The sequence below is a fragment of the Macrotis lagotis genome, chromosome 5, assembly GCF_037893015.1.
Source record: "Macrotis lagotis isolate mMagLag1 chromosome 5, bilby.v1.9.chrom.fasta, whole genome shotgun sequence".
NCBI lineage: Eukaryota > Metazoa > Chordata > Mammalia > Peramelemorphia > Peramelidae > Macrotis > Macrotis lagotis.
Window position 1 is genome coordinate 81,019,392 of NC_133662.1, and position 144,179 is coordinate 81,163,570.

General features: G+C 35.5%; 1 long non-coding RNA gene and 1 pseudogene across 3 annotated transcripts; one reads left to right on the forward strand and one right to left on the reverse strand.

The window, feature by feature from the left end:
- Positions 1 to 14,372: 14,372 nt before the first annotated feature.
- On the reverse strand, positions 14,373 to 107,570 carry LOC141489783 (uncharacterized). 3 transcript variants are annotated; one of them, XR_012468987.1, is made up of 6 exons: positions 58,319 to 58,504; positions 56,627 to 56,820; positions 52,886 to 52,993; positions 50,839 to 50,887; positions 17,930 to 18,068; positions 14,373 to 15,157 (listed from the first exon to the last, which is right to left on the reverse strand). It is a non-coding gene; the product is annotated as an uncharacterized LOC141489783 (long non-coding RNA). The 3 variants fall into 3 exon arrangements; XR_012468986.1 differs by lacking the exons at positions 17,930 to 18,068; positions 58,319 to 58,504 and adding an exon at positions 107,485 to 107,570; XR_012468985.1 differs by lacking the exon at positions 17,930 to 18,068.
- A 20,159-nt stretch (positions 107,571 to 127,729) lies between these two features.
- On the forward strand, positions 127,730 to 131,863 carry LOC141489322 (ruvB-like 1; annotated as a pseudogene).
- Positions 131,864 to 144,179: the final 12,316 nt, after the last annotated feature.

Sequence of the window (144,179 nt, forward strand, 5' to 3'; positions counted from 1 at the left end):
TCATTAATTATTAGAGAAATGTAAATTAAAGCTTCTCTGAGGTACCACTTCACACCTCTCAGACTGGCCAATATAACCAGAAAGGATAACTATCATTGTTGGAAAGGTTGTGGGAAATCTGAGACACTATTAAGCTGCTGGTGGAGCTGTGAACTCATCCAACCTTTCTGGAGAGAAATTTGGAACTACACCCAAAGGGCAACAAAAATGTTCATACCCTTTGATCTAGCAATACCACTACTGGGTCTATACCCTAAAGAGATGATCAAAAAGGGTAAAAACATCACTTGTACAAAAATATTCATAGCATCCCTGTTCGTGGTGGCAAAGAATTGGAAATCAAGTAAATGTCCTTCAACTGGGGAATGGCTTAGCAAACTGGTATACGTATGTCATGGAACACTATTGTTCTATTAGAAACCAGAAAGGATGGGAATTCAGGGAAGCCTGGAGGTATTTACATGAATTGATGCTGAGTGAAATGAGAAGGACCAGAAAAACACTCTACACCCTAACAGCAACATGGGAGTGATGTTCAACCTTGATGGACTTGTTCATTCCATCAGTGTAACAACCAGGGACAATTTGGGGCTATCTGCAAAGGAGAATACCATCTGTATCCAGATAAAGAGCCATGGAGTTTGAACAAAGTTCAAGGACTATTCCCTTTAATTTAGAAAAAAAACAGATATCTTATTGTCTGATCTTGTTATCTGCTATACTTTTTGTTTCTTCTTTAAGGATATGATTTCTCTCTCATCACATTCAATTTTAATCAATGTACAACATGGAAACAAAGTAAGGACCAACAAATTGCTTTCTGGAGGGGGGAGGGAAGTAAGATTGGAGGAAAAATGTAAAATTCAAAATCTTTAATAAAAAATAAAAATAAAAAATAAAATGAATTCTTAATTCCCCCCCCCAAAAAAGAAATGAGCAGTATGTTTTCAGAATAAGTTGAAAAGATTTACATTGAACTGATACAAAGTGAAATGATTAAAACCAGGAAACCATTGTTCAAAGTAACAGCAATATTGTATGATGAAAAACTGTGAATTATTTAGCTATTCTAGGCTGTACAAAGATCCATGACAATTCTGAAGAACCTATGATGAAAAAATGTTATTCACCTCCAAAGAACTGATGGAATCTATATGCAGATGGTTGTTGTTTTTTACTTTATTTTTCTTGGAATTTTTTTTGTCTGTATTTTGTTTCACAACATGACAAATATGGAAATATGTTTGCATGACTGCATATGTATAACCTTTATCAAATTTCTTGCCTTCACAATGAAAGGGGAGGGTAGAAAAGCTGAGAGAGAATTTAGAACTCAAAATTTTATAAAAAAAATAACAACAAAGGTTAAAAATGTAATTGGAAAAATAAAATATTAAAACAGAAAGAGGGAAGTTTAGGGCTAGATATATACATGTAAGAATCAGTAGTATACAGATAATTGAATATTAAGAGGTTTAGTAATTAGCTCAGGGCCACAAAGCCAATATGTGTCAGAGGTAATTTAAAATTTGATTGAGAACTTTGGAGAGACTTTAAAAATCAGAGAGAATATACAAACATTGCTTAAAGCATAGAGTAATATAAGTATATACTGCTTTAAAATTGTATGAATAAAGGTGCTACATAGATTCAAAAATATTAGAAGTGAGGGTAAGGCAGACTAGATCATGTAGCTATTTAGATTATAATCAGATGCTAGAGGTGATGATGATGATGATGATGATGATGATGATGATAGAGGCAGATGGATTTGGAGCTGCTTCTAACACTTCATCATTCTGAATGTTCCTTAACATGCAAAATGATAACTATGTTTAAGTATTTGAAGGGCCATCTCCTGGAAGGAGGGTTAGACTTGTTCACTTTGACCCCAGAGAGGAGAGTACAATGAGTAGAAGTTGCTTATGAAATCTATTTAGACTTAATATCAGGACACACTAATGATCAGCAAAGTTCAAAAATTGGTGATGGATTCTTTCTCATCAGAGGCCATTCAACAGAGGCTGGATAATCACTTATTGGTGATGTTAGAGTAGGGATTCACTTTACCCATAGGTTGGGTTCATTGGCAACTTCTTCAAATATCAAATTCTGTGACTATTTGACCTCTGAGATCCCTTTCAATTCTAGATTTTTAAACCTATTACTATATAGTCCCCAGCTTTGATGTCCAAATCTATGATCTAGATTCAAGAGTTTCCATACTATATTGTGTCCATAGAATCCCTGTCTCCTACCATGGGGCTAGTAGACTTGCAAGTTTTGCAATTAAAAATAACAACCACTCCCCATCTGTATGGAACTTTAATATAAACAAAGCATTTTCCACACTACAATTCTATGACCTATGTAAAAATATTCATGTAATAAACATTTGGGTGTTTGTTAACAAGGAGCAAAGTTACAGTAGATTTACATTTTACTTATGTTATGAGTGGGGAACCATGCAGACAGTATGATTTACAGATGTCTATGTGGCAATGACAGAAGCTCAGATGTGTAGGCTTCCTTTTCCCAGGTGCAAGGAGTCTGTTTGTGGCAGCTGGTGATTGTGGAATCCTTAGGTGCCAGCAGCTGGAGGGCCATGCTGATAATGACAAGTTCACCCTGATATGAAAAATTTAAATATGATGAATAAAAACAATTTCCTTTAAATTGCTAAATTCCTTTAAATATCCTTATTTTAGATGTTCTTTTGTTATTAAAAAAAAAACAGCCGAGCAATCAAAAGCACACCACAGTAAGAGCCTCATTTGCATGCTGCCCCTCTAAAAGGAGAATATATTCTTCCCTGTTTTTCTTCATTACATCAAGTCAGCAGGCACCATACTAATGAAAGGCAGTTAGAACATCACCCGCACAAATAAACGTTCCAAGCTCTGATTATTTATGAGGTCTCTGGAAAACATCTGAAGAAGTTTTGAAAAATGAAACTTTCCCAAATTCTCTTTTAAAATGTCATCCAGGACTTCATACATTTCAAATATCCCATAACAATATAAACTTTTAAAAAATTTTGTCATTTCTTAATGAAATATCAATTCTAACAAGTAAGGCAAAAAAGACATAGAGAAAGGGGGAAGGGAACATTCCAGGAAAGGGAGTGCATCCTATTTGTTTGGGTTTTTTTGGAGTTGATATATGCTTAGTCTATTACCTTCCCAGAGCAACTAATTTCCATATAAAGTGTAGCTACTTTCAATTTTACTGTGTCTTGTCTACAAGAGAGACTTTGATTTGTGGCTCCAGGCTAGATCAGACCAATGCATAATTTTCTTTGAACCCCTTCTGTTATATAACATCAGCAAGTACCACTACAGATTAGAACATGGATGTTTCATAAAAGGCTCTGTGTTCTCGTGTAAAACAAAACAAAACAAAAGGCAAGAGGGAATTATAAATGTGTAGGACAAAAAGAAGGAAGGAAGGAAGCTGGAGGGAGAAGGAGGAAAGAAAGAAGGGGCAAAACAGAGAAAGAGTTAATTTAAAAAGGCCAGTGAATCAAGAAAACATGACCAGAGTACAAAGATAGCAATAAATTTTTCTTGAATTTTTATAAATTGGGAGGGGGGAGCATATATTTTTTAGGATAAGAATCAGTCAATTTGCATTTCTTAATTGATTACTCTCTTTTTGGCATATAGATGTATGTGCTGAGGATGTAAACATGGTCCCTTGGCCTCAAGAAGCTCACATGCTCTATGTATAGATATATAGATATATAGATATATATAGAGAGAGATATAGATATATATGTATATAGATAGATAGATAGATAGATAGATAGATAGATAGATAGATAGATAGATAGATACAGTGTAAGTGGAAGGCAATCTCTGAAGGTAGGGATTTGAATTTGAGCTGAGTCTTGAAGAAAGAAAGACAGAAAAAAACCTGGTAGAAGTGGAAGTAGAGAAAATAAAGTAACTAATAAAGTAAGGAGATAGAGTGTTATATGTAAGGAAAAAGAAATGGCTTGGTATTATTTAATCATAGAGTAAAGGGGAGCAAAGTGTGTGGAGACTGGGAAGATTGGAAGTTTGCAATATGCATTAAAAACCAAACAGACCATTTTTTCATTTGATCCTGAAAGTAATAGAAAATGATTGGAATTTATTGAATAAATGAGCAGCCTGGTAAGACCAGTTCTTTAGGAAAATCACTTTGGCAGCTAAGTGTGGGTGGATTGTATTAGAAGAAGACTCAATATAGGGAGACCAACCAGAAGACTATATCAATAGTCTAGGATGCCCATCAATTGGGGAATGGCTGGAACAAGTTGTAGTATATGATTATAATGGAATACTATTTGGCTATAAGAAATGATGAGCTCATGATCTTAGAAAAATACAAATAGACTTGCATGAAATGATGTGATATTTGTCCTTTCTTGAAGAAGACATGACATCAGGGAGGTGATGCCATGACAAGCACATGAATTGGATTTGAGTGAGGGTGTGCTGGGCTAAGTCACCAGCCTCACTTTCTCCTCCAGAGCCATCTGCCTCCAATGGCCAAATACGAATCAGGACAACTAGAGATGACCCTGGATGCGAGGCAATCAGGGTAACGTGATTTGTCCAAGGTCATATAGCTAATAAATGTCAAGTATCTAAGGCTGGATTCAAACTTCTATCCTCCTGACTCCAAGGCAGTGCTCTATCCAATGTGCCATCTAGTTGCTCTAAATTTGCATCAAATAATGAAGAGTAAAATAAATAGAACCAAGAGAACATTGTAGCAATGTTGTTTTAAGAATAGCTTTAAACAAATAAATCATTTTGACTATTATAAATTCCCAAATTAACTACAAAGAACATATGAAAAAAGATGCTATTTGCATCTAAAGAAAGAATTGATAAATCAAAGAATGTATGGAATTATTATATATATATATATATATATATATACACATATTTATATCTAATGGTAGCAATCTCTAGGATGGGGGATTAAAAAAAGGGGAAACAAGGAAAAATTGTACATAAGAGATTTGTTTCAAGTGCAATCATTTTTAATTATGTTGTATTATGGAAATGCTTGTTTTATACATTAAAAATAAAATAAATGTCAAAAATTTTTAAATAATCCAGGAAAGAAATGATGAGGGCCTGTACCAGGATTGTGGCTATGTGAGTTGAGAGAAGGAATATATCATGATGGAGAAATGTCATGAAAATAGGGACAAGAATTGACAACAGATTGGATATATATAGGATGAGTGTGATTGAGAAATCAAGCTTGACACTGAGGTTAAGAGCCAGGGAGAATGGTAGTGCCATCAATAGTAATAGTGAGGCTGATGATTTTGCAACAGCTCTGCCTCATTTAAATCCAATTCACTTTCAAGTCATGATATCACCCTCTTAATATCACTTTTTCAGGATTTACCCTGAGGATGTTGTGAAGATAAAATGAGATATTTGCAAAGTGTTTTGCAAAGAACTGCAAAAATGCTAGGTGCTATCATCATCATCATCATCATCATCATCATCATCATCATCATCATCATCATCGGACCCTGGAACAATTATTTAATTTCCCAGTTGTCTACACAATTCTCTAAGGCTATCACTTGCAGAAACAGTATCAATATGAGTTGATAGAAGAATTTTCCTCACCAAAAAGTTGACCATACTACTGAAGTTGCAAGTCTAGATTCTATCTCTTTTGGCATTTAGTGCTATCTCATTATTTTATACCTGAAGAAACTGAGGTGAAGTGATTTGCCCCAAAACAATAAGTCTGACTCTAAATCTTACGTATATTTCATTCTACCATACTAAGAATTAGTCTCAGTCATTTTAATCGTTTTAATTGGCATTTCAGGCCTAATGAATATCATACGGGAGCAGTAGAGAGGTACCTGGTAGGTATGAGTAAGATGTTGGATATAAACAATGAGGAACTTTGAAGAACAGGAGTAAAAGATATCATCCAGGAAATACAGGATCATAAGAGAAGATAATCTGGTCATCTGAGGAATCTCTGTTGAGACTCACTGCAGTGGACACCCTGAGTGTACTATTGGTATCCTTGTGATGTCAGAAGAGAGGAAGACCTCCAGCATACTTGATGGACCCCCACTTGGTGAACCTATGGGAAATCATGGACAAGAGTTGCATGGAATCGGGGCAGATAGGTGGCACAGTGGACAGAGCACCAATCCTGGAAGTCAGGAGGACCTGAGTTTAAATCTGACCTTAGACACTTAATAATTACTTAGCTGTATGATCACCCCACTGCCCAGAAAAAACTAAAAAAACAAACAACAAAAAGGAGTTGTACAGAATGGCTAGACAGCAATCTGTTCCATCAGAAGGAATATCCAGGGGCAGCTAGGTGGCACAGTGGATAGAGCACCGGCCCTGGAGTCAGGAGTACCTGAGTTCAAATCTGGCCTCAGACACTTAATAATTACCTAGCTGTGTGGCCTTGGGCAAGCCACTTAACCCCATTACCTTGCAAAAAAAGAGAAAGAATGTCCAAATCAGTGAGACCACAGATTCATGTAAGTTTTTGAATATGGATGAGAAAACAGGAGCCTAAGCAGCGAATTAGAGGAAAAGTATGTTCGAGTGTTCAAGAAAAGTATTTGAAAAATAAGAGGTGGGCAAGAAGATTACCTAGTCATAGATGAAGTTTGCCAATTCCACAATTTTGTTAGAGAAGACATTTTCACATTTTACATCTTACACAGTGACTATATGTAAAAAATTGAGACTTAAACCCAGGTCTCTCTGCCTCTAAGACTGTCTCTATAACTGTACCAAGTTGTTGCTTATTTTTTGTTTGTTTTATGTCTTTAAAATGATTTAATAATACATCATTTCATAAGTGAGGTATGAATTTTCTCTCCACTGAAAAAGATACAACCTCTTCATCTTGTTCATCTTGTAAAATTATTTTTCATCTTTCCCCATAAGAGACCTTCCTTTGTTTTGTTTTATGTTCTATTCAATAAATATTTTTCGTGTCTATTATGTAGCAGGCACTATACTAAACCTGAGGATACAAATAAGAAAAAATACAGTTCCTTCCCTGAAGGGGCTTATAGTCTGATAGGGGAAGACAACACATAAAGGGAACTGAAAGGAGAAGTATGACATACCAAGTCGTACCCACCATGGGGGCATCACATTCTATGGAGTTGAAACCAAGCAGAACTGCTTAGTTTTCCTACTTTTTATATTCTACTTTCTCAAGCTGTCCATGATTTTTTTCTCATTCTCAGTAAACTATTCAAGTCATAAATATCCTCAGTGTTTTCTTATGTGCAAGTCTATCAGATTACCTGGAGTCTTTTTTTCCAAACTCTACTAAAACTAGTAGGGTGGGTAGTCAGAACATGTCTGTTATTTGTTCCCCTAATCCTACCCCACCTCAGGGTCCAAAAGTTGGTTGTTATTTTCTATTGCTATCTGTTCACTAGTCCCTAATAGCCTTCTTTCTCCCCATGATTATCTTCATTGATATCAATTAGTCACTTAAATTCATTCTTTAAAAAACATATTTACTATGGTGGTATACCCCACCTGGATTATTGCCTTGTCATAGAAGAGTGAGCTGCATAGCTGAGTGAAACCATGAGTTATGTATGCTGTGCAGGGTTACCCAAGACAGACAGATATTAATGTAGAGTTCTGCCTCTCCCCTTTAGTTTTGATTTAACTTTTTTTACTTTTTTTTAACTTTTTTACTTTTTCCACAAATCTGCTTTTCTCAAGTCAAAAAGTGTTTATTAAGAATTTATTTTGTGCCAGATACTGCACTATGCTTGAAATACATATATAAGCAAAAAAAAAAATACCTTCCATGATCTCATGGAGTTTACATTCTAATGTGAGAAGATGACACCTATAAAGAAAATTTAAAACTATGGGTAGAGAAAGAAGGTAACCACAAAGAAGCATGGTAAATAAGGAATTCTGAAGAGTTAGAAGTGTATCCTATGGAGAGAAGAGTAAATATATCCTGCCTAGACAATTCCCTTATAGTGAAGTTCTGGGAGGAGTGGAGTGATTTGACTTTCAGAGTTAAAACAGCTACTGTGTCAGAGGGATCTTCCAATATAAGAAGACTGCTGGAAGATGATGAAGAAAGAAATCCCTTGAATCAGGGTCAGAGTCAAGAGAGGAACAAATTCTTCATTTTATTCAACCTGTTCCAACCTCACAATGCTGACACAGATTTTTAGGTATTCTCAGAATACTTGGAAGACATCAGGAAGTCCAAAATCCTCCAGATACTTCAGGGCTCACAAAGTTCTCCTCCAGCCAAGTTGCAAACAGTGGAGGTCAAAGCTATGGCTTTTCTTTTGTTTCTCCCTCAAACAATCCCTTGTCAGGAATTTGGCTGCTGAGATATTTCTCAGTTAAGCTGTCAAACACTAAAATTCCTCAATTTTAAACTAGTTTTCTGTTATTTACAACAACAACAACAACAACAAAAAACACCCCACATCTCCCTAGCCTATGTGTGCTGTCCTTTCACTTTGTCCAGTGGCTTTCAAAAACTTCTAAATGAATCACAGACTTTTCCTGCACCTAGCATGAAATCTTTGATTAATAGGATAATTGTTCTCATTTAATAAAGGTACTTTATCTTGTCACTTTAAGTGGGATAGGGTAATTGGTTGCTTGATCAGCCTCAGTCCTTACTCTAGTAAAATTCTGTAGTCTACTTAATTGGTAGATCTAAAACTTGATAAAGTCTTAGACATCAACCAGCCCAACTCCCTAATTTTGTGAGTGAGGAAGCTGAGCCTAAGAGAGATTATATAATTTGGTCAAAATTAAACAAATAATAGGAGTCAGAATTCGGGTTTGATGCTAGGTTCTGATTTCAAATCCAAAATTTTTTCCATCAAAGCAGATTGTCCTGTGTCTACTATGAATGGTTCCTTGGTATTTTTTGTTTTTGTAATTTTTGTTTTTCCAAGATCATGGTGTTTGTTTCATGATTTACTACCTGAAAGCATCAATAGAAGATTGGTTTTAATTAGATAGGCCATTGCTGGCAATGAGCAGATCGGGGCTGGGGTTGAGGGTGGAGCATGTCATTGACAACACTACAAATTTTTCCCATTTAATTGTGGGCTCAGATCATTTGTCCACATGCACTATCAAACAATGTGTATAGGGATGGGGGACCAGGGAGGGAATAGGACCTTCTCTGTATTAGGCACTATTCTAATCACTTAACAATATTTTCTCATTTGACTAGAATATAGAAAAAGTTGTACCTGTGCTTTCATTGATCTACAGAGTTCCTAGGGAGATTATCATTGTCTATGAAGTTGATAGAAGACCCAGGAATGGGGATTTCATGTATTTTTCTACCCTTAAATTTAAGGTTTATGTCAAAGGGCGAGAGGGTGGTTGGGGTAGGATTTTTCTATAAGTAAAAAACTCAGGAGAAAAGAAAGGTTTAATTAGGAATCTAGAAAGGTGACTAAAATAAGCTTTTTTCTATTTTGGAAAATGTTTCATGAATTGTTTGATCATCCTGGAAGTCTCATCTGTGCCCTACTGGTTATTCTCATGCTGGGAGAGTTTATATAGTAATAGAAGGATCTATGATAGACTGCCACAAGACCTCAATTCCTTGTTGCCTCCATCCTTCTTCTTTCTTTGCAGCCTTTTTTTGATAATTAGTGACAACTGTTGGTTTATCATGCAATCAGAATTAAGAGGAAAACAGGGGGTACATGGGGGTGGGGAAAGCAAGATGGCAGATGGCCTTTGATATAAAAATAGTTCTGTAAGCACTGCCCCTTTCTGTCCCTCAACTGTGTCTCCCTCATAGCTTGATGACCAAGCTTCTGGTAATGGATTTCTCTTATTCTAGTTCTCTGTAGGCTAAGGAGAGCATACATGATGTGTTTCACCAGGATGGTCTTTAAGCCTTTATTGATTTGGTAAATTTTGCTAGGCCTTGAGTTGTGATGACATAACTTTTGAGAAGCCAAGGTTTTATTTTGGATAAGGTTGCTATGATTTAGTTTGCATTTAATTTTATATAGTTTTTCTTTAGAAGACATTGTCGGAGCTTCATTTCTCCATGTTGCTGTGTGAGTAACTTACAAGGTTCATTTTCATGAAAAATATTAGTCCTTTCTTCTTCTCCTAGTAATTTTTGATATGAAATACAGTTTTTATCTAACCCAATTTCTAGTACTTAATTCAATCTGATGAAAGTAGTTAATCATATGCATGTTCTTTGCATTAGCAATGTCACTGTGATAGCTTTCTCATTATTAGAGACAGGGAACATCATATTTCACACATAAGACTGACTATATATGGAAATGTTAGACAGAGGTATTTTGTTCTTAAATGCTCTCTTTAACAATGTCAAAGTTTTACTCCCTGTTTTTCATTCTCTTCTCTCAGTAGTTCACTTTCTTATAATGACTCTCTTTTCAGGTTTGGTGGATTTTTTTTTTTGGTCTCCCTGGCAGAGAAATCTATTATCTTGTCATAGCTTAACCCTTCTTTATTTGATACTTGTTTAATGGCTTCTGAAAGAATACAAGGACTTTTCTATAACTGGCTCAATGATTTCACTTCTAACCTAATAGTGCTGCTGCCACATATAATCTTGTCATCCAGTTATTAACCAACCAGAGTCTTCTTGGTTTTATTCCATTAGACATCCTATGAACCTATTATCTTTGTGTCTTTTCTATCAAATTCCATTCTATTCTTCTCAATAAAATTTTAATAGTATTTTATTTTTCCCCAATTATATATCATGAAAATTTTAGCATTGTAAGATTTTGAGTTCCAAATTTTTCGCCCTCATTCCTTTTCCTACTCACTTTTGAAGATGACGGACAGTTTGATATAGTTTATCACCAAACAAGTATTAAACCATATGCCAGACATTGTTTTATGGATACAAAGACCAAAAAAAGAGTTGTGCCTACATTTTTTAATTTTTAAGAAATTTTTAAATTTTATTCTAAACTTAATAAAATAAGCATTTCCATAACACAGTAGAATAAAAAAAATGATTGTACATGAAACTGCAAATCTATTATGTACAACTTGTTATTCCTTTAAATAGATAATAAAACTATCATGTATCTTTCTTTTTTATATTTTTTCTTCCCTCCACAAACCCTAGAGATGGCCAAATATTCCATGTGTATAAATATAAGTGAAATCTTTCTATACATACTTCTATTTATTAATTCTTTTTCTGGATGTAGATAATTTCATATTTGTGATTAATTTGTGTATTTATAATAGTCAAAATGACTTAGTCACTTAAAATTGTTCTTAAAACAATATTGTCACTATATACAATGTTCTCTTGGTTCTGCTCATTTTGTTCTTAATTATTTTGGGCAAAACAATCCATGTTTTTCTAAGATCATCAACTTCATCATTTGCTACTCCTCCTGACATATAATTTTATATATAATGATTAATAAATGATTACTTATTGAATGAATGAATGAAAGTCTTTTTCTTACCTCTTTTGGTTTATCATATATTAGAAAATGAACTTAAACACTACCACCTTAACCAATTATCAGATATTATTAAGGCTTTTAAAAAATATGTGGGAACAATTTTTTTCTACCACCTATCCCTTTACCAGTCCAAACTCTTTTTTAATTAGATCAAGATAGGAATAGCTCACTGATTAACCAAACAAGTTAATCACATATCTCATGGCCTAAATAGCTGGAGAAATTTCAGCACTTAACCAGTCAATAGGTGGGCCAGTCCAATGGTGGAAGAGATCCAGTTTGGAAGATACCAGCCAAGAACCCAATATGAAATTCCTAGGGTGAAACAAAGAGTTTTTCTCCCTTCTTCTTTCATTGACCATATAATCAGAGAGACTGGAAAGTATAGCCATGAATCCAGATAATATACTAAGAACAAACATGGATAAATAAAGACACCAAAAGAAAAACCAACAGAGGGAAATAGTCCTTGCTTCAGAAAAGAACACCAGCTATAGTTTCAAGAAAAGACTTCCTATAACCAGAAGTGCCCTTTGACCACATATTCTACTACAGTTAAAGTCCACTCTCCCATGGACTTGCTTTAACTATTTTCAGTCCTCTATACCATTCCATCTTCTTTTCCTCTTGGCAGAGAATTTTCTTAAATAAGAAAATCAAAGTCATTGTTCCATGAACTAGCTCATATCCTCTCCTTCAAATCTTCAAGCCATTCTACATGGGTCTTATATCTCTATTCATTTACTCCAATTTCTGAAAAATGATGGCTCTTCCTTTTCCCAAGGATAATCTTCATGTTTTGTGCATTGAATTGGTCATCTCTCATCTTCCAGAGCTTTCCCCTTTAGTCATTCCCTCCTTTCTGAACTTTGATTTTTTTTCTTATTAATTTTTGCCCTATAAAAATTCTTAGGGCATTCCCAATCTTAAATAAAAAGATTCACTTGACCCAACTAACCTTTCAAACTTTGTATATCTTTCTTCTAAATCACAATCAAAATCCTAAAAAAAAAGTCATCCACATCCTCTTTTACCTCCTTTAACAATCCATTGCTCCTAAGTATGCTATTTTTCTTTCATTCCAATGCAACTTTTGCTCCTTATTTTCCTTCCAATCATAGCATTTCATGTCACCAATCTTTTTTGCTACATCCTCATCCCTTTCTCCAACTCTAGATGCCCCCAAAACTTTGTTCTGGACACTCTTCTCTTTCTACTTTCTTTTATTTTTGTAATCTCATCTACTCCCTGAAGTTCAATCATCTCTGTAGGGATGACTCCCAAATTTATCCTTTCCTAATGTAACATCTTTTCTGAACTCTAGTGGAAAAATAGTTGCCTTACAGACATCTTTACCCAAATGTCCCATTGCAATATCAAACTCTGTCTCCAGAAATGCCATTTCCCCTTTACTCTCAAACTTATCCTTTTTCCAAAGTTCAGGATATCTGTTAAGGCTACCACTGCCTTTAAAAAAGTCATCCAGATTTTCATTTTTGTAATCATCTTCAGTCTTCTCTTTTCCTCATGCTCCATATCCAATCAGCTGACTGAATCTTATCCTTTTTAATATTCTGAGATCTCTCATACGGGTTTCTTTTATAGTCACAGTCTCTACCCTACCTCTGGACCTCTTCACTTCTTTCCTAGTAGGCAGATTCTCTAATTGTTTTCTGCATTTATGATCTTTCTCCTCTCTAATTAATTTTCTATGTGGCTGTGAAATAATCTTCCTATGACATAGGTATCACTATTCAGTCCAAAAACTTTTAATGAGTCCCTATCAAATTTAGTATAAAATATAAAATCCTAAACCTGAGTATCAAGCACTTTACAATTTGGTTCCCATTTAATCCTCTTTCCAAATGAATTTCACATTCTTCCCTTTCCCTTCCTCTATGTGCTAGTGAAATTTGACTGCTAACTATTCTTCAAATAATGGCATTCTGTCTCTTGTCTTCATTCCTTCATCTAAGCTAATTGCCACATCTGCAATTCACTCCCTTCTTAGGCTCACTTCTCAGAATTCTTGACTTTACAATTCTTTTCTGATTCCCCCGGTTTTTAAAGTTCTTTCTCTTTCTCAAATGATCTTATATTTACATATCCATGCTTTTTTTATTTTAAATTTAATTTATCTTTTGTTTTGTCCTAGAAAATATCCTACTTATGATAACTGTTTAATAAATGTATAGTGAATTAAAGTTGAAATTGGATTCCTTAAACCTGACCATGGTCCCAAATAAGACTGTGCCTCATCTCCTGAACTTTGATGTAGAGGGAAGAAAAGTTGGGAGAGATAGAGAGAAACAGAGAAACAGATAGAAAGAATCCATGGAGGAGATGCTCTAAAACAGTTACACCCATTCAAAAACTAAATGGAGTAGGAATATAAACTATGAACAATAACCACCAAAATTCACAGCTATAGAACTTTATAATTTGCAAGCTTGTACTTTCCTCACAAACTTGTGGACTATGATTATTAGTTCTAATTTAGAGAAAGAGAAACTGAGTTGGGGGGGAAGTTAAATTATTTTTCTAGTACTATACAGAGTTTGAGATAAGACCCAAACCCAGGTCTTCTGATTCAAAGTTCAGTGCTTTTACATTCATTTCTAAGTCATCTAGAGCACTGCTCCCACCCTTCCATTCCTTTCCTCAATCCTTCCTTCAATAGTACTTTTAAGGTAGTTTTCAAAGATGTTAGCCTTAAAAACTGTTTAATAAAAATGAAACATTATGGACAAGTCATTAGGAATAAAACTTTTCATCATACTAGACTTTATAAATAGGAATTTTGGAAGGTAAATTTGTCTAGTGTCTCCAAATTGATTGGTTCCAGAAAAAATGTAGGTATATAAAAAGGTCTAAGTCACTAAAACAGTTTCTCAGGATAACTTTCTATAAGGCAATAGGGCCTGGGGACATCCTCTCAAATATATTGGCTTTCCCAGCCTTTTAACCATATGCAAGCTGTCATCATATAGTATTTGTTGGGGAGTGGTTCTGGAGAAGATAATTTACACAGGATTTCAAATGCTATGATTTTTATTATGCAAAATTCTCCAGATCAGATAGACTCAAAGGAACCACAGTCTTTTTTCCCCCAAAACTTGCTGCAATTGCTTCTTTTGAAAATCCTGGATGTGTGCAATGGAGATAAGCAGGAAAAACAGTTGACTGTGCAGAACAACATGGCACAGTAGGATGAAAAGCTAAAGCTAAAGGTTTAGTTTCCAGGAGTACCCCAAGGGGTCCTAATGGGTCTCAGTTCTGTTCACTTTTAATATTCCTTGAACTCTTTGAAGGCCAAGACAGTCTTGCACATATTTTCTTGTCTCAGCAAGCTAGTATATCTGCACATAGCCTTACAGAGTGGCACAATTTGAAGACAATTCAGATGCTGTCTAGTCCTTATTATGCCTGAATGAATGAATGACAAGCCAACGTTGTCCTAGTGTTAAAACCGATGATAATCATGTCTTGATGACAAGTGGCTCAAAGGTGGAAGGTCTGAAAGGAAAGGACACCCTGATGATTAGTCCATCTTGATACCTTCTTGTCACCAGATATAGGTGAGGATGCTTGCCTGATGTGGGAGGTGTGCTGTGGTTTCTTGACAATACAGGAGGGAGAGAAACCAAGGAAATTCTGAAAAGAAAGACCAGACTGATGATTAGTCCATTGAGAGACAGGTTAGGATTTATCAGGTTGCTGCATTCAATTGATATCTGTCATATACTGGTGCTTTCCTGGTGTTGGTGATACACCATGGTGTTCCACTGATATGAGAGGAAGTAAAACCAATTCAAGGTCAAGAGACTCACACAGCAGCCAGACCATCTTCAATAGTCCTGTTTCCTAATTATAAGATAATGGGATGGAAGAATTCTAGCAAAGGCAAGTGAGGAGACCTTGCACAGCCTCCCCTTCACTATAATAAACATAATTGTGCAACTCACTCTGTTAATCACTTCCTTGGTCAGTGTAGTTCTCTTTGTAACAGAAGGACTAGTAGGCATTTTTAATATTAATTTTTAATTATTCTTTTCTTTTGGTTTTATATTATTTTCAATCTAGAATAAATTCCCTCTCCCCTACCTAATGAGTTATTCCTTATAACAAAAAATTTTTTTTAAAAAAAAAAGGAAAAAGTCATTCAGAAAAATCAACTTGCATATTATCTCTGCAAGGAAGAATGTGCATTTTTCTCACCTTTTCTGGAAAATCAAGCTTCTTTGTCATTACAATTGACCAAGGTCCAATTTCTTTTTGTTATCATTCTTGTTCTTTTTATTAATTTTATTGTAATCATTGTGATTATTGCTTCCTGGGACTGTTTTTTCCCCCTGCTTTAATTTATAAAATCTTTCTATTTATCTGAATTCTTCACATTTAAAATTTCTTATGGCATATTAATACTACATTACATTAATGAGTCACAATTTTTCAGGTTGATAGACTTTACTACTACTACTAAAGAATTTTTCTGCCAATATTTCTTTGACATTCTTGGAATATATGCCTACTAGTGAAATCTCTGTGTCAAAGGGTTATTTTTTTCAGCTTAACTCCAAATAGTTCTCCTGAATAATTTTACCAATTCATAAGCTTCACTAAAATATGTTTATCTTTCCAAAGTCTTCCATCTTTGCCAACTTTCTGGGAATTAGAAAATAATAATAATATCACTCAATATTTATATTGCTTACCATGTGCTAAGTTCTATATTAAACTCTTTATAAAGTTCATCTTATTTGAGTCTCACAGCAACCCTGTTAAATAAGTCCTATTATTATCCCCATATCTATTAAAGAAAATAGAGATTAAGTGACTTGCCCAGGGTCATGTTTTTTTAAAAATAATTTTCAGTTCTTATTTTGAAAACTGTTCAACTCCTTTGACCACTTATTCATTGTAAAGTTGACTTTTGAGTTGATATTCTTTACCTAACTCCAAGTTTTCCCTTCTTAAGCTTATTTCCTCAATTTTGTTTGTGCAAATCTCATGTAATGGAAATGGTTGATTCTAACTTTTGTGATAGTCTTTCCCATGATGGGCTTACAATTTTGTAACTGACTTCATTCTCTTCTACTTTTTAATAATGTGAGGCAAAATGTCATAATGGATAGAGAACTGGCTTTGAAGCTAGGAAAATCTGGATTCAAGTCCTGTCTGTGACATAGATTGATTGCATGAAACCCTGGGCTGGTCAATTAACCTCTCAGTGTTTCAGACAACTATCTAAAACAACTCTAAAAATTAGGTTTCACTGCATTGGTAGAAGTTGTTTCCTAAACCAATGAAATCATAGTTCGTATCTTTATATTTTTTAAAGTTTTGTTAATATGTTCTGTTTTTATATTACAAATATTTTCATATCTTCACTCTATGAGAGCACTCCTAGCAAAGTAAAGCCAATAATACAATGATTTTGTCTGAAAGTATAAGGCAACATTCCATACTTATACCCCACAACATCTCAATTTTTAGTGTTTTTAATGAAAAGAAATTGCTCTCAACCCACATCCCCATTGTAAAAAAAAAGAGGAAATAAATTTACTCTCTGGCTGTGTGCACACAGATACAAATGTGTACAAACATATATGTTTCATATATATATATATTTGTATTATATACATACAGACATTCATATGTGTGTCTTATTCTGCTCCTTAAAACCATTCACTTTCTGTCAGAAGGTAGATAGAATTTTTCATCATTACTCCTCTGGAGTTATAGACAGTCATTTAATTGTTCATATTTCTTATAGTTCTCAAAGTTTGATTTTTTTATAGTATTGTTATTATCTCTTGTTCTACTTTCTTATTCATTAGTTAATAAAATTCTTCAAAAATTATTCATTTTTATAATATGATGTTATTAGTATAAATTGTTCTTCTGGCTGTGTTCACAATCTACTCACAATCACTACATTAGTCTTTCCATATCTCTTTGAAATTATCTATTTTCTCATTTTAGCACAATGGAATTCTATCATATTCATATACCACAATTTATTCAGACATTCATCAAATGATAAGTATCCCTTTAGTTTCCAGCTTTTTTTTTCTAGTATAATATCTACTATAAATATTTTGGTACATATAGGGTCTTTTCCTATTCCTTTACTCCTTTTGTGGTGTAGGCCTAGCAGTGATATAGTTAGGTAAAAAGGAAGGCATGCTTAATAAATTTTATAGATAATTCCACATTGCTTTCTAGATGGGTATATCTATTCACAGATCTGCCATTAGTCCTTCAATATATCTGTTTTTCCAAAGTCTTGATAATTTTTATAATTTGTTGTCATATTTGCTGATCTAATATATATAAGGTAGAATCACAAAATTTTATAATTTATGTTTCTCTAATTAATTGTGATTTGGAATATTTTTCTAAATGACTATAGATAGCACTTACCAACTGGGAAATGGTTATTTTTCTTATAAATTTTAATCAGTTCCTTTTATATCTTGGAAATGAGACTTTTATCCAACAAACTTGCTTGCAAAGATTTGTCCCAGTTAATTAAGTCCCTTTTAATCTTGGCTTATTGGATCTGTTTATACAAAAAAATTTAAAATTTTATGTAATCAAAATTACCCACTTTATCCTTGGTAATCATCTCTATCTCTTGTTTGATCATGAACTTTTCTTCTATCCATTGATCCAATGGATAATATTGTCTATATTTTTCTAATTTGGTTGTGAGTAATCTTTCACCTATACATTTAGAGCTTGTTTTTGTATAAATTATGAGATGTTGGTCCAAATGTAATAATTTCATAATGATGTCCAATTAGCCCAACAGTTTTTCATAAAAATAGCATCTTCTTGTCCCAGTGGCTAAGGTCTTTGCATAAATTGAAGACTAGGCTACTAGAAACATGTCCTTCTTTGTATTATGTCCATAATCTGTTCCAAAGATCAATATTTTTAACAAGTACCAAACTGTTCTGAGAATTATTGCTTTGTAAGTACAGTTTGAGATTTGGCATTGCTGGGCTCCCTTCATTCCCATTTTAAAAATTATTATTTCCTTGGAAATTATTGAACTTTTTTTGCCTCCATATGAGTTTTATTTTTTTTCTAGTTCCCTAAAGTAATTCTTTTGTAGTTTGATTGGATTGATATTGCAGGACCTTACAAATTATCAAACCTGCTTCTGCAGATGCAGCAGTCATTACTGAAGGGAGAAATCATTGTGGAGAAGGGACCCATCTTCCTCATTATCAGTATTAGAGCAAAAAAAAAAATAGACAAAGGACAGTCTTTGCTGTATAAGTATTTCTATCTGATAGAATAGGAACCTTGAAAGTGGAAGACCCAGACCATCATCCTGCATCAATCTAGTCATCATTCAGGAAAGTAATTTTTGTGAAGAAAGTTTGAGTTACTATCTTAACTACCTTGAGCCACCACCACCATCTTGACTACCATTTCTCTCAAGACTGATGGAAATAGCACAGGAACCTGAACCTAAGAGTCATGGGAGTGACTTCTAGACCCATGCCCTCAGCTATCATACTGGGGAGCCATCCCTGGGGAGATACAGCTTGGAAATTGCTCCTGAAAAAGCAGTAGGTAGATAGATAGTGAGGCCTTAGTAAGGAAAATTCTTGCCACCAAGAATTTAGCATTGTCAAATAGTTCAACATTAGAAACATAGAATTTTATCAATGAAAATGACATTAAAGAAGAGGCATTACTATTTGCTTTGCCACCATACTCTAAAGACTATGGAACTTTTCCAGCTAACTTGCAGTAGAAACTTTTCATATGTGTTGTCTCTGTCATTAGAATGTGAGCTCGTTGAGATAAGTGACTGTCTTACTTTTTTATTTGCACCTCAGTAGTTCAAACAGTGATTCACACATAGTAAGGGCTTAATAGATGTTTTATTCATTCACTATTATTTGTTGGATAAATTAATTAATTTATGCAATATAGTAATTTTCTTATATTGATTTATTTTAACACTGAACAATTAATATTTTTCCAATCATTTGGACCTCTACTTTAGTAGGAAGTTATTTGCCATTATATTTATATAGTTCTTGTGTGTATTTGATATATTGATTCCTAAATATTACACACATTTTGCAGTTATTTTAAATGGAATTTCACTTTCTATCTCTTCAAGTATATGGAAATACTGATGATTCACATGAATTTATTTATACCTTGCAAATTTTCTGGTTATTGCTTCAATTAATTTTTAGTTGATTCTTTAGGGATCTTAAGTTACACTATCACATCATATTCAAAAAGTGATTATTTTGTTTTTACTTTATGCTTATTCCCTGAATTCTTTTCTTATCTTATTGCTGTAGCCATCAATTCTAGTACTATGTCAAATATGTGATGACAGTGGTTCTCCTTTTTCCTCTCCTGATTATATTGGAAAGAATTCTACTTTATCTCCATTACAGATAGTGGTAGCTCTTGGTTTAGATAGATGTTGCTTATTATTTTAAGGAAAGGTCCATTTTTCCTGTTTTCTAGTGTCTTAAAAAATGGGTGAGTTTTAAAAAAAATAGCATTTATTAAACATCTTCTATTTAATTGGTACTATGCTATGCAAAGGAAATACAAAAAAAGACAAAGGACAGTCTCTGCTCTAAAGGAGCTCAGAGTCTGAGGAATTGTATTTTGTCAAAAGATGTTGTTTCTATAGCTATTGATTTTATCATATGATTTTATTGACCTTATTATTAATATGGTTAAAATTATACTTTTCCTTCTATTAAACCAACCATTCATTTATGGTATAACCCTGATCTAGTCATCATATATAATCTATAAAATCTTTGGATTGTATCATCAGCCTCTTTACTAATATTTATTTAAAATGTTTATATCAGAATTCAATGTGGGGATATGGTCTACACTATAAATTCTGCAGTTTTGTTTTTCTGCCATGACTCTAAACATAACTGTGTCATAGAAAGAATTTGAAAGTATCTCTTCTTTCGTTATTTTTGAAAACAGTTTGTGTCATATTGAAATTAATTGTTCTTTGAGTATTTGATAGAATTCACTTATAAATTCATCTAGTCTTAATTTTTTTTCCTCTTTGGAAATTCATTTATGTTTTGTTAAATTTTTAACTCTAAAACTGAGTTATTTAAATTCACTTTTTTTGTTCTATCAATTTGGGCACCTTATATTTTTATAAATTTTATTTTCATGAGCATGTAATTGAGCAAAATAATTTCTAATAATATCATTTATTTCTTCTTCATTTGTTATGAACTTTACCTTTTTAATGTTTATAATCTGCTTTTCTTCTTTTTAATAAAATTAGTAGAAATCTATGCATTTTATTTTTTCTCAAAAATAACTTCTAGCTTATTTACTAATTTGGCTTTTATTTTCAATTTCTTCTTTGATTTTTAAGTTTTTTATATTTATTAGGAGTTTTAAATTTTTTAATTGTATTCTAGTCCATGGATCATTTTTTTCTCTTTTTGTTAGTAAGAATATTTAAAGATTCAAGTTTCTTATGGTCATCATCTTTAATAAAATTATCATTTGTTCCTATGATTTATTAGCTAGAAAATTAGCTAGAAATAATAGGGTGGTATAGTGAATGGTAGAGGAAGCTGAGCTCTACTATGTACCATCTTGGTCCTCTATAAATCTATTCCTTTCATTTTCAGGGTGCAAATAAATTTAAAGTTCATTGTAACATATAGTGTAAGATCTAGCCCCTTAATTTGAGTGGTGATGAAACTGAGGCACACAGATATCATGAGCTTTGGCTAAGATTACACAGGTAACATGTAGCATAGCCAGGATTCAAAATCAGCGTCTTCACTTTGCTGAATAAATGTTGCCTTTCCCTTTTAATGGGCATGTGAAATAATCAGTTAAAGACTAAATACATGGAAGTCAATGTCATTTGGTTATAAAAAATACTCAACCTTCTCTCTTATTCATGACTACAGGAAAATCAAAATATGTAAAAATCACCTGTCATTTTAACTTCCTCTGAACTATGGTCCTTCAGTAAACAACATCCATTTGTACACTAAATTGAACTATTGAACTTAATAAAGGGGGGGGGGATCCAAATATTCCAATGGTGAGGAGCTCTCTAGATTTGTTCATATGGATTAGGCTTAAGATGGAAACATTCAAGACATAATTATCCTGGCCTAAGCATCCTAGAATCATACAAACCTGATTATTTGTCCTTTTCCCTTATTACCCACCGTCCAGATTTTACCATCTTGCCCTATTTATTCTGGAATTTCTCTCAGCACCTGGCACTTCCCCCTTCCCTTTACATAAATATCCCTCTGCTATGCCATAGTACTTCTATTGCTAAGTTCCCTTCTAGGAACTTTCATTTTGGAAATGGGTCCTGGTTTGCCATGCTTCACTTCCCTCCTAGCTGTGCTTCTGATTCTGTAGATTTCACCATGTCCCAATCTCCTCTGAACCTCTTTTTCTGTTATATTTTATGGATTGCCCTCCCCTATTAAAATATAAAATCTGTGAAGGCATGGACTTCTTTCCTTTTGTTTCTATCTGTAGATCTAATATTTAGTAATTTAGTAGGTAAATAGTAAATGCTTTATAAATGCATATTGCCTGGCTGTCCTTGCTCCTTTTCAACTGATCAACAGTCATCACTTCAGAAGAAGGGAATTATTTTCCTTAATTTATCTTCTGAAATAACTGCATTTGGTGTAGAAGGTAGAAAATCAGAAAAGTCCTATTTTTCCCCCACTGTTTCATTTGGAGGGGGTGGGGTTGTCGTTACTTAAAAATCATTTCAGTCCACAAGCTTATGCAATTCTCTGAACAAAGATTTTTGAAACAAATATGAATGAGTAGGAGATAGGTTAAAAGATAAGTGCCAATGGTGAAAGAGTGACTTATTGTCAAAATTAAGGTTAAAAGTCAATAATCCTAACACTGCACTAAGATCTCTGAATTACCCTCTTTCTGAAACCAACTTATCCAAGCAATTTCAGTGAATTGGGCAAGTCTAAAATCAATTATAGGGCAAAAGTTATCTTCAATTCTTTCTTAAATGATTACATAACAAATCCCCAGGTCTCAGTACAACCAGAAACTACTGGAAAGAGAATTGTAATGAAGGTCATAAGTTCATCTTTAGCTTTCCCCTTCTAAATTCCCAAATTTAAGACAAAAAAATTCCAATTGCATGTTACCACTGCTCCTATATATTTATTCTGTTAGCACATTTTGTCCTCAAATTCTCCTTAGTCATCATCCAATAAAGATCCAGGTTAAATTATCTGAATTATCCTTTCTTTTTCATAGAAATTAATCTTATATCAATGAGTGGTTAAGCTTCTCATAGTTTATGCAGTTACACTTAACTTCTCACATTTTAGACTGTTAATTGCATTATTTTCTCATTTCACTGGAAAATGCCAAATGTACTTGAGAGCTAATTTGTACATTGAAAATTTAAGCTTTTCAATTATCAAAGGATATATATATATATATATATATATATATATATATATATATATATATATATATATATATAAAGAGAGAGACAGAGACAGAGAGAGCAGTTGTACAAAAAAATAATGTACATTTCAAATGTGAAGCATGACGTGACATTTTGGAAATTTTCCAGTATAAAAGCTTGGGGAAGCTAGAAATGGACAAATAGCCTCTCAGTTTTAGTTGCCATGATAATTTCTGAATATGATCAGATATCCAATAATCTTATACTCTAATCTACTTAGGCAATTCCTCATGCAGCAAAGAATGAGGTAATAAATATTACATATTGACAGAATTGTAGGCAAGAGTGTGTTATCAACTAGAACTGACTCAAGAGAATTCATGGTAAAATGTTCAATATATTTTTACCTTAGAAATTAACAAATCATGGATTCATTTATGAATTATCTAGTCTTATGAAAGTGATGGAATTAATATCAATAATGCAGATTAAATATGAAAATACCCTTTGATAGAGTTGGGTGTTAAACATTTATTAACCTACCCCGAGCACAGACTTACTGAGTCAGAGTACCAGATTCAAGGACTTTGAGTTAGAAATGGCTAGTGAGGTTCACCCATAGCTGAAAGAATCTTCTTCAGAATATTACAGTAAATGATCATACAATCTCTACTTAAGGACTTCTAATGAAGTCAAAAATGTATTACTTCCTAAAATAGCCTATATACTTTTGAATAGCTCAGTCAAAAATATTATTTTTATATTTTCTAAATTTGCTTTTATGCATTTTCCATCCACCAACTCAAGTTCTATCCTCTTGAGTCAAATAGGAAAAGTCCTCTCTCAGGTAGTGACTTTTCACAAGCTTGAAGAGTAAAGGGGATATAGATAACATATAATAGATAGATAGATAGATAGATAGATAGATAGATAGATAGATAGATAGATGATAGATAGATAGAAAGAATATAGATTAGATTTCCTATCACAAGAAAATATAGATAGAATAGATATCACAGGCAAATTAGTGAAGTGTGAAATTTTACCTGAAAGATATTATGGATAAGCGAAAAATTTATGACACGTTTATGACAAAACAAAAAACAGAAAAAGATGGATAATTTTAATTACAATCACATTGATTACAACAACTAAAAAATTTGGATTAATAAAAACAATGAAGCCAAGATTAGAAGGAAATAGGAAACTGGAGTGGAGGAATTTTAAGGTAAATTTCTCTGAAAAAGTTAGACAAGTGAGTCAAATTTGTAAGAATACAAGTCATTCCCTAATTGACAAATTGTCAAAGGATATGAACACTTTTCAGAAGTTTGATAAAAGCTAACCAAATTTATATAAAAAATCTTCTGAAACACTATAGAGAAATGCAAATTAGAACTCCAAAGTATCATATCATATGTAATATATTAGCTGAAATGACATAAAGAAAAGTAAAAAATATTTTAGTGATTGCAGGAAAATTAACTCACCAATGTACTGTTGCTAGAGTTGTGTACTGATCCAGCCATTCTGGAGAACAATTTGGAATTATGCCCAAGGGTCATAAAACTCTGCATATCATTTGATCCAACAATACCACTATGAGTTCTTTACTTCAACAAGATCAAAGGAAAAGGGAAAGGATCTATATGTTCAAAAATTTTATTGTTGTTATTTTGTCATTTCAATTGTGTACAACTCTTCATGACCCTACTTTGGTATTTCCTGGCAAAGATAAGGGAGTGGCTTCCCATTTCCTTCTCCAGTTTATTTTGCAAATAAGGTAACTGAGGCAAGCAGGGTTAAGTGATTTATCCAGAGTAAACCAATCAGTGGAGATAGTGAATTCAGTCTCAGACACTGTGAAAATATTTATATAAATATTTATAGCAACTTTTGTGGTGGCAAAGAATTGCAAATTGGGGATGTCCACCACAAGATGTCTACCACAAGAAAATGAGGAATGCCTAAATAAGTTGTGATATATGATTATGATGGAATACTTTTATCCCATTAGAAAGGATGAGCAGAATACTTTCATAAAAACATGGAAAACTTATATGAATGATGCCAAATGAAATGAAAGAACACAATAAAAAATATTGTACAATGATCAACTGTGAATGACTTAGCTTTCTCAACATTACAATGATCCAAGACCATTCCAAAGGACTTATGATGAAAAAATACTATCAACTTACAGAGAAAGAACTAAGAGTCTGAATGGAGATTGAAGCATTGTTTTTATAAATTGTATTATTCTGTGATGGGTATGTCTATATTTTATTTTGTAACATGGCTAATATGGAAATGTTTTGTACAACTGTACATGAATAATCTATGTCAATTGTCTGCTTTCTAAAGAGGGAAGGAGAGAGAAGGTGAGAATGTGGAACTCAAAGTTTTAAAAAATTAAAGTTTATATGGAATTGAAAATAAATAAAAGTAAAAACAACAACAACAAATACTTTAAGAGTGAGACTCCCATGAATATATATTTCACAAGTTAGGCTTGTTTCCCATTATTCCTATCCCAGCAATCAGTTCCTTTTGATTGGTGAGGACAAGATCCAAAATAGAACCCCATTTAGTTATCCCAACTTTTGGAGGGGAAAATTGTTCATTTAAAAGTCATGGTATTACTAGCAATTCTATTTAACGTAAAAAGAAAGCTACAGACTATGTGTTGATAATGTAATTCCCTTATAATTCACATTATCATGTCTCTATCAGGTTTGTGATCCTTATCCCCAAATCCTCATCTAGTTCCTCTGTCAGGTGGTTTGTAGTATCTTCTAATGCCAATATCATTTCTATTTTTGCCTCTGTCTATCCTCTACCAAATGTTATCCGCCATGCTTCCTTCTCCCATCTTAGATTTCCTAACATGACCATCTTCATGACTTACAATACTACACCTCCACTTTATCTGTTGGGATTTTTTTAATTAAAGTATACCTTTCCAGATCCCTATTCCAGTCAGAGATCATATTTCATCAAACCCACTGATATTTATGAAGACAAATTTATCTCTCTTTATCAGAATCTACTTCTTTTTGACTGCTATCTATTCTGATTCCTTTATTAGATTTTTGTCACCAATGGTATTTTAAATATCTTAAATGCCATTTTTCCTTTGCTATAAATATTCTCTATGGCATATGAATTGTTGGATATTCATAGGCAATTTTCTTCCCCCATCATCCTTTTTAGTTAAAAGTTGAGTTCACTAGATTTGTGAGACTCCAGGCAAATACATGGTTCCAAGTCTTTATTAAATACACTCAATCCCTGCCAGGACCATGTCATGCCTACAATGTAAGCCCTAGTCCAAAAATCTAAATTTCATCTCCAAAAACCATCTCTTCCCCAGCTGTTCACTTCTCAAATATGCCTTTCTTTTCTGAATCTTTTGCCTTCAATGAGCAGCAGTGTTTAAAAAACAAACAAACAAGGTTAGTGATCTGGGTAGGATGGAGAAGAGAGTAGAGTCAGCTCCCAGTGGTTGGAAACAGTCATGGTCAAGGAGAAACAACTCTACCTACTCCCATGAAGTGAAATCAGACAAAATTCATGATTATATAGAATGTAGTGACATCTTCTGAAAAAAAACACAAAATAATTTTTTGATGAAGTGTACATTAGTAAATGTGGGATCAGTATTGAAGATAATACTTGAGCTCCTTGACTGTGATTGAGTAAAAAAAGATAGGGGTCTCTGGTGAGGGCTGTGAATAAAGGAATTACTTCTTCTAGTGACAATCATATTCCTGAATTACATCTAGGGAAAGGTAATAAAATGGGAGATGACTCAAAGTCTAGTCCTTATGAGCAATCATAGTACATTCTGTCTGATACAATAAATCCCAAAATGGACTTGGAAGCATAAACCAGGATTCCATGATTGTAGTTCTCTTTTGAATATATATATGAAATCTCCTATTCTCACTCAGCAGACATCTAACTTTGCTCGATATTAAGTGGACAGGAGCTTTTATCTGAAAACTGTGATCCCAAAGAAATAGTATCAGAAACCCAATCTTAGAAACAGAAGTGGTTGCCTAACAAATTGTGAACTCATTTCTAAGATGATGAAAGACAGAATAGCCAGTTTATCAATAAGGCCAAGCTTGATCACAATCTCCTACTACAGAATATCCTCCTCACTGACCTCACTGAGTCTAAAACTCACTAGGCACAGTTTTCAGTTAAGTCATTTAAAGTTTCTATTGAAATGCCAATATGTTACCTGAGAGAGGTAAATGCATTCTATTTATCAACTATTCACCACCACAATAAATTAGTTTATCAAATTAGCCAGCTAGTCGACCAAAGAAGATGCTGAAGGCAAGGTTCAGTTGCTCTCTTATAGGACTCTGGAGCAGCCAGGAGCCTTTGAGCATGGCTTCATGGCAGTGGGGCAGAGATGCTGAAAGGGGGAAAAAAGATACTCTGAATGGAATAGAAGAGTGTGCAAGCTAAACTGCCTCCTTTGCAATGATTTGCTTAATGATGACCTTGAGGCAGAGGGAAACCATGGATACAAGGAATCTATAGATAAAATTGAAACCTCTTCTTATCCATTAGTTTCAGTCTTCTCTCATTAGACTACAGGGATTTGTTTTATCTCCTCTCTCTTTTGCCTTTTCTCTCTGATAGATCAACTGTAAAAATGCTAAAAGGCAGGTAACAAGAATATACAAGAGGGGAAACATGGCCTATAGCAAGCTAATCCTTAAATAATGTTTACCTGGTTGTCTGAAAGTAATCCTCTTTATTTCCCATTTATTTCTAATGAAATCTAAGAGAATAGCTGCCCCTAACAGTATGGATAACATTTTGTCCTTATAGTCTTCCATGTTTCTACAAAGAGTAAGGAAATGTGCCCCATCTTGTCTTTTCTGTGTCCAAGATTAGTCCTGAAATTTATCTGAGCTTGGTTACCATTCAGTTTGTTTTATATGTCATTTCTTGTTTTTGCTATCTTCCCTTTCTAACAGTTCATACATTTCCCTAAATTTTTCTACATGCTACATCATCTCTTACAGCATAATAATCCAATCAAACCAGGATTTGTTAAGTTCTAATTTGTGCAAGGTATAGCACTAAGTGATAGGAATACAATGGTAAAATAAAACATATTTCCTTACACATAGATGCCATACTTTGTCCATTCATTTTCAATCCATGGGCATGTACCTTCTTTTTAGTTCCCCCCCAACCAAAAAATTTGCTGCTATGAAAATTTTGGCGTATATAAGACATGTCTTTTTGCCATCTACTGAAATTTTGGGGTCAATAATTATAAAGTTTAATCACTGTTTATATCTTTGCATAACAGTTCTACCAATTCATTGATCCACCAGCAACAGTATATCATTATGTCTGCCTTCCACTAGCCTCTATAATAATCACTATTGATGAAATTATTAGAGACAGTAGTAGGGACAGAATCTGTAATTTCATTGAATAGGGGAACTCTGAGTTGAGGGAAATCCCTCCACCAAGGCTATTCAATACCTTCTCTGCAACTGATGGTCTTCGAGAAAGTTGTTTAGTATTCTTTTTTTTTTAAGGTTTTTGTAAGGCAAATGGGGTTGAGTGGTTTGCCCAAGGCCACACAGATAGGTCATTATTAAGTGTCTGAGGTCAGATTTGAACTCAGGTATTCCCGAATCCAGGGCTGATGCTCTATCCACTGCACCACCTAGCCACCCCTTAGTATTCTTGAGAGGTTATCTGACATAGCCCAGGGTCACAGTCAGTACATGTGAGACAGAATTTCAAGTACTTCACTGATGTCAACATCAGCATTAAATCCCTTGCATTAAGCTGCCAATTTCATGGATGAAAGGTAAAATGGAGGAAGGAGTGTGAAAAGAATGATCAAATTGTCCTTGGATTTGGGGTGATCTGAGTTCAAGTCTTTATTCTGATATGCTCCATCTCTCAGTGCTCAGACACTAAGAATAGTCTGTAGACAAGCTGCCAAGAAAGAGTGCCATGGGAAGTTTCCACGTTGGGAATTCTTTACACTAGCAAAATTAGATAGATAAATTTTGGGTTAAATTTTAGTTTTTACAATGCATATTTCTCTTATTATTTGTGAGAGGGCACTTTTTCTAGGTCATTATGTACTCACATGGACTATTTTAATAAGTCCTTTTCCCTTATACACAAATTGAGAGAACAGATGAGATATGCCTCCCTTCTAACTCTAATTTACTATGAATCTAAAAACACCCTCTTTTAGATTTACAATTAAACTTGGGTACAAAATATTAAAAAATAATTTCTCTACATGAAATATAAATTAGAGTTTAGATTAATTATTCCAGATATTCCTTAACTTCCTATTTTTTTGTCATTTCAATTCTGGCAAAAAATATTGGAAGTCTACATTTCCTAATGTTAACTAGAAGCAGAAACAGTGCAATTACACAGATGCACAGAGAGAAATAACCTAGAAGAGAAACAAAAACACCAATAGAAAGAAAAAAAAAAACAAGAGAGAAAACAAGCACTTAAAATCCAGGTCAAATTAACTAATACAAGCTATATAACCCACATCTCCAGCCCAGTTTTTCTACCCCAGAAGTCTAGACAATCTAAGTAACTGACCTTTGGGTCTTCATGGGAGTAAAAACTCTGAAACTTTTGATGTTTACCAGCTCTAATGGCAGTGCCCATGCCAGGAATGTGCTTTTAGTGCACAAAGAATGAAAACCATCCGTTACAGTAAGTGGCCTAGTGTCTCCATGTGGGACTTTAAAATACATGAAGAGAATTTTGCAAATATTGCCATGGTCTGACCAGTGCTAGGAAAGACCAGGGGGACAAAATGTTTTTCGTCTATGTTCACAAAGCTAAGAATATAAGGGGGATTAGCAAACACCCTTCCCTGCCAGGAAACAAAACAATAATACCACAACTAAAAAAAAATTAAATGTGCAACATGTTGTGTGTGGTAGAGAGAACAAAGGTTGCTGTCTTTCCTTAATGACAGCCCTGGGTTCTGAAATTGAGCACAGCAGGTAGGAAGCTCATGTATGGATTTCAAAAGACATCTAAATGGTATATCAGGCAATTCCTTAAAGCAGAATGGTATCAAAATTGTTGATGGTTTGATTTTTAACCTGCCCCCCAAATACTCTAAGGAGACAAAAAAGAACCGAACTCCAGAGTCCATTCCAGTCTTTGCTTTATTGTCAAGATAGATTTATTTGTGATGGAAGTCAGGAGGAGGAGGAGAAAGGGGTGAAGTGAGGGGAAGGGGAATCTGTTCTGTGGCTTCCAGTGTTCAATTAATTCCCAGCCTTAGGGAATATATTTTCCCCTTCTTCTTTGTTTTGATAATTGTCATTATCATTTGCTAAATGTATCCCTACATGCTATTTACTTCAATATACAGTTTCAAGACCTCTATGGATTCCCCCAGTCTAAAAAAATTTCCCCAATAAATCACTGTAGTTGAGCAGTTATGTCCTCAGGTCTAATGCTATTTCATTCACTATTTGATCTATTTATCATAGAACCTCAGAAAGGGGATGGAAGAAATGCATGACCAAGTGTCCAAAGTATACAGGAAAAAAAAAGGAAAATAAGAGAAGGAAAAGGTAACCATTTTAATATCCAGTGACAAATGCAACTTGATCTGCATAAAATGAAGATTGGACATAAAAGAACAAAATGGAATTTCACAGAGAAAAGGATAGAGTCATTCAAGGAAGAAGTGAAAACCACAGTCCTAAGCAGGATATAGGAAAACAGTGGTTGGACACCAGCAGTGCATAAAAAGACTTTGGTGAAAGCTGATAAAAAATTAAAGCCAACTCCTCCATGCTGAGCTACAATTAGAAAAGTAAATGTGTCCCCAGAATGGAGATCTCTGGACCATCAGCAAGGGTGGGGAGGGGGAAAATAATTTAACCTTTTTTCTTCCCTTATTTTTACTAGATGACAGCCGATGGAGCAAGTCCTATACATAGAGGAGAGAGAGAGAGAGAGAGAGAGAGAGAGAGAGAGAGAGAGAGAGAGAGAGAATGCCAAAAGAGGTTAGTCTGACTAGCTTGTGAAAAAAAATGGTCTAGGAATGAAATCTGTCAAGTCTGGAGCAAACATTATACACTTCTGCTGGGAAAATACATAAAAGGATATTACCAAGATGGGAAAGATTATTCTATTTGCCATAATTACATTAAATTGAATGAAGAAAATTTTCATTTTGGACAGGGAGTGGTGATGGAAAATATAATGTGATGTGAGAAAAACAGATGTCTGTGACATGGAATCCATACCAAGATCACAGAGGTATAGGAAATTAAAAATCACTGGAAATTTCAGACACCATTTCTCAAGAATATTCTTGAGAAGACTGGAGAGCTGTTTTAGGCTTCAGAACTCCATCCCAACTCAACAAGAAAAAAAGAATAAGAGGTAGGACAAATGTCCTAAAGATTCCTACAGTCCCTGATGGGTTTGTGATCTCTGTGAGCTCTGAATTACCTATTCTATTCTGCATTGCAGTGAAAAAAAATATAGCAATATTAAGTTTCTGACCTGAAGTCTGAATCTTCTGAATTCCAGAGATCATTATTCTGGATTGCTTCTCTTCAGGCTATATGGGCATTAATTATATCCATAGACTGCATGTGGGGGTGTGCATAATTGTGCATAGTAGTCAAGGGAAGGGGCTAGGGAATCTTTGATCTTGATGGTATAACCCTCTAGCACAAATTGGCCGCCTTTATGTTACTCTATTTTTCCTCTTATGTCTGTGAGCTTTCTTGGATGAGGCTGACAGATGGTATATTGGGAAACAGGCTGAAATGAATGAAAAAAAGTGGGTGGTACTTTAGTAGAAGGTGCAAGAGATGAGAGTCTAAAGTGGACCAGATTCCCAGCCTCTCAGATATTGTATCAGTGGCATCTGTTGGTTTTAAAAATCAATTTCCTTCTGATTTCTTCCTCAGTCTGACTTTATGAACTGGTTTTTACTTCCAGAAAGCTTAAGTGGGAAAAAAATCAAGTATGAGTTATCTTAGGTCCTTACCTTAGCAAAAAGTAAAATTAATAAATGCATAGCATTAACTGACCAACTTGTGATAAGTTGAATATGTATTCTCAGAAAAATGGCTACAGTAAAATTAGATGTCATTGGATTAGGTATCCATCTTCATGAACCAGTGACTCAATTTGCCTTCAGTAGTGGTTAGAATGCTCAAACAACCCTCCAGCTATTACCCAGGAGGTGATGTTCCTTCCAGCATAGTTTTAAAAAAAAACTGTTTGAATTACAATGTTATCAGATGTAGCTTGATCCTTAAGAATTCTTGTCCTGGGTCAGCTAGGTGGCATAGTGGATAAAGCACCGGCCTTGGAGTCAGGAGTACCTGGGTTCAAATCTGGTCTCAGACACTTAATAATTACCTAGCTGTGTGGCCTTGGGCAAGCCACTTAACCCCATTTGCTTTGCAAAAACCTAAAAAAAAAAAAAAGAATTCTAGTCCTTCTACCTCAACAAGTCTGGAAAACCAAGACCATCATCTGTAAAGAAAATGTACCTCTTGGAAGGATGCATCCAGCATATATCTCAAGGGAAAAGCAAATCTAGAAAACTGAGTAAAGAGCAAAAATGGCAGAAGCAAAAAGAGGTACTCCTGAACCATTTCAGAAATCAGAACAAGATCTCATTGCAATGACCAAAGCAAAGCTATGTTAAGTATACTGTCCAGTTCATGCTAGCTTGTTGGAGCATTTGGGATTGTGAAAGTAGGGTTGAAAGGAATAAGGATGGGAATTTTGTAATTTCCTTGATATAGAGTACCAATGCAGGCAGGCATCTAACTTAGAGTGCTTCATAAAGCACTGAGAAGTTAAGTGACTTGTTCAGGGTAATAGCCTGGATATATCAGAGGTAGACTTGAACTGACTTTGAGTCCAATTTTATCTATTATATACTACTGCATCTCCAAGAATAAATAATGCTTTAATAGAAAGTCAGACAGAGCAATCTGGCCAAGAAACAGATCAGCACAGTCCAAAACAGATCAATCTGTCCAGCGAAAATGCCACACCCTGCGAAGAGCAACCCAGCAGAGTGATTTACCCATCATTAATGCCAAACCCTGTAGCAAATTTCATGAGGATCCTCAAAAGGAAAAAAAAAGGACTTCTCAAACTCCTTCCATGTCTATGTCACTACATTAAGATTTTCAGTTTCTGCACATTCTTCCTATGGCCATTGTATGAATTTATAGGGAAATGTATTCCAGGTTTTGAGAGGGATATTTTATAACAATTTTTCTTGCTATATCTTCTAGGTAAGTTCCCTTTCTAAACACAATTGGTGACTTTGAGCATGGTTAATGGAAAGTATACAGGTAGAAGCTTTGAAACTATAACACTGAAAATAAATTAGATCGAAAGAGCCAAGTCTTTATCTAAATGTTAAAGATTTTCTACACTGGCAGCTATGAATTATTGTGATTAAATTAATAACTGATATTTATAAATATCAGAAAAAAGACAAACTTTATAAATATTAGAGAGAGAACTGAGGGTCATCATATTGCCCCTAGGCTGAACATGAGCTAATTTTTATAGTAAGTCATGATTGATTAAAACTCCAGAAAAAGTAGGATTGGATCATAGAGGAAAGGGGAGTAACTGAAGCATTCTCAACCCTAACCTCACCAGAAAGGAGTAAGGCAGCACCTGAGAAGAATTCAGAGCTACACCTATCCAGAAGCAAAAGACCCGCTACCAGTATCAGCCAAATTCATCCACCCTATATATAGCTACCAGTATTTAAAAATGTGGATAAGGGGCAGCTAGGTGGCGCAGTGGATAGAGCACTGGCCCTGGAGTCAAGAGGACCTAAGTTCAAATCCAGCCTCAGACACTTAATAATTACCTAGCTGTATGACCTTGGGCAAGCCACTTAATACCATTGCCTTGCAAAAACCAAAAATAAAACAAATAAAAATGGGTATAATATTTTAAAATGTCATCTCCTCTTTACTATGGTATTGACTCAATGATGATAAAAGTGAAAAACTGCTTCAAAAACTTTTCAGAAGACTTGGAGTTTCAACTGGTCTCCTTGCATCTAGACTATTTTTTACTCCAAATCATCTTTCCCACAGCTGCTAAGCTAAGACTCCTAAAGCCCAGATCTGACTATGCCCTTGCTCTGCTTAAGAGGCTCCAAGAACTCCCTATATCTTCTAAACAGAAAAAAATCAAATTTGTTTGGCATTTAAAGTCCTTCACAATACCTACTTATATTAAACTGGTTCTAATTTTTTCCCAGGCTTAAACCCCAGCTCAGATGTTCAGGTCTTTCCTCAATTTCCCCAGTTTTTAATGACCCACATTTTACCCCTTTGATATTATTTTTGTATTTAACTTGCATATATTTCTTATCTAACCAACTGTGTACATGTTTCTTCTCATTAAAATGTAAGCTCTTCCAGGGCCAGTTCAGTTTTATTTAGTTTTGTTTTTACTTTGTATTCTCTAGAGTCTAACTTCCCTAGGGAAATTTGGTACATTGAAAATGCATGGTTTTTACTTGTGCTAAATTAAATTGAATTTCAAATTCCCTCTCAAAAATTGGGTTTATACAATCTGAAACTTTTATTTAGTTAAATTCCAATCTGAGACATTCAAAATAGTGGCTTCAACTTTCCTGGTTGGCCATAAGTGAGAATTGACCCTCAGGAAAGACTAATTGTCTACAATTATAAAAAATATTGTATGATATCCAACTGTGAATAATTTGGTTATTCTGAGCAATACAATGATCCAAGTTAATTCTGAAGCATTTATAATGAAAAATGCTATCCATCTCCAGAGGAAGAAATGATGGAATCTGAGTGTAGATTCAAGTACAATTTTTTTCATTTTATCTTTCTTGCCTTTTTGCAATATGACTGAAAAGGAAATAGATTTTGCATGATTTCAAATGTATAGTTGATATCACATATTTTGCCTTCTCAATGGGTGAACCCAGAACTCCATCTCTAATTTAAGTTGGTTTCACTCATAATTACTGACCACAAACATTTTTTTTCAGTATAATATGTTTTACATCATTAAATTTATAAAGTCTCACTTTATATCAGCAATTGGATTTGTATTATCCTGAGTGTTTCTTTAGTGATCCTCCCAATGCTGTTCTAGATTCTTCTAAAATTCACTTCTAAAATTTGGTGCAATTTTTTTTTAAAAGAATGAAATGTAATCTTGACTTCCACATGTATGACATATAGGGATGTCATTTGGATGTCTCTACAGCACAGCTGTTTTCTAATTGGTAGCTCTGAGTTATTGTGATTACATGAATAACTAATAAACTTCATAATATTTCTCTGTCACTTCTTTGGCTGCCAACAAAGTTGTCAATATAGGTATTCAAAATTAGTAGTTCTGATGGAGACAGATTACTTAACAAAGCTATGAAATTAGCACCTATAATGACATATTTTTCTTTAACTATATGAAGGTCCAGGATTAGAAAAATAAAGAAATTTTAGTTATTAAAGGTATTTTTGAACTTATGAATAGCATTCTTTGGACATTTCTTTTTTTGTTTAATATTGATTAAGGGGTTCTAAAAACTCTAGATGCCACACATTTTTCCATTCCCATACATTTTTGTTATGTTCCTAGTGGTTGCAAGGAGGAGTAGAAAATTTTTATGAAAAAAAATGGCATTCTTCTGTTCTCCCTGTTCTTTTCATGAGTCAGCTTCCTCTGTCACATGGGTTATTAAAAAAAAAAAGGTGGGAGTAATGAAAAAAAATAATACAGAGGGAAGAATGAGCCTTTTCAACTTCAGTTTTCAAGTCTGTGCTGGGACACATACATTTTGTTTTCATTAAATACAAGGCCATTTTTCAGGCAAAGAAATGGGCTTATTGTTTGGGGGAGAAATTGCAGTAAATAAATAATGCAGATTTAAATTGCATTCAGTGAAAAGGTAAAATTGACTGTAGTTTTTGATTGTCATCAGAAATTTTTTACATGATCCTTCCAGAAAAATAACATCAAATCAGTATAGTAGATAAGCCAGTTTGTAAGTTGGATAGCAGGAGTTAGAGTTAGAAGTATTTTGTTTGTGTTTCTCATCAGGTATAGAATAAGGAAGGTATGAAAGCAGAATGAAGTTTATCTTGATTGAATAAATCAGATGAGATTTAGCAAAATGATAAGGAGTAGAAGATTGAATCTGATAGGATTAAGTTACAAAAGTAGCATTAAGTACCATCTGAAATAGGTCAGCAGAATAGATTCAATACAACTGACTACAAGATGGTCACAAATCAATTATATATATATATATATATATATATAATATTCTATAATGTATAATAATTAATCATTTATTTACAATTAATTATTTACCATAAAATTATGTTATTTTATTATAGACCACAGGGCAGTCTATAATTTCTTCCTCTCTATATCACCTCTCTATACACACCTACCAATAAAAGCAGAAGTATTTTCTAGATTTTAAGAAAAAGGGAGCAATTGTAATATCCTTTTTGTTGTAGGTGTTATCTGTGGAAGAGAGAAAAGGTGGTGATAGGGAGCAATTGATGGAGGATGAAGTAATAATGGGAAAAAAACCAGGAACTCACAGAGAGACTATGAAAGTGGTAGAAGTCTTGTTGCTAAAAATAGGAAGGCGTAGTCAAGGGAGCCACTGCTGATAGTGTAAAAAGGAGATTATGCCAATGAGTTAGTTATTAACCTCCAAATCACCACAGCTAGTCTTCATGGATTCTTCATCTACATGTCTAATATTGTGGAGGTCTTAGTAAAACTTGGAACCATGAATCTTCATTTGAATTTTTTAAACCAATTATGTTGTATTTAACTTGAATTTAATTGTACTTATCAAGAACTTAGTATCAACAGAAGCAGTATAGAAAAGTGAATTGAACAACTAGCCTCAGCATTAGGAAACCCTGTATTCAAATACTTCATTTGCAATATAGCAGCTGTGTGACCAAGGGTAAAGTGCTTACTGTGTCCCCAAGCAACTCTCTAACACTAGAAATTAGGAAAGAGGGTATACTACAGAATGAATGAATGTGTAAATGGAAGGACAAATAAATGAGTGAGAAAATAAATGGATGAATGAATAAAATTAAAAATAGATGGACAAATAAATATATTTGTTATTTGTAAATAAATGATACACATTCTTGAACAAATGGGGTAGAATTGCACATGAAATTATATATTTTCATTATTGACAGTTTGTTTAAAAATAATTAAAATAGAAATGCATATAATAGCCTTAGCAAGAGAAAAATTGAATCATCCTGTTTGCTTTCATGTTCCATTTTGAACTTTTTATATCTTCTATGTTTTTCCTCAGATTCTGTTGCTATTGTTCTTCTTCTTCTTATTATTATTATTATTATTACTGCTTACATAGTTGGAGTCAGTGCTGAGATTTTGCTTTGGTTCTGTTTCCTTAGTATTTTTTTAAGGTTTTTTTTTTTTTTTTTGGTGAGGCAATGGGGTTAAAGTGGCTTGTCCAAGGCCACACAGCTAGGTAATTAAGTGTCTGAGGTCACATTTGAACTCAGGCCCTCCTGACTCCAGGGCCAGTGCTCTCTATCCACCACATCACCTAACTGCCCCATTTCCTTAGTATTTTCTTTTTTCTTTTTCTTTTTTTAGGTTTTACAAGGCAAATGGGGTTAAGCAGCTTGCCCAAGGCCACATAGCTAGGTAATTATTAAGTGTATGAGGCCGGATTTGAACTCAGGTACTCCTGACTCCAGGGTCAGTGCTCTATCCACTGTACCACTTAGCCACCCCTCCTTAGTATTTTCTTGAATAATTTCATTTAAATATTTAAAGTGCTCTTCTTCAAAATAGCCAAAACAGCTCTTGATAAGACCAGATCTCCATGTTGCTATGGATGTTGGTACTGATAAATTAAAGGTCTATAGCTTATATTTCTGCTTTTGGTCCTTGCCAGATTGACCCTGTATAAAGACTAATGGGAGGTACCACTTGAGAAAATTCTTTGAAACTGGGAGTTAATGTGTCAGTTCATCATTACCTCCTTTGGCTCAGTTCCACTAAAGGTTTTAATTCTAAAGAGGAGAGTTTTTAACTGATCCCTGAAGCCTAGTTTCCCCCTTTATTATTATTTCCCTTACTAGTCAAAAAATACTTTGGAGTTTTCTTAACTGTTAAAACTAAAATTCAGTGGAACTATATAGTAGTTAGTCTTGAGAAACTTCACACATCAAATCCATTGCCTTTTTCAGGATAATGTACATACTGTGAAAAACTAGCAACAAGATGTGTGATACCTCTTGTAATAAAGATACTTCTGTGTGAGAAGTCTCATTACCAGAAGTAGAAAGAACATAGGGAGTATAATTATATATTTTCAAACACCAGGTACGGAGGAATATGGTTTTTTAAAAACTACCTTTGTGTATTTATGACATATGCTCTAGAAACTGTGGCATACAGGATAAAGAGCTAACCTCAGAGTAAGCATATACAGGATTAAAGTCTTATCTCTGACATATCCTAGGTATCTGTTACTAGATAGGTCACTTAACTCCTCAGTAGACTCAGGCAGGTAGGGATGTAGTGGATAGAGTACCAGTCCTCGAGTCAGGGGAACCTGAATTCAAATTTGACCTCAGATACTTGACACGTAACTAGCTGTTTGATATTGGGCAAGCCACTTAACCCTGATTGCCTCCCATCCAGAGCTATCTCCTGTTGTTTGATTCATATCTGTCCACTTGACTCAGATGGCTCCAGAAGAGAAAGTGAGGCTACTGACTTAGTATAGCCTCCCCTTGCTCAAATTTAATTCATGTGCATTCATGGTATCACTTCTCTGATGCCATGGCCTTTTCCAAGAACAAAGGACAAACATCATCATCAGTCCTCAGCAGCTAAAATTATTAATTGCAGAACAGGTATAGAATTTTATTGGTATAATGACTTTCCTCATTGAGTTCCTTATATGAGGAAAACAATTACAATCCAACAGAAACATACATATGCACATAAATATGCCATGTCATGTTTGTGTTATTGTGCTGTTGTATTATACAACATTACAAGAAATTACATTTTATTGTATTGTATATAATTAAATGGAAGTTTATGGCAAAAATTTTCCATAAGGAAACAGTTCCCTGGGGGTTATTTAAATTCAAGTAACAAATCCATGTGCACATATAAAAGTTGCATCCAGTATAAATCATAGACAACAGTTGGTTATCATCATGAAAAATCAGGGAGGGGGGGAGTGGAGAAAAGAGAAAGAGAAGATCAGCAAAGGAGAGAGAGAGAGAGAGAGATTACAAGAAAAGAAATACAAGGACCCAACTCAAGTCAAATTGTCTTCAGCTGCTGTCCATTTTGTAAGCAGTTGGAAACTTCTTACAAAAATGCAAAGCAATTTGGCAGACTAGGTATATACCAAAACTCATAACATTTATAAAGATAAGAATAAATTGGGTACATGATTTAGACATAAAAGGTGATACCATCAGCAAATTAGGAAAACATGGAAAAATTTTGTCTGTCAGATCTAAGGATAAAAAAGAATTGACCAAATAAGAGATAGAGGATATTACAGGGGATAAAATGGATAATTTTGATTACATTAAATTTATAAGGTTTTGCGGAAACAAAACCAATGTAGCTAAGATTAGAAGAGAAATAAACAGAAAAAATTATAGCTTTTCACTAATAAAAATCTTATTTCTCAAATATATAGAGAACTGAATCAAATTTGTAAGAATATGAGTCATTTGACCTTTGATAAATGGTCAAAGAATAGAACAGGCAGTTTTCAGAAGAAGAAATAAAAACTAACGATAAATCACTACTGATAGGAAAATAAAGCAACTCTAACATACCACATTACATATATCAGATTGGCTAATATGATAAAAACAAAAATGATAAACCTTAAAGGGGGATGTAGAAAAACTGAAACACTAATGCATTGTTGGTAGAATTGTGAACTGATCTAACTGCTCTGGAGAACAATTTGGAACTATGCCGAAAGGGCTATAAAACTGTATACTCTGACCTAGTAATACTTCTACTAGATCCATATCACAGAAAGCAAAAGAGAAGAGGAAAGAATCTTTATGTTTAAAAATATTTACAGTCTCTTTTTATAGCAAAAATATTGAAAATTGAAGGGGTACCTATCAATGGATGAATGGCTGAACAAGTCATGATATATATTGTACTATCAGAAATGATAACAACCTCGGGGCCTTCAAAAAATAAAAAAGAAATGATAAACAGGATGCTTTCATAAAACCCTGGAAAGACTTACATGAATTGATGCAAAGTGAAATAAGCAGAACTAGAAGAACATTGTCTACAATTATAAAAAATATTGTATGATATTCAACTGTGAATAATTTGGTTATTCTGAGCAATACAATGATCCAAGTTAATTCTGAAGTTAATTCCTCTCCAGAGGAAGAAATGATGGAATCTGAGTGCAGATTGAAGTACAATTTTTTTTCATTTTATCTTTCTTGCCTTTTTGCAATATGACTGAAAAGGAAATAGACTTTGCATGATTTCAAATGTATAGTCGATATCACATATTTCGCCTTCTCAATGGGTGAAGAAGTAGGAGAAAGGGAGAGAATTTGGAACTGAAATAATTTTTAAATGAATGTTAAACATAAATATTTTTATAAAGAAAGCAGTTGGTAATATGGAAATGTTGTACATAATTGAAATGCATATCCTATATCTGATTGCTTACCATCTCAGGGAGGGTGGAGAGCAGGGAAGAAGGAGGGAAAAGAATTTGGAACTCAATTGTTTGATCATGTGATTGAAAAGATAAAATATTAAATAAAAAATTAAAAGAAAGCAGTTGACCTGTTCTTATAAACATTATTATCAAAAATTCTTGTGATCCTGGTGATCTGATTAGTCACTTTCCCAAGCTTTTCTGAGAGAAGCATTTGCCAAATAGGAATTCTCTGCACTCCACATTCAGGATATTCATAAGGGACCCTGGAAACTTTTTGGTTCACCTTCTTCAGTATTTTTTTTTATCTCTCCTCCAAGATACATACTCAGAGAATTGTATGTTTTTCTCTGAGTCAACTGGAGCTGGAATGAGGCAAATGTAGTTCAACTGTCTTTTGTCAGAAAAGAAGGCACAGGTAGGAACCTCTCTATATTAGATCTCCCTGTGAGAAGTGAGAAGGAAATAAAAACTCAACCTATGTTAGCCAAACCACTGTAGCTAAAAGCTATTGAAAATAACTACCTTCATACTAGGGTAACTAGATGCTTATCTGAAAGCATGACTGTCAACTCTGTGGAGTTTATGCAACTGAACAAAAAAGGCAGGAAGTGAGCAGGGATGGTTGATGCATTTCTTTTTCTTTTTCTTCCCATGCCAAAGCTATATGTAGCTACTATATTTAATCAGAAAAGATAATTAAGTTATTTTCAGAATATAGAAAATTAGCTCTTTACAATTTTGTCAAAGCAAAAGCATTATAGTAGAAGATGAAGAGGGAGAAAGCAAGCAGGATTTTGATGGCTATGGCGGCAAAAGTTTCATAAATAGCACTTTTCCTCTGTATTTGTCAGTGTGTCATATTATAGGCAACCTTTGTGAGAGGTAGCTTGGCAGGTAGGTCTCATTATTATCATCCCTATTTTCCAGATGAAGAAACTGAAATAGACAGAGCTCAAGTGACTTACCCAAGGTCACCCAGTCAGCAAGTATCTGAGGCCAGATTTGAACTCAACTCTCCAATAGCAAGTTCAATGCTCTATTTAGCCTTAGGTGGCTCACTGTAGATCACATATATCTAGGTATGTCTATATCACATGTCAGATATAATCCCCCAATTTTAAAAATTAAGAAACTGAGGTCCAATATGATAAGCAACTCATTCAATGAGAAAGTATTAAAGGTGGAATTGGAATCCAGGTCTTCTGACTTTTTCCACTATGCCTCAAAAACCAGTCCTAGTCAATGAAAGACTCCATGAGAGCTTTCTTAACCATGCATCTCAAACTTCCTATTCTGCAGAATCTCTGGCTAAGCTTTGGTATCAAGATATCTAGTATAAGAACAGAAAACACTTTTTGTTTTAAGATATAACTAGTCTTGAACCTCCCACAAAGATACCAGATCCTAAGATGTTGGAAATTTGAGAACAAAGAAGATATTCTCATCCTTTCAATAATCTTCAGATCCATAAAGAGAGACATATTGCATAGTATATAAAAAGTCACTCTTGGAACCTGTCTCTGACATGTGTAAATAAATCTCTTTCCCTTTTAGGGTTCTGGACAACTTTCTATAACTAGATTTCCTATGTGTTGAACTGCATTGGTGGAAAGGGTTCCTTCATTTGGGATTTCCTTGGACCAATGAAACCATAGGTCCCATTACTATCCCCATGACCTAAATCAGGAAATTTATTTTGGGTCTTTTAGTTCTCAGTGTCATTTTGGGAATGTTTGAAGCTGGTAAATGGTTATTGGAATGCACTGGAGTGAGAGACAGTAGAACTCAGCTTTCAGCAAGGTAGACATCTTCTTTCCTTCCCCCACTGAAGTGTATACAATGAAAATACTGCATTCCTCTCAAAAGAGAAATAAGGCAACACATCCAATTACATATCCTTGACTTCACTTTTAATAAGTGATGCCATGAGGATAAAGACCCACAGCTGGTCAGCCTTAACTAGGATGAGACATGACTGCTTTTGGATCCATCAGTCATGTTTATTCTAGATTCTGAAGGGGGCATATATCTTGAGTCTGAAGCTACTAACACCAATGCAACCATGAGCAAAACAAAGCAGAGACTGAAAAGTTATATTCATTAACACTCTGAGTTCCAATCTTGCCTCAGAAAATTAGAAGTTGTATGACCTTGGGCAAGTCACCTGAAGATTCCCAGTCTTAGGTTCTTCATGTGTAAGGTGAGGGGGTTTAATAACAACACCCTACTTTACAAGATTTTTGAAAGGATCAAATGAGATAAAATACCCAAATGATTTTACAAATATTAAAGTTTTACAGAAGCACTAGCAATCATTAACATCATCTTCATCATCACTTTTAATTTTTTTTTAAATTTTATTGTCATTATCATCATCCTCATCTTTATCCCTGAGCTTCAGATCTATTAGGATCTCTGCTCATTAAAATAGGTTGTTGTAGCTCACCTTGCATTTATCCCTGTAGGTTATCAAAGCACCAAGAAATAAGAGTCAAATCGAATTGCTGGTGGCACATAGACACAATTTTAAAGGTCAGGTACCTTGTTGTGAAGTTCTTTCCCAAAATAAGTAACAAAGGGATAATAATAATAATAATATATCTTAAATATATATACAAATATAAGTACATATATATACATGGTATGTACATGTGTACATTTTCAATATAAACATGCTGTTTTTAGTTGAGAAGCTTTGGAATGACATAACAAATATGTGATCATATAAATGGTTGATTTTATAGTCACTCCTCTGAATGATAATTTTCTCTCCTATCCTCCACCTCATCTTCCCCATACAGCAATTTTAGAATTGCAATTTCTATAAGCATTCAAGTTGAAATGATTATAAAAATTGATTCTAAAGGAGCATTGTGATCTAGTCCCTTACCTCCTGATCGTATCACCAACCTTACCCTGCCAAGCTTCAGTCCTGATTAACTCCCATTCTCTGTTGCCTTTATTCCTACACAAATACAATTAAAACAAAGATGGAGAAAATCAAGAAATCTTACTAACTGAATCCACTGCAGACCTATGTTGCATATTCTCAGCCGGTTCTTTATTGTAGATAATTCTTATCTCCTTAATTTATTCATTATCCCACTCATCACAACAACTTATCCAGACCTTTTTATAATTCCTCAAACTTTCATTGCTCCTTCTACCTTTTCAGTTAAGAACACCGATTCATATTTCATTGAAAAAAATGGGGTTATTCATTGAAAGTGCACCCTCCATTTCACATCACTCAGAGACCTACTTTCATTTCCTTTTCCACTGTCTGATATAAAGAAGTACCCTTTCTCTTTGTCAAAGTAAAGTCTTCAGTGAGAATGTGATCTCATTCTATTCCATCTTCTTCAAAAGTTTACCTCCTCTTTCACCACCATTCTCCTACTTATCTTTTTTTTTAAGGATTTTGCAAGTCAAATGGGACTAAGTGGCCTGCCCAAGGCCACACAGCTAGGCAACCACTAAGTGTCTGAGGCCAGATCCAAATTCAGGCACTCCTGACTCCAGGCCCCGTGCTCCATCCACTGTACCACCTAGCTGCCCCATCTCCTACTTGTCTTCAATCTGTCTACTAGCTGCTTCCCTACTGCCTACAGGTATCCATGTATCCCCTCCATCCTCAAAAGAACCCTCATTTGATCCATCTTTTGCTAACCTAAATCCATGTATCTCTTCTCTTTTGTCACTTCCTTGAGAAGGCTTTCCACAGTAAGTACCTGCTTTTCTTTCCTCTTACTCTTTTTTTTAAACTCTCCAAAACCTGGCTTTCAGCCTCAAAATTCAAGTGAAACAATTATCTCCAAAATTACTGATAATCTTTTCTTTCATCATTTAGATATTTTATTTTTTCCAAATATATGTAAAATAATTTTCAACATTCATTTTTCAAAATTTTGAATTCCAAACTCCCTCCTTCCTTTTCATCCTCCCTAATTGAGAAGGTAAGCAATTTGTTACAGGTTTTATACCCTTTCTGTTTATTCTCTTTCTTATTTTCACCCTGTCCAATCTCAAAAGTAGTTTGTTCCTGATCACCACTTCCCTTAATCTGCCCTCCCTTTTATCAACACCCTCCACCTTCTCTGGTCTTCTCCCCTACTTCTTTGTAGAATGAGATAGATTTCTGTATTCATCTGAGTGCTAATGGCATTCCCTCTTTCAGTCAATTTCAACATTTTTTTTAGTTTTTGCAAGGCAATGGGGTTAAGTGGCTTGCCCAAGGCCACACAGTTAGGTAATTATTAAGTGTCTGAGGCCGGATTTGAACCCAGGTACTCCTGACTCCAAAGCCAGTGCTTTATCTACTGCGCCACCTAACCGCCCCTCTTTCAGTCAATTTCAATGAGAGTAAAAGTTAATTGCTGACCATTCCCCATTTTCTATAAAAGTTTCTTTGTATTTCTTCTATGTGAAATAATTTATCTTCTTCTACCTCTCCCTTTTCTCATTTTATCCTTTTTTCTAATTTCTTAATTTTATTTTCTTAGTTATCATCCCCATAGTTGATTCACACCTGTGTCCTCTGTCTCTGCATACTCTTTCTAACCTGCATACTCTTTCTAACCAATAAAGTTCTGCAGAGTTAAAAAACTCTGCAGAGTTAAAAATATCATTTTCCTTGTAAGAATATAAACAGTTTAACCTTATTAAATTCCTCATGATTTATCTTTCTTGTTTACTTTTCACAAATTTTTCTGTTCATCTCTAGATTTTTCATAAGAATGTTTGAAGGTCTTATATTTCATTAAATATTCATTCTTTCCTGAAGGGTTATACTCAATTTCAATGGGTAGGTGATTCTTGATTATAATACTAACTACTTTGTTTTATAGATTATCATAGCACAAATCTTCTGATCCTGTGATATAGAAGGTGCTGTACTGTCTTGGCTGTGTCTGCACAACATTTGAATTGTTTCTTTCTGGTTACTTGTAGCATTTTCTCTTTGACCTGGAAGCTTTGGAATTTGGCTATAATATTTCTGTGAGTTTTAATTTTAGAATCTCTTTCAGGAGGTGATCAGTGGATTCTTTTAAACGCTGCTTTCTTTTCTTATTCTTGACAGTTTTCTTATTATGACAGTTTCCCTTATTGATTTCTAGACTCCTTTTTTGGTTCACAGTTTTCAGGTACTCAAAGAATTCTTAAATGGTCTCTTTTGATTCTACTTTCCAGCTCAGTTTTTTTTTCCAAAGAGTTATTTCATTTGTTTCTATATTTTTATTCTTTTGATTTGATTGGGTTGTTTCACACTGTCTAATTGTATCATTACCTTTCACTTTTCCAAATATAATTCTTAAGGAATTATTTTCTTTAGTGAGCTGTTGTACTCCTTTTCCATTTGACCGCATTCTACTTCTTAAGGGGTTATTTTTTCAATAAATTTTTGTGTTCCTCTTCCATTTTTTTGTGTTTACTTTTCCAGGCTATTGACTTTTTTCATGATTCTTTTGCATAACTCTCATTTCTTTCCCCATTTTTTCCTTTTCCTCTCATTTTATTTTTAAAATCCTTTTTTTCAACTTTTCCCAGGAATTCTTTTGGGGACCTGATACCAACTCACATTTTTCTTTGAGATTTTGCATGTAATCATTTTAACATTGTTGACCTCTCCTGAGTTTGTATTTTGATTTTTCCTATCACCATAGTAATTTTCTATACTCATGTTCTTTTTGTTTTTGCCTTTTCCCCTCCATTTACTGCCTACCTCTTGACTTTTAATTTTATGTTAAAATTAGGGGCTGTACCTGTATTGAACAGGGTAAGGTCCCAGTTTCAGGAATTTTTGTACAACTGTTTTCAGAGCTAAGTCTGGAGACTTTTAAGTTTTTAGTTCTTCCAAGGTGATATGACCTAAAGAGAGATGTTGTCATTGTCTTCCTAGCCAAAGTTCTGATCTGTGAATAACCACAAGCACTTTTCTCTGACCTACAGCTGTAATTACCCTGCAACTCCATGTTCTAATGTGCTAGCGCCCCTCCTCATTCTGGGACTATAACCAGGGCCTGCTACCCAGGTCCCTAAAAGGATAATGTAACAGAGTCCTATACCAATGCTAAAAAAAAGTGTCCTTTATAATCTTCTTCTGACCAGTTGTCAGACACTCTTGCTGTCTGTGGATTGAGCTCTAGACATGCCGTTTGCTGATTCAGTCACCTCTAAAGTGTGTACTGAATTGCTGAAACTTTGCCTACTGTTGGCTTGCCAGGGAGCTACCTACATTAGATTGTGCTGCATTGCATGCCACTCTCATCCCATTGAGATAGATCTTTCCTGCCAATGTTTTTAGTTGTCTTTGGCTGGAAAATTGTTTTACCTCCTTCTTTTGTTGCTTCTTCTACTCCAGAATTCTTTTTGAAATATTACTGTAAAGCTGTTGAGGGGAATTAAGGAGAGTTCTACCATCTTGGCTCTGATCTTAGACAGACAAGCTATCTTAGCTATCTTGTCTAATGGTCTTTTTTTCAATCCTCATCCTTTTTGATTCATTTTCAGCCTTTGAACCTTCCAGTTATTATCTTCTCCTAAATATTCTTTTCTCTCTAAGTTTTCTCCTAGTTTTCCTCCTATCTGATCACTCTACTCAGTATCTTTTTCTGGGCCTTCAGTCAGGTCATAGATGTGACAATAAATATCCCACAGGGCTTTGTCTTGGCCTTCTTCTCTTTTCCCTTGACCTTATTTCATTTTCTCTAATATTATTGCATCATTTTCCATAGATTCAACTATTTCTATGCTGATTCTACTTATCCACCCTTAATCTTTCTCTTGGTCCATAAACATCTTAAACATATATTCCAAAATAAACTCATTATCTTTCCCTATGAGCTTTCTCCTTTTCCTACTTTATTATATGGGGAATACTACCATATTCTCAGTCCACCAGACTTGTAACCTGGGTGTCACCCTCATTTTCACCCTCTCATATCTAATGCCTTGGCTAGTCCTGTGGATTTTCCCTTCATTCCATTTCTCTCACATGCTCCCTTCTTTACTCTGACACTTCCACCACACTGGTACATGCCTTCATCCCCTCAGGTTTAGACTACTGTAATAGCTTGCTGGTTGTTGTCCCTAACTAAAGTGTGTCCTCATTCCACTGAAACTTCCATTCATTTGTCAAATTGATCTTTCTAAAGTCTGATTTTGTCACTTTCCCTAGTCAATAAACTTCTGTGGCTCCTGGGGCATACTCTTTATATGCAGAGTTACATTCAATATAGAGAATAATAATCACTACCATTTATATAGACCCCTAAGGTTTGCAAAGCATTATATAGAGATTATCTTATTTAATTTTCACAGCAGTCCTGTTATGGAGGTACTATTATTATCCCTGTTTAAAATGAGGACACTAAGGCTAAATGAGACTATGAGACTTTTCCAGGCTCAAAGCTAGAAAATGTCTGAGGGAGGATTTGAACTCCCATTTTCCTGATTCTAGTTCTAGCAATCTATTGACTATGCCACCCAGATTCCTCAAATATCAAACAAAGCAATACATATGTGCCTGCAGAGGAAAGAATTTAAGAGATGTGTGCTAAATGCACAAATATTAAGACATTAATTGTTGTAGGAGTCCAAATGGATGAGAGATAATATTTATCTTGAATTATACAGGAAAGATTTATGGAGGAGGTAACCCCTAGAACAGTGCCCTCTCTATAAGGCATAGATGCTCAAAGAATACTTGTTGATTGGCTAACTAAAGCCACTTTAAAAGTAGCTGCTATAGAAACTATAAAAGATCTCTGTCATAAGCTTGAAGTATTTCCTGTCTCTGTTATTTATGATTCTGCCACTGTGATATTTAATTGTATAGTATTCTTTAAGAATGTGTAAAGAGATCCTTGCAAGTCAGCCTAATAGGTACTCATTAATTCAGCCAAACTAAACGAGCTGTAAATGAAACTGACAAATGCTATTATCCCAGTTGCTATATTTTTCTTTTTTATATTCAGTAGAATAGATATTGAGGATTTCAAACTCTTGGCAATGTGCAAGGAGCCAAAGGGCCACACATAATTAATGTGAATTGGAGCAGAATTCATTCCTCTTTTATCTTGAATATGCATAAAAACCACTGGAATCTACAGATCCAGAATTCAATCATCTTTGTGCCCAGAAAAAGGTATTACATTTAATTATCTTCATTCCATCCTTCCCCCTTCTGTCCTATAGGATTCAACAAGTCCTTCATAGCCAAAGATGTAAAAGAATTTTCCATTTCTTCCTTTGTCAAAGAGAAGAGATAAATTCCAATTGCATGAAAACTTAAGTCAAGAGGCTTAAAATAATGGAAGTTCTAACCTTGGTTCAAACAATATTTTGAATATGAAATTATTAGAGATGTTGAATCCAAGAACTACATGAGGTAGGAGTGAAGTCACAATAAGCAAAGTCAAGGACACAAAGAAGAGTAGAATAAGGTTGATAAAGAAATATTTTCTCTATATCACAATTTTCCTAGGATTATTCTTTGATATATCACTGTTTGAAAGTATCATAAGAAACTAATGACACAGCTAATAAGAGAAAGGCTAATTTACAGGATCAGCTCCTAATATTCCAGTCATATTTGGATTTTGAATGATGACTATCAGAGATCTCAATTTTTAATATTTTATTTTCCCTAATTATATGTAAAAACAATTTTAACATTTATTTTGTTAATAATATTCCTCCTTTCCCCACTCCCTGAAACAATAATCAATTTTATATACATGATACATGTGCAATTATGTAAAACATACTACCATATTAGTCATGTTGAAGAAAATACAGCCCATAAAAAATTAAGTGAAAAGTAGTATATTTTGGAGATCTCAATTTTTAAATCCCTTTGATCTGCCTCCAATTTTATCTTTTTTTTTCCCTCCAGAAATTGTGGTGTTCTGCACTTTGTAGCCATAATTGATGCTGAAAAGATGCACTTTTAGGTCATGATCATAAAAGGGAGCAGCTTGTGACCATTGAAAGTGCTGAGAAATTTCCCAACTGCAATTTCTCAGTCCTTTATAACTTGTTGATAATTTAAAATGTAAATATGTACATATATTTAGTAAATTTATATTGAAATTTGCTTTGTTTAATATATATATATATAAACTTATTTAATATAGATTGCTTACTAATACATGCCTCTTATTGACCTAAATAACAAGGAGTTGAGAATAATTAATTTTCCTATTCCCTTTAGTTTATTAAAGTTATTGTCAGAATTATAAAAGACTGAAAAATTTCTCTTGGGGAATTAATTGTTTAGTATTTTTAACTGTCATATAATCACGAAAGTCATACCCCATAAAGATCTCAACAACAACATTCATAGATAGATAAATTAGAGAGAGATAGATAAATCATTGATTGACATACCTCACTTATTCTCCTCTGATTGCTGAGCTGGAGATCAGCATATCAAACTCTTCCTAATGCCTTTCTTTATAAAAGAAACTGATCTTTCAAACTGGTCTTTCAGTTCACTCCATTTTGCATCAGCAAAACCAGAGAGATCTGGTTTCAACTCCAAGGATCAACATGCCCCCCCCTTCCTTTTCTGCCTCCTTTTGTATGTTGTCTCCACCTCCCCATAAGATTTCAGTCTCTTTTAGGATAGGACCTAGCTTTCTTTTTTATTAATTGAATCCCTAGTAGCTGGTACATGGTAAGTAAAATGTTTATTGAATTAGATTAGATATGTTTCTATAATTATGTACAGATACACAAAACTTTGGAATGTATCATTTTTTAACATGTAAATGTAAACATATCCAATGCTGTTGGAACTCACAAAACTTCCAAGGAAACAATGAAGTCACACTTAGAAAGGCAAGGTAAACTTTTCTCTTCTGTCCATTAGGCTAAAGTTCCCTCAACTCTCCACTCCAAGGTGACACTGAAATGTACCACTTTTCAGACTGGAACAAAGCATCATCCTGACTCTTACAACTTCCCAAGAGTAGAGAAGGCATTTTGGTTAAAAGTAACCTTCCAAAAAGCTAACCCCAATGCAGATTAAGCCTTTAGTCCTGAAACTCTTGTTTATTGCTTTGCATAACTTCATACCTTGAGTCACTTTGGGTCCAAACTCAGGAGCTCTTCTCTAGAAACAGAGCTAAAAGGAACCCAGAAATCACTAGATTAAAATACATTGTACAAAACAAAAATCTGATAAGCAGTTTCTCATCAATGCTGACTTCACTTATATGTCAGTGACTTGGGGGGTTGAGGGAGTAGAACTAGGACCCAGTCTACTCTACCTCCACATTTAGTCTCTCCCACGGTAGACTTAACTGAAGTCCTTCAACTGAAAGATCAGTTTTTCTTAAAAAGAAGACATTAGGAGGAGTTTGGTACTCTGGTCTCCAGTTCTCCAACCCTCCAGTCCTCCAATCAGGACTAATGGAGAGTCAAGACTTACCAACTACACTCACAATGATAAGCATGAAATCCCTGCCTCCCTCCTAGTACAAACATGCTATCTTTCCTCCCTTGATTATTTAGGTATGCCTGTTTTCAATCACACTTTTTTCCACTACTCTGTTCAGAAGTCATTTCATCTGCTACAAAAAAAAAATGTTGCTACCCTGAAATGTTCTAAAATGGCAAACTTTATTCCCCTCAGAGATGCACAACTGTTGTCCCCTTCCCATTCTTGCTTGTATCCTCTTTGATGACACCTGAAAACTATTAGGAAAATTTGCAAGCAATACTTTGTATTGTTTATACTGATAAATATTATGACTTAAATAAATCTAACTTCCAGTCTCTTTTGAATGACCTCTGCTAAAATTAGAATATTTTATAATATTAAAAATTCGTAAAATATTTTGCTATCTTATAATACATATAATTTTCATAAAATTCTTCATCTTCAGGCCTCTTTTTCATGCTTCTAGTTGACCCTTCTTTTTTCCTAAATTCTTTCCTTTGTTGACATTCTTTTATCATATATATATATACATATACATATACATATACATATATATATAGAGAGAGAGAGAGAGAGAGAAATATAAATATAAAGAAGCAATAATGGAGAGATCCCAATAAAGCACCAATCTCTTCTTTCCTTTCTTGAAGCACATGATGCAGAAAAAGAATTTTTTTTCCTCATTTTCCTATCTGAATTTGGATTCAAAAGTCCTGAGTTTGAATCCTGACCCTGTTTCTTCAGCTATAAAATAAGTAGTAGAACTAGATAATTCCCTAGGTCTTTTATAGTCCTAAATATTTAATGTGACAAGAGTAAAGGGGCTAAGCATAAGTCTTGGCTGCATCCAGAGTGTGGAATACTTTGGCTTCTTGCTAAAAGGAATGCACAACTATCACACAGTTGGTCTCTGTGTGTTCCATTGGGGGTTGTATTGAAAATGATTGGTGTAATAGTGGCTGCCCTAGTTTCCAAGTCAGTTAGACATTTCACCCCTCCCTGAGTTTCTCTGATACTCCTACCCATTTGGGGTTGTGTCTAACTTGACATTGGTTTAAGCCTCCACCCATTGTGTTTCCTCATTTTAGAGATAATCTGCAGCCAGTTTCATTTAACCACTTAATAGTCAGATTTGCTTATGATTTTTTTTTAACAAAGGAATATTTACTTCAAAGGAACATCTAATATACAAAGACCCTGCTCTTAACACCTGGAGAGCTACTGAATTCCCTCTTATACCGCCTCAAATTCTGGGAAGGGGAGGGAGATTAGGTTCACAACTTAACTCATTTCCTATTTATCATGGTCCAAGCAAATTCCAAGCCCCAAACTCACTGGGTTTACATCTCAGCACCCTGGTTTCTGGGGCTTTATCTACTGAACTGGCAGTAATATCTGGCTTGGAATCTTGCTCTACAGTCACCATGGCTCAAATTTTCTTTTCTAGGGACTCTCCTGCCACCTACACCTAGAAATGAAATGGATCACATTCTGACCCCTTCAAAGGGTCAGAAGGGTCAATAGCTCTTCACTTACACCCCACTTGGTGTACATACGGCACCTAAGTTTTGGATGAACAGAACTTTCACCCCCTGTATGCTTCAGAAAAGATATAGAAATGGTCTTAATCTAATAGTTCATTTCAGCTACAGTCAATGAAAAGAAAATGCTTACACTCACCTGTTAGGGGAACTCACAGGATGTCTTCTTCCAGAAATAGACCCCTACTGTCTTTCACATGGATATCTCTACCATCTACATGCAGATGAACTCACCACTCAATAAGCTCTATAAGGAAAGTAAAACAGTCCCCTTGTCTTTCTCTCCTTTGCTCTTTTCTCCTTCCCTCCCTCTCTCCCTTTTTTGAGCATGATATTTAGACTTTCAAAAAGAGGGGTAGGTATTTCTATTTCATTTATATACGTGCGCACATACACACACACACACACACACACACACACACACACACACACACACACACATACTGTCATTCCTCAGCAACAAGGGGAGTACAGCTAGTACTAGTACTATCAAGAAAATTTGCTTGAGGGTGGGTAGGTGGCACAGTGGATAGAGCACCAGACCTGGAGTCAGGAGTACCTGAGTTCAAATCCAGCCTAAGACACTTAATAATGACCTAGCTGTGTGGCCTTGGGCAAGCTCCTTAACCCCATTTGCCTTGCAAAAACCTAAAGAAAATATGCTTGGACCTGAGGTCTCTGCCTCTTTTACTTTGTATTTCCACTCCAGCTATTCTGAGAGATGTACATTTCCAGTCTTGATGGCTACCTTATGAGATTGAGAGATCCTCAGCTGGATGTTGGTTATTCAGCAAGAACATTTTTCTTCAAAGGACAGCAATTCCTCTTGGCAGCAGTACCAAAAGGATTATGCAGTCAAAAAAAAAAAAACTAAAGAGTCATGTCTGACTAACAGAACATCTGGTTTCATGTTTATTGTTTCGTGTTCTAAGAAGTTGTTAAAGTTCATTTATGAATCTTTTGTTTTTTAAGCATTTCTTTTTTGGTAGAAGAAATAAATAGCTGTCCTGTACCTGATATCTATTTTGCACATTGAGTATGTCTTCTAGAAGGGACACTGCTAACTGCTTTTAAGAGTGATACTGGAAATGAGTGTCCCTATTCTCCTTCAAAGAGATTTTTCTCGGGAAGTTTGGGTAGCAGAGAGGACAAGATAAAGCTGGTGGGCTCTCTTTGGGTTTGGGTCTTCCTACTGGGGTATATGTGAACTGAGAGCCCCAGTTTTAGGAAAAGAAAAAAAAATCTTAGTCTAATACTGGTGGCATTTTTCTTCAGTTTTTAATCCAATAACAACTAAAATGAACCATGATTCTATTCACCCTGCTTTATTAAATCAGCCTATCCTTCATCTAGGTCATATTACATGCTGCCATTCAGTACATTATCTGCCCTTCCATAAATAAGTCACCCAATTGGTTGAATTAACAATCACTCAGTAGTCAATTATTTTCCACCAGACAGTCTGCAGTTCATGTTTTAACCCTTACTACTCCCTAGTAACCACAACAATTCTAACAACAAAAAATGATTTTATTGTTGTTGAGTCAAGTCTGATTATTTGAGACCCCATTTGGGGTTTTCTTGGCAAAGATGCTGGAGTAGTTTTTCATTTTCTTCTCCAACTCATTTTATAGAATAGAAAATTGAAGCAGAGTTAAATGACTTGCTTAGGGTCACACAGCTATTAAGTATCTGAGGTCACATCTGAACTTAGGAAGATGAGTCTTCCTGACTTCAGGTCCAGTATTTTATCCACTGAACCATAGCTGCCCAGTACTGCCTCAACAGACAAAATTGTTTCTATACCATATGATCAGTGAACCAGAAATCATCAGAGAATGTCTTTACATGCTCTTAAGTGAAAAGCCAAGCCCCTTCATTCCAGGACTGTGGCACATCCTGCAGCAGACTTATGAAACATGTGGTCCAAGGAATAAGCCCTTATTATAAAGTTACCTATTATGATGAATGTTGCTTAACAAAAACAACACTATTATAATAGTGAAAGATCTATATAATGAACTGAAGGCATTAGGTTTAAATTTCTACCTAGAAGGGTGGTAGAGGAAAGAAAGTCACACTTTGGGTATTGTATCCTTTGATAATGCCTAATTGCTCATTTGTTTAATGGGTAAAGAAAGATTAGCAGATTAACTTCACAGCCAAAGTGGAGAATGTCCAATACTACTTAGCTTCTTTTGCTCTGCTTTAACTTTTTCACTTCTTTCCTTCCTGTGTTGCTTTGTCAGCCTGAGTTTCCTCTCCCCCTCCCCAGAAAAACCCATATGGATACAAAATCTCATGCCATCTAGTCCCAAGTCCTACCAGATGTCTTTACCACAGTAGCAAAATTCATCTTCTAGAGGGCTATGTGATTAGTCCTTGGAAGTTGTCCCAATGAGGCCTTGGTCCCTCCTCCTTGGCCGGCAGTTTAGGAAACTGAGGAGGAGGGGGTAGAGGGTGGAGGGAGTTAAATGACTTGCCTAATATCCTATGAGTGACAAGTAGCTAAATTGAATCCAAGTTATCTGACTTATCTGACTAATTCAACGGAAAGTGAAAAATGACCCAAATTTAGCACCAGTCATTCAATCTTTACTCATCTAAACAAGGTGGAAGAAGGGGAAGGATTGTCTCCATCGAGTTCTATTATGTATATGATGTTGGGATTTTATGGGTCCTGTGATGTACTCTTCTCCCTGAGTATAACATAATGCTAGTCCTGGGCCATCTCAGGTCACACAGAATCAGACTGTGATCCTAGAGAAGGTTGGACTTCGAGACTGTGTGATTAAGAAATGCAGACTACATTTCTCTGTACCAAAACAAGACTAAGATCCATAAAATCAGTGTAGCAATTTAATTACTCATATTCTTATAAGGCATAAGTCTTCCACCTTGGTCTGTATGCTATTACTAAACCACATATTTAACTATTATTAATAAACCCTATATTAAGGACTAGTTATGTGGTAGGGTAGATAGAATATTGGACTTGGAATCAGGAAGATCTGAGTTCAAATGTGGCCTCAGACTGTTACTAGCTATGTGAACCTCAGCAAGTCATTTAATTCAATTGACCTCAGTTTTCTCATCTGTCAAATGAGCTACAAAAGGACATGGCAAAACAATCCACTTCCTTTGCCAAGAGAACACCAAATGGGGTCTTGAAGAATCAGACAGGACTGAAACAATACCAAAAATATTTAGATGAAAAGAAATGAGTGACTTTTTTTGTTTCCAAAGATCCTGATTCAGACCAGCCTGTGAATTTTGCAGAGCATAAAATTGTGGACACAATTTCAAACAAGGTTCTTAAACAGAGGTCTAAAGAGATTTTACAGTATATTCATCTAAAAATGTTTTCTGTGCTCAGCTGTCACAAGTACAACTATAGATCCATGGTAGTCTCTCAGATTATCCTGGAAATCACAATGGAAAATGTTTCCAAAATCTTATAATCCATAAATCTCAGTGTTATGTTAGCCTATTTCAATTAAAATTAAAATAAATTAAAATTAAAAATAATAAATTAAAATAATGAAATAAACTATAACCTTTATAAGAAAACCAGGACATTGATATACTGTTGATTGCAAGCCAGAATTGGGACTTTGGATGTTGTATCTTATTGATAATACTGTGTAGGTCACTAGACTCATAAACAGAGTTAGTGACTAGCTATAAAGTATGATTTTAGGGGTAGTACAGTTGTCAGTAGACTAGAAATTATTGCCACATCAGAAATTCTTAATAAATAACTCCCCAAACCTGAGGCATTTGGGATAGCATGTGTAAATTTAAGTGAAAGGAAGTATATCATATTTTTGGAACACTCCAGATTAAAAAAGAACCAACTAGTTAATGGGGTCATTTGTACCTTTTTCTATGTCTCTCTAGGACAAGTGCTGATTATATTATTTTGAAAACTCTCTCTCCTTCCTTTCTCCTTGGGAGAAAGTTCCATTTCCATCAGCTCTTTTGGCCAAGCTGATTTCTTGGCATTCAAACTTGCAGGCGGTTCTTTTGTCTGCTTTACTGGGCTCAGCTTGAACACACGCCACCAGTTTCTCCCTGGACATCATGAGAGAAGGTAAACACTTTAAATTTGACTAAGAGGATATGTGTGTTGTTATTCCATGGTAAAAAAGGGATGGCCTACATTTCAATTCTGTTGATTTGTCTTATAGAACTAAATAGAGTATTACCTTTTAGAATCATAAATCTAGAGTTGGAAGGACTTCAAAAGTCATTCAGTACAACTCCATTATTTTATAGAAAAGGGAACTGGGACTAGGGAAGTCACACAAGTAGTAAGTATCAAACATGGGATATGAACCCAGGTCCCTTGGTATTCTTTCCTCTATATTCTTGAACAGAGGTCTAAAGAGATTTTACAGTATATTCATCTAAAAATGTTTTCTCCCTTAAATCTGGGTAAAAAAGAAATATCCAGATATATCTATATTTTCTAGATATAGAAATATATGTGTATATATATATATATGTACACACACACACACACACACACACACACACACACACACACATATATATATATATATATATATATATATATATATATATATATATATATATATATATTATAGGGACTAGGCAAACTTTGGGGATGGGGAAATTGGAAAATGAGGAAGGTGTAGAAGTAAGTTGTCCTAAAGGCAGCAGATAGAAATTTGACTAATTACAGGAAGTGAAGAAGAGGCGGGAGAAACAAATAATAGAAGAAACTTAGAATCCTTAGCTAGATATAATCAATCTATTGGGCAGCTAGGTGGTATAGTGGCTAGAGTGCTGGGCTTAGAATTAGGAAGATGAGCTCAATTCTGGCCTCAGGCACTCTGTATGACTCTGGCCAAGTCATTTAATACCGATTGCCTCCTCACCCCTCAAAAAAAATGAACTAGAGAAAGAAATGGCAAACCACTCCAGTATGTTTACCAAGAAAAATCCAAATGGGGTCAGGTGAGTCAGACAGACTGTACAACAACTACAATAAAATCAATCTATCAGGAAGTAGGACCTTAAGGGAAAAGGACACAGCACTCATTTGAGAGTCTCCAAGTCTTCCTCAAATGATAAGAACAACTCAGATCTACACTTGGATTAGCCTGAAGCCCAGTTTCATTAATGGCTATTTCCCTTCACAATCTATCTAGCTCAAGTTGATGGTGGAAGTCTCTCTCACTGTCCACAAATAGACCAAGTTCAATGGATCTCTGTTCTCCCAGAAATACACACATAGATAGATAGATAGATAGATAGATAGATAGATAGATAGATAGATGATAGATAGATAGACAGATAGATAGATAGATAACTGATCCCTATAAATAAACTCAAATAGCCAGACTAATATTCAAATAGATCCATGATGGAGTTTAGAACTCTCCAATTTTTATGATTGAAAATCTGGAACAAAAGCAGGGAGAAGTGGCCAGATCAGATAACTGTATAGGATTTGTCTATTTTAAATCGACTTCTTACTATCATAAGAAGGAAAAGTTTCATCTCAAAAATCACTCACCCCCAATGTATGACTACAGACACTTACCCTTTCCTCCTAATAATCTGAATATTCATCTTTGCACCTCAATTTTTCGATACCACCTCCATGATGCCTACTAACATATGTCAAATATTCCCAGTTCTTTGTAATTACCACGAATTTCTGACAGCAGGTAATTGTGTTGCAAGAAGAAGGCCAGACCAACCAGTAGTCTATTGAAATAGTCCGGGAATGAGGTGATGAAGGTCTGCAACAGAGTGATGGCAAGGTCAGAGGAAAGAATCATACATGAGAGATATTATGAAGGTAGAATCAAAAGGACTTATCAACTCATTAGTATGTCAGGAGTGAAGGAAGGGATGAGAGAGAGTGAGGAATCAAAGATGACACCTGGGTTGTAAGTCTGGAAGATAATGGTATCCTCGACAGAGACAGCAAAGTTCAGAAAAGGGGAAGTTTGGGAAGGGAAGATGATAAATTCAATTTTAACAGTATTTAAAATGTTTATGGGACATGCAATTCAAAATTCTAATAGGTAGTGATGCAAGGCTTAGAACTCAGGAAAGAAGTAGGGCTAGATAAATATATCTAAAAGTCTGTCTCTATAAATGACAATTGAATCCATGGGAGCTGATGAGGTCATCAACTGAGATAGTAGAAAGAAGAATACTCCCACAGTGAGACTTGGAGAATACCTTCAGTTAGTATACATGACCTAGATGAAGAACTTACCATCTTCAGGCAGAAAGAAAACAAGCTTAGAATAGTAGTATGGAAATCTAAAGAGGAGAGTGTATCAAGGAGAAAAGATTCATGACAGTGACAAAGGCTACAGATTGGCCAATAAAAATGAGGTTTGAAAAAAAGAGAGATTATTTGTAACCTTGGAGATAGCCATGTTAGTTGAATGTTAAGTGTGGAAATAAGACTGTAGGGAGTTTAGAAAAGAGCAAGAGGAAAGGAAAGTGGATGGCAATCACAAGGAGGTAAGGCACATGGTAGAGTAGAAGTATAGGACTATAGACAGCAGGGATGGATAGATCAAATCATGTTTTTTTGAGTATTAAAAAGAGGATGTATTTGTAGGCAGAAGAGAAGCAACCAGTAGACAAGAATAATTGAAGAGTAATGAGGGAGTAGAGATGTTAGAGGGAACAATCTGTTGAAGAAGATGGAATAACATGGGTTAACTTGTACATGTAGAAGAATTAACCTTTGGAAGGAAACATGATTTATACACTTTGGAGATCAGCATCATCTACATTAAATTTTCAATAGATGGAGTATTCATATTTCTGATTTGTTCCAATGTATCTTGCCTTCTTATGATACCAAAACACAAAGGAGAATCACTTGTTCCATTATCCTTCAGATCAACCTGACTATTATTAGTTTCCAGTAAAACCAGCCAACAATCCCATGACTCTTTCTATTAGATTCATAGGAATAGTTTTATCACCACAAACCAGGATACTGACCCAAATAGTACCATCACCAGAGTCCACTTTGCCAGCATGTCAAGATTCCTTCTGAACCTACCTATTTACTATAGTGTAGTCAGGGCTGTTGACCCCCTTCATGACATGAATGATATTTTGATCTTGGAGGTATTCAGGGAGAACTAGCATCTCTTGTGTGAGGGCTTGCTGAGTCCATTAAAAACTGCTCATCTACCTTTGGGGTCCACTAACTCACTTGTGATTCCAAAAAACTATAGCACGTGTAGCAGTCACAAGTTGGTAAAACTGTCTTGGCAGATGGGCCAAGCCAGATAAAAATCAATAGGCCTTAAACCTGTTGGTGACTTAAGAGGAAGTCTTCCCCAGTCATGTGGAGGCTTCTCCCATTGAAATAGGAGATTGAAAACAACTTGTTACAACAGCCTCATGGAGGCAGTCGAAGCAGATGCTGTGGAGCACTTAAAGCTTGGTCAAAGATTAAAGATGCCAAGGTCATCTACAATTATCTTGACTCTTTGTCTTGCAACTGGGTTTCAATGAATCTGGAAGAAAGAATGAGACTGATGGCTTTATGCAACTCTGCCTCTCATTTATTCACAAAGCAAGATATCAGTTTGTGATGTCACTGGTTCTCTTCAAAAAGGATGAAGAACAATAATTGGAGGTATTATTATGATGCTTATTGTTGTTGTTATACTTACCTACTCCTATATTACCTTCAGAAAATTTTAGTTTTTCTAAATAATCTCAAATTTCCCTCAGATGCAAAAGTTCATATTTTTATTAAAATTAATATTCTACTAGTGTTTCCATATACAGCTGGTAGATGAAGAACACAGCAAATGCTGAAGAATTAGAAATTAGTTCACCACTTAACAAAGTACTTTTTCATTCACTCATTCATTCATTCCTTTCATTCATGATTATCACAGTGCACAAATGAGAGGTCCTTACCAGGCACAAGTAAACTATACATATAAAAGGGAACTTAAAGGAAGAATTAGACCAAAAGATGTTATCATGTAAGTTTATGACAAGGAAATAAGATGGTCTAGCCAAGTAGCAAGGCTGAAGAATAAGAAGTATGGAGCCTGAGTCCTTCACTAGTATCTTTGTTGTCTTAGGGAAAAGCAAGATAGGACATTAGCACAATAGATGGACCTCCTTGAACAAACCTATGGAAAGACATGGTCAAGAGATGCCCTGGATGACAGCCAAGATGGGTTGTGATTTACCCTGCTGGAAAGAACTCCCAGAAGAATATTCTTCTTAGATCAAAAGGTAAGCACTTTCTTTCCTCATAATATTCAAACTAAAGAGCAAAGGTCACTTGTAGAGATGGGCTGCCTAGAACGACATAGAGTTGAAACTGACCTGGAGGTCAATTAATTTAGCCCTAATATTGACAGAGGAGGAACAAAAACCCTGAGATGTTGAGAACTGCCCAAGGTCACACAAGTGCTATGTGGAATATAGTATTTGAATCCAGGTCTTTTTCATCAATAAAGATTTTTAATCTAAAAGTGAATAAACACTTTTAGAAACTTTTAGATTTCAGCTTCTAGTAACTGACCTGAAATAGAAAATTATCGGCTTTTAGATCCTTTGGATTATTTTCTTGTGAGTGTGAGTAAAAGAAATGATGACATTCACCACTGGCATGATATATGAGGAGAGTTATCCAGTCTAGCATTTGCTTTTAAGTCATTACGGTCCAGGACATTTAAAGTCATCATATAAAGTGGTTATTCTATTTATTAGCTGAGCATTTCCAATATTCATCAGCTTTCAAATCAGACTGATACTCAATCCTTTTCTGACTCCCTTGGACACAACACCAGATCCCCAGGATCAGGGTAAAGTGCTTAAAAATAATAATGGCAGAATCATTCCTAGGGCCTGTTTCCATGGGAATGGGAATGAAGCAGCAGCCACAAGCAGCAGAGAACTCTTAAATTTCAGCCTGAGGGTTACAGAGGGCCATTCCATTTCCCAAATAGCATCTACAAAACTGCCGCTTTTTTCCCCCTTCTCTAACCTTTCTGATTTGAGGGAACAGAGAAAACGAGGAAAATAAGTGTCTGACAATGAAGAATATGCCAAAAATGCTATATGAAAACAGAATTCTATACTCAGTGCTTCGAAACAGGCCATCACCTATACAAGGAAATTGTCACTGTTTATGACAGTTCCACCATGTCCAGCTTCATGAGGGCAATGTCCAGAAACCCTGCCATCTTGTGGAATTTTAAACCTGAATCATACTTGCATTATGTATGGAGGAATTAAGAAATATTGCCTTGACTCTTTGAAGGATGTTAGTGAATCAGTGTGCCTCTATACATTAGTGCCAACCATTATGCATAAAATATCAGTTTTATTAAATTAATTTATTAATAAAATATTTTAAATTAATAAAATATCTAATGATTGTTTATAATATATTTATTTGTTGTTTAATTTAATAATAATTAAAATAATTTATTAAATTGAAATTAAAATAAAAAGAAATTATTCTCTTCCCTACCACCAACACTCCTTTTTTATTTTTTTTAAGGTTTTTGCAAGGCAAATGGGGTTAAGTGGCTTGCCCAAGGCCACACAGCTAGGTAATTATCAAGTGTCTAAAACTGGATTTGAACTCAAGTACTCCTGACTCCAGGGCTGGTGCTTTATCCACTGTGCCACCTACCCACCCTAACACTCCTTTTTAAAATATATAAAAAGAAAAAACATGGCATAGTTGATAAAGAGCCAGCCTAGGAAGACTTGAATTCAAGTTCTGCCTTTGATAACATACTGGCTGTGTGATTCTGGCCAAGTCCTTTAATCTTTCAGTGCTCTGAGTCAGTGGTATACTCAAATAGAATTGGATACCTTCACATATTCACTTTGAAAACCACAGATTAACATGATCTATGTTATACTATATTTTAATTTATTTTGTTAAACATTTCCCGATTATTCTTCAACCTGAGTTTTACTAGAATTTGCCACCCTCTAACCATGAGTTTGATCCCTGTGCCTAAGCTACTTTCAAAAACTGCAAGATTCATAGAGGATACTGATCTGCATTGGTAGAGGGAATTTCCTCACCTCACAGTCCTCTGTGTTTAAGAAACAATAAGTCCAGTCCATAGCACAACTCATATATTACATTTACTTATATATATACATTGCTTCCCTCCTGAACTAGTAAAATGGAGGAAACATATTGGTTTTTGTATTTGTATACTCAGTTCACAGCATATTTTAACCACATAGTAGATGCTTAATGATGCTCCTTTAAATGAATTAATTTGATCCCAAAAAATGACAAGAAGAAATAGGTAAGGAATCAGACAATGGATGGATGGTGTCATTCTGGATTCTATAACAAACAGGAAAACAAAAATTGAGATCTTCATTCTAGAGGGGTAGAATTTGGGGGAGAAAGAGTTTTCAGGGGTATATATTCTATTTGAATCAATTTGTTTAATAACACTAGATTGAAGGAGAAAAAGAGAGGAGACCCTCTTATATATGCACAACCACCAGAAAATAACTTGACAATTGATCATTGAGGAAAATGGTTTTCCTGGTGATAAATTGCCAGGTTAACAGCAGGATATTCTCACCATCATGCCTTCATTATCACAGTGTTACAGAAAATATGGCCTTTTGGCCATGATAAAGGAGGATTGTTGTAATAAAGATTAATATGGTGTGTGAGCAAGCACTTTAAAAGTCAAAGTGTGGTAGCTTGAGATTTATAGTTTACAATATTAAAGACACTTTATAAATAATGCTATTAATAGTGATATTTCTAATGACCCTCCATCATGCAATGAAGTAGAACTTATACAAGTGAAACATGAGCTTAGAAATAATTTGACAACAGCTAATGCTGTAAAATAAACAAAGCCATTATGTGTGCATCTATTTTCCTCCTTTTCTTTTTTCTTTCCTTCTTTATCTTGTCCCTCTTTCCCTCCTTCTCTCCTTCCTTCCTTTCTTCTTTCCTTCTTTCCTTTCCTTCTTTTTTTCTTCCTTTATAGTAGGAGAACAATTAAGTCATGTTTCTTGAAGTAGACCAAAATGACATTACTATGTTTGAGACAAATTACAGTGTTCAACTGTGGCTGATCAGACCAATAACAGCTTAGAATGGTCTACCTCAGTTTAGGCACAAATAGTCCATGTAATCACCTGGAGTACTTCCCTTACACTTACTTATATCACGCATATATATACTTATTAACTGAGAATTCCCAGTATTTTGAGCTGATTCAATTCTGCCTTCCTCCTAGATGAGGGGATGCCATGCTGGGCAAGAGGGCAATTAATACAAATTTCCGAGAGGGTTGGAAAAGTGTGAAGGGCAGGGGGTTGTCAATCCACACAGGTAGCATCAATTACAGAAAACATTTTTTAACTCAGAATTGTCTTTGCTTAGGTGGAAGCAATAGAAAGCTGATCAAATAATAGCATGACTAATCCATCATTTGACCTCTAAAGAAAATACTTGGAGAAGACAATTCTAAAGGACTTCTAATGGAAAACACCATACACATCTAAAGAAAGAACTTTGGAGTCTGAATGCACACCAAAGCATACTATTTCCATGTTTAAAATGTTTTATGATTTACGATTTTTCCCCAACATGTTTTTTTTGATTCTTCATTTTCAACATGACTAAGATGAAAATATGTTTAACATAGTTGTACATGTATAACCTATATCAGATTACTTTCAGGGGTACATGTTTTATTTGAATCAATTTGTTTAATATCAGTAGACTGAAGAAGGGGAACAGTGGAAACCCTGTCAAGGGAAGAGGGGAGGAAAGAGAAGGAAAGAGGAAGATATGGAACTCAACATCTTACAAAAAAGAGTCTTTAGAGATATGAAACATTTTAAACTAATTAACTGTTATTAATATTTCAAAATTTCCCAGGCTTTGAAAGTGTGTCCTAGTATAATACAAGGCGAAAAGGTAGATTTTGAAAAGTTTGTGCTGCTATCAAATGAATTACTTCAAACTGAAATCTGGAATAAAAATTTATGAAATCAAGTCAGGTCTAGACTGGGGAAGAGGAGAATAGAATAGTTCCATCAGCACTGCTGGATTGATTTAAGCATTTGTTAATGACTTCCTATATACCAAAAAGTTCCAGAAAACAGCACAAAGATCTTATTTAAAAAATAACCAATCCCTAAGAAAAGATATTTAATGGATTAAGGCAAAGTAAAGCCAAATTTGTCTTAACTTTAAGTATCAACATGGCAATTTACTCAGTTCAAAAAACAGGTATTGACTCCTTTCGTCCATCAGGTCTTGTTATAAACATTGGAGGACATTCATAATTTGGATAAAACATACATCTTGAGTTCATGGAACTCGTAGTCTAGAAGGAGGAGGTGATAACAATACAATGAGCCACACTTTACACATCATATCACGAGAGGATTACAATATCATATCATTGAAAATAATTATTATTCACTTCAAAGAAATGAGAAGACTTCCTGGAGAACATAGCAGTGGATAGGAGATCTAAAGGATTAGCAAGAATCCTTTCTTCTCTATACAATGATACTTGATGATCTTATCAATTTCCATGATAAATCTATGTGTATATGCATCTACATGGGTGTTTATATTATATATGTATATATAATGAACATATTATATGAAAAAATGAAAATGCATGGAGTTGGGAGATTATATATAATACACACATACATATATAAGGAATATTTTTGTATTATATACATATAATATATACACATACATGCATCTGTAAGCTGAGAGATGGACATATGTATAATATGTTGTTAATAAGAATATAAATTCCATGTATATAACATGCTGGGAATTGGATATATATTGCCAATAATATATATTTCATATATAACAAATCCATCTCTCAACATAAAAATAATATTCAATATGTGTATAATGTGTATATGTGGTATATGCATATTGTTCATATATCTAATAAAGTCACACAGTCACACAGATTCTAAATATGCATATTTGTTTATAGATAATATACATATATATATATATATATATATATATATATATATATATATATTCATCACCCAACTCTATACATTTTTACTGGCTTTCTCACATTCTTTAAATAGTCTCCCAGTTGATTGCCCTGACTTCCTCCAAGTCCCACCTTTTCCAGGAAGCCTTTCCTGATCGATCCCCCTTAATACTGTTGCCTTCCCCATGAGGGTCTCTTCAACATATCCTATTTATGTATTCCTTATACATAGTTGCTTGCATTAGATTGTGTGTTCTTTGAGAACAGTTTTTTACCTTTTCATCCCCATTCCTTAGAAGAGTGGGCAGAACATAGTGAGGACTTAAATGCTTAATTATTGATTGACTTACTACAGGAAGAATAAGATAGGATAAATGTGAGAACTATAATGAAGGTTTGAGAGTGGTAGGTATGTTTTTAAGTGCAGAGGGCAGGCTATTTAGAACTAATGAGATGAAGCAGAAAAGGTAGAATGGCACTTAATGGAAAAATGTGAATATAAGGTAGAACATTTTAACTTTACTTGTTGTACAATAACCAATGAAATTTTTTAACAGAAGGGTAACATTAGCATATTGTATTTATAAAAATATATACTTTTCATTTTTCCTCTCTTCACAATCTTATATCTACTCTTAAAATAAAAGATACAATTCGATTCAAAGGGCATGACAAAGAAGTGGTGTTACATTTTTTTTTCAATTACATCAATAATTGCTCTAGGTATTACATTTTCACAACTCTCAGCAAAACATAGACTTCAGTTCCTTAAAATCTTTAATGTATATGAAACTTATGTTTACAAGATTTTATTTGGGATGTTCTAGTTAAATATTCACTTTGATGCCTTTATTTCTACATTTCTACCAACTTCCACTTTGAAATTGCAACATTAATATTATTCTACAATAATACTCATTTATCTAGGACTTGGGGAATTCATTTCTAATCTGCTATTGCTATGGATAGGTTCTGTTGTAGTGAACTGTATAGAATAGTAGACCAGGAAATATTTGTGGAGTGTGTGAAGAGCTTATCAGCAATCATGAACCCAAAAAGTAACCTTGTTATTATTCTACAAGATCAAAGTCCTGTACAATAAAAATTACATAGTTGGCATATTTGAGCCATCTGTCTTGAACAACACAGCAGGAATGGAAGATGAATGAGTAAAATGGGACATGGATTGGAGCCATTTTACAGTTCATAAAATGCAGCATGTTATGCCAGGATAACAAATAGAGCTGGCTATCTGACAGGAAGGTTACTAGGCCTCCCAACAATGGCCTGAGCTCTAAGCAGACTTGGGAGGCTGGTGCTTACAGTTACTGGGTGAATGGTTAACCTTTTATTCTGTGAAGGGCATGTCCATAAACCCCAAATGGGACTGAGCAATAGGGATTTATGGAAATGTTCTTCATGGAATATGTAGTTTATTCACCCATTCACTCTGCACATCAGCTCAATTTCCCAGATAAACTAACAGCCACTAGAGTTCTCTATACACAGCCTGTTTCAACATTAAAAAAAGGACTGGTTGTGGGATAGCATTTAGATAATAAGGGTTTATTAAAGTTGAAAGCTACCAAATGGCATCCCACCCTAACCAAATGACTGAAGTTCTCTGGCAAAGATTGTTATTCAAAATGACAATATATCCTCTGCCTTATATAGTTCATCAACTTCCAACTCTTCAAACAAATCCACTGAAAATTTCTTCTAGTTTACAAAATCTGAAAAGTCTTCAATAATACCTATTCCCTCTACCATTTTAAATGATCCAAGTATTTCTACAGTTTCAGAAGAAAGTGTCTCAACTTGAGATATTAAAACTAGTCTTCTCCAGAAACTCTATTTTCCACACCCAATACAATGAAGTGTTACCAGAACATCTGCAATTCTCTCCTTCTTTCCCACTGTGCCTAGATCATCTTCGCCATCCTTGGAACTATTATAGACTCAACTCTGGTTGAGTTCCTCCCCTAACTTGGCCCTGTCCCACTTCCATCTCCCAAGAAGAGCAACTACCCAGCACAATCCTCTTTATGTTCCTTAGATTTTTCCTAGTCTCAAATTCAACTGAATTTTTTTAAAGTTGATTTCAGGATATATTTCATTGTTTGTCATGAGCACATTTTATATAATGTTGATATTTGGGGGGTTTCTTAAATCATATATTTCCCAGAATTTCTTCCTCTTCCTCCCAGAAAATCTCCATATAATAAACAATAGCTTTAAAGGGGGAAAAAAACAATAGAAAAAGTAGTATAACTGAACAATACACTGAGAAACCTGAACATTTATTCATTTAACATTTTGTGGACCTCCTATCTATGCAAAGGAGTAAATACATCTTCTCATAACTCTTCTTTCAAGTCATACGTCTTTATAATTTTATATCATCCTGTATTTGTTATTGAGGTTTCCGCTTACAGTATTGTAGTGATTGTGTTGTGTTTCTGCCTCTGTCGTTTCATACTCCACACTGTGGTAAAACCATCTTGGTAAGTAGGTTAAACCAGGCTGAAGCTAACTGATAAACCTCAAACCTATTAGGTAGATCTCTACCCCAGCATGTGAAGACCTCCCCTGGCAGAATGAGCAGATGAGAACAATTTATTCTTATGGCCTCCCCACAAAAGCAGCTGAGGCACTTTCTATGGAGCAATTAGAATTTGGTCAGACATTGATGACACCAAGGTCATCCACAGAACTCTGGGCCATAACCAGACACCCCGACTTTTGTCTTGCCTCTCATCTTTGATGATGCTAAGAAAGAATATAACCTGATGACATTGTGCAATTCTGCCTCACTTAAATCCAGTTCACTTGCAAGTCACGTGATATCATTGGTCTGCTCCATAAATAAAGGATGAACAACAATCATTTTATTTTGCACAATTTCTTGTAGATCTTTCCATGATTCTCTGTACTTATCAGATTCCTCTTTACTTAGAGCTCAGTAACATTCTATTAATACATTTACCACAATTTGTTTTAGATTCTCCAACCAATCTCCTTCATTTTTGCTATCACAAAAAATGCTACTATAAATATTTTGATGTATATTGGTACAGAAACAGATTTTATTCTTCTTGTCCTAGTTGCCAAAACTTCCAGTTACAGCTCTGTCTGTGATCTGCTTCTTGATGATGCAGATGAAGTTCTAGAGGATGTGGGAAGATATTTCTTGTTTAACTGAGGGCTCTGTAAACCACAGTAGATCAATAAAGACCTTTGAAGGCTTTTCTAACTCTAAATCTATAATCTTATACTCCTAAGGCTCAGGAAAGTGGAAACAACTCTAAGAAAGAAAAATGACCCTAATGTCTCCTGGTGAAGAAGTTGGCCATAACTTTTCCATACATCAGTATCTGTCCTTCACACAGGTTGTGAGCATAAGAGCTACCAAATGAATAGACGAGGACAGGAAGTAACTGAGACTTGAGAGAGGAAGCAGAGAATTGAGAGCTCCTAGTATTTGCTGTGATTAACTATTATAAGAGGTAAACTCTGGGCCTGGAGTCAGGATGTTTGAGTTTAAATCCCACTTCAGACAGTTATTGGCTCTGTGCCCTTAGGTAAGGTCACTTAACCCTGTTTCTTCTGTAAAATGAGCTAGAGAAGGAACTGGCAAACCAGTTCAGTATCTTTACTACAAAAACAACAAATAGGACCATGAACAATTTGATACAACTGAAAACAAATAAACAGTGTAACAACAATAACAACTAAGAAATTTTGATTAATCTCAGAAGGGTTGGTAGCAACTTTCCCTGGTGCAAGTATTTCAGTCTGCCCCTTTGGTAGGTATACCATTAATTTGCAGATAGAATGCATTTATTGTTTTCATAAATAGAAGTATTTTTTTATTCTTTTTTTTGGTGGAAAAAAATCAAGGTTAAAAAACTTGCCCAAGGTCACACATCTAGTAAGTGTCAAATGTGTGAGGCCATATTTGAACTCAGGTCCTCCTGACTCCAGGGCCAATACTCTATCCATTGTACCACCTAATTGCCATTTTGGTGGGGAGAAGTATTTTTCTAAAGGGAATTTAAAGAGAGAGTGCCAGAAAGTCCAAGATTGTAGAACATCTATAATTGTGCTGAAAATCTAATATACCCTTAGCATAAACAGAGCAACAATACTTCAATTAATCATGATGAAGGACAAATCCATCATCCTTCCATATATTGAAGCCCATAGACTTCCCTGGGTTATCCATTATTTTTGATCTACAAATTCACTGGACAACAAAAAAATTTATTAGGTGCTTACTATATGCCAGTCAATGAGCTAAGCATAGGAATTCAAATACAAACCAAAAAACCAATCCCTGGTATCAAAAGTCTTCTTTTCTAATGGTGGAAGACAATACATAAAAGGGAACAAAAGCTACCCAATGTGAGGGTATGATAGTTGAGTTCAGAATTCAGCCTGGTGAGAAATTAAAAGGTAGCTAGTCTGGGTGTCCACCTTAAAAACTAGGAAAAGTCATACAATCAGAGAGAGAAATCAAATCAACAGTGGATATTTATTTCCAAAGTATGAATTCCAGGGCTAAAGTAATCTCCTAGGATGAAGAGTTTTGTAACACATGGTGAAGGTGTTCAGATTTAAGATTGGTAAGAAATTAATGTCTAGTCCGATTTGTATGATCTTTTGTCATATGGACTCTGGTAGTCTTGTGATGAAATTTTTAAAGTGAACGTTCCTAAGAAGGAAAAAAGAGCAGTCAAGAAGGAATATGCTAGGTAGACTGCACAAATATGAAAATATGAAATGATGGGACATCACAATGCTTTAACCATATATGCACATCAACTGGAATGTCGTTAGAATTAAATTTAAAAACTCAATACCACTAGACTATTATAATATCATATTAGATATTGTGTTGTTTAGTCATTTCACTCATGTACTACTCTTGATAATGCCATTTGAGATTTTCTTGGCAAAGATATTGTAGTGATTTGCCAATTCCTTCTCCAGGTCATTTTGCAAATGAGGAAACTAAGGCAAAGAGTCTTAAATGACTTGCCCAAGGTCATGTAACTAGTAAGTGTCTGAAGGTCAGATTTGAACTAGTTGCCCCAAACTAGTGAACATTCTGGTCAAAATGGTCATTTTTCATTCTAGTCCAGCTCTTCATGATCCTATTTGGGATTTTCTTGGTAAAGACACTGCAAAGGCTTACCATTTCCTTCTCCAGATCATTTTACAGATGAAAAACTAAGGCAAACAGTTTTAAGAAAATTGCCCAAGGTCACACAATTAATATATGTCCGAGACCACATTTGAACTCAGAAAGAATCATCATAAATGCCTCCAAGCCCAATTTATCCACTCTACCACCAAGCTGCCCACTGGCATATCAGATACTCATGTACAATGTAATCTCTTATCAACTTCAGATTCCACCCACACCCCCCCACACACACACACACACTCAGAAGTAGTGATAAATCCTGAAGTAGTTTCTTTGGATTCTAGAGTCAATTTCTTAGTTTTGACCACAGTTTCAGAAAAACAAGAAAAGTAAAATCCCTCTGTAGATTTTATGATATTGATGTCATTGGGTTCTAATCAATCATAGAAGTTTCCTATTGTCTTGACTTTGTCTAAACCAACTTTATTATTTATTTTAGTATAAATTATATTATTATATAATATATTGTTATATTTTGTTATCATGAATTATAGTCCCTGATCTATTGTAGAAAGTTCTAATGTACCCGAAGGGTCGTCTAATTCACTGTACTACCTCCTTTATTTTATAGATGAGGAAACTGAAATACAGAAAGATGACTTTTTTCAAAACTAAGTGGCATAGGCATGGGACCTGGAGTCAGGAAGACCTAAGTTCAAATCTCACCTCAAAATCTTAATAACTTTGGAACATTACTTAACTTCTATCTGCCTCAATTTCCTCAACTGTGAGGTTGAGTAATAAGAGCACCTACCTCCCTGGATTAGCTCATTGTATCTTTGCTAATATTTGCAAAATTCTTTACCATAGTGCCTAGCATATGGTAGATCTTTAATAAATTCTAGTTTCCTTCTTTACTTCCTTCTGACTCCATTCCTGTACACTTGCACTACATCACATTTTCAAACTTTTGCTTTGGAAGGGTATGTTTAGGCATTGCTATTAGACAGAAAGGCTAATAGAAAAATGGAATGGGGGATGACTAGATGGCACAGTGGATAGAGCACCAGCCCTGGAGTCAGGATTACCTGAGTTCAAATCCGGCCTCAGACACTTAATAATTAATTACCTGTGTGACCTTGGGCAAGCCACTTAGCCCCATTTGCCTTGCAAAAATAAAAGAAAGAAAAATGTAATGAGAATTAGAGGTGGGATAAGTGGGGTTCCATATAATTGAAAATATTTTCCATGAGGCAACTACTAAGTGTTGTTTAAGTTGCTAACTAAGAATCTTTTTCCTCTGATTTGCTCTAGTAGAAAATAAAACTAATATTGTTCAGACAATACCATTGCTATTTTTTTTAAAAGAAACTCTGTAATTTCATTTTGTTCTAAGACATAATTTGAGGATTTCTTCAGTATTTTTTGCAAATGTCAGTCAAGTTTTAGATTCTTTCTCAACACCAAGGGGTTCAGCTAATAGTTACCACCATTGAAGCACTCCGGGACCTTGAAAGGAAGACAAAAAAGCCTCCTAGTCTTTGATTCCTTCAAGTCAGTACATGAGCTGACAGGATTTATTCAGAAATGAATTTAAAGGTGTCCCTGTGAAAGAAAGACTTTGAATTTTATCTAAGGAAGCAGAGTGGAAAGAAAGGGAAGCCTTTTCAAATATTTCCATGAAAATCACTTACCTATTAGAACAACCTCCTATTTCCAGGAAAGAAATAGGAAGTAATGTAGCTATAATGATTAGAAGTGGAACAACTGTCTAATGGTAAACAGATGCAAGAAGTATGGAAGATAATAAAGGGACTCTATCTTCAAATATGCTATAAAGGATATAACTGGGTTGTATCAGAATAATAAAAGATACAGGTACTGAGCAAAGATAGGTAACCTATGAGGTAACTTTCTCTTTCCTCCAAAACAAGTTACTTTATAAATTTATAGTATCTATAATTTATATTAATATCTGTGCATATGCTATTTCTCCAGTGTAGAATGTAAGCACCTTGAGGGCCGGGATTATTGTTTTTATGTATTTATTTCTCTTTATTTTCTCAGCATCTAGCCAAGTGACTGGAATGTAGTAAGGTCTTAATATATTTCCAATGGCCTCTAATCCTATTATTCCTCTGTGAAGCTCTGGTAGGTCCCTATTGCCTCTGGGACAAAACACAGGCTGTTCTGCTTACATTTAAAGATCTTCATATTTGTCTCTGGCCTTTATTTCCAATCTTTTGGCAGGATATTCTCTACTAGACTAATTACTATTCCCCATATTCAAAATTTCATCTTCCTTTTCTTTGTTTTTTGCATGGGCTGCTTTTCCTATCCCACCCTCATTCTTTGCTTCTTCTCTAAGAATGGCTAGTTTCTTATTCTTAAATAATATTTTATTTTCTCACATGTTAAAACAATTTTTTAACATTTGGACTTTTCCCTAAGTTTGGGTTTCAATTTTGTCCTTTCCTCCCTCTCTCTCCTCAACCCTCTTTGAAGCTTTAAGTAATTCAGTATAGGTTATGCATGAACAAACATGTAAAACAGTTCCATATTAGTCAATTTGTAAAAGAAAACTGGAACCAAAAAAAAAAAGAATAAAAGTGGAAAATATCATGTTTCAGTCTGTATTCAGAAAATATCAGTTCCTTCTCTGGCTACAGTATGCTTTATCATGAGTCCTTTGGGATTTTCTTGGATCATCGTAATGCTAAGAATTATTAGTTAATCATCAAACAATATTGTTGTTTCTGTACAACATTATCCTGATTCTGCTCATTTCACTTTGCATCAATTTATGCAAGTCTTTCCAGGTTTTTCTCAAATCATTCTGCTTGTCATTTCTTACAGCACAATAATATTTCATCACAATCATATACCACAATGGTTTGAATATTCTCCAATTGATGGGCATTCTCTTGACTTGCAATTCTTAACCACCAAAAAGAACTGCTATGAATATGTTTCTAAAAATAATTTCTTTGGGGGCAGTTAGGTGGTACAGTGGATAGAGCACTGGCCCTGGAATAAGGACGACCTATGTTCAGACACTTAATAATTGCTTAACTGTGTGACCTTGGGTAAGTCACTTAACCCCATAGCCATAAATAAATTTTAAAAAATAAATTCTTTTGCTTTTTAAAAATCTCTTTGAGATAGAGATCTAACAATGTTATTGCTAGATCAAATTGTATTGCATAGCTTTATTGCCTTATTGCCTTCATATGCCCTATGCTTTTGGGCATAGTCTAGGGTTCAGCTCAAGTGCCACTTCTGCAGAAGGTCTTTCTTAATCTTCATTCCAGGTGTTACTGATATATGCCACTATGTTACTTGTATTTACTTTGCATATATGTTCTATTTATTCAACTAGGTGACTTTTGTTTCTCTCTAATAGTATATAGATTCCTTGAGGGGAAGGACTTCTTTATTTTTTGTCTTTGTATCACCAGCATCTAGCACAATACCTTTGCCTACAGCAATAGGGACTTAATTGCTGTTGAACTTTTAAATATGGAGTAATGACCAAACATCTGGAAGTAATACCACATGTCCCTAAGTTCCAAAAATTCATGGCTAACAAGGGATATAAAGTCAGAAGATTCAGTTGAAAGGAAGGTGAAAGGAGCTAAGAAGACCTCAAGGCAGTAATTTATTATAGACCTTAAAAGACAAGATGAGAAAACTGGCGTGGTTATTTTCAAGTGGTCTATCAAAATTGCTAAAGTATAGAACTCAATGAAAACTGGAGATATAAATGACCTAGGTGTCCATCAACTATAGAACTGTAGTGGATCAGACACTGACAGTATTGAGAATATTTAGGTTCACCAAGAAAAATGTGTTTTATCTTTTTCTGGAGTTTTAAAACATTTCATTATATCAGTGACTCTGTGATGCATCAACGTGGGTTTCCTCATTGATGTTACAACCTGTGTTCATGCTATGAGGTTCTTATCCATGTCCTCCAGAAATCCTTCATAGGTAGGTGAACATTGTTGTTCAGTCATTTTTCAGTTGCTTCTGCCTCTTTGTAACCCATGTGTGGTTTTCTTAGCAAAGATACTGAAATATTTATCATTTCCTTCTCTGGTTGATATTACAGATGAAGAAAGGTAGGTGACTTGCCCAGGGTCACACAACTAGTAAATATTTGAGGCCAGACTTAAACTGAAAAAGTTGAGTCTACCTGACTTCAGACCTAGTGTTCTATCCTCTTTACCACCTAGCTGTCCCCTGCTCAACAAACTGGAGGCCTTTAACTAGAGCTCCTTTAACATTCATTTAAGCACCATTACAGCTCTAGGACTGTCCTTCATTTCTTCCTCACTTTCACTATCTGACTAGCCCACCTCTCTTTCTGATACCATATTTCTTTGTTGAAGGCCAGCCCCCTCGAGGGGAACACAGGTGTTTTCTGATGACGAAGGCCATCAAGATAAGCATGCATTCTTGCTCATTAATGGATTGACTGGACAACCAATGAACCCTGACTTAAACATCTGCAGAGCTAGAAGTATATGGGAAACTTTCTGATAAGGAAGTCCACAGACTTCAAAGGATAAATATAAACTTCATGCAGCTGGGTTCTGCCTGACTTGTCATGTCTGAGATAAGTTTTGTTGTATAAGTCTGGTTATTCTACAATAAAACTAAGAGATGGTTTTCACAACACATTAAGTGTTGGAGGCTTTCATGACACTAAGTGTTTGTACCATATCTCTTCAACCCGGCTCTCAATCAATGTTCAGACACACACCTGAATTGTTGTGGGTGATATTTCCTGGATTATGTAACTTATGTAAACATCTTGTATGAATCATCATCGGAATATGGGAGAGCCTCTTTGTGTCTGCCATACATCCCTCAATTTTCCTTAAGGAGGTCCTAGATTCAAACCATGGATCAGTCACTTTCTAACTGTTGTTTGTCATGTTAGTCACTTAATCTCTCTTGGAATCTGTTTCCAAAATGAGGGAGTTGAACTAGATGACCTCTAATCACATTTTTTTAGATCTCAGTCTCTCATAGCCCAAAACTCTAAACAAGATTTTCAAAATAAAATAATTTCATTATTTGTTTGTCAATTAAGGCCCTTGATAGTTTGGCAATCCCCCACTACCTCTCTTTTAGGGCAACTAGGTGTCCCCTTCAATAGAGTGCCAAACATGAAGTCACAAAGACTCATCTTTCTGAGTTCAAACCTTCAAATACTTAGTGACATGTGAACCTGGACATGTTAACCCTAGGTTTCCTCATCAGCAAAATGAGCCAGAGAAGAAAAGGGAAAGTCAATCCAGTATCTTTGTCAGGAAAATGGATCATGAAGAGTTGGAGGACACACCTGAAAATGACTGAACAGCAACAAAGATGTTGAACAACATGGTAAGAGAAGAGACCATATCTTATCTAAATTCTATGCACAACTTTGTGCCTAGCTCTATATACAATAAGTGCCTAATAATTGTTTGGTAAATTGAATTGAATTATAACTATTTGGTCCTCAAATGTACAGGAGAATAATGGATTCATAAGGATATGAGCGATATTATAGCAATAATGCTAACTCGATTTACCAAGGGATGGGCTCTTTTTTGTAGAATATATGAATAAGAAAATGATTGGAAGACAGCACATAGAAGTTCCACTGGGAGAAAAGTAAGACTGAAAAGTAAAGATATGCAAACAAAGAGTATGGAACATTGTATTTGGGTAAGAAACAATTAGTGTATAATTATCAAACTGTCACCAAACTATAACAATGTATTACAAGAGAAGATGACCTAGATGAAGAACAAAATTATGGTTGGGGAATTTAAATTTCCCAACAGTAGATATTAAAAATATATGATTGGTTCAACCTCACTCTAAAATTCTTCCTTAAATAACTCTTTATTTGGCTTGAAGGCTTTTAATGACTCCCCTGTGCCTATAGTATAAATTCCAAATTTCTTAAACTGTAATTTTCAGTTGCTTCAAAATTTGATTCAAATTTATCATTCACAACTTAATTCTTTTCACTTGTAAAAAATGCATCATTCTAGCCATAATAATCTACTCATTGTTTCCAGAATCATCTTACAATATTTCCACAATTTTGATCTCCTAAACCTCTACATTAGAATAGTGTCTCCATACACACCTAAATTGCAATTGCCCTTCAAAATTCAGTCAACAGTGATCTCTCATTCTCCTCTAATAAAATCATGGTATTCTAGCTTTGGAAGGAATCAGGGGTTATAATCAAATACTTAATCAAAACCTGAAATTCCTCTATAATTTAGGTAAAAAATCTTGGCTCCAGTGAGGTTAAGTTTTTGGCTTGGAGTTAGAAGAAGCTTCAGAGGCTTACTCATCAAAATTGCTTCTGAACAAAGCAAACCTCTCCAATATACAAGCAGTCACTCAGTGATGTGAAAGTCACCATCTCGAGAAGCAGCCCTTGCCATCTGAGAAACAGATTTTTAGAAAATTTTATTATTGAGTTAAATCTGCCTCTAATTCAAGTTCACACAGACTAGTTTTGCTCTCTAGAGCCAAAAATAAATTTGACCTAACTCAGGACAATCCTTCAAATACTTAAAGTCAGTTATCATGCCTTTCCTAAGTCTGACTTTCTCAAGCTTAAATATTCAAATTCCTTCAGTCAATCTGCATAAGACATGGTTTCCAAACTACCCATCCTTCTTTGAATATACTCATTATCAATTTCCTTCCTAAAGCATGATATACACAATTTACATAATATTCAAGATTTTATTTGACAAGGAAAGAATATAAGATGATTATGGATTCAGGGTATAGCTAGGTGGCAAAATGGATAGAGCACTAGTGTCAGGAGGACCTGAGTTCAAATGTGATCTCAGGCACTTAATAATTACATAGCTGTGTGACCTTGGGCAAATCACTTAACCCCACCCCATTGCCCTGCAAAAAAAAAAAGGGAAAAAAAGATTAAAAATCCAAAAATCTACAACTAGAAAGGGCCTCAAAGTCTACCTAATCTAACCCTTTCCTTATAATTTGGGAAACTGAAGCCCAGAGTCACAGAAGTAATAAGCATCAGAGGTAAGATTGATCCCAAATCTTCCTCCTCTAGAACCAGTATTCTTTCCACTGTTGTTGTCATTGAGTAATTTCAATCATGTCTGACTCTTCATGACTCTATTTGGGGTTTTCTGGCAAAGATACTGGAATGGTTCATCATTTTCTTCTCGAGCTCATTTTATAGATGGGGAACTGAGAAAAAAATAGGGTTAAATAATTTGCCCAGGATCAAATAGCTAGTAAGTGTCTAAGATTGGATTTGAATCCACATACTCCTGACTCCAAACTCAGCTCTATCTATTGTGCCACCTAGTTTTCCTTTCCACTGTACCACATGGTGAAGTTCTCATCTCTAGTTTTTGCAGTCTAGGATTGAGTTAGTTTTTTCCACTGCTATGACACACTGATGATCCATTTTGACTATAGAGTACACTAAAACTCCCAAATTTTGTGAATTCTTTAGTCACATCATCTTCATTCTGTGCAATTGATCTTTAGAGTCTAAGTATAGAACCTTATTGTTGTCCTTAGTGTATTTCATTTTATTTCTTGTTTCATCACTCTAATCCATCAAAATCTTTTAATATCCTTATTCTGTCACCCACTGTATTTACTATCTCTCCTAGCTTAGTGTGATCTCAAAATTAGATGAATATTCCACTTATGCTATTGTCCAAGTAACTGATAAAAATGTTAAACAAAAAAGGACCATGGATAGATTTGGGTGGCATCCCATTAAAGATTGCCCTCCAGATTGATATTAATCACCACTCTTTGGGTCAACTCACTTCCTAACACAACTGACATTGTTTCACCCAGCACAAATTTCTCTCTGTTACATGTATATATATATTATTTCCTTGAACTACTAGTGAAGTAATCCAGTCAAAATAAAAAGGAAGTTAATTTAGTCTATGGTGACCTGTACTTCATGAAGTCACTTTTAATGATTACTGCTTCTCTTAAAAATGTTTATAAACCAAGTCTTTGATTAAAATTATCTAGAATATTCCCAGGACCAAAAATCAGGTGCAGTAATTTCTAGTTAGATAAATATTGTTATTCACTTGCTTTAATCGTGTACAACTCTTTTTGATCCCATCTGATATTTCCTTGACAGAAATACTGGAGTGATTTGCTATTTCCTTCTCCAGATCATTTTACTGGTAAGAAAACTGAGGGAAACAGTGTTAAGTGACTTGCCCAAGACCATACAGCTTCTAAGTGTCTGAGGCTGAATTTGAATTCAGGTATTACTGACTCGAAGCCCAGCACTGTAGGCACTGTGCCCTATCTGTCCTAGATAAAAAATAATAAGAATAAGATGAAAATAAATATACCTTCTTTTTTTGAAAGAGGACATTTATTGATCTCCATTTCTATGGTATTATTCCCATCTTCCATAATTCTTCAGAGATAATTCACAGTGGTAGCATTCACATGCACCAGTAATTTCAGCATCCTGTGAGTAAATTCATCTAGACATAGTCACTTGAACTCATTTTGAGTAGCTAGGTACAGTCTTGTCATATTCTCACTTATTTGGAGTTTCCTATTAACCATTTTATTCTGTATTTCCCAGACATAAAACTATTGTCCTTGATAAAGAAAGCAAGCAAAATAGAAGTTAAATAGTTCTGCCACCTATCATCCTATCTAGACCTAACATTAACCTTTCTTCATATTTATTCTTCTTGGCCCCAATAAAACTTTTAAAATCATGAGTCCTTAGGATTCATAACAAGCTATGACTTATTCTGAGTTTTTTTGTGCTGAAACTGTTCTTATACAATTGTACTTCTCTTTTAGATTTGTTCTGTTATCTTCTCTTGCTTTCATTTCTCATATATATATTCTTTTTTTTAATCTTAGTTGGTCAAAGACTTGTTTATACATCCATCACAGTACTTTAGACAGTTCCCCAACAGAAATTGCTCTCTTCAGAGCTATCAATGATTTCTTAATTACTAAATCACAGATTGTTGTTATTCATCCTTTGTTCTGGAAAAGGACCAATGACATCAGGAGGGTGTTGTCTTGACTAGCAAGTGAATTATCATCACTCTCTCTTCCAGAGTCATCACATTAAATACTTGTTGACTGATGGATTCTTTCTTTCTTTCTTCCTCACTGAAATATCTTCTTTTCCTAGCAATTCATTCTTGAAAGTATCCCATACTTCATAGGATAACTTCTACAACAGTATTTGAAGCTATGTATTAATACAGTAAAGCAATAGTCAAACTTTTTTTTGAAAATGATACTCTTCACCAGACAAAATCTTTATAGTCACACAATTAACAGATAGGTACAGAGAATATAAAAGCTCACAGTGCTTTCTGCTAATTGACTGTTTAAAAAGAAACAAGAAGAATAAGATTTGAGAAAATTAAATGCTACTTAGTATGTCCACTTTCAATAAGGTATATTCAAAGCATCTGTTAAAATCATATAAGCTTCCTTGAAAGGATAATAACCGAGGTGTTAATATCAAGTGAGGCTTATAATAGGGAGACATATGTTCCCCATAGTGATTTGCCACTGTCATGAAAAATTTCCAGCTTGAGTTCAAATCAAAGCAGGATTCTTTAGAGTGAGGTTTCCCAGTCAATTCTAGTTGCAGATAGCATTATATTAATTACATTAAGTCTCTGAACATTGGAGAGCCTCCTAAAAGAAATTCTTTGCGACCCAACTCATATTTTGGAAATGGACTTGTGATTACACTGTGATTGGGAACTTCTGGATGAGGAAACATTTTTCTACCAATATTGGTTGATATCTATGCAACAACATGTAGTTTTAGTGATCTCTAACTATTCAAAAGATTTTGTCCTAAATAATCATAGTCTTAAAATTCATGAAAAAATTTTATTGTACAGACAATGATTTGAAGTTGGATGGACAACTCATGGAGCAAATGTCTTCTTAAATAAATTAGATACAGACATCAGATGAGTAATGAACTGAGCCCAAAATTTAATAGAAGAGTAGAATGGATTACAATTGGGAAATTTTACAATGCTTTTCATAATCTCAAGCTTCTCCCCAAAGCAAAGGCCCACCTTTTTGAAGCAAACATTCTTATGGTAGTTCTGCAAATCAAGGAGTAACAACTTCCAAAGAAATAATATCACAGGTCACCCAAAGGGCAAAAGGAAGATAGATGAATTGCAAGTGCAAATAGGCTGCAACATATTACGAATGAACCACTCCACTGCCCTGTGGGACCTTTTCCATTTTTCATCACTATATTGTCCTTCCAGTTTCATCCTTATATGCCCTCAGGATGACTTGGCTTAGTTGAGTCCTTCCACAAAATTCCTTTAAAATGGATTTTCCCTCCACTACTTCTCACTGTTTACAAGGCAAAACTGTTCATGAACTCCCACCACTTTTCTCTGGAACACTTTAGAGAGTTTATATCCTAAACTACTTTTGCCTCTGACTTTCAAATCTCTCCACTTGTCAAACAGATCAATAACTTGCTGGTAGTTTTTAGATTTTTTTTTTTGTCTCTTCTGTTTAGCAGTGGATTTGCATTGGTAAAATTTTAATATGAAATTAACAGAATGAACATAGATTTCCTTTTTAGCTATCCATTTGCCATTTTAATCATCAATACCTACAATTGTTTTAATTGTTCTTCATATATCTCTCTCATTTTATTCTTCTAATTCTGCATTATTTTTTAGTTTTATTCTAACAAATCAATGATCTGACTAAATTTGGATACTACTGTAGGAATAATTTCCACAATAGTCATGAATAATTTCTTGTCTCTTAAATATTCAATTTCATTTTTATTATTATCTTTATTCTATAATTATCCATTATTTATTATTCCTAATTATTATTTATTAGTATTATCCATTAGCATTTCCCAATTCTTTTAGATTATATATTAATATTCATTTACTAAAAACTAGAATGTTTTGTTTAGTAAAGTAAAATTTTATTTATGCATATGCATAATATGTCTGTATATTATATGTATATATGTATATATATACTATATATGTATCTCTCTCATTACTTATACCTAAACTATATTTTTGATGTAATTTTAATTATATTTATTTTACATGCATTTCAACTCTCTCTCTCTCTCTCTCTCTCTCTCTCTCTCTCTCTCTCTCTCTCTCTCTCTCTTTCTCGCCTGCTTAGAGCATTGGTCTCTTATGCCCCCTCAAATAAGGTACTTCATCTATGAACTCTGGGTTATTGTTTGTCCTTCATTCTTGAAGAGGACCATTATATTAGAGAGGTGATGCCATGATAAGCAAGTGAATTGGAGTTGAGTAAGGTGGTGCTGTGCTGTGCTATCACCAGCTTTACTTTCTCATCCAGAGAAAGTTATCTGGGTCCAGAGGCCAGTTACAGGTCTGGGCAACTGGAGATGGCCTTGTATGCAAGGCAATCAGAGCTAAATGACTAGCCCAAGGTCACACAGGTAGTAAGTGTCAAATGTCTGAGGTCATATTTGAACTCAGGTCCTCCTGAATCAAGAGTCTATGCTCTATCCAATGTGCCCCCTTTCACTAGTTCTCCCCACCCTCCCCCCAGGTCTGACTTTGCTGGCTTCCTTCAAGTTTCAGCTAAAATCCCATCTTCTTTAGAGGAAAACTTTCCCATCCCCAGAAACAACTAGTGGTGCATTAGATAAAGCAGTAGGCCTTGAATTAAGAAGACCTGTGTTCAAATTCAATCTCAGACACTTACTGGTTGTGTATCTGAGCAAGTCACTTAACTTCCATTTCCTCAAGTGTAAAATGGAGATGATAACAGGACCTACCTTGCAAGGTTGTGAAAACTATTCCTGGAGTAGTGCCCATATAGAGTCACACTGCTGATTTGCTAGCAGAAAACTAAAAATAATACAGAATTAGAAGAATATAAATGAGAGTGATATATATAAAGGTTGTGAGGATCATATGAGATATTTTATTGTTCTGTTTGTTCTTAAAGTTGCTTATCACCATGCCTTGAACACAGTGCATACTATGTAAATGTTAATTTCCTTCCCAATCCCTCTTAATTCTAGTTCCTTCCCTTTGGTGGTTATTTTGCATGCATCCTGCATATACCTTATTTGTTCGTAATTGCTTGCATATTATCTTCTCCATTAGTCTGCAAACTCCACAAGGGCAGGGGTAATCTTTTTTCCCTTCTTTGTATCCACAGTACTTAGTAGAGTTTATGAAACATGGTAGGCACTTAATAAATGCTTATTGGCTGACTGACTCATTATTATCCCCCACAGAACCAAAAAATAAAATAAAAATTAAAAAATCATCATAAACATGCATAATCTACTTCCTTTCTTTCTACTCTCTTCTTCACCCTCTACACTCTAGCTTCAAATATCATCATTCAACAAAAAGTCCCCTCTCCACACTTACTAATGATCTCCTAATTGACAAATCCAGTGACCTTTTCTTGGTCTTCACTCTTCTTGATCTCTTTTCATCTTTATATATTGTCAGTTATTCTCTTCTCCTTGATACTCTCTTCTCTTTAGGTTTTCATGACATTACTCTCTTGAAGTTCCCTTCTTACCTTTTCTCTGACTTTCTTACCATTCTTCAATCTCCTTAGCTAAAAATTCATCCAGGTCATGCCTACTAATCATGGGTGTCCCTCTGGTATTTGTTCTAGGTTCTAGTTTCTTCTCCTCTACTTCTTTACTCAAGGATCTCATTACTTTTCGTAGATTTTATCAGAACCATGCTGATGAGAATCAAATTGGCTTATCTAGTCCTAACATCTCAACTGATCAACAATGTAGCATCACCAACTGATTACTGAACATCTCATACTAGATGTCCTATATAATCTTACATTCAATATCTCCAAAAGTGAACTTACTATCTTTCCTCCCAAAGCTTCCCTTTTCTACACATCCCTATCACTGATAAGGGTAATAATCCTATGTATAACCCATTAACAATCTAGAAACCATCTTCAACTCATCATTCTCTCTCACTCCTCATCTCTAATTTATTGTCAAAGACTATCAGGTTTGCCTTTCTAACATCTCTTGAATACTCTTCATTCTGTCAGCGAACACCCTGATGGCTAGAGCCCTTATCATCTCATACCTAGACTATTACAATATCCTAATAGAGCTACTGTCTCCACTACTCCAGTCTGTCCTCCATTCAGCTGTCAAAATGATCTTCCTAAAACACAGGTAGGATCACAATTAGTATTCAAAAGTAACCTTTTGCCATTTACTCCTACACTCTGTGATACTAGACTCCTTGTTCCTGGAATAAGACACTCCATCTTTTGACCATAGGTATTTTTTACTGACTATCACTCAATTGCCTGGAATGCTCTGCCTACTCATCTCTACCTTCTCAGCCACATGACATCACCTACCTACTCATCTCCTTGACTTTCATTAAGTCCCAGCTAAAATTCTACCTTTTATAAATACCTATTTGTTAGACATATTTGTGCATTTTTGTATAGACAAGAAAGTTGTGACTTTTATAACTGTCCTTCTTGGATATTGTTTACTGTGAATTACCATTCTTTTCTATTGGTATTTTTCTTCTTATTGATAAGTTTTATTATAGAAGGTATGATAGAATTATATGAGTATTCTCTTTCCTCCTTCCATTCTTAAAAAAAAGCTCATTGAATCATTAGTTTCAATGAAAAAGTTCTTCCTTTAACTTGAATCCAGATCTATCATCTTACATTTTTTTCCTTTCCCATATTTCTGCCCTCTGAAATCACCCAGAATGTTTGTTTCCTCTTGCACAAAACAGTGAACAATTTAAAAATAATAACTTTCATATTCTCACATCTTCCCTTAATTTTTTTATCCTGAAATCTTTTGTTTTTGTGGCACCTTCATTATATACATATCACTCCCCATCCCCAGCAAGCCATCTTTGTAACAAAATATAAAAAAAGTTGAAGGGGAAGGCAGTTTAGAAAAAATTAAGAAACATATCTACTAAGGTTGAGATTGAATGGAGTGTTCAACAACCATAGTTTCCTACCTTTGCAAAAAAAAATGGAAGAAAGTGCATTTTTCTCATTTTTTTCTTAAGGGCAATATTTGTTTATTAACATTACACTGCATAACAGGGTTACGTTTTTGCTATTTTTGTCCTTTCCATTTACATTATTGAAGTGATTGTTTTCCTAGTTGTGCTTACTTTACTCTACATCAGTTTCTATAAGTGTTCCCATGTCTTTCTGGATTCTTCATATTCATCCTCCACATCTTCTCTTAAACAATTAGGTTGTAGAGCAGACAAAACATTGGACCTGGACTCAGAAACACAAGAGTGTAAATTTGACCTCAGATATTTATTAACTTGTAACCCTGGAGAAGGAAGACCTGAGTTTAAATCTGGCCTCAGAAACTTACTAGCTGGGTGAACCAAAGCAAGACACTTAATTTTCTGTTTGTCTCAGCTTCCTCTTCTGTAAATGCAACTAATACCTCCCAGGGTTGTTGTGAGAATTAAATGAGATAATAATTGTAAAATACTTGTACAGTGCCAAGTACATAGCAAGAATTACAAAAATGTAATTATTGCTATTACACAGAATTAATATGATTGTCTTTCTCAAATTGTTACCTCTAATTGTGACTCAAACATTTTAGTATCTCTCCTTGAGCTTTGAAGTTCATAAGATCTAGTTTGATTCTCAACTCCAATATTTACTACTTGTGTATCTCTTAACAAGTCTTTCTCTTTACATGTTTTCTTATCTATAAAATAGTCATTGCCATTACATTGCTTACTTCATGTGGTTCTTTCATAGAAAACATCTTAAGGCTTAAAATTGGCAATTGTATTTTACCATAATTATCACAATAAACCCCAGGACCATTTCTAATTCATTCTGATCTCATACAGAAACAAAACAGCATGTTTTTGTTCCATGAGAAAGTTTACCTTTCCAGAATAGAGATGAGAAACATGTAATACAGATAATTGAAATGAGTAGGATCTACAGAAACACATATAGTCACACATCAAAGAGTGGGCATGGCTACCTAGCAAACTAAATGAGGAAAAGGTTCTCAGAATATTTTTCTCAAACAAGAACCAAGGTAGTACATTCATGCTCAGAGTATTCACTTAGAAAACATTCAATCAATGAGTCTAAGGGGAAAAAATTGAAAATTGAAGTACTCCCAGACTTCTGGCCAAGATGGCAGAGAGAAGACAGGCACAGTTCTAAAGTCTCCTGATCTCTTCCCCATCTATCACATGAAACAAACCTCTTAAAAGAAATCCGACCCACAAAACCCAAAAAGAAAAGCCAGGAGAAAGAACATCTACCTCAGGATTTTTCTCCTGCAGAAGCACTGGATGAATTCCGGAGGGTGTCTGAGCTGAGAGGGAGGATGAGCCCCGGATCAGCTAGATTAACAGCTGAATTGGAACCCAGAGTCTGAGGGCCCTAGAGCTGGACCTGCTGGATCGGTGGTGGGGCTAGACAGCATGGGCTTGAGTCAACCAGGGAGTAGAGGCACTGGTGTTTGTGCTGTCCCCTGGGACCTTGTGGACAGGGCTGGGGGGAGAGTTCTGGAGCAGGAGAGCTGTGGACACCATCCCTGGACACATCTGATCTGAGGAATGCAGAGTCCCATTACAGCTCAGATCTCTTCCCAGAGCAAACAAATGAAAACTACTCTGCTTCAGGCCCAGGTGTGTGAGTAGAAGAACCAGCCCAGCTGAGGAATGACCTCAGGCCAGGGTAAAGCCCACCATTGATGGAAGGCAAAAGAATTCAATAGCTGCAACTCCTCCCTTCAAGCAAAGGGAGAAGGCCTCAACCACAGACACTCCAGAGAAAGCAACCAACACCTGCTACTGGCCAGCCAGAGAAACTGCACTCAGTGAGTAAAGCCTTTAGCATCCCAAGCCCCTGTGAACCAGCCCCTCCCAAACTCAAGGTCTTAGCAAAGTGAAGAAGGGTCAGCAGAAAGGTGGATCCATAGAAAAGTTCTTGGAAGGGAAAGACCCTAACTCAGAGAGACCTGGAACCTCTGAGGAGAATACAATCTGGTCTTCAGCACAGAAACACTTCCTTGAAGAAATAAGGAAGGGGCTTAAAAATTTGGGAGAGACAATTAATACCTTGCAACAAGAAAACAAAACTTTAGAAAGCACAATTTGGACAAATACAAAAGGAGAATAAATCTCTCAGATCATCAATTGGACAATTACAAAATGAGAATAAATCTCTCACATCATCAATTGGACAAATACAAAATGAGAATAAATCTCTCAGATCCTCCATTGGACAAATACAAAATGAGAATAATTCTCTCAGATCCTCAATTGGGCAAATGCAAAAAGAAAATAATTCTCTCAAAACCTCAACTGGTCAAATGGAAAGCTCTTTCAAAAGTAGAATTGACCAATTGGAAAAGGAGTTGCAAATGGTTAATGAATAAAATGCCTCCCCCCACCAAAAAAAAAGAATGGAGTCTACAGAAATTAATGACTCCATGAGACAGCAAGAGTCAGTTAAACAAAAATCAAAAAATTAGAAAAAATAGAAGAAAATGTAAATTACGTCATCAACAAAACTACTGACCTCGAGAATAGATTGAGAAGGAGCAACCAGAAAATTATAGGACTTCCTGAAAACATTGAAGAGAAAAAAACCCTGGACTTAATATTCCAGGATCTAGAGATGGAAAACTGCCATAATATCATGGAATCAGAGGGCAAAGTAATTATTGAAAGAGTACATAGATTCCCACCAGAAAAAGATCCTAAAATGAAAAGACCAAGGAATGTTGTGGCCAAACTCCAGAACTATGAGATAAAAGAGAAAATCCTTCAAGAATCCAGAAAGAAACAATTTAAATATTAAGGAGCCACAGTAAGGATCACACAGGACCTGGCTATGTCAACATTAAGGGATCAAAGGGCCTGGAACAAGATATTTCCAGGAGCAAGGGAGCCTGGAATGCAGCCAAGAATCCACTATCCTGCAAAGCTGAGCCTTCTCTTCAAGGAAAAAAGATGGACATTTAACAAACTGGAAGAATTCCAAAAATTTCTGATGAAAAGACCAGAGCTAAACAGAAAATTTGGACATCGAACAGGAGGTTCAAGAGACACATGAAAAGGATAAAAAAGAAAAGAAAAGGGGGCAGTAAAAGAAAAAAAAATGCGATCCAGTAAGTTGAAACTGGCTATATCTCAACATGGGGGGAAAAAGATTCTCATAAATCTTGAAAATTGTAACTCTAACAGAGAGAATATACCTAGCCAGAAATGATGGACATTCATGACCCATCCATGAGACTGCTATCTAAAGATATGTAACTGACTTTAACCCCACTTTGGAGAAAGATTCTAATAACTCTCAGGAATTTTGACTCTATTCGATAGAATATACTGAACTAGAAGGGACAGACACTCAGAAGTTTCTATGACTTAGATAGAATGATCTAAAAAACACTACGTCCTTATAAAGGGGGACAGGAAAGAGATGGGAGGAAGGAGGGGATTGAATGGGGTAAATCTAATTACACTAAGAGGCACAAAAAAACCTATGGTAATAGAGGGGAAGAAGGGAGCAGATGAGAAACACCTGAAACTTCTTCTCATCAGACTTGGCTTGAAGTCAACCTACACATAGTCAGTTAACTTATACAACATCTAACCTTTCAAGTATTAAAAAGGGGGAAAGGGGAGGGGGGATGGAGAAAGGGAAGGTGAGTGGGGGAAAAAGGGGGAAATAACAAAAGGAAGGGAAGGGGGAAGGGAAATGGGAAAAAGTGAAAGGGGAAAGAAAGGGGAGGGTGTGATATGGGAAGGCAAACACACTGAAGGGGGTGGTATTCAGAAAGAAAATACTGGGGGATATGGAAAAGGGGGGGAAGTGGGAAAAATACAAACAGAGGGAAGATAGCATGGAGGGCAATAAAGAATTAGTAATCATAACCTTGAATGTGAATGGGATGAACTTTCCCTTAAAACATAAACAAATAGCAGAGTGGATTAAAAACCAGAATCCTATAATATGCTGCTTACAAGAAACTCATTTGAAGCAGAGAGATACATATAGAGTAAAGGTAAAAGGTTGGAGCAAAATATATTTTGCTTCAGCTGAAGTAAAAAAAAGCAGGGGTATAAATCCTTATCTCAGACAAAGCAGCAGCAAAAATAGATAGCATTAAAAGAGATAAGGAAGGAAACTTTATCCTCCTAAAAGGTACCATAAACAATAAAGTCATTTCAATACTGAATATATATGTACCCAGTGAGACAGCACCCAAATTCTTAGAGGAGAAGCTGAAAGAACTGCAGGAAGACATAGACAGCAAAACTCTACTAGTGGGAGACCTCAACCTCCCGCTATCAGATCTAGATAAATCGAATAATAAAATAAACAAGAAAGAAGTTAAGGAGTTAAATAGATTGTTAGAAAAATTAGATATGGTAGACTTATGGAGGAAACTTAATGGGGATAGAAAGGAATATACCTTTTTCTCTGCAGTACATGGAACTTATACAAAAATTGACCATGTACTAGGACATAAAAACCTAATGATCAACTGAAGAAAGGCAGAAATAATGAATACATCTTTCTCAGATCACAATGCAATAAAAGTCATATGCAATACTGGGCCAAGGAGATATAGACCCAGAACAAATTGGAAACTGAAAAACCTCATTTTAAAAAATGAGTGGACCAAAAAACAAATTATAGAAAGAATTAACCATTTTATCCTAGATAATGATAATAATGAAACAACGTACCAAAACCTATGGGATTCATTTAAAGCAACTCTCAGGGGATATATTATAGCTCTAAATGCTTACATGAATAAATTGGAGAAAGAGGAAATCAATGAACTAAACATGCAACCAAAAAATTAGAGAAAGAACAAATCAAAAATCCCCAATTAGATACCAAATTAGAAATTCTAAAAATTAAAGGAGAGATTAATAAAATCTAAAGCAAAAAAATTTCAAATTAATAAATAAAACCAAAAGTTGGTATTATGAAAAAAACAATAAAATTGATAAACCTCTGATCAATTTGATTTAAAAAAGAAAGAAGAAAACCAAATTCCTAGGATCATAAATGAAAAAGTTGAACTCACCACCAATGAGGAGGAAATTAAAGTAATAATTTGAAATTATTTTGCCCAACTCTATGCCAATAAATTTGATAATCTAAGTGAAATGAATGAATATTTAAAAAATATAAGTTGCCCAGGTTAAATGAAGAAGAGATTAAATACCTAAACAACCCTATCTCAGAAAAAGAAATTCAACAAGCCATCATTGAACTCCCTAAAAAAAATCTCCAGGGCCTGATGGATTCACAAGTGAATTCTACCAAACATTTAAGGAACAATTGGTTCCAATTCTATATAAACTCTTTGGGAAAATAGGGAAAGATGGAACTCTATCTAAATCTTTCTATGAAACCAATATGGTGCTGTTACCTAAACCAGGAAGAGTTAAAACAGAGAAAGAAAATTATAGACCTATTTCCCTGATGAATATAGATGCAAAAATCTTAAATAAAATCTTAGCAAAACGATTACAAGTTATCACCAGGATAATACATTACAATCAATAGGATTTATTCCAGGAATGCAAGGTTGGTTCAATATTAGGAAAACTGTTAGTATACTCAATTATATCAACAACAAATTTATCAGAAATTATATGATCATATCAATAGATGCTGAAAAAGCTGTTGACAAAATGCAGCATCCATTCCTATTAAAAACACTAAAAAGTGTAGGAATAAATGGACTGTTCCTTAAAATAATTAGCAGTATCTATCTGAAACCATCAACAAGCATTATATTCAATGGGGAGAGGCTAGAGGCATTCCCAATAAGATCAAGGGTGAAACAAGGGGGCCCATTATCACTACTACTATTTGATATTGTATTAGAAATGTTAGCATCAGCAATTAGAGAAGAAAAAGAAATTGAAGGAATTAGAATTGGAAAGAGACAAAACTCTCACTCTTTGCAGATGACATGATGATCTACCTAGAGAATCCCAAGAAATCATCCAAAAAAACTACTGGAAATGATTAACAATTTTAGCAAAGTTTCAGGTTATAAAATAAACCCTCATTAATCCTCAACATTTATATATATATATATATATATATATATATATATATATATATATATATATATATATATATATCAAGATACAGCAGGAAGAGCTAGAAAGAGAAATCCCTTTAAAAGTAAGCTCGGACAATATAAAATATTTGAGAGTCTATTTGCCAAGACAGACTCAGAATCTTTTTGAAAACAATTATAAAACACTTCTCACACAAATTAAATTAGATTTAAATAGCAGGGCAAATATCAACTGCTCGTGGATAGGTAGAGCTAATATAATAAAAATGACAATTCTACCAAAACTAAACTATCTGTTTAGTGCCCTACCAATCAAAATTCCAAAAAATTACTTTATGAGTTAGAAAAAATTGTAAGTACATTCATATGGAGAAATAAAAAGTCAAGAATTGCCAGGAGCTTAATGAAAAAAAAGTGCAAAAGAAGGTGACTTAACCCTACCTGATCTAAAATTATATTATAAAGCATCAGTCATCAAAACTGTTTGTTATTGGCTAAGAAATAGAGTGGTGGACCAGTGGAATAGACTAGGTGTAAAAGCAGGAGATGATTATAGTAATCTGCTGTTCGATAAACCCAAAGAGTCCAACCATTGGGATAAAAACTCCCTCTTTGATAAAAACTGCTGGAATAACTGGAAGTTAGTATGGAAGAAACTTAGATTAGACCAATACCTAACACCCTTTACCAAGATAAGATCCAAATGGTTACAGGACGTAAAAAACAATACTATAAGCAAATTAGACGATCAAGGACTAGTTTACCTGTCAGATCTATGGAAAGGGGAACAGTTTATGACTGAGGAAAAGATGGAGAACATCACCAAAAACCAATTAGATGATTTTGATTACATTAAATTAAAAAGCTTTTGCACAGATAAAACCACTGTAACCAAGATCAAAAGAAATGTAGTAAATTGGGAAACAATCTTTACAACTAATGATTCTGACAAAGGACTCATTTCTAATATATGCAGAGAACTGAGTCATATTTTTAAAAACAAAAAGCCATTCCCCAATTGACAAATGGTCAACGGATATGCAAAGGCAATTTACAGATGAGGAGATCAAAACAATTCATAGCCATGTGAAAAAATGCTCTAAATCATTAATTATTAGAGAAATGCAAATTAAAGCATCTCTGAGGTACCACCTCACACCTCTCAGATTGGCCAATATGACCAGGAAGGATAATGATCATTGTTGGAAGGGATGTGGGAAATCTGGGACACTATTACACTGTTGGTGGAGCTGTGAACTCATCCAGCCTTTCTGGAGAGCTATTTGGAACTACACCCAAAGGGAAACAAAAATGTGCATATCCTTTGACCCAGCAATACCACTACTGGGTCTATATCCTGAAGAGATGAAGAAAAAGGGTAAAAACATTACTTGTACAAAAATATTTATAGCAGCCCTGTTTGTGATGGCAAAGAATTGGAAATCAAGTAAATGTCATTCAATTAGGGAATGGCTTAGCAAACTGTGGTATATGTATGTCATGGAATACTATTGTTCTATTAGAAACCAGGAGGGATGGGAATTCAGGGAAGCCTGGAGGGATTCGCATGAACTGATGCTGAGTGAGAGAAACAGAACCAGAAAAACACTGTATACCCTGACAGCAACATGGGAGTGATGATCAACCTTAAAGGACTTGCTCATTCCATCAGTGCAACAATCGGGAGCAATTTTGGGCTGTCTGCAAAGGAGAGTGCCATCTGTATCCAGTTAAGAAGCTGTGGAGTTTGAAGAAAATTCAAGGACTATTGCCTTTAATTTAGAAAAAAACAGATATCTTATTGTCTGATCTTGTTACCTCTTAGAATTCTTGTCTCTTCTCTAAGGATATGATTTCACTCTCATCACACCCAATTTGGATCAAGGTACAACATGGAAACAAAGTAAAGACTGACAGATTGCTTTCTATGGGGTGGTGGGGGGAGGGAAGTAAGATTGGGGGGAATATTGTAAAACTAAAATAATATCTTTAATAAAAATTAATTTAAAAAAGGAAATTAAAGTACTCCCTTATATGAGATGTAAGGGACAAATAGGAGAAAATATTAAGATATTGTTAGGTGTGGCCATTGTATCAATTTTTTTCCCTAATCACTTTTTCTTCATCACAAGAGAAAGTTCAAACAGAAGGGAGTGTTAAAATGACTAAGCTATAATAACAACAGGCATCAGTGAAACATTTTTCAAAAAAAGAAAACCTTCCTCTAAAGTTGGAAGGGGGTCAGTATCAAAATGACTTGCAAAACTCCATGTTTCTTTTGAGCTTTCACTTTGGGGAGCATCAGTTTATACAAAAGATGGAGCTTCATATAAGTTAATTAGCCTTAGTTAATCAAAATGTTTTGTCTTCCTGCCTACAATATGAGTAGAAATTCAGCAGTTGGACAGAGACTTGTGGTCATGCTGATATCAAGTTAGAAAAAGTTCCTGATGGTAATCAATGAGCATTTTCTTCAACAAATCTTCATAACATTGTTCACAGTCCTCTCCTCAACCAGTGTCATATTACTCTGTCATCCATGATCATTTCAAAGTGGAACAACCAGAAGTGAACACAATATTCCAAATGTTTTCTGATCCAGTGCAAAATACAAACTCATAAGAGACATGCAGTTTTGTTTGTTATTTTGATATTGACCTCTTTCCAGCTTTGGAGGAAGATTTTATTTTTTGAAAACTATTTCCCTGATGCCTGTTGTTATTACAGAATAGGCATTTTAACACTTCTTTCAGATTGACATTATGTGATATATTTACATTATGTGGATAACAGTAGAGCACATCACTGTTATCTTTCATGGTCCCAGATTTCAATGATAATATCATTTATATAATAATTTACATTATTTTCATGTATGATGTACTTAGCAAAACTTGTAACCAATATGCTTTAACCTATTTGTCACAAAATATTGATCTTTTCAATGCCATTTTGGTAAGCTACAACTTTAATTTTTTGTAGACTCTGAAGACATAGCATCTAGTAGAAGATAGAGCACTAGAACTGGGAGATTTGGGATCAAGTCTTGTCTAAGATGCTTAATGGATATGGAACTCTTGTGTCTCAGCTTCCTCCTCTGAAAAGGGGAAGAATGTTGGACTTTGGTCTCTATATTTTCTTCTAGTCCTATCATACTGTCCCATGAATTATAGACATATAGTATCAGTAAAAGATATTTAAGAGAAGAAAGATGGACCTTTTTCTGGATCAAGTTAAAGATCACTGAACATATAGTACAATTTCCCAAAAACAAAGAAGTTTATGCTATGTCTGAAGCCTCACTGGATATTAATTTTTGTTATCATATCTTCTGAGAAACTTGGATAATTTGACATATAGTGGTTCCTTGTTAGAAAAGACTTTTTCGGTTTCTTCAGCATCATTTTTATTTCCTCAAACATAACAGTGATGGTAAAATTCAGATGTGGTGGCTTCATACTATATTAATAGAGAGAAAAGTTTATTGTATGAATTTTGGCAGATTTGGGGCATTTTTTACCTTTTTGCCATTCCAATTTTAATCTTAAGTGCCAATGAAATGATGTAGCTTAATCTCCCTAAAAGTTCTTAAAATTTCTTTATATTCTCTATGTTTGTTCAACTTTTTACTATTTATAAGACAAATATTCATGATTTTCAGTAGTTAGGTAGGGTCTTTTGACTCAATTAATTCATATTAAATTTTATTTTATGAATTTGGATTTAAATTTCTATCTTATAAAGTTATTTTCATAATGATTCTGTTATATTAAACTTTTTAGCTATCCTTTACTTTAATCTGTGAATCTTATAAGGACTACTTAGTCCCATCTTAACCTTGCCAAGACTCTTCTTTAGTCCTGTCCACATGCTTTGTATCTAGTTACCCTCTCTTACTTTCCGATCCTACATTACAACATTTCATTTTTCATCTATATGCCTCTGCAATGGGTGATCCCTGTGTCTGGAATGGTCTATCACTCTACCACCTGTCTTTCCTTTCTTAATGATGCCATTCAAATCTCACCTTTTCCAAGTCTTCCTAGATGTTAATGCCTTCTTTTCTCAAACTAGTTTCCATTAAAAACTTGTATATAAATATAGAGAGGTAAATATGGATATATAGATATAGGTGCATACACATATATAGGTTTAGGTATAAATATAGGTATACATATGTACACATTGCATATATATGTATAAAATAACATCATATGTTTATATATGTATTTATATATTTATATAATTATACATGTTTATATATTTTATATAATTTTATCTCATATTTAGATATATATACATAGAAGGATACAGGTTATTTTAAAATATCCTTTATAGATAGATAGATAGATAGATATAGATATATAGATATTTTTACATGTTGTCTCTCTATTAGAATATTAATTCCTTGATAGCAGAGATTTTTAGTATACTATCTGGTACATTGCAAATGATAAGTGCTTTTTTGACTGACTGAATGAATGAATGAATGAACTCAGATCCCTGATAAAAATATTGAAGAAGATTAAAGACAAAGAGCTAGATAATTCTACTAACCCCCTCTCCAAGTTAACAGAGATCTATTAATCAACATTTTGGGGAATGAGATCATTCAACCACTTCTGAATTCACTTGCCTGTGAAGCAATATTTTTCTATTTAGTTCATAAAAAAATCATAGTACACTTTCACATGCAACCCCAAATTCCAAATGTATTATAGCTATCATAGTACTCTAACTAACCAATGTAAATAACCCTGTTTGTAAAAAACGGAAGTGTTGAGTCTAATATGACATTTTCATAGTGAATCTATGTTGCCTCTTTACACTTACTATATCTCTTTTTAACTGCTCAAAGGCTATATTTAATAACTATTCAAAGAAAAATTGAAAATTAATTATTAAATATAAGAATTTTTAAGATTTAGGAACAAAAATTTTGTAAATTAATTAGAAACACATTACTGTCTTCATATCTCTGGCATATCTCCCACTCTTTACAATTCCTTAAAGATCACCACCACCATTTATCAATCATATATATAAGGGTTTGGGTTTTTTCCAGAACTCTAAGGAGTAATTTCTCTTCTTAGAAGACTTGATCTCTCACAGACTAAATAGGCACTCAATTAATGATGTAGATTGATTAGATTAGGTCCCTCTACCTAGAGAATAAGAAGGAATGTGCATATAGAAATAACTAGAGTGAGTTATGAACATCACTAAGTTCCTTTATTGGCTCCAAGAGATTTCTCTCAACCTCTACATTTAACTTTATTTTACTTGTTTATGAATGGTGTCTGAGATTTGTACATTGTAATAAGAACACTAAAATCCTTTGCCTATATATAAACACACTATCCCTAACACCTAATGACAATCTGAGGATCAGCTCCCTGATGTCTATATGGAACCCACATTTTGAAGCAATTTTGTGTGTAGCTTCATTTTCCTGAACTAAATAAATAAAGGAACCTGGTGGGCAGTAGTAAACTGAGAAGACAGGATAGATGTAAAGGATGCTGTGAAGATGCAATATAAAAAATTTAGCAATTCATTAGAACCAATGAAAGAGACAGAACTGAACAATTAGACATGGAATAGAAGAATTGTATAGTACCACTAAAGGCCCAGCAAAAAGTTTGTGTTTTATTTTATTTTTCCCTAGTTACATGCAAAAACAAGTTTTAATATTCATTTTTAAAACCTTGAGTTCCGAATTCCCTCCCTTCTTACTACCCCACTACTCCTCATTGAGAAAGCAAGTTATTTGATAGACGTTAAAAATGTGTAGTCATGCAAAACATTTCCTTAACAATCATGCTGTAAAATTAATCATTGCCCCCCCAAAGAAACCCCAAGAAAAGTAAAGCCAAAAAATGTGCTTCAATCTATATTCAGACACCATCAACTCAGTCTTTCAGGATGAATAAAATTCTTTATCATAATTTCATCAGAGTTGTCTTGGGTCACAGCATTGCTGAGAAAAGTTAAATAATCCTACAATAGTGTTGTTATTTTTGAATATAGCATAATTCCCATTGCATCTGCAGGGAGTAAGTCTTTTCAGGTTTTACTGAGAGTATCTAGCTCATCATTTCATAAAGCAGAGTAGCATTCCATCATAATCAATCACATAACACAATTTGTTCAGCCATTCCCCAACTGATAGACATCCCCAGAATTTCCATTTTCTTGGCACCTGAAAAGAGCTACTATAAATATGCTTTTACATATAGGTCCTCTTTCTTCCAATTTTTCATCTCTTCTGGAATGTTGACCTGGTAGTGACATTGCTAGGTCCAAGGGTATGAATGGTTTTATAGTCCTTTGGGAATAGTTCCAAATTGTCCTACAGAATAGTTGAATCATTTTGCAACTCCTCCAAAAGTGCTTTAATGTCTCAATTACCCTACATCCCCTCCAACATTTGTCATTTTGTCTTTCTATCCTATTAGCCAATCCAATAGGTATAAAGTAGTGCCTCAGAATTGTTCTAATTTGCATTTCTCCAATCAATAGAAAGTTAGGACAATTTTAATATGGATATAGAGGGCATTGATAGACTCATCTGAAAACTATTCTAATTTGCATTTCTCCAATCAATAGTTAGGACAATTTTTTTAATATGGATATAAAGAGCATTGATAACCTCATCTGAAAACTGTTTGGATCATTTATCAATGGGGAATGGCTCTTATTTTTTAAAAGTTTCACTTAGTTCTCTGTGTTTGAGAAATAAGGTCTTTATCAAAGAAATTTGTTTCAATATTTTTCCCATAGTTATTTTTTCTAACTGAATTTCCCCTCCATCCTATTTCCCCACTTCATTTATTCTTTCTCCTTTCACCCTGTCCCTCTTCAAAAGTGTTTTGCATCTGACTACCCCCCTCCCAAAACTTTCCCTCTCTTCTCTCACCTTCCCTGCCTTTCTCCCATCCTCTTCCCATCCTACTTTCCTCCAGGGTAGATAGATTTCTATATACATTTGAATTATTCCCTCTCTGAGCAATTTTGATGAAAGTAAGGCTCACTTACTACCCTCACCCTTCTACTCCACTGCTAAAGTTTTTTCTTGTCTCTTTTACGTGAAAAAATTTCTACCTCCCCCTTTCCCTTTCTTCCAGTATTTTTCTCACACATCTTAACTCCATCTTTTTAAAATATTATCCGTTGAAATTCAACTCCCACCTGTGCTTTGTCTGTCTCTCTCTCTGAAGATAGACAGATGATAGATAGATAGACCAACAGACAAACATGCTCCTAACTTCCTTAATAAATGAGAAAATTCATGAGTTATCTGTATCATTTTCCCATGCAGGAATATAAGCAAGTCAAAACCATTAAGTCCTTTATGATTTTTTTTCCTGTTAGCTTTTTATGCTTCACTTGAGATTCATATTGTAAAATCAAATTTTCTGTTCAGCTCTGGTCTTTTCATCTAGGAAAACTTGAAAGTTCTCAATTATATCGAATATCCATCTTTTCCCCCCTGAAAAAGTATGTTCAATTTTCCTGGGTAGCTGATTCTTGGTTGTAATCCAAGCTCTTTGCCTTCCAGAGTTTCATATTCTAAACATCACGATCCCTTAAAATAGAAACTGCTAAATCTTGTGTTATCCTAACAGTGTCTTTACAATAATTGAATTGCTTCTTTGTGGTTGCTTACAATATTTTCTCCTTCACTTGGGAGCTCTGAAATTTGGCTATAATATTTTGGCAGTTTTCATTTTAGAATCTCTTTCAGGAGGTGATGTTTGGATTCTTTCAGATTACCAGGGCAGTTTTCTTTGATAATTTCTTGGAAAATGATGTCTAGGTTCTTTTTTTTTTTTTTTTTGGTCATGGCTTTCATGTCATCCAATAATTTTTAAATTATTTCTTCTGAATTTTTTTTCCAGGTCAGTTCTTTTCCAATGGGATATATCACATTTTCTTCAAGGTTTTCCATTCTTTTGATTTTGTTTTATTGATTCTTAATTTCTCATAAAATCATCAACTTCCCTTTGCTCTGTTCTATATTTTAAGGAATTATTTTCTTTAGTGAACTTTTTTATCTCCTTTTGCAGTTGTCCAATTCTTCTTTTTAAGGCATTCTTCTCCTCATTGACTTTTTTTAGACCTCTTTTTCTATTTGGCCCAGTTTGGTTTTTAAATGTTATTTTCTTGAAAATTTTTGGTATCACCTTCACTAACTCAGTTTCTGCCTCACTCTCATTTCTCTTCCCAATTTTTTCCTCAACCTTTCTTACTTGATATTCAAAATCCTTTCTGAGGTTTTCCATGGTCTGAGACCAATTCATATTTTTCTTAGAGACTTTGAATATAGAAGCTCTGCCTTTATCTTCTTCTAAATGTGTATTTTGATTTTCCTTATTACTGTAGTAACTTTAGTCAGAATTTTTTCTTCAATTTGCTCATTTCCCCAACCTATGATTTGATTTTAACTTTTTGTTAAGGTGGACCTCTGCCTCCAGAGAAGAATGTACACTGTCTCAGCCTTTTAGGGTTTTTTGAAACTGTTTTCAGAGATACTCCTAAGAACCTGCAAATTTTCAATTCTTTCAAGGTGGTATGATCTAAGGAGTGGTTTTTACTGCTCTCCTGGCTTATACACCTGTAGGTGACCACAAAAACTCCTTTCTGCCCAGAAACTGTGAGGAAGATCCACTACTCACCTGCAGCAGCAAGTTCTGTTGTGCTACTGTTCCTTTTTCTTCTGGGACTGCAAGCCAGGTCAAAGTAACAGGACAAAGCAACAGAGTCCTTTTTCAGCAATAGCAAAGAGATCCCTTTAATCTCCTACTGACCCCCCTTAAAGTCTTTGGACCAAGAGCTCAAAAAGTACTTGTCTCTTCTGTTCTCATGGATTGCTCCTAAACCACTGGGGCTAGGGCTGTGCTTCTGAGACCTGCACTGGACTGTGCTCCACTCTCACATCCTTGTGGCAGACATTTCCAATTAACCTTCCAAATTGTCCTCAGAAACCTCTGGGCTGAGTTAGATATGGGGGCAGAGCCAAGATGGCGACAAGAATGGATTGTGTCTTAGGCGCTCTCTCATAAAACTCATAAGCTAAGGACTCTAACTAAATTTTCAAGAGACAGAACCCACAGAGGGACCCAGTGAGGCAGTTCTCCTACTCAAGGTAACCTGGAAAATAGCAGAAAGGCTCTGCTCCCCGGGGTCAGAGGGGCAGCCCACCAGAGAGAAAGAACTTCAGCCTCCCAGAGGCAGCCCCAGAGCACTGGGAGCCCGGCTCACAGCTGGGGGTGGGGGGAGTCTCCTGAGCTATGCCCCAGGGAGCTGGGGGGAACAGACCTCTGTCAGAGTGAGCACCTGAAACCCAGCCCTCAGGGCACACAGCTAGCAATGTGGTCTTTCTGCAGTCCAGATCCAGGAACAGAAGCAGGCAGAGCCTATAAGCAGGAGCCCCGAGGGCATGAGCCCATTGAACCTAGGGAGGGGAGTGAAGAGAGAGACTACCAAGCTCTACGCCTGGAATAGGACTCTGGGGTTCTGACCACATTCAGATCCTGATCGCAGTTTAGGACCCCCCCCATAGAACAGCAGGCCCCCACCACCACCTCAGCCCTGTGGCAGAGGGGGGCGCATATGGTCAATTCACAGACCAGGAGAGAGGACAGAGCCTCACACACTGAGACCCTTGTGGGAGTGTCCCAAAAGCTCAGGAAGCACCCCAAAAACAGGCTCAGGCTCAGAAAATGAGAGAAATAAGAGGAACACCATTGAGAAATATTTTGCATATGAGCCAAGAAGGATCAAAAATACTCAGTCTGAAGATGAGGAAGCACAAGTTCCTGCATCTAAAGACTCCAAGAAAAACAGAAATTGGGCTCAGGCTATGACAGAGCTCAAAAAAGACTTTGAAAATCAAATGAGGGAGTTAGAAGAAAAACTGGGAAAAGAAATGAAATGCAGGAAAAACATGAAAATGAAGTCAGCAGCCTAGTCAAGGAAATCCAAAAAAAGCTGAAGAAAATAGCATGCTAAAAACCAGCTTAGGTCAAATGGATAAAACAGTTCAAAAAGTTATTGAGGAGAAGAATGCTTTAAAAAGCAAAATTGGCCAGATGGAAAAAGAGATAAGAAAACTTTCTGAGGAAAACAAGTCCTTCAGACAAAGAATAGAATTCAGGGAGATTGATGAATTTACTAGAAATTGGGAATCAATACTTCAAAACCAAAAAAATGAAAAATTAAAAGAAAATGTGAAATATCTCATTGAAAAAACAACTGATATGGGAAACAGACACAGGAAAGATAATTTTAAAATTATTGGAATACCTGAAAGTCATAATCAGGAAAAGAGCCTTGACATCATTTTCAAAGAATTACTACAGGAAAAATTGCCCTGATATTCTAGAAGCAGAGGGCAAAATAGAAATGGAGAGAATTCGCCGATCCCCCCAAGAAAGAGAACCCAAAAAACCAACCCCTAGGAATATTATAGCCAAATTCCAGAACTCCCAAGTCAAAGAGAAAATATTACAAGCAGCCAGAAGGACACAGTTCAAATATTGTGGAGCTGCAGTCAGGATCACATAGGACTTAGCAGCAACTACATTGGAAGCTCATAGGGCTTGGAATATAATATACCAGAAGGCAAAAGAGCTTAGAATGCAGCCAAGAATCAACTACCCAGCAAGGCTGAATGTCCTCTTCCAGGGAAAAAGATGGACTTTCAATGAACCAGGGGAATTTCAAATGTTCCTGTTGGAATGGCCAGAGCTGAACAGAAGGTTTGATCTTCAGATACAGGATGCAGGTGAAGCATGGAGATTGGAGGAGAGGGGGAAAATATGAGGGACTTAATGATGATGAACTGCATGTATTCCTGCATAGAAAAATGACACTGATGAACCTCATATGAACCTTCTCAGTTAATAGAGCAGGTAGAGGGAGCTTTTATAGTTGAAGCACAGGAGAAAGCTGAATTTGAAGATAAAATAGTGTGCAAAAATGGAGTCAATAGAAAAAAGGGAAATGTAATGGGAGAAAGAAAAAGGGGAGGGAAACAGGCCAAGATATTTAATATAATAAGATTTTTCTTTATTACAATGAACTATTGCAATGATATGGAAGGGAGGAAGGCAAGGGGAAATGAGGGAATCTTCACTCTCTTCAGAGGTGGTTAGGAGAGGAAACAGCATATATACTCAATTGGGGTATAGGCATCTGGAGTAAGAAGGGTGGGGACAGGGGGAAGGGGGGGATGTGAGTAATGGAGGAGAGGATGGACCTTGTGGGGAGAGTGGTCAGTTATAACACATTTTCTTTTTTACTTCATGCAAGGGGCTGGGATTGGATGGCCTGTCTGGGACCATAGGGCCAGGTGGATGCTGGGCCTAAGGGGTGGTATGGGGGCTCAGGGCCTCTTGGCCCCAGAGCCAGGGATCTGTCTGCTGCGCCACTCAGCTACCCTACAGCAGAGTCAGAGTGAAGGGAGAGAGAAAATATAGTAAGGGGTAGTGAAGAAATATGAAAATAGGGAGTTGCAATCAGCAATGACAACGGTGGAAAAATATGGAAGTAACTTTTGCCATGGACTTATCATAAAGAATGTGATCCACCCGGAACAGAGTTGTGGGTGTTGGAATGAAGTCTCAAGCAAATTTTTTATTATTATCATTTTGGGAGGGGTGCAGGGCAAATGGGGCTGGGTGGCCTGCCTGTGGCCTCATAGCAGTGTGATGGTTGGGTGTCTGAGGCTGGATTTGGACCTGGGTGCTCCTGGCTCTAGGGCCAATGCTCTGCCCACCACCCAGCCACCCCTACCTATTACTATTTTATTTTATTTTGGGTCTTTTTTTTCCTTTTCTTTTTTTGGTTTTTGCAGGGCAGTGGGGATCGGGTGGCTTGCATGTCACATGGCTGGGTGATTATTGTGTGTACAAGGCCAAATGTGGGCTGGGGTGCTCCTGGCTCCAGGGCTGGTGCTCTGTCCATTGCGCCACCTGGCCATACCTACAATTATTACTATTATTTTTTTGAATTTTAATTTTTTTCTCTCCCCTTTGCTTTATCGCTTAAGCAAGTCTATATTTATGGGGGAGGGGGTATTTCATTAACTCTTAAACAAGAATATTTTATTAATGTAAAAAATATTATTTGTACAAAATGAGAATATTAAATTTAAAAATAAATAAATTTTTTAAAAAAAGAAATCTCTGGGCTGAAAGATATGGAAACTGTCACACTGCCACTGACCCAATCACCCCCTCTGTTTTTGGATTGCTAGGGCTAGTTTTCTCTGATGTGGTCTGTACTGTTCTGCACTCCTTTCTCACTCTGGTGCAACAGACCCTTCCTATTGATCTTCCAAGTTGTCTTGGACTAGAAAATTGTTTCACTTGGTCTTTTTGTGGATTCTGTCATTGTAGAATTTGCTTAGAATCATTAATTAAAGATATTTGAAGTGATTTGAGAGAGCTTGAGCAAGTCTCTACCTTTACTCCCCCATCTTAATGCTCCCAGCCAAAGTTTTGTACCTTAAATTTGTAATGGATTAAAGCAACTCAATTCACAATTTCCTCCAGATCCTTGCACATAGAGGAGAAAATGTCTTGTTGAGATTTAAAAGGGTTGGGGGTTAACCATTCAAAACTGATAGGTCAGAAAGATTTTAAAAATTATATTTAGTAACAAGATATTAAAATGACAAGTCAAAAGTATAAGATTTGATATGGGGGAAATGAAGGAAGAAGAAAAGAAATAGGGATGCAAAAAATTAAGACAATAGGGATGCATCAATAAATAAGTCAATAATTATTGTGTCTACTTTGTGTCAGATAATGTGATGGATGCTAGGGATACAATTAGAATGAATGAAACAAGTCCCACAGTCAAAGAATCTAAATCTTAATAGAGAAGACAATAGCTACTAAGAGCAAGAAAGAGACAGAGAGAATATGTTTGTCAGACTTCTGGGGTCTTAAGTTTGCACTTCGTACCCTGTCATATAGGAAAATCACAGTGTTCTAATGATTACAGAGTCTGTGATGAAAAAGCTTTTCAGAGATATCTTTGACTGAATTTCTCATATGGTTCTGATTCTATGACCCCATTGTGCTCTCTAAATATATTGCAAATAGAATGAAATAATGAGCAAACTGGAGTTCTAAGGAAGGCTGTTAGCACAACTTACCTATCATAAGCAGATCAAGATTCATATCTTTGGAGGTAGAATGCACAACACTTGAACAACTACTTGGCATCTGAATTTGAGCCCTCTGCCTGCCTATTTCCATAGGGATATATTCCATAGTCCTAAGATCCTAGAGATCATGGGCTAGTTTGCTTTTATCTTTGCATCATCAGAGGCTAGCATAGTTCCTTGCATGTAGTAGGTGCTAATACATGTTTAATAAATTGAATTAAATTGAAGTTATACTCTAAAAATCATAATTCCCTCCAAAAAGGAATTTGCAAAATATAAACTATATAAGTTTTCCATAGATACTTAGCACCATTTTCATGCCATCTGTGAGGCCACAGGCAGTTTGGCATATGAGTGCAATGACTGAGCCAGAAAAGGTGATCTACTATTCCATTTTCCTTTTACTACCTTATGTCCCTCCAAAATAGCCTGGTTTTCCATGTTCTTCCCCATACAGCTATCCTACTGCACTCCCATTCCCCTACCTTGATCATTTCTCTCCTTTCCTCTCCATTTTCATTTCTAAACTCATTAATTAAATAGGCAAGCCTCTGTCCAAATACGTTTTTTATAGCATTTTATCTACTATGGTCCCAAAACATTCCACCCCATTCTTCGATATCATGAACATAATGAGCTTAAATTTTCTTGTTCATTAAAAGCTTCAAGGTTTCATAGAAATTAGCAATTTTAAAAAGAATACTATTGCCCTAAATTATTCAGTCTCCTGAGCAGGATTTCATAATTCCTAGAACTTTATAAGGTTTTCCTCTGGTGGGGTCTTCTAATGGATTGAAGTAGGTAGCTGTTTAATTAGTCTTCACGGGTTCCTCATCATATCTTGAATTTGGAAGACAGAATGAGAAGGACCTTATAGATGTTGTGTAACTTCAACCATTCCTAGTTTTTCTTCTTGTCTTTCTCCTGTTATCCATATTCTATGACTTTTAACCCTTATTTCAATTCTTTCCCAAAGCCCCAGAAGCTTTTTCTTGACTTATTTTTTCCATCATTCTTATAGAAAAATAATCTTCTTACTAGTAAGATGAGCTGAACATAAATGTTCCTCAAATACTTACATTTTTCAAAGAAACCAGTTTCCATTTCATTCACCCATGATGATTCCTTCCAAAAGTAAGATTGCTGTTGTTTGTCCTTCATTCCTGAAGTAGATCATGATATTAGGAAGATAGTGTAATGACTTGCAAGTGAATTGAATTTAAGCTAGGCAGGGCTATGCAAAGTTACCAGTCTCACTCTCTCCTAGGAAGTCATCTGGGTCCAGTGACAAGAAATAGATCAAGACAAACTGGAGATGCAATAGGAGACTTTGATCTTTTTTAAGCTAAGATCTTTACCAGATCTCATTTTGTCTGAGGCAAGGCATTTCAGTGATTAAGACTAGGTAAGAAGAAATGAGACTAAGAATAACCTAAGCAAAAAAAAATCTGGGAGGGGAAGACCCTCAGGGTTTTTGACCATAATCAAATCATTATGTACACCCATTCTGGGCCATGAGGGCCAAAAAAAATAACCAAAAGAAACTCAACCAGTCAATAACAACCAGAGTGATTTGGGTTTAAGGCAAAGTCCTGAAAAAAAAAATTTACTCTATAAACCCCCTTGGACAGAGTACCTGAAGATAAGAGTATGCCCCTGTGTGGGCAGAGGGAGAAGAGAGAGGGAGAGATGGAAGGAAGAAAGGAAGGAAGGAAGGAAGGAAGGAAGGAAGGAAGGAAGGAAGGAAGGAAGGAAGGAAGGAAGGAAGGAAGGAAGGAAGGAAGGAAGGAAGGAAGGGAGGGAGGGAGGGAGGGAGGGAGGGAAGGAGGGAGGGAGGGAGGAAGGAAGGAAGGAAGGGAGGGAGGGAGGGAGGGAGGGAGGAGGGGAGGAAGGGAATGAGCTGTGTTGCCCAACTTGATTGGCCTTCTCTAATTAAGAGCAGCGATAATCTTCTGTAGTCTCTGCAAGTAAACTATATGACCTTATTTATATGTTAACTTCTCATGAGAACATAAGCTTCTTGGGGGTAGAAACCTTCTTTTGTCTTTCTTTGTATCCTCAGTACCTGGCACAGTGACTGACATATAGTGTTTAATAAATGCTTGTTGGTTTATTGATGATTAATTGAGCATTGTAGATAGAAAACCACTTGTTTAGCACAATTATTCTGTACATGGATGGATTTTGAGTTGTTCATGGGGCAACCTACCTCAGCTGCCTTGTATAGTAGTCATAAGCAGAGTCTGGCACAAAGTAAATGTGGATAGTTTGGCCCTACCTGTGACTGGTACACTCAAACTTTCACTCCAAAAATCTACTCTGTTTTGGGGTCAATCTATTCATTATAATTCTCCAAACCTCTTTTCAACTCAATTCTCTTCTCATTAGATCAAGCATTAACATTAACTACATGATATTACACAGGAGTGAAACAAAAACAATTTGCACAAAATAGCAAAACTTGAGATATTTAGAAAACAGTAAACACTAACAATAAACACTCATCTCTTGTCAATCCCTTAGGAAGGAGAAGGATCAAATCTGTTCTGATACACCCCAGGCCTGATCCCAAGATCAAGCTAGTGAAGAAGGAAACACTGGGACGACAATTTACTCATCACCCCAAAAATGCTACATTTTCCAAATCTTGTAGTTGCTGCAACTAGACATAGGGATGTTGCTCCTGTTAAGAAGCATTGATGGAGGTAGAGATTGAGAGCTGCTCAAGATCTGGAAGACAGCAGATCAAATTAAGTCTCTAGTCTGAAAATGTCCAAACGTAGGAAGATTTCTAGGAGGGCATCAAGATTGCTGTATTAGTGTCTAACATTTGATCTCAGCTGGAGGGGAGGACTGGGCAGGCTGCTCCATTTGTCACTCCCTGGCTTACTCTTGGTTTCTTTTTCTTAGATCACAGGATCATTAAACTTCCAGTGCAAAGATGGTGGAGTGACAAAGGAACCCTCTAATGTCCTCCAAAATTGCTCTCCAAGTAACTTAAAAACTACCTCAGAGCTGACCTGGGAGCAGAGAAGCCACTTATCCACAGAAGAAAGAGACCTGAGAGCATTGACTGACAGCCTCACATCAGGGGCCTATGGCCAGCTCAGAGCTTACCTAGGGCAGTCCACCAGAAAGGCCCTGCCCTCCTGCAAACAGCCAGTAAGCTCTTGCCCAGGAAGGTCCCAACTATAGCAGCCCCATTACAACTCACTAGCTAGGTCTTGACACCTTTGCTGTCCAGTGATGAAACTCCACCCCAGGGCAAATCAACAGTGAGACCCTGCCCCCAGAGAAGCACTGTTACCATAACAACCCACCAGTAGACAAGATTCCTCCCCCCACCAGGGACAAGGAACAGAAAGATTGTTTCCATAGCAACCCTGCAGTGAGACCCTGACTGGGGCAGATCAACAGAGAAACCCCACATCCTGCGAAGGTCAACAGGGAACCCCACTCCCTAGTACAAGACAGAAGGGAAGCAAACCATCTAGAACTACTTGAATCCAGTGAAAGCTAGAAGCAAGACCCTGAGCCTGAACACAAAAACTTGGGACAGTGCAAGACTAGATCCCAATTTTCACCAAAAAAAAAAAAAACCTTACTAGATACACGGGGGGGGGGGGGGGGGGAATGAACAAAAAACACACAAAAAAGAATTTGACTATAGAAAGTTACTATGTGACAGGTAAAATCAAGACACAAACTTTGAAGATGACAATGGTGCTAAAATGATACCTACAAAGCCTCAAAGAAAAATTTAATTTGGTCTCTGGCCCAAAAAGAATTCTTGGAAGAGCTTTAAAGGGGTTTTAAAAAGCAAATTAGAGAAGAAAAGAAATGAGAGAAGGAAGGAAGGAAGGAAGGAAGGGAGGGAGGGAGGGAGGGAGGGAGGGAGGGAGGGAGGGAGGAGGGGAGGAAGGGAGGAAGAGAGGGAGTAAATGAGCTATGAAGCCCAACTTGATTAGCCTTCTCTAATTAAGAGCAGTGCCTTCCAAGATAATCTTCTGCAGTCTCTGTAAGTAAATTATATAACCTTATTTATATGTTATCTTCTCATGAGAACATAAGCTTCTTGTGGTTAGAAACCTTCTTTTGTCTTTCTTTGTATCCTCAGTACCTGGCACAGTGACTGACATATAGTGTTTAATAAATGTTTGTTGATTTATTGATTTATTAATTGAGCATTGTAGATAGAAAACCACTTGTTTAGCATATTTATTCTGTGCATAGAAGGATTCTGAGTTGTCCATGGGGCAATCCACCCCAGCTGCCTTATATAGTAGTCATAAAGAAGAGAATCATGAAAAAAGTGTGAACAGTATGGAAAAAGAAATACAAAATTCCAATGAAGAAAATAACTCCTTAAAAAAAATAGAATAGGTGGTGCAGTGGATAGAGCACCGGCCCTGGAGTCAGTAGTACCTGAGTTCAAATCCAGCCTCAGACACTTAATAATTACCTAGCTGTGTGACCTTGGGCAAGCCACTTAACCCCATTGCCTTGCAAAAAGTAAAAAAAAATAAAATAAAATACAATAGGCCAGATGAAAAAGGAAGTACAAAAGTTCACTGAAGAAAATAATTCCTTAAAAATTAAGATTAATAATAATTACCTAGCTGTGTGGCCTTGGGCAAGCCACTTAATCCCATTTGCCTTGCAAAAACCTAAAAAAAAATTAAAATTAAAATTCAGCAAATGAAATTTGCTCTCCATGAGACATCAATATATGATAAGAATCAAAAGAGGTTTTGAAAAAAACCAGAAGAACATGTGAGCTTTCTCACTGAAAAACCAACTGACTTTAGAAAATAGAGCTAGAGGAGATGATTTAAAAATTATTGGACTATCTGAAAGCCAGATATAAAAACAAAAGCCTGGATAACATCTTTCAAGAAATTATCAAGGAAAACTTCCCTGTACTAGAACCAGAGGGCAAAATCAAAATTGAAAGAATTCACCTACCACCTGAAAGAGCTTCCAAAATGAAAATTCCCAAAGCCAATTTCCAGAGGTCACAGATCTAGGAGAAAGCATTGCAAGCAGCCAAAAAGTGATAATTCAAATACCATGGAGCTTCAATCAGGATTACATTAAAGAACTGCAGGGCTTGGAATATGATAATTGAGAAGGCAAAGGAGTTAGGATTAAAACCAAGAATCATCCACCCAGCAAAACAACATAATATGTCAGGAAAAATTAGTTATTAAATGAAATAGAGGACTATCAAGCATTCTTAATTAAAAGACCAGAGCTGAATAAAAAATTTGGCCTCCAAATTTTTGGAGACTCATGGGAAACATAAAAAAGGCAAAAAAAGAAATAAAAAAGAAAAAACATAAGAAATTAAATAGGGTTATTTACATTTCTAAATAGAAATATAATATTTGTAACTCAAGAAATTTATTACTGTTAGGACAATTAGAAGCTATATATAGACACATAGTATGGATATAAGGTGACTGATGGAAAATTACCTTAAAAATAAAGTAAAGGAGTAAGAAAGAAGATAATACTGGAAGAAGGTGGAAGGGAGAGATGGAATGATGGGGGAGGGATGATGGGCAAAATTGAAACTTTACTCTCATTAAAACTGGCTCAAAGAAGGAATAAGATACACACTCAATTGGATACAAAAATCTATCTTATCCTATACAGAAGTAAAAAGGGACAGAGATAATAGAAAGGTAAGGGACTGATATAAGGAAGGGCAGATTAGGGGAGGTGGTAATAAGAAGTAAAACACTTGTGAGGAAGGAGACTGTGAGAATGACAAAGAAGAGGGATAAAGCAAGGGAAAATAGCTTGAAGGAAAATACACAGCTATCATAATTATAGATGTAACTTACTCTAAAAGAGAAACATAACAATGAATTGATTGCAAATCACCATCCAATAATATATTGTTTACAGGAAACATGAAACAGAGGGTCACATACAGGATAAAGATAAGGGGCTAGATTAAAATCTATTATGCTCCAACTGAAGCAAAGAAAGCAATTATGATCTCAATCAAAGAAAAAAGAAAAAATTGCTCTAATTAAAAGAGATAAGGAAGAAAAATATATCCTACTAAAAGTTACCATAGACATTTGAGTAATATTAAAACTAAATGTATAAGTATGGGATGGCTAGGTGGCACAGTGGAGAGGAATTCAAATCTAGTCTCAGACACTTAATAGTTGTGTGGCCTTGAGTAAGCCACTTAACCCCATTTGCCTTCCAAAAACCTAAAAAACAAAAAAGTATATGTATGTACCAAATGGTATAGCATCTAAATTTTTGAAGAAGTTGAATAAGTTATAAGAGGAAATAGACAATAAAAGTATACTAGTGGAGAACCTCAACTTTCCCCTTTTAGAACTAGATACATCTAAACAAAAAATAAGCAAGAAAGATATAAGGAGGTAAATAAAACAAACGCTGGAAAAGATAGAAATAAGGGATCTTTGAATGAGAACAGAAAATATATATATACCTTTTCCTCAACAGTGTAAGATTTCTACACAAAAATAGATCATGTATTAGTACAGAAAAATCTCATAACCAAATGCAGAAAAGCAGAAATAATCAATGCATCTTTTCAGATCATACAATAAAAATTATATTCAATAATGGACAACAGAAAGAGAGATTAAAAATTAATTGGAAATTAAATAATCTAATCCTGAAGAACAAGCAGGTCAAAGAACAAATCACAAAAACAATAAATAATTTCATTAAAGAAAATTAAATGAGAAAACATACTAAAATGTATTGGATGTAATAGACCAACATCTTTCACTCTATACTGAGATAACTGAAAATGAGTATAGGATTTAGACATATAGGGTGATACCCTAAGTCAGTTAGGAGCACAAGGAAGAGACCATCTGTCGGATCTATAGAATGCGGAGAAGTTTATGACCAAAGAAGAAATAGAGCCCATAGTAGACTTCAAAAAAGGATGATGAGGAAGGAAGGAAGGAAGGAAGGAAAAGTTAGGGGAAAAAAGGAAGGAAAAAGTTAGGAAAAAGAAAAGAAAGAAGGGAAAGGAAAAATAGAGATAGAGATAGAGATAGAGATAGAGATAGAGATAGAGATAGAGACATGTAAATTATTCCAATTAACAGAAGAATTGAAACACTTAACCCAATCTCAGAAAAAGAAATTGAACAAGCCATCAATGAACTTAAGAAAAAATTCATAAGAAAATTCTATAAAATATTTAAAGAAAAATTAATCCCAGTGCTATATAAACTATTTGGAAAAATAGGTGAAGTCCTACCAAATTCCTCTTTTGACATAAATATGATGCTGACACCTAAACCAGAAGAACCAGAACAGAAAAAGAAAATTTTGGACCAATTTCCCTAATAGATAATCTTTTTTTGTTTTGTTTTGTCTTTTTGTTTTTGCAAGGCAAGGGATTAAGTGACTTGCCCAAGATCACACAGCTACATAATTATTAAGTGTCTGAGGGTAAATTTGAATTTAGGTCCTCCTGACTCCAGGGTTGGTGCTCTATCCACTGCACCACTTAGCTGACCCCAATACAACATTTTTAAAGGAAATACTAGCAAAGAGATTACAACAAAATATCACTAGGATCATATACTATGACAAGGTGGAATTTATATAGGAATGTAAGGACTGGTTAAATATTAGGAGAACTATCGGTATAATTGGTCATATCAGTTGCAGAAACCAACAGAAACAATATATCTCAATAGATGCAGAAAAAGCCTTTGACAAAATACAGCACTCATTCCTATTAAAACACTATAGAACATAGGAATAAATGGAGTTTTCCTTTGAGTAATAAGGAATATTTTATCTGAAACTATCAGTAAGCATTATCAGTAATGAGGATAAACTAGATTGTAGTGGCAAACCCACTACAATCAGAGGTGAAGCAACAATGCCAATCATTACTTCTTTTATTCAATAGAAATGTTAGTTATATTAGGAAGAGATGAAAAAGAAATTAAATTAGAATAGGCAATGAGGAAATAAAATGAGCACTCTTTGCAAATGCTATGATGTTATACTAAGAGAATCCTATAGAATCAACCAAAAAACTACTTGAAATTATTAACAACTTAAGCAATGTAGGATATAATTAACCCACATAAATTATCAACATTTCTTTATATGACCAATAAAGCCCAGCAGGAAGAGAGAGAAAGAAATTTCAGTTAAAATAACTGTAAACAGTACAAAATACTTGAGAATTTTCCTGCCAAGGCAAATTCAGGAACTATATAAACATAAATATAATTCTTTTCACATGTATAACCTATATCTGATTCATTATTGTCTTAGGGAGGAGGGAAGGAAAAGAGGGAAGAAGGGATAGATTTGGACACAAAAGTTTAAAAAAATAAATGTTAAAAATTGTTTTAACATTTAATCTGGGGGAAAATATCTATTTTAAAAACATAGGATTATCAATGTAGGGTTCAAAGAAATCTTAGGGGTCATCTCATCTAAGAGAGCTTAAGGGCATATAGTAGTAAGTAAGTGTCTGAAATAAGATTTGAATTCACACTTTCCAGGCTCCAAGTTTAGTGATATATATGCTAACTGCTCCTATCACAAATCAATCAATACATGCCTCCCACAGAATACTGAGGTTCTTCAGTTTCATTGATTTATGATTATATAGGATTGTGTTGCTTAGGCACAATGCATAAAAGTCACATACACATATAAAGATGTATATATTTGCATGTGCATAATTATATATATATATATATATATAAACATAATGTTGAATAGCCTAGCATGGTATATAGAGTTAGAGCTAGAGAGGGCCAACACCTTCATTTTATAGAGGAGAAAATTTAGAGGGTTAGTGACCTTTCACAAAGTCACTGAGGTTTTTAAGTGGCAAAACCATATTTGAAATTCAATTACTTTAACTCCAAATCCAATATTCTTTGCAGTGAAATAGACTTTTCTAAGCATTTCGGATAGACTATAAGATCCTCTGAGAACAGGAATTATGCCCCAAACTTTTATAAACCATGCATATCTGGTACCCAGCATATAATATATTAATAAAATTTCATCGTATTGGTTTTTTCACTTTTCTGAAGTATTTTCTGAATCACTGTAGTTAGTTTGGGATGCCATATTTTTGGATGGATGCTGACAAATTGATGTGCAGCCATCCATTGGAGAGTGACCAGGTTGATAAGATTGGAAGCTGATGAAATTTTGCCTGGAAAAGAGAAGGTGTAGAAAGGCCATGATAACAGTCTTCAAGTATTATAAAGTCTATCTTGTGTAAAAGATATAAGACTTGTTCAGATTGGCCCCAGAAGGCAGAGACAGAAGCAAACCTGCTTCCCCTTCTGGCTTTGCTATTTTAATCTGTGGCACCACCATTCACTGCCTCCTGTGTGCAAATTATCTGTGCTATCTTAGACTCTTCTATTACCTTTATCTCACATATCTGATCATTACCAAGTTCTTCTTGTTCTACTTCTGAAACATCTTCTCTCTCTCTCTCTCTCTCTCTCTCTCTCTCTCTCTCTCTCTCTCTCTCTCTCTCTCTCTCTCTCTCTCTCTCCTTGATATTCCTGTACTCCACCTTGAAATAGTATTACCCATTACCATCTACCTTGACTATTTATAATAGCTTACTAATACACCTCCTTCCTTGTACTCTCCCACTCCTTAATACCTCCTTTATGCTATTATTAATATAGCATTTTTATATATACATGTGAGTTAATCATTCTTCCAGTGAAAACCCTCAGCAGCTCCCTACTATCCACTAAATAAAGTTCATATTATTCTAATTAATATTTAAGGTCACACATAACCAAGAGGCACCTTACTTTTCTAAATTTATATGTTATTCCCCTTCATTCACTCTTGTTTCAAATTTGACAAATTGTTCTCCCACCTCCATCCCAAACATGTTCTGTTTCCACATCTGTACCTTTATTTGTGCACATAAATATATCTGAGACTTTCCAACCAGCCCTGAGTTTAATGGGGAAGAGTTTCAGATGGTTAACTTAGAGGTAACAATCCTAAGATTCCTCAAACAAATTTTATCATCAAAAATACCTAATATTAGAATATTCCTAATACTTCTATCCCACTGAAAGAGAAGGTGCCAGAATAGTCATTATCAGGTAACAAAGAACTAACTTGTGTGTCCTTAACAAGTTATTCATCTTCCTAAGTATCTATTTTTTCATGAACAAAATGAAGGATTGGGCTACATACCTTCTCTTGTCCCTCATAACTCTAGATCTACAATCCTTCCCAATCCCCAAAGTCCCTCCTGAGCTGGAATAATGTTTTCAGAGTAAAACAACTAGTGTCTCAGTTGAGATTTGAACTCAGATCTTGTCTTCAAGTCTAGGGCTTTATTATGCAGAGAAGTTCAACATATGGACCTTTTCCTCACATATTAAAATGTGTGCATATATTTATATGAGGGGGGGGATGAGAGACTAGAAAGCTGTCTTCCTGCTCTTAGGTGAAAGGATTATTCTATGACTTTGTGAACTTCAAAAAGTTGAAGAAATACCAGTGATCCAGACACTGGTATACATACCAAAGCTTTCCAAAAGTTGCTTCAAAAGAAGTATCAGAGCAACCTAGAGGATAAAGCTGTGGGATCTAAACCAGCATTGAATTTATTCAGGATTAAATCCATGTCCTGAAAACAAGGTGTACAATGACTACAATATAATCCAAAATATACTTAGGGTGAATGCTGGGTAACAGATTCTTTAAGTTTGAGGCCACTCCCCTCAGGATCCAAGATGGTAAGAGGGAGATAATGCAATAGTTTTAAAGGAATGTGTTTGTATTTTGTTGTCTGCTGTATCTTTTTCAGTAAATAACTCTTTGTAACAATAAAATAAAAAACTTTAAATAAAACAACTGCTAAGGAAGGAAGGAGTGAGTAATCATTATGTGCCAAGCTTGGAAGATACAAACAAAAATCAATACAGTCCCTATTTTCAAGGAATTTACATTTTCAAAGGAGGAAATAATGCACATAAGGGAAGGCATTTTGACCTGGGTAGTCAGAAGGATGGTTCTTATAGTACTAAGGAAGTGTATTGGTATGTCTTTCCCCCCCAAAAAAAATGGTTGCGTTGACATTATTACAATTACCTGAGAAAGAGGTAGAAAGTGAGGTGGGGTGACTGAGAGATAGTACAAACTCAGGAAAAAGACAAGAAGATGGTCAAGGTAGAAAGCTAGATTGGATGAGGAGTATGGTCTGGGGTTTGCTGATTATGTGACTGGACACACACATGCACATACACACATCTATATCTATGTGTCTATGGATATAGATATATACACATACACACATATACATATAAATATATACACACATTTTAATATGTGAGGACAAGGTCCATATGTTGAACTTCTCTGCATAATAGAGCCCCAGACTTGAAGACAAGATCAGAGTTCAAATCTCAACTGAGACACTAGTTTTACTCTGAGTAAATTACTTAATCCAAGATTCCATTATCCCATCTGTAAAATAAAGAAGTTGGTCTTGATGGTCTTAAACCTAGGATCTTATGAAATCCCCAAAATGGCAAGCATTTAACAGAGACTGAATAATCATTTGAAGAATGTTGTGAGGGAGATTGCAGAAAATTTTCCCTTCTTATTTGTGGGTTGGATTAGATAATCTCTGAGATCCTATGATTTTTAAAAATAACATTTTATGAGGACATTTAACTTTCAATCAAATTCTCAACTCTACTTTTATGAGATATTTCCCTATAACATCAGCTACAAGATTTTGGCTCCACTGGGGTATAAGGAAAGCAGCAAATTTATTAAGCAATTGGGTTCTAACCAGTGAAATGACAGAAATAACTTCTGAAGAATTTTATTTAATCCTAACACTGGGCAAAAATTTCAAAACTATGCTCATGAGCCTGCCCTTAGTGGCAAAGTTGATTTTCACCTATCTTTCAGAGGAATTCAGCACTTTATTATTAATACTATGTGGGGACCATTAATATTCTGCTAATTATATGATTACAAAATCCTAATAGGACAAAGAAGAGAGCATAGATACTATATGTTCACAGTGTTAATCACATTGCATGGATTTCCTGCAAGGGAACAAAGTACTGATTCCTTATAAATTTATATACTTTGATGTGGGTACTTCCTCCAAATAATATAGATTAGACTTCATCCATGCCTAACCATTCTGGGTCATTCTTGTCTTTGGACTCCTATACATCTTGGTGGTTGAGGTAGGGGAAGAGGAGACACTGGAAAGTCACAAAGGAAATTTTCATCAAGGACTCTTGACATTACAAGGACATCAGTTAGGTACACAGGAAGTATTCATATGTAAGAGGAAGGGCAAGGTATCCTTTTCCTCACAGAGCTGTTTGTAGTATGTGGAAATCTACTCATATCAACTAAATACTTCTCCATTGATCTTTTGATATCTCTCAACTAAAATCTTTGGAGAAAAGAAACAGGAAACAAAAGCAAGAAGAGACTTTTCCTAAGTAATGATTGCTTGTCTCTTCAAAAAGTGGAACATACATAAGAGGGAAAAACAAATCTGTAGCAAACAACAAAAATAAGGTTTCTTCAGATCAGTGATTTTTTAAAAATTTTCTAGCTGTATTTTCAATATAATGGACTTGCTTTGAATACCATTTATTTTTATCTCATGCAAAGGAGTCCATGACACATACAAAAAAGTTAGTAACTCTGTTGTAGACTTTACTTCCTTGGGTAATCACTAAAAAAAAAAAAGAAAAGATAATCATGGATAGCTTAGATCAGAAGTTTTTAACCTTGGTTCCAAGTACTACCAAGCAGTAGATTTTAGTGAGGAGAAAACTTAATTTGGATAAGTAAAAAATTACATGTTTATTTTCACTAAACTCTAACTGGAATTTAACATTTCTTGCAATTAGTTAAAAACATTATTCTGAGAAGAGTCTCAAAAACTGCCCTAGACTGTCAAAGGGGTCCAGGACACCAAAAAGATTAAGAAGTTTGGTGTCAACTGGACCAAACTAACCTCTAACCTATGGATGGCCAGAGCCAAACAGAGCAGGCTAGAGACAGGACAGTCAGGAAACAAACAGAAGTTTAATTTCAAAGAGAGGGAAAGGGGCTGACACCTGTGTCAGGGTTCCACCCTTTGTGGAAGGACCCAAGGCAACATGGAGAGTTCTCAATGCTTTGCAGTTCTGACAATAAGGGACAGTAACAACAATGAGACAAATTTGATTCAAAGCAAGATTTCATGGCCAGAATATGGATACAGCAGGTATTTGTCCAAGCTCAGAGAACACCTGGTGCTGGTCAAAGCAATACAATAATTACATGATTTTGCCAAAGGATGAGATCATCCAGAAGATGAGCACAAAAGATCATATTTTTTTGCCAATCTAAGGACACAGTTTGCTTGCTGGGCCTTAGTTCTAGAAAATAGGGGGGTCAATTCATATCTTGCCACTGGTTTCAATGTGAGAAAAATGATTATTTCTCTCATATTACTAAATAACTATTGAATCAGGACCAAGGTTTTTCTCCTTTTCTCCTTTCTCATCCAGAAATCAACCAGTGTGGAAATGTTGGGCAATGATTATGGATTCCTGTCATTGTACTCAGACAAGTCTGAGAAAATGTAGATTTTCCATTTTGTCAGACAAGTGATATAGAAATTGATAAGTCCCTTTGACCCAGATTTAAGTGATCCAAGTAATGTATCTCAAGACCCTCATAGTAATTTAATCTATCTCTCATTGTAATATTCATTCTTTCATTAATTAATCAATCATTGATTGATGAATAATACCCACTTAGAGACTTCTAGCCAAGATGGTGGAGAGCAGTCAGGCACAGTTTTAAAGTCTCCTGATCTTCCCTCATAAATAATATGAAACAAAACTCTTAACAGAAATCTGATTGACAAAACCCAGGAAAAAAGCTAGGAGAAGAACATTGACCTCAGGATTTGTCTTCCAAGATCATGAGTGAGTCTGGGCACAGAGAGTAGACTCTGCCAGGATTGATGAGAGTTTGGGAGCCTGGATTAGTCATGGATTAGCTTAATTAGTGGCAGGGCTGGAGCCTGGTCAACCCCAGGGGCTTGGGTCAACTAGGGAGCAGACACATTGGTGGTGGTGCTGACCCTCAGGAGCTTGCCTGCAGGGCTAGAAGGAAAGTTATGGTGTCGGAGAGCTGCAGACATCATCCCTGGGCTCATCTGGTCTGGAGGAACTCAGTCCACACCTCCATTTCAGTTGAAGCCTCTTCCCAAAACAAAAACAATTGCAGACTACCTTTGCCCCAGGTGCAGGTGTGTGAGCAGCAGAATCACCTCAGCTGACAATAGGGAGAGTGATCACCTCACCCCAGGGTAAAGCCCACTATTGATCAAAGACAAAAGTATTTAACAGCTTCAGCCACTCCCTCCAGGCCAAGGGAGAGGACCTCAGTCAAGGTCACAGACACTCCAGAGAAAGCAACCAGCACTCCCTACTGTCCAGCTGGAGATATTACACTCAGTGAGCAAAACCTCTAGCACCACCTACTGACCAGCTGGGACATTATAATCAGTGAGTAAAGCCTCTAGGGATCCCAACACCAAAACCCCTGTGAACCAGCCCCCTCCCCCAGTACAAGGATTTAGGAGAATGAAGAAAGGCCAGAGGAAAGGAGGGTACATAGAAAAATTGTTGGAAGGAAAAGACTAACTCAGAGAGACCTAGAACTTCTGAGGAGAATATGACCTGCTCTCCAGCACAGAAAGACTTCCTAGAAGAAATAAGGAAGGAGTTTAAAAATCAATTAGAAAATTTGGGAGAAAAAAATTAACACCTTGTAACAAGAAAACAATACTCTAAAAACCTCAATTGGTCAAATGGAAAACTCTTACAAAAATAGAATTGACCAATTGGAAAAGGAGTTGCAAAAGGTAAATGAAAAAAATTCTTCTCTAAAAGAAAAGAATGGAGTCTGTGGAAACTAATGACTTCTAGAGACAGCAAGAGTCTATTAAACAAAACCAAAAAAAACATAAAAAAATAGAATAAAATGGAAAATACCCCATCAGCAAAACCACTGACCTCGAGAATAGATCAAGAAGGGACAACCTGAGAATTATAGGTCTTCCTGAAAACATTGAAAAGAAAAAAAAAGCCTAGACTTAGTATTACAGGATTTAGTGATGGAACATTGCCCTGAAATCATGGAACCAGAGGGAAAAATAGTTATTGAAAGAATACAATAATCCCCTCTGGAAAGAGAATCCTAAAATGAAAACACCGAGCAATGTTGTGGTCAAATTCCAGAACTATCAAATAAAAAAGAAAAATCCTACAAGAAGCCAGAAAAAAACTATTTAAATACCAGAGAGCCACAGTAGGGATTACACAGGACATGGCTGCATCAACCTTAAGGGATCGAATGACCTGGAATGAGATATTCCAAAGACCAAGAGAGCTTGGAATGCATCCAAGAATCCACTATCTGGCAAAACTGAGCCTTCTCTTTCAGGGGAAAAGATGGACATTTAACTGGACATCCAACAATTGCTGATGAAAAGACCAGAGAAAATTTGGACATCAAACAGGAGGTTCAAGAGACACATGAAAAGGTCAAAAAAAGGGGGGGGGGGGGACTGCTATCCAATAAGAGGAAATGACTATATCCCGGCATGGGAAAAAGATTCTCATAACTCTTAAAATTTGTAACTCTAGGGTGGCTAGGTGGCATAGTGGATAAAGCACCGGCCCTGGAGTCAGGAGTACCTGGGTTCAAATCCAGTCTCAGACACTTAATAATTACCTAGCTGTGTAGCCTTGGGCAAGACACTTAACCCTGTTTGCCTTGCAAAAACCTAAAAAAAAATAAAGAATTGTAACTCTAACAGAGAGAATATAACTAGCCAGAAGCAATGGGCAGTCATGACTTATCCATGAGACTGTTATCCAATGGTATGAAACTGGCTGTAACCCTACTTGGGAGAAAGACTCTAATAACTCTCAAGAACTGTAACTCTATTAGAGAGAATATACTTAGCCAGAAGTGATGGATACTCAAGATTTCCTAAAACTCAGATAGAATGATTTAAAAACACTTCCTCCTTACAAAGGGGGACAGGAAGGAGACGGGGGGGGGGGGCGATGGAATGGAGGGGGTTGAATGGGGGTAAATCTCATTGCATGAAGAGGTACAAAAGACTTATGGTAATAGAGGGGAAGAAGGGAGGAGATGAGAAACACCTGAGTGTTCTTCTCATCAGACTTGGCTTAAACTTACACACATACTCAGTTAACTTAAAAAACATCTTACCAGGGACAGCTAGGTGGCACAATGGATAGAGAACCAGCCTTGGAGTCAGGAGTACCTGAGTTCAAATCTGGCCTCAGAAACTTAATTAGCTAGCTGTGTGGCCTTGGGCAAGCCACTTAACCCCATTGCCTTGCAAAAAACCTAAAAGAAAATCTTACCTTTTAAGTATTAAAAGGGGGGAAAGGGGAGGGGGGACAGAAACAGGGAGGGGAAGAAAAAGGGAAACTAACAGAAGGAAGGGAAGGAAAAAAGGAAAGGGGAAAGAAAGGGGAGGGGTGGATATAGGAGGGCAAGCACACTGAAGGTAGCAGTATTAAAAACCAAATAAGGGGGAATATGGATAAAGGGAAAAAAGGGGAAAAATGCAAATACAGGGAAGATAGAATGGAGGGCAATAAAGAGTAATTATATCTTTGAATGTGAATGGGATGAACTCTTCCTTAAAACATAAGTGAATAGCAGACTGGATTAAAAAACAGAATCCTACAATATGCTGCTTAAAAGAAACTCATCTGAAACAGAGAGATACATATAGAGTAAAGGTAAAAGGTTGGAGCAAAACAAATTTTGCTTCACCTGAAGTGAAAAAAGCAGGGGTAGCAATCCTTACCTCAGTCAAAGGAACTGCAAAAATAGATAGCATTAAAAGAGAAAGGGAAGGAAACTATATCCTTCTAAAAGGTACCAAAGACAATACAGTGATTTCAATACTGAATATGTATACACCCAATGTGATAGCATCCAAATTCTTAGAGGAGAACCTGAACGAACTACAGGAAGACATAGATAACAAAACTCTACTAGTGGGAGACCTCAAACTCCTGCCCTCAGATTTAAATAAATCAAATCATAAAATAAGAAAGAAGTTAAGGAGGTAAATAGATTGTTAGAAAACCTAAATATGATAGACTTATGGAGGAAATTGAATGGGGATAGAAAGGAATATAAAACTTTTTTTCTGGAGTGCATCGCACTTACACAAAAATTACAGAATCAATTGCAGAAAGACAGAAATAGTGAATACATCTTCCTCAGATCATGATGCAATAAAAATTATATGCAATATTGGGTCAGGGAGATATAGAACCAAAGCTAATTGGAAACTGAATAACTTCATTTTAAAGAATGAGTCAATCAAACAACAAATTATAGAAAGAATTAATAATTTTAATCTAGAGAACAACAATAAAGAAACAACATACCAAAACCTATGGGATTCACTCAAAGCACCTGTCAGAGTATATATTATATGTTTAAATACTTACATGAACAAATTAGAGGAAGAGGAAATCAATGAATTAAATATGCAACTAAAAAAAGTAGAGAAAGAACAAATTAAAACCTCCAGTTAAATATCAAATTAGAAATTCTAAAAATTAAAGGAGAAATTAATAAAATTGAAAGCAAAAGAACTATTTAATTAATAAATAAAACCAAGAGTTGATTTTATGAAAAAACAAATAAAATTGATAAACCTCTGGTCAATTTGATTATAAAAAAGAAAGAGGAAAGCCAAATTGCTAGTATCATAAGTGAAAAAGGTGAACTCACCACCAACGAGAAATTAAAGTAATAATTCAAAATTATTTTGCCCAACTCTATGGCAATAAATTTGACAATCTAAGTGAAATGGATGACTATTTACCAAAATACAAATTGCCCAGGTTAAATTAAGAAGAGATTAAATACCTAAACAACCCTATCTCAGAAAAAGAAATTCAACAAGCCATCATTGAACTCCCTAAGAAAAAATTCTCCAGGGTCTGATGGATTCACAAGTGAATTCTACCAAACATTTAAGGAATAATTGGTTCCAATTCTATATAAACTCTTTGGAAAAATAGGTGAAAACAAAATTCTGCCTAACTCTTTCTATGGCACTAATATGGTGCTGATACCTAAACCAGGAAGAGTTAAAACAGAGAAGGAAAATTATAGACCTATCTCCCTGATGAATATAGATGTAAAAATCTTAAATAAAATCTTAGCAAAATGATTACAACAAATTATCACTAAAATAATATATTATGACCAAGTAGGATTTATCCCAGGAATGCAGGGTTGGTTCAATATTAGGAAAACTGTTAGTATAAATAATGATATCAACAACAAGCCTATCAGAAATCATATAATTATATCAAAAGATGCTGAAAAAGCTTTTGACAAAATACAGCACCCATTCCTAATAAAAACATAAGAGAGAGTAGGAATAAATGTAATGTTCCTTAGAATAATAAGCAGTATCTATCTGAAACCATCAACAAGCATTATATTCAACAGGGAGAGGCTAGAGGCATTCCCAATAAGATCAGGGGTGAAACAAGGATGCCATTATCACTACTATTCAATATCATATTAGAAATGTTAGCTTCAGCAATAAGAGAAGAAAAAGAAATTGAAGGAATTAGAATTGGGAAGGGAGACAAAAACTCTCACTCTTTGCAGGTGACATGATGGTCTACCTAGAGAATCCCAAGAAATCATCCAAAAAACTAATGGAAACAATTAACAACTTTAGCAAAGTTGCAGGATATAAAATAAACCCTCATAAATCTTCCACTTTTCTACATATGACTAGCAACATACAGCAGGAAGAGCTCAAAAGAGAAATCCCTTTCAAAGTAACCTCAGACAATATAAAATACCTGGGAGTCTATTTGCCAAGGCAGACTCAGAAACTTTTTGAAAATTACAAATTACTTCTCACACAAATAAAATCAGATTTAAATAGCTGGGCAAACATCAACTCTTCATGGATAGATCGAGCTAAAATAAGAAAAAATGACAATTCTACCAAAACTTAACTACCTGTTTAGTGCCCTACCAATCAAAATTCTAAAAAATTACTTTAATGAGTTAGAAAATGTTGTAAGTAAACTCATATGGAAAAATAAAAAATCAAGAATTCCTAGGGATGCAATGAAAAAAAGTACAAAAGAATATGGCTTAGCCCTACCAGATCTAAAATTATATATAAAGCATCAGTCCTCAAAACTGTCTATTGGCTAAGAAACAGAGTGGTGGACCAGTGGAATAGACTAGGTGCAATAGCAGTAAATGATTATAATAATCTGCTATTTGATAAACCCAAAGAGTCCAGCTACTGGGATTAAAAACTCTCTCCTTGATAAAAACTGCTGGGAAAATTGGCAATTAGTGTGGAAGAAACTTAGATTAGACCAACACCTCACACCCTATACCAAGATAAGATCAAAGTGGATATAGGATTTAGACAAAAAAAAATAATATAAGCAAACTAGAAGATCAAGGACTAGTTTACCTGTCAGATCTATGGAAAGGGAATTAGTTTATGATTAAGGAAGAGATGGAGAACATCAATAAAAACAAACTAGATGATTTTGATTACATTAAATTGAAAAGCTTTTGCACAGACAAAACAAAGATCAAAAGAAATGTAGTAAACTGAGAAACAATCTTTACAACTAGTTTTTCTGACAAAGGACTCATTTCTAAAATATACAGAGAACTGAGTCAAATTTTTTTTAAAAAAAAGCCATTCCCCAATTGAAAAATGATCAAAAGATCTGCAAAGCAATCCATAGTCATATGAAAATTGCTCTAAATCATTACTTTAGAGAAATGCAAATTAAAACATCTCTGAGGTACCACTTCACACCTCTCAGACTGGTCAGTATGACCAGAAAGGATAATGATCATTATTGGAAGGGTTATGGTAAATCTGGGACACTAATAAATTGTTGGTGGAGCTGTGAACTCATCCAACTTTTCTGGAGAGGAATTTGGAATTATGCCCAAAGGGCAACAAAAATGTGCATACCCTTTGATCCAGCAATACCACTACTGGGTCTATACCCTGAAGAGATGATGAAAAAGGGTAAAAACATCACTTGTACAAAAAATATTCATAGCAACCCTATTTGTAGTGGCAAAGAATTAGAAATCAAGTAAATGTCCTTCAATTGGGTAATGGCTTAGCAAACTGGTATATGTATATCATGGAACACTATTGTTCTATTAGAAACCAGGAGGGATGGGAATTCAGGGAAGCCTGGAGGGATTTGCATGAACTAATGTTGAGGGAGATGAGTAGAACCAGAAAAACACTGTACAACTAACAGCAACATGGGGGTGATGATCAAACTTGATGGACTCACTCATTCCACCAGTGTAACAATCAGGTACAATTTTGTGTTCTCTGCAATGGAGGATACCATTTGAATCCAGATTAAAGAACCATGGAGTTTGAACAAAGTTCAAGGATATTCCCTTTAATTTAAGGGGAAAAACTGCTATCTTATTGTCTGATCTTGCTATCTCTTATACTTTATGTTTCTTCCTTAAGGATATGATTTCTCTCTCATCACATTCAGTTTGGATCGACGTATACCATGGAAACAATGTAAGGACTGGCAAATTGTCTTCTGTGGGGGGTGAGGGGAGGGAAGTAACATTAAGGGAAAAATTGTAAAACTCAAAATAAATAAAATCTTAAAAAAATACCTACTTAAATACAATTTAAAAACATTTAAATTGTAAGCTCACTACCATGAGGGGTCTTTGGTATTTGAGAGTACCTCTGACCTCTTTTTATTAATAAACAAGTTGATTTTATTGATAAGATGATTAAATTACCTAGAAATTATGTCTCTTAAACTTTTTAAACATCACAAATGATAATCCACTCCTTGGAAACAGGGAACTACATCCCAAGATTTGGAATCCCTTCCATCTCTGTGAATTCTTTTATAGGATTGTAGCATGATTGATTCAAATAATAAAGAAGCCATTAGAAAGCAATTTGCTTTTTTTTAATCTGCCCCTTTCTATCTGAGACATGATATTTGATCCTCACTGCTGATGGATCATGTAAAGAGGGTTTTTTTTTTCCTTTCCATTTTTCTTTTCAAAAGTTCCTATATATCAGATCCACATACAACAAAGTTTGGACCAGTCAGAGGAAGACCCTCTCTGACTTAATGGAATTTCTAAATCATAGAGAATTTTTTAAAAGAAATACAGTTTGGTTACTTTCAAGTACATACTATAAATCAAACTAGGCTAAAAGTGGTGCCTAGTAGAGTTCCTTGGGGAAATTGCTTTAATAAATAGATAAGACTGTGTAATTAGCATATCAATTGTATGTAAATGATGTTTTTAATAGGCTTAGAATTGTTCTTTTAAGGAATTTAAACAATCTCCCCATAATCTTAAACCATTAATTTATTCAGAAAGCTTTTCTCCTCAGGTGATTCAAATGTAAACTTTGTCCAGGACACTGTCCAAATTCCAAATAAATGGAGATTGAATTTATCAGATTTTAATCCATTTTAGTCCTTGCCATTTAAAAGGAGGAAAAGAATAAAACTGTCAATCTGGAATAGTGAGAACTTTCTGAGAATAATATTACTGAAATAGCATTGAGGTTTGACAATTTGAAACAAAAAAGAACCCTATTATTATTACTGGCAGTTGGATTGAATTTTTTTTTTAAAAGAAAAAGAAAACAAGACAGAAATGGCTTTAAGGAAGAAGGCAATTTAATTTTTTTTTAAAGGTAGAATTGTCCAGATATTTCCTATATAAAACAAACAAGACAGCAAAAGGTCTTTCAGCCAGCCTAAGTGCAGGCTAGAAACAGATTTCTCACGACTGCATTTGGCTTGTACTTCAGTGACCCCCTGCTCTTACTTTCATTTCCTAAATGCTCTTGATTTGCGCAGAGAAATAAACAATATGAGTGGTGTCACAAGGAGAAAATACATTTTTGTTGACAGATAAATACAAAAACTAGAAACAGAAGACCACACCTTTATGTTATATTAAAGAAAACATTGGACTAGGAAGCAATAGACTAGTTCTTTCATATCTTATCTACTGTCTAGCTTTATGACCTTGAACAAGCCACTGAATATTAATAAGACCTCATTAGCCTTATCTGTGATGCAAAGGAAATGGGCTAATGCTCTTTACATCTTTTTCCAAAGTACCAGGGATTCATGATTCTGATATATCCTACCCTAAACCCCAACTTCTCTTTTTTTTTTCCATATCCTAAAAGAGAGTATAATTTAAAGTAAAGAATTTAAGGTAAAGAATTCTGAATTTTTGGTCACACTATTTGGGTTAATATCCTAACTCTGGCATTTACAATCTGAGCAATCTAAGTTATTTCTCATCCCCTCTCTGGTCTTATTATCTGCAAAGTGATGCTACTTGTATGATATTATTATGGGAGAAATAGCTCCTCTCTGAGTTCATAACTGCTGTCAAATATATATTTACCATAATGCAGAAATTATTGAGGTAAAAACTTGGACTTTTTGATTATACTAAGAATAGGTTCAAGTTTCAGAAAAAAATTTGAACAATCATTAAGTTTCTAACCAGGCTTCTTCTAGGCAAAATTATATCAAAATTATAGGGGAATAATTCTATTACTTATTGCATATTACACTATGCAAATATTCTTCTTAGGTAATAAAAGTTAAAGAAAAGATAAATCCATTATCCTATTTCATGAAAGTTGAACAAACTTAAATAGTTACAAATTAGATGGTGAAGTGAATAGAGACATACACTTGGAATCAAGAAAAGCCATCCTCATGAACTCAAATCTGTCCTCAGACACTCAATAGTTGTGTGACCCTGAGCAAGTCACAACCTTTTTACCCAATTTTTCATCTGTAAAATAAATTGGAGAAAGGAATGGCAAACCACTCCAATGTCTTTGCCAAGAAAACCCCAAACAGGGTGACATGACTGAAACAATCATACAATAATCTCATATATTCCCTAAGGGGACAAACTCTATAAGTAAACTAAATCAAATTACAAATTAATCTAATTTAGAAAATTCATAAATAGGCTGATTGAGGAGGAGGATTTATATGTTTATATGTTAGGAACAGTTAGATTCTTTCTCTGGTTTGTTATGTGATGGATGTTTAAAGCTCTAAATACATTTTTACACCCTGTAGGATAGATCTTGGTCAGGTGAGGTCAATATTAAGACAGACTTTTATTTAACCAGAATTTGCAGAAGGAATGGATCTGAGTCATGAATAATGAAAGAAAATCCAAAATTCTGATATAATAATATCTAATATCCATTCCAACTCTAAAATTGTATGAAACAGTACTAGGAGTTCTCTCTGATTTCTAACATGATCACCCTAGGACAAATTCATCAGCAGATTTTACCACAAGGTAGGGCTATAATTAAATCTTTTCAAGACAAGCACAAGATCAGGGATCTAGAATTGGAATATTATTTTTATAGATGATGATGCTAAACTTCAGAGAGATTTGCTCAAGGTCATACAGATTCAGGAATATGACCAAAACCTAGCTCCAATATCTCAAAATTCGGTGCTATATTTGAAAATCAAGAAAAATGTAATATTTTAAAACTAAATTTAAAATAAAAAAGAAGTTGTGAGAGATTACTAATAAATTAACATTTATTAAGTACATATTACATGCAAAATTGTGTTTTGGTTTCCAGGTGGTATTGATTCAATCTTAAAAAATGGCCACCCATTTTAAGAATCATAGTTGGTGGTGAAAGGGGCCCCAGAGACCAAATTATTCAGTTCCCCTTAATCCCTGTCTTATAGATGAGAAAACCAAGGAGGTTAAGAGACTCGTCCAAGGGCACTCACTCAAGCAATAAGTAGAAAAATAAGGATTTGAATTCTGTTATTCCAAGTTCAAACAAAACAAATTTTCCACTCTACCACATCTCAAGTATTTTAAATGACCTTCTGTTAATTAATTCATACTTTCAGAGTTAGAAGGCAACTTAGGGATCCTCAACCTGGAGGCCAGGATTTATTTTTAAAACTATATTTTGATAAGTATATTTCAACATAATTGTTTCTTTTGTTCTCTGATGTTTTATTATGCTATTTTGACAAGAGGTCCATGGACTTCACAAAACTGTCAAAGGGGACCATTGAGAAAAAAGGAATAAGAACATCTTAGCAGGTTCACAGTGGAACTAGTTATCCTCCATACATCAATAATGACCAGTTGTTATCCTCTCTCCAGAGGGTCTATGTATGCCAGTCAATGTAGCTATCATCTGGTGAATGGAAAGTCAGGAATGACTTATATCACTTCAGCATTTATAAAATGTTCTAAGAGCTAAGGGGTCAGCTGGGAAAGGGAGAAGTAGAGGAGGAAGGTGATGAGATGCTCCCACAGTCTGAGGCAGCACTTACTCAATCCCTATTCTCTTCCACCCTCACAATCTTGTTTAAGATATTGATTAGTTCAGAAAAACTCTTGATTTACTCTATGCTCTTTTCTCCATCAGGATGTGAACTGTCTACTGAAAGGGTCTTACTTTCTATAAATCTAGGGTCCTTCCATAGGTACCAAATCCTTATAATACATCATGTATAGATAGGGCTTGGAAATAGTGGAGAAGTAAAGGGAAAGACTTGCTTCTTCCATAGTTGTTTCTTTGCATTTGGAGGTGACAAAGTGGATCATTGGGAGAATGAGGGAAGAGGTACAAAGGGAAGGAAAGAAGGTAGAGATATTCAGGCATATGGTGCTGAGTAAAACTTAGAACAAATCTATCCAGGGAAGATCCAGCCTGAAACTACCTTAAATCAACACAATTCTTCTGCTTAGATATCTCCTAGGTTTGGACTGATTTAAATCATACAATCTTCTAATGAAGTAATCCTAATTAGGTTATTACATCAGAGCTATATCTGAATAGATTGAAATACCTGGCATTCTCTCACACAGGCCCTGGCCTACTCCCTTCTCAGAATAATGTTTTTATATGCATAAAATTAAGAATACAGCATTGCAAAAGAAATCAATTATATTAACAGTACAGTTCAAAAAATATTTTAAGTTCATAGATTCCAGGTTAAAAAGCCCTGCTAAAGAAACCTCTAGTCCCTCTGGTTCAATAGGATGAAAGAGTCAAGGGTGTCATATATGACACTATTTCAGAGTTCAGACACAGTTAGCCTTATAGGATAGGAAAGTGTCAATGATGCTGGGTATTCAGACTTAGAAGTCACCAAATTGTGAGTTAGTTCTTATCCGTCATTCTCACCATGACAAAAAAGGGGCCAAGGATCATACATGAAGAAGAGATGGAGATGGAAGTTTGCAGTCTCTCTCAATTCTCACTTTGTTATAAAATAGAATTGCCACATATCAAATCCCACTGGCTGTTTTCATATGTACCATTACTTTTTATTCATTCATTCCCTTATTAATTAATTCATTCATTCTTTTGTTGTTTGTTTGTTTTAGAGTGGATGTCTCTACCTCACTCAGGCTATAAGTTCAGTAACCACTCATAAGCTCTTCCCCATTCGGATCTTCATAGAAATTTTGACTTACTTTATTTCTGGGTTCTGGGTTCTAGGCTAGCTTACCCTTCCTTGGGTAGCCTGGTCGCACCCTGTTCCTAAGAACTGACTATCAGTGCCAAACATACTGAGGATACCCAGTTAGCATCCCAACTGAAACTCAGGACACCCAAGCTCATATGATCCAACAACCTCAGTCTCCCCAAAAGCAGGGATTATAGAACTGGGCCACCACTCTAAGTTTATTTTTTTTAATAATGACAATTTTAGACTTAGATCTTTTATGCACATTGCCCCCTAATTATCTAAAAGATTTAATCTACTTGTTCAGGAATGGACTCCATTTGCTTCATCTAATTCATTATTGTTTTCAATTTCCTTCAGAAACTAGAAGGTTTAATTACCCCTTTATAGTCTGAAAAAGAATTCTGATCTTTCCAGTCTATAATTTTTCTGTGCTATAAACTATCTGTGCCTTAGTCAACCATTCTCATGTGTCCAATGCTTGTTACCTCCTAACTTATTTTTTCCTATTGGTAGTGTCCTGCATCTGGAACTTTCTGTGTTTGGGACCCTTCAAACTAGAAATTTCCAACTTACTAGCTGACTGACATCTCTCTGCCTATAATCTCAGGAGGGAAAAATCAACCAGACCTACCTGTTTTATGAGTAGGACCTCTTGGAACAGACAAAACAACCCTATCCCTGGCTATTGCTAAAAAATTAGGTAGCAAGGTCCCCTTTTGTCCTGTGATCTCTCTATAGAAATTAAGAAGACAGAAGTTCTGATAAAAAAAACTTCAGAAGGAGGGGCGGCTAGGTGGCGTAGTGTATAAAGCACTGGCCTTGGAGTCAGGAGTACCTGGGTTCAAATCCAGTCTCAGACACTTAATAATTACCTAGCTGTGTGGCCTTGGGCAAGCCACTTAACCCCATTTGCCTTGCAAAAAAAAAAAAAACCTAAAAAAAAAAAACTTCAGAAGGGCAATTGGTCTGAGGATGAGGGAGACCAAAGAAATTTATGAAGGTAAAGGCATAGAATTAACTCCATATGAATGAATATGACAAAATCATCAGTCACATAATTATAGAATTTAATAATAGCAAAAGAAACCAAATAATTGAAAGTTTGGAGAAAGAGGTAATGAAAATTGGAGAAGTGATATACCTGGAAGCTAACAGTGGTTTAGTGAAGACTTATGCTACTGAATTCAATACTGAAGTGGAAAAATGTGTTGCTCCCTTGACAAAGGGCAACATGTGCCAACAAAGAAAAGAAAAGAAAAAGAAATGATTCAGGGTGTGACCCTCCCTGACTTAGATGTTGCCATTGCTCAGCCCCAGGATGAAGGGAATATCCTTTCCATGATGGGTCAGTTAATGAAGCCAAAGAAGATTGAAATCATCAACAAGCTATAAGGGGAGAGTAATATGGTGGTCAAGAAGGACATTGAACAAGGCAAAGCAAAGTTGTTTGCTGGTGTGCTATTTGTCAACAAGGGTGCGGCATGTGCTGAACGCAGGATGCATCAGTGTCCTACTCCTTGGAGGCCTCCATCATCTCTGCTGTTGTTTTCACTTCCACTCAGGGCATCTGTGTCATAAATGATACTGAGAATATGGTCTCTCATCTTGGAATTCCCCGGATCATCCACACTATGTCATACTCCCACAAGAAATAACAGATAATAAAAATCATACCTCAAACAAAAGGGATTAACTTCAGTGAAGAAGTACTGAACCACCTAGGAGAAAATGGTACCAAGACAATATTAAGACAAAGAGAGCAGCTCCTGACCCCAGCCAACCTATAGCCAAGATCAATGAGAAAGAACATGGAGAAGGAGCAGGTAGAAGAAATTAATGTAGTCTTATAAGATGCCAAGTGTTCAGTCAAAATCTCAGCCAAATCAACAGGATAAATATATAAAGCACAATATTAACCCTTTTAGTTGAAATGGAAAGATATCAAAAATGGACCTTAGAATAAAAGAGCAAAACCATGAGCATAAAAACCTCTAGACTTAATATGTGTTCCAAGTTCTCAACAGTTACTTGTATAATCAATTTTGTGTGAAATGATTGATTTAAAATTTTAACATCTGATTAACTATGATAGACTTAGCTCCTCTCAGCAATACAGTGATCAAAAACAATTCTAAAAAACTTGTGGAAAATGACATCCACATCCAGAGAAGGAATTATGCAGTCTAAATGCAGACCAAAGCACACAATTTTCATTTTTTAAAATTTGTCTTATGTTTTTTTCCTTCTAATAGTTTTTTTCTCCTTTTGTTCTGATTCTTCTTTTACAACATACCTAATGTGGAAACATGTTAACCATGACTGTACATGTAAAACCTATATCATTACTTTCTATCTTGGGGAGGTCATTTGGCAAGTCATTTAACCCTGTTTGCCTCAATTTCCTCATCTCATGAGAGAAACTAAATGATTTGCCAAGATCAAATAACTAGTATATATCTGCAGCATGATTTGAATCTCATTCCTTTTTATTCCAAACACACTGTTCTATCCACTATATCACACTGTCTCTTCCTTCATTTTTAGTCCCTGCTTCACCTTTAATGCTCCCTTGGTGTGATATCAGTTTACTGTTGAGCTGCTTGGGTCATGTCTGACCACCTCTGACCCTATTTGGGGTTTTCTCAGAAAAGATACAAGATTTATTAGCTGTTTCCTTCTCCAGGTCATTGTACAGATGAGGAAACTGAGGCAAATAAGGTTAAGAAACTCCCAGAAAATAGTACAACAAAAACTGGGCAAGGGCGCACATTTCATACCCTATACCAAAATAAGGCCAAAAGGGTACAGGATTTAGACATAAAGGGTGACAACATAGATAAATTAATAGACCTAGAAATACTCTATCAGATCTATGGAAACAGGATAAATTTATGACCAAACAAGAATAAGAGTACATTATAAACTGCAAAATGGATGATTTTGACTATATTAAATTTAGAAGTTTTAGCACTAATAAAATCAATGCTGCCAAAATTAGAAAAAAAAAGCAGAAAGCTGGGAAACAATCTTCACAACAACTAGGATTTCTGATAAAGGTTTCATTTCTAAAGTATATAGAGAGTTGCATCAAATTTACAAGGTTACAAGTCATTCCCCAACTGATAAATGGTCAAAGGATATGAATAACAGTTTTCAAATGAAGAAATTAAAGCTATATACAATCATATGAAAAAATGCTCCAAATCATTATTGATTAGAGAAATGCAAAATAAAACAACAATGAGGGGGCAGTTAGGTGGTGTAGTGGATAGAGCACCAGCCCAGGAGTCAGGAGAATCTGAGTTGAAATCCAGCCTCAGTCACTTAATAATTACCTAGTGTGTGGCCTTGGGCAAACCACTTAACCCCATTGGCACCCCAACAACAACAACAATAAGATATCACTCCACATCTACCAGAATGTCCAAGATGAGAAAAAAGGAAAATAATAAATGCTGGAGAGGTTATGGGAAGATTGAGACATTGATGCATTGCTGGTGGACTTATGAATGGATCCAATCATTCTGGAGAGCAATATGCCCAAAGATCAATAAAACTGTTCATACTCTTTGACCCAACAATTCTAGGCCTATATTCAGAAGAAATCATAAAAATTGGGAAAAGTCCCACATGCTCCAAAATATTGACAGCAGCTCTTTTTGTAAAGGTAAAGAATTGGAAACTGAGGGACTGTCCATCAATTGGGGAATGGCTGAACAAGTTATGGTGCATGAATACTAAGCATGGAATGACTTACAGGAGCTGATGCTGAGTAAAGGCAGCAGAACCAATAGCACAATGAACACATCAACAACACTGTGAGATGATAAACCTTAATGGAAGTAGCTCCTCTCAGCAGTTCAGAGAGCTAGGACAACCGAATTAGACCAGTTGTGAACAATCCCTATCCTGAAGAAGAAAGACAAAACAAAACAAAACAAAACAAAAACCCTTCAGAATCTGATGAACACTTTAAAAAGATTATCTATTATGTATCTCTTTCCCTTAATCCTAATTTCTCATACTGAAAATGATTAATCTGTAAATATGTTTATCAAAAATATGTGTATACAATGCTAATCTGACTGTTCATCACTGAGGGGAAGGAGGTGGGAAAGGAGGATGGAAGGAAATTTTGTATTTTAAAAATATACATGTGTATATGGATAAAAAAAGATGCTACAAAAAAAGAAAGAGAAAGAAAGACAGAAAGACAGAAAGACAGAAAGACAGAAAGACAGAAAGACAGAAAGACAAAGAAAGACAGAAAGACAGAAAGACAGAAAGAAAGAAAGAAAGAAAGAAAGAAAGAAAGAAAGAAAACTTTCCCAGGATCACAAAGCTAGTAAGTGTCTGAAGTCAGATTTGAATTCATGTACTCCTGACTCCAGGGCCAGAGCTCTCTCCACTATGCATAGTTGCCCTGCATCACTTTAGCTACCTGGCATTTCCCTCTCTTAAAAAAAAAAAAATCTGGACCTCTAATTTCTTTTTGTTTTTGATTTTTTGAGGGTTTTGCAAGGAAATGGAGTTAAATGACTTGACCAAGGTCACATAGTGGACCTCTAATTTCAAAGGTACTGGTAATCTCCAGTGAGGAAACTATCTACAAGAGTAGATCTATGACGATTCTGTAAAAACTTAGAATCATAGTCTGTCCACTGAGGCCCTGAAAAGTTAAATGACTTGCCCAGGTCACATAGCTAAAAAGAAAAGAAAAAAGCCATTTAACATAAACAATCAACATATAAGCTTTGCGTGACAATATATATAGTATTAAAATTGTCTGATAATATATGCAACATTGCACTATCTAGATATGCTTTCTATATCCTTTGGCACCTGGATAAGAGCCTGTCACATAGTAGGTATTCAACAACTATTTGTTGAAGGAATGGAAAGACATCTAAGATAACCATTTTACAACTCTAATAAGTTTGTCTAAAATACCCTCTTTAGTATGACTTGCTGACTCAGTGAAAGATAGATTTTGTTTAATTTCATAAGAAAAAAATCAGTGAAGACACCCTGCCCACTCTACTGCAATTGCTGTATTTTAAGCCAAATATAACTTTCTCTTTGCTAAGTGGAACCCACCTTCCCACTCTCACTAACTGAAAATGTTAGCTTGTTAGCCTCGCTAGAGTTTTGCTTCTTTCTGTCAATGATGTTATGATAACAACATTAGACATGGCAAAAGATCAGAGGGTGCTCCCATAAGCACAAGCATTTAGCAAATCTGTTCTTAAACCTGATTTTGATATGCTGAAGTGCAGAAGAATTGATTTTATATGCAATCTGACTGTATTTTTAAAATAGTAGAGCACTGAATTAGAGAAAAAGATGTTGTTCAGTGAAAATGAGTAGAGGATTCTTGGATCATCTTCAGTGACAATCCTCAATAGGATATTTATGGGTCCTTCAAGATATAGAGCAACTAGGTGGTACAGTAGCTAGAACCCTGGACCTGGAATTAGGAAGATTCATCTTCATAAATTCAAATCCAGATTTACTGCTTGACCCTGGGAAAGTTGCTTAATCCTGTTTGCTTCAGTTTCTTTATCTGCACAATGAACTGGAGAAGGAAGTGGTCAACCACTCCAATATCTTAGCCAATAAAACCCCCAATTTGGTCATGAAGAGTTGGGCATGACTGAAATGACTCAACAACAACAACAAAGAACAAAGGGTAAGAAGGAAAATTGAAGACTTTAGACTATTTAACGTGGAAAGATTCTATGCAGATCATACATCTGGAGCCAGAATTGACCCATCTAGTGCAACCCCCTCAATTTATATATAAATAAGAAAAAAGAGAGAATTCCTCTATTCTTATTCCTCCTCCACTCTCCTTCAGCAAGTCATTGGGTGAAATCCCAAGTGAACCCTCAGGTAGACTGACATTGTTTCCAAACAGATATCAGGATTCAGCCTTTTCCAGATAAGGGTTTGTTTATTTGTTTGTTTGTTTATTGCCTACAGAAATCAGGTTTTTTGCTTTGGGAATTCACATAGTTCTAACTAAAAAGAAAGTAAAAATCTGGAAGATGTGGGAAGGGTAAAATAAAATAAAAAGAGATAAGGTGGGGATTTTATATTCAGTGAACAAATACTCTTGTTTTCATTGACTGCAAGGTCCTATTCACTTTCATAGATCAGGATTCTGGTCTGTACATTGGGGTTTCAAGGAAGACTGCACTTATAAATTAGTAAAATGTGTGAGTCATTCCAAAGTTTCTTTTCATCCAAGATTCAGCTCCCAGCCTAGCAGAACATTACAGCAGCTGTCCTAGAGGCAATCCACCCGTCATTAAAACACCATCACTAGGATTCAGCCTGCTTTAGGATGAAGTTATAGAGTTTCTCTACTCACCAATACATTAACTTCCCACTTCAACTTTGGATTGAATTTCCATCAGCCCTAATAAATTCCCACAAGAGTGCACATGTTTCTGTATATCTATGTAATGTGTGTGTTGGTGTTGGTGACAGGGAAAACACACAGGTCTATGGATCTTGAGACAGAGCTTTCCAAAGCTCCTGTGCTTGAGATATTTTGGAGATGTGCAATGTGCAGCAGGTCTCCAGGAATACAATAAATCTGATTGGTAGCACCAAAGGAAAGAAGGGAAATGAAATAAGACTACAGAACTCAGTGAAAGGCATACAAATAGAGAGTCTAACAATAAATGAGATATTTCTGTGGGTAGAAAATTAACCTACCAGATCATAGGATTCATTAGGTTATGTTAGCCAAAAGATAAAACAAGGCTAAAATTCAACCTTGCATAGATTTTGTTTTTGGAGGGGGAAATAGGTTGGGGAGTAGGAGAGGTGGGACTGGGGGGGCAATGAATCAAGTTTCCAAACAATTTAATGTATTAAATACTTAAATCTTACTCTATGATCAAATCAAGTGGAATAGGAGAAAGCAATGCATTTCATGTCCTGTTTGCCTGGATTGAAATAAGTGTATTATTTCATTCATGCTTGTCTTTGTTGCTTGAGTTACAAAGAGGAGCTGGTTGGATCCATGTGTGAGATAATTTCCCTTTTTTTTCCGTCCATTTTCTAAAGCTGTCAAAGGGCTATCACCAAGAAAAATGTAGCTAGAGTCCCACTGAAGCTTGAAACCTGTTAAATGTGAGTGCAAAGTGACAAGCTACTTCAGGGCCCCATGGAAGGGGGAGGCAGCCAGAGTGGTTTGAAGTCTATCTTCTCAGAGATTATGGAGCAGCAGCAGGGGATAACGAAAGAGCTTCCTCTGAGACATAGGAGATTGGCAGTTCTGGGTTTTTGTGCAATCAATATTGTTTATGGATTGCTTCTGACATGACGACGCCAATTTAAAAACACGCACACACATACACATGAGAATTTGGGGGAAATTACCCAAATGCTTAAATCCTTCCCGGGGGCAATGGTTTTTCAATAGGAGGATTTTTTTTCATGAGAAATTCATGCAGTGAATACATTTTAAAAATAATAATAATCTGGCTGCCTTCCTGAACAATAGCATGTCCATATTGACTGCTTAGATTGAAAAGAGAGTCCTTATTTGGAACGTGTGTGAAATTAGGCCATCGAAAAAGACACAAGACAAAGGATGCCCAGAATGGCTGCAACAAGCCCCTCATGCCGCCTAGTCACTGACAATGCCCCGAAAACAAGAGGCTTCCATATACAGCCAAGAAACCTACACCAGGACGATGAACACAAAGAGACAGACAAAGCCGAGCATGGAAAAGAACGATAAGCAGAGATCTGTAGCCATCAGGAAGGAGAGAAGAGGAGGCAGCTGCAGAGACAGGAGGCCGGAAAAGATAGAGAATCAGCCTGCAAATAAATGCAATAATGGTAACGACGATGAGAGAGCTGAAATTAGGGAGCTGTATTCCATTGCTATTAGGTTTCACTCTGCTCTCTCCTCTGAATATTGACTGCTGATAAACAAGACTAATTTCAGCACTGAAGCTATATTACTTTTCTGAAACAGACGGAGGAGGAGGGGGCCAGTTATAGCAGAGCCGAAGTTTGGTTTAAAAAAAACTGTTTTTGAAACTGGAGTAAACAGCAAGGGCTACATTTTCTAAAACAAAAGAAAGAGGATCAGCACTTGCGAAAAAAAGCCCATCCCACCCACACCCTGGCAGGCTCCAAAAGATGTGGGCCTGACTTGTTGGAAAGTAGCATCTTAAGCAAGAGTGCCACTCACAGTCATTGCAGCTGTCAATATTGCTACTGGACATATAAAGTTGCATTCCCTAGTCAGGGACTCCACTTTAGCTCACTCTTCTGGCACTGGAGTCATTTCTACCACTCCGAGAAGTCAATTCATATCTGAAAAGTCAGTGACATTTATTATGAGAAAAGAGACAAAATGGTCAATAAACATTTTTTTTTATTTTTGCAAGGGAATGGGATTAAGTCACTAGCTCAAGGTCACACAGTTTAGCAAGGAACAAGTGACTGAGGCCAAATTTGGACTCGGGTTCGCCAAACTCCAGGGCCAGTGCTCTAGCCAATGTGTCACCTAGCTGACCCACATTTATTAAGCACCTCTTATGTACTAGTCACTATCCTAAGCACCATGGGATACAAATAAGAAACAGAAGGATGGTACCTGCCCTTGAGGAACTCATATGCCCAAGGTTGTAAACTGAAAAGGAAGGAGGGATTAGGTGGGGGGATATTTTTTTCTCTGTCTTTAATATGATGTGACAGCTGTAAAGAACTATGTACTGCCCCTCCCTTTCCAAAGAAAATTCAGTGGCAACTGAAGGTATTGATGAGGCATGAAGCATTATCACAGTAGACTCAGTCTCCCTGATGATAGGTATAAGGTAATGAGCTGAGGATGTGCCTGGGGAATTTTGTTTCAGTGGATATTAGGGACTTCTCCCACCAATGCAACTAAACAAACAAGTGATCTGCAGTTTTTTATTATAGAGAGTTGACTGGGGCACTGAGAAGTTAAGTTGCTAGCACAGCTAGAATGTATTGGAACAAGACTTGAACTCAGGTCTTCCTGAATCAAAGATTTGCCCTTTATCCACTCCCCCCCCACACACACATTAATGCTTGAGGCTAGCAGTACACTTTCAAAAACACTCTCCATTTCAGTGAAGATTCTCAAAATGTCTCATACAAGAAGAGGAAAATACCATGGTATCATGGAACAAACTCTAGCTTTGTAGTCAGAAGACTTGGTTTGAATCCCATTTCTGGGTGATTTTCTATGGAACCTTAAGCATCACAAGCCTCAGTGCCCTCATATATACCATGAGAGAGTAGAGCTAGTTGACCACTATGGTCCTCCTCAGCTCTGAATCTATGCTTCCATAAAATATACTCCAACAGGTCATGGGGTCAATTTTTCTATTGTGGATTGTTTCTGACATGGCTGCCCCAATTTAAAAATAAGCACAAATATACACCTGAGAATTTGGGGGGAATTACCCAAATGTTTAAATCCTTTCTAGGGATAAAGATTTTCAATAGGAGTTTTCATGAGAAAAGATTGAATTAAAGCCACTGGTATTTACCCATGAGGGTCTCAGATGATCGAAATGCTGTTTTGCAAAACCAGGATTTTGTCCAACTAAGCCAACCTCTCTGGGGTATTTTTCAGGGCATTATGCAAAATGAAACTCCAGAAAGCTGTATAGTACTTTAGGCTAAAGAACAGAGCCAGACAAAAAGTCCTCCAAACAGCACAGGGCATGAGAGTTTGAAGGAAAGGGGAAAGATGTTCCCTTTTTGTGCCATGTCCCTCACTTTCTCCCTGCAATTGGTTTTGAGAACTTGCTCTTAAGCTCTCACACAAAGGAAAGATAGGGAGAGAAAGAGCTGTCAAGGGTCATTGTTCTTCATTCTGTAATGACTCTCTTTTTTGCTAGATGTTTACTTGGATAAAATTTCATTTGAAGGGCTGTAGGTCTAGGAGTTAATGGCTGCAGGGATGGACCATCAAAGCCCAGTACAATACATGGATTTAGAGGCAGGGGTACTATATCTTGTTTAGCAAGGTACTATTTTTTTCTGGAACATATATGAATATATGTATTTGCTCCAGAAGCAAAAGAATTAGAATTTGTCTTCATTGCTCTTCCCCATCCTCAAACTGGAGAAGGGCAAGGGAAGGGGGAAGGTATCTGTCTTTAAGAAAGGTGGCTATGTCAAGTGAATACCAATAAATCTAGGAAAATTATTTCCATAGCATTTGGTGCTCTGATGCTGTCTGTTCCATTTCCTAATAGTTCAGAAGGTACTGTACCTCATTTGGATTACAGAAAGTTGATGTGATGTCTGAGTCTCATTATAACAAGACTCCAGAGGGGATGGGAGGATACTTTTTTTCCTCTGTCTTTGATATGATGTGCCAGTTGTAAAGAATTATGTACTGCCCCCTCCCTTTTCAAAAGAAAAATCAGAGACAATATGGTGATAGAAGGAATGTCATTTCCTCTTTTATTTTTCTTCTTAACTCCATAAGAAAAGATTTCTTTGTATTACCTCTAGGGGAACTAGTCCTGAATAGCAAGTTGACTCAACTCATACATGGATGCAGCCCCCAATTCTAAATGTTAATCGGCTGGCGGCTTTGGGCGGGGGGACTTGGTTTCGGCTGGATACTCTGGCTGGCAGCAACTCATCTTGCAGGAGTTGAATCATGCCGCTGAATCACCGCCAGGCTGACAGGATGGTGTTTTGGGGAAGTTCACAGTCCTGTCAAAAACCTGCTGTTGCCATTGGCTGATATTATGCAAGCTCTTAAAAGATATTTATTTATATTCTCCTTTGGGTTTGGAGTTTGTGTGTTTGTGTGAGCACATGTGTATGTGTATTGTGTGTGCATGTCTTCATCCATTGGAGTTTTTGAGGGGCACAAAGCACCCCAGGGCTTAATCAAATGATAGGATCCTATACTTGGAGCTAGAAGGGACCTTAGAAGTCACCCAGTCAAACTCCTCATTTTTTCAGGAGGAGAAAGTGAAGCCCACCAAAATATAATAACTTACCTAAGGTCATATAGGCAGCAAAAAAAGAACTGAGATTCAAACTGATCTGATTAACTTGACTCCTTCAGTCCTTACCTTCTTAGGACTTATGTAATTGGGGGATGTTCTGCTAAAAAGAAAAAGGGATGAGACAGCTGTGACTGCTGTTTGAAGATTCATCAATGTATCCATGTTATCTACGAGTTTTCTTTTAAAAAGTAAGAAGGGAAACAATATGCAATTGTGTCCTTACTGAATCATTTATTTAACACTCTTAAGATTTGCAATGCATTGTCTACTGAGAGAAACAGAGAGAGAGCTATAGAAATACATATATAGACATAGATATAAATATAGACATCTATAGATATGTATAGATATACACATATCTATCTACATCTAGGTATATATAATATATAATAGATGCATGCCTCTAACTTTAGATAAATAGGTAGCTATGTAAATGGTATAGAGAGCTATGAGAGAGAGAGAGAGAGAGAGAGAGAGAGAGAGAATTTAATCTTCACAACAACTCTGTGAGGCTATGAGGAACTATTATTAGTTCCCTTTTTACAAATGAGGAAACAAAACAAGAGAGGACAGTGACTTTCCCAGGGTCAAACAGCTAGTAAGTATCTGAAGTAGATTTCAGACTCAAGTTTTCCTGACTCTAAATTCAATCTTTTATCTAATACACCACCTGTAGTTCCCTTCCAAGGTGCTGTGACCTTTCGGCCCTGAATTATTTTCTCATGCCTGGGTAACAGTGTTGTTTTGTTTTTCCAAGTCAATTGTATAACTTCTCATATAAAGCCTTTGAGAGGGTGATTGTCACTTGCTTAGGAAATGATTCATACTTATCTTGACTACATGGATGCTCACAAATCAGCCTCTTAGCAACCTTACCTAGACTTAGGCTTCTTGGGTTCTACTTCGTTTCTTCTACTGAGTCAGGAATTTAATTTTCCCCAAAACCCAGGAAACTTTCACTATATCAGGTAAGGTTTGGTTCAGAAATCTGGTAGGCAGGGAGGGAATAAGTGAATTCATTTCTATGCCTAATTTAAATCATAATGGAGAGGCAGATTGCTCTAATGGTAGATTTCTGGCTTGGAGATTCTAAAACCTGATTTCTGTCCTTAGCTGGGGTGCTGGCTTAGCTCAAGGCCCATACATCGCAATGTGAAATGTGCTGTTAGCAATTATAAGGTGAATTAAGGCTCTATAGACAGTTAATCTAGTTAATTCAGGCCTGAAAGAAAATAAAAAATAATAGTGTGACTCAGCCGCATTAAAGAGAGTTCAGTCATTGTCTTGATGCCTAATGTGACTGTCCTTAAATTCTCAGATGAAATCAAATGAAAGTGAAAATTGTCTCTAATTTCAGCCTCAAGGGGAAAAAAAGAAGGTTGTTATGGGAGGGGGGATTTGTTTGTTTTGATTTAGGGGAAGGTTATTTATTTTTGGTTCTTTGTTATTTTAGTAATAGTTAAGAGAGTTGAGATTTTCTTTAATATATTTTCCTAAACAGATCTTTGGCAAGTGGTAGGAATATTGTCTAAACAAAGGTAGGGAAGGTGTAAGAGGAAGGTTCTTTCAAGTTCTGCCTTGGGCACTGGGAGCAGCTGCTCTGGTTCATCCCAGGGAGAATGACCTTGGCCATTAACTTGAGCCTTTGGATGGAAATTTCACATGTGGCTGTTTCAGAAGGAATAGTGCCCTTCAGGGATTGACATCTGAAAGGCATTACAATCAATTCCACCAGGTTCACTGATCTTTCTTTCCCTGCAACCCCCTTGCTGGTTGAAACACAAAATAGGAGAATGGAAACTCATGTTTTCTTAATTTGTCAATTCACCGTTTACTTAAAAATGAATTTCAACTATGGTTAAAAAAAGAGCATTCAAATTTCCCCTCAAAGTAACTATTGCTTAATTAATCAATTAAATAACTAACTAAAAATATACTCCAATGGTGCATTCATGCAAATCACCTCTATAAATGAACAGCTGCTTTGGTTGTCTTTGTGTCGTCCTTTCTTTTCCATCCTCCACATAGTTGCTAAAAGAATCTTTCTAAAGTACAGGTCTGATAGTGTCACTATGCAGCTCAAGAACCTTCTATGAATCCCTGTTTTCTCTAAGATAAAATATAGGCTTCTCATCTAGGCATTTAGATCCCTGCCCTCTGATTCCAGTCTATCTTTCCAGGTTTTCCCCCCACATTATCCCCCCCACACACACACTATTATTTTACAGTCAACCAAGTCTCTTTGCAAATTCCATAACTCATCCTCATATCTGTAATGCACTCCCTCACTTCCATCCTAAATTGCCCTCAAGTCTCAGTTCATGTGACATTACCTGTGACAGTTTATACTGATACCCTTGGGATAGGTGTTTTCCCTTCCCTCCATGCTGAATTTCTCAATCAGTTTTTGTTGTGCTCTTTTGTTTTATTTGTTGATTATTTGTACCCAGATCCTAGCATAATGCTTTAGTCCCTTGCCCGTTCTTGATCAGTTGTATTGAATAGAACTTCTACTAACTAGAGGAGTATATCATAAGCAATTTTTTTGCAAGGCAATAAGGTTAAGTGGCTAGCCCAAGGCCACACAGCTAGGTAATTATTAAGTGTGTGAGGCCAGATTTGAACCCCTACTCCTGACTCCAAGGCCAGTGCTCTATCCATTTCGTCCCCTAGCCTCCCCCATGAGCAATTTTTAAACCAGATAATGAAGTCCTCTGTGAAGACCCACTTCTGAAGAAACAAAAATGCTCTTTCTACTCATCTAACTATCCATATCTTAGACTAATGGATAGCAGTCTTTTTTCCACTTGCCCCCCCCTTACTAAATTCCCTGAATCACAATGTCCAATACTCTCACACAATATGCCCAAACCTCCCCTTCCAAATCAGAAACTAGGAGGAAAACAAAGGTCTCTATCTTTCCTGACAGGGCATACCAGCCTTAAAGCTACTCTCTCAAACCAATTAAAAACATAAAATCAATCTCATTTTGAACACTTCACCTTAGGAAAGACAACATGCTAAAATTAGTGCAATGGAGAAAGTTCTGGAATTGGGAACAAGAAAGACTCTGTGTGGCTCTGGGCAAGTTATTTAATATTTTTCTGCCTCAGTTTGCTCATTGGTAAATGAAGATAATAATAACTCATATATCCCAGGGTTGCTTTGAGGATCAAATTTTATAATACATATATGTGTGTGTATGTGTATGTATG